Below are 144,179 nucleotides of genomic sequence, written 5' to 3' on the forward strand. Positions count from 1 at the left end.
GAGCGTCAGGAGCCGGAGACCGGAAGGAGCGGACCTGGGGGGAGCACAGCGAGAGCGGAGCAGATAAAAGGAGCAGTCCCGAGCGTCAGGAGCCGGAGACAGGAAGGAGCGGACCTGGAGGGGGCACAGCGAGAGCGGAGCAGATAAAAGGAGCAGTCCCGAGCGTCAGGAGCCGGAGACCGGAAGGAGCGGACCTGGAGGGAGCACAGCGAGAGCGGAGCAGATAAAAGGAGCAGTCCCGAGCGTCAGGAGCCGGAGACTGGAAGGAGCGGACCTGGAGGGGGCACAGCGAGAGCGGAGCAGATAAAAGGAGCAGTCCCGAGCGTCAGGAGCCCGAGACCGGAAGGAGCGGACCTGGGGGGAGCACAGCGAGAGCAGAGCAGATAAAAGGAGCAGTCCCGAGCGTCAGGAGCCCGAGACCGGAAGGAGCGGACCTGGGGGGAGCACAGCGAGAGCAGAGCAGATAAAAGGAGCAGTCCCGAGCGTCAGGAGCCCGAGACCGGAAGGAGCGGACCTGGGGGGAGCACAGCGAGAGCAGAGCAGATAAAAGGAGCAGTCCCGAGCGTCAGGAGCCGGAGACCGGAAGGAGCGGACCTGGAGGGAGCACAGCGCGAGCGGAGCAGATAAAAGGAGCAGTCCCGAGCGTCAGGAGCCGGAGACCGGAAGGAGCGGACCTGGAGGGAGCACAGCGAGAGCGGAGCAGATAAAAGGAGCAGTCCCGAACGTCAGGGGCCTGAGACCGGAAGGAGCGGACCTGGGGGGAGCACAGTGAGAGCGGAGCAAATAAAAGGAGCAGTCACGAGCGTCAGGAGCCGGAGACCGGATGGAGCGGACTTGGAGGGAGCACAGCGAGAGCGGAGCAGATAAATGGAGCGCTCCCGAGCGTCAGGAGCCGGAGACCGGAAGGAGCGGATCTGGAGGGAGCACAGCGCGAGCGGAGCAGATAAAAGGAGCAGTCCCGAGCGTCAGGAGCCGGAGACCGGAAGGAGCGGACCTGGAGGGAGCACAGCGAGTGCGGAGCAGATAAAAGGAGCAGTCCCGAGCGTCAGGAGCCGGAGACCGGAAGGAGCGGACCTGGAGGGAGCACAGCGCGAGCGGAGCAGATAAAAGGAGCAGTCCCGAGCGTCAGGAGCCGGAGACCGGAAGGAGCGGACCTGGGGGGAGCACAGCGAGAGCGGAGCAGATAAAAGGAGCAGTCCCGAGTGTCAGGAGCCCGAGACCGGAAGGAGCGGACCTGGGGGGAGCACAGCGAGAGCGGAGCAGATAAAAGGAGCAGTCCCGAGCGTCAGGAGCCCGAGACCGGAAGGAGCGGACCTGGAGGGAGCACAGCGAGAGCGGAGCAGATAAAAGGAGCAGTCCCGAGCGTCAGGAGCCCGAGACCGGAAGGAGCGGACCTGGGGGGAGCACAGCGAGAGCGGAGCAGATAAAAGGAGCAGTCCCGAGCGTCAGGAGCCTGAGACCGGAAGGAGCGGACCTGGAGGGAGCACAGCGAGAGCGGAGCAGATAAAAGGAGCAGTCCCAAGCGTCAGGAGCCCGAGACCGGAAGGAGCGGACCTGGGGAGAGCACAGCGAGAGCGGAGCAGATAAAAGGAGCAGTCCCGAGCGTCAGGAGCCGGAGACCGGAAGGAGCGGACCTGGAGGGAGCACAGCGAGAGCGGAGCAGATAAAAGGAGCAGTCCCGAGCGTCAGGAGCCCGAGACCGGAAGGAGCAGACCTGGAGGGAGCACAGCGAGAGCGGAGCAGATAAAAGGAGCAGTCCCGAGCGTCAGGAGCCCGAGACCGGAAGGAGCGGACCTGGGGGGAGCACAGCGAGAGCGGAGCAGATAAAAGGAGCAGTCCCGAGCGTCAGGAGCCCGAGACCGGAAGGAACGGACCTGGGGGGAGCACAGCGAGAGCGGAGCAGATAAAAGGAGCAGTCCCGAGCGTCAGGAGCCGGAGACCGGAAGGAGCGGACCTGGGGGGAGCAAAGCGAGAGCGGAGCCGATAAAAGGAGCAGTCCCGAGCGTCAGGGGCCTGAGACCGGAAGGAGCGGACCTGGAGGGCGCACAGCGAGAGCGGAGCAGATAAAAGGAGCAGTCCCGAGCGTCAGGAGCCCGAGACCGGAAGGAGCGGACCTGGAGGGAGCACAGCGAGAGCGGAGCAGATAAAAGGAGCAGTCCCGAGCGTCAGGAGCCCGAGACCGGAAGGAGCGGACCTGGGGGGAGCACAGCGAGAGCGGAGCAGATAAAAGGAGCAGTCCCGAGCGTCAGGAGCCCGAGACCGGAAGGAGCGGACCTGGGGGGAGCACAGCGAGAGCGGAGCAGATAAAAGGAGCAGTCCCGCGCGTCAGGAGCCGGAGACCGGAAGGAGCGGACCTGGAGGGAGCACAGCGAGAGCGGAGCAGATAAAAGGAGCAGTCCCGAGCGTCAGGAGCCGGAGACCGGAAGGAGCGGACCTGGGGGGAGCACAGCGAGAGCGGAGCAGATAAAAGGAGCAGTCCCGAGCGTCAGGAGCCGGAGACCGGAAGGAGCGGATCTGGAGGGAGCACAGCGAGAGCGGAGCAGATAAAAGGAGCAGTCCCGAGCGTCAGGAGCCGGAGACCGGAAGGAGCGGACCTGGGGGGAGCACAGCGAGAGCGAGCCGATAAAAGAAGCGGCAGCAACTCAACAGAGGCAGTTTTTGAAAAAGTGACGTCAGTGTAAGAAAAAGTGATGTCGGCACAAGGGAAGGAGCTGATTGGTGAGTAGCTGGTGAGTGTATTTTTTTTAAGTTCATGGAGGAAAAATTCGGTTGATTAACACCTCCCATTAGCGCCCTAAGAGGGTGCTAATGGGGCGCAACGCAACCAGCGCCCGGGCGCAGCGATGTTTGCGCCGCTCGCAAAATTGACCAGACATTTTGCAGCGGCGCTAAACACTACCGCCACGATCTCCTGCGCCGGCAGATCGTGACGTCAGTCGAGCGTGCAATGCCCCGGTAGCGCCCCGGACCGGATATTGAGTGGCGTCCCCTGCCTCTCCGCCTGCCGCTAGCAACGACAGGTAGAGGGGAACGTTTTGCAGTCGGGAAGGGACTGGGGGGGAGCGCTATTTAAAGGCGGCCGCTTCCTGCCTTTTTTTGTCGGTGACATTTTTGCACCGCGCATTCTGAGAGAGAGAGAGAGAGAGACTTCTGGAGAGATTCAACGCTGTGCGAAGGAGTTTCGGGTACTGAGCAGCACTTTGCAGGTTCATTTTGATTTGCCCTTCCTTGTATCGATTTAGAAGAGACTGTGGGGGATGCACTCTGAGCTCTTTCCCTGGGCCTCTCCATTGTTCTTTCCAGCAGATTTGATGTACGGGTCTCTCCAGGCCGAGATTCAAGGCTGCAATGAGCAGGGTGTGGATGGAGAGCAAGATCGACCCTCCCCTTTAAGAACTGTCCGGCGCCAGTGTGTCTGTGTTCCATTGCTGACTGACATCACATGAGCTTCGCCAGCGCTCTGAGGTAGCGCCTCGCTCCTCGGTGTTAGCGTCTTAAGACAGGTGTGTAGCGCCTGATTTAGCGCTCCAATCACCTCCAGGGGCGATAAAAACCAAGTTTGCGATAATTAGCGGCAGGCGCTAAACTTTGCGCCAGGCTGATAATTGCGCCCCAAATGGGGCGATACCGAATTTCTCCCTCTGTAAGTTTATTTCTGCTAAGTTAGTTAATAGCCTATTACATAGTGAAAGAGCTGATTGGTGAGTAGCTGGGGAGTGTTCTTTGTTAAGTTTTAAGTTTATTTCTGCTGGGTTAGTTCTTAGTCTATTAAATAGAGGCATGGCAGGGCAGCTCAGTCCCGTGGAGTGCACATCCTGTGCCTTGTGGGAAGTCTTGGACACCTCCCGTGTTCTGGACGACCAGATGTGCGGGAAGTGTCGCCAGCTACAGCAACTCGAGCTCCGGGTTTCGGAGCTTGAGCGGCGGCTGGAGTCACTGCGGTGCATCCGCGAGGCTGAGAGTTACGTGGATAGCACGTTTCTGGAGGTGGCCACCCCGCAGCTTAAGAGTATGCAGGCAGAGAGGGAATGGGTGACCACCAGACAGAAGAGGAGGACCAGGCAGGTAGTGCAGGAGTCCCCGGAGTGCATCGCGCTCTCCAACCAGTATTCTGTTCTGAGTACTGGTGAGGGCGATGGTTCCTCTGGGGAGTGCAGCCAGAGTCAAGTCCACGGCACCACGGGTAGCTCAGCTGCACGGGGCGGGGTGGGGAGGAAAAAGAGTGGAAGAGCAATACAGGTAGACAACCCTTTATCCGGACTTCCGAAAACCGAAACCCTCTAAAAACCGAAGGTTTTTTCGTTCAGCGTAAGTCGACCCCGCCAGCCCCGACAACCGCCGACCCCGCCAGCCCCGACAACCGCCGACCCCGCCAGCCCCGACAACCGCCGACCCCGCCAGCCCCGACAACCGCCGACCCCCCCGCGGACCCCACCAGCCCCGACAACCGCCGACCCCGCCAGCCCCGACAACCGCCGACCCCCCCGCGGACCCCGCCAGCCCCGACAACCGCCGACCCCCCCCCCCGCGTACCCCGCCGGCCCCGACCCCCGCCGACCCCGACTGACTTACGCTGAGCATCAGCGTAAGTCGTGCGCACGACCCCCCGCCGACCCCCCCGCGGACCCCCGCCGACCCACCTTCCGAAATCCAAAATTCTCCTTTATCCGAAACTCGGCTGGTCCCGAGGTTTTCGGATAAAGGATAGTCTACCTGTAGTGGTAGGAGATTCAATAGTTAGGGGAGCAGACAGGCGTTTCTGCGGCCGTATACGTGACTCCAGGATGGTATGTTGCCTCCCTGGTGCCAGGGTCAAGGATGTCACTGAGCGGCTGTAGGACACTCTGAGTGGGGAGGGTGAACAGTCAGAGGTCGTTGTCCATATCGATACCAACGGCATAGGCAGAAAGAGGGATGAGGTCCTGCAGGCAGAGTTTAGGGAGCTAGGAGAGAGATTAAAAAGCAGGACCTCAAAGGTAGTCATCTCCGGATTACTCCCGGTGCCACGTGCTAGTGAGTACAGGAATAGGAGGACAGAACAGATGAATGCGTGGCTGGAGAGATGGTGCAGGAGGGAGGGCTTTAGCTTCCTGAAGCATTGGGACCGTTTCTGGGGAAGGTGGGACCTGTACAAGCCGGACGGGTTACACCTCAACAGAGCCGGGACCAATATTCTCGCGGGGAGGTTTGCTGGTGCTGTTGGGGAGGGTTTAAACTAGCTCGGCAGGGGGATGGGCCCCAGCATATAGGAGTAGAAAAGAGGAGTAAGAGAAGATAGCACTAGAGGTGGTAGCAGTACCATATTAGATAGGAGCAGACTAAGAAAGACGATGAAAAATTCAAAAATGGGTTTAGAATGCATGTCCGTAAAGGCACAAAGTGCGGCGAATAAGGTTGGTGAGCTACAAGCACAATTAGCCGTGTGGCAATATGATATTGTGGCAATAACGGATACGAGACTTAAAAAAAGATAGGGAAGGAAAACAGGGAGGTGGGGCGGCAGTGCTGATTAAGGAAGAGTTGGAAAGGGAGGATGTTCCTGAGGGAACAAGGACAGAATCCATTTGGTTAGAGTTGAGGAGCAAAAAAGGGTCTGATCACGCTATTGGGGGTGTTCTAGATTTTGGTCCTCTGCCTGATATCTTCTTATGTGGCTCAGTGTCAAATGCGTGTTTGATCGTTGTTCCTGTGACGCCTTGGGATGTTTTACGACGCTAAAGGCGCTATACAAATGTAAGTTGTGTTTGTTGTTACATTGATGGGGTGTTGGGATCATCGAATCATAGAATGATGCAGCACAGAAGGTCATTCGGCCGATCATGCCTGTAGCAGCTCTAGTTACCCAACCCAAGACCTCCGTCCCCGACCCCTTGGTCATCCCCCTTGCCTGCTTTAAGCCGTGCCTGTAAAGAAAAAGACTTGTATTTATACAATGCCTTTCACGACCTCAGGATGTCCCAAAGCACTTCGCAGCCAATGAAGGAAGTTACGATGAACCTTTTATAAAACACTGGTCCGAACTCAGCTGGAGTATTGTGTCCAATTCTGGGCGCCGCACTTTAGGAAGGATGTGAAGGCCTTAGAGAGGGTGCAGAAAAGATTTACGAGAATGGTTCCAGGGATGAGGGACTTCAGTTACGTGGATAGACTGGCGAAACTGGGGTTGTTCTCCTTGGAGCAGAGAAGGTTGAGAGGAGATTTGATAGAGGTGTTCAAAATCAGGAGGGGACTGGGCAGAGTAGAGAGAGAGAAACTGTTCCCGTTGGCGGAAGGGTCGAGAACCAGAGGACACAGATTTAAGGTGACTGGCAGAAGAACCAAAGGCGACATGAAGAAACACTTTCTTTACGCAGCGAGTGGTTAGGATCTGGAATTCACGGCCTGAAAGGGTGGTGGAGGCAGATTCAATCGTGGCTTTCAAAAGGGAATTGGATAAGTACCTGAAGGAAAACAATTTCCAGGGCTACGGGGAAAGGGCGGGGGAGTGGGACTAGCTGAAGTGCTCTTGCAGCGAGCCGGCACGGGCTCGACAGGCCGAATGGCCACCTTCTGTGCTGTAACCATTCTATGATTCTAAGTACTTTTGAAGTGCACACACTGTTGTAATGTAGGCAACGTGGCAGCCAATTTGCGCACAACAAGATCCCACAAACAGCAATGTGATAATGACCAGATAATCTGTTTTAGTGATGTTGGTTGAGGGATAAATATTGGTTCTAGGACACAAGGGAGAACTCCCTGCTCTTTTTGAAATAGTGCCGTGGGATCTTCTACACCGACCCGAGAGGGCTGACAGAGCCTCAGTTTAACGCCTCATCCAAGATCCCACAGTACTGCCACTCCGACAGTGCGGCGCTCCCTCAGTACTGCTCCTCCGACAGTGCAGCGCTCCCTCAGTACTGCCCCTCCGACATTGCAGCGCTCCCTCAGTACTACCCCTCCGACAGTGCAGCGCTCCCTCAGTACTGCTCCTCTGACAGTGCAGCGCTCCCTCAGTACTGCCCCTCCGACATTGCAGCGCTCCCTCAGTACTACCCCTCCGACAGTGCAGCGCTCCCTCAGTACTGCCCCTCCGACAGTGCAGCGCTCCCTCAGTACTGCCCCTCCGACAGTGCAGTACTCCCTCAGTACTGCCCCTCCGACAGTGCAGCGCTCCCTCAGTACTGCCCCTCCGACAGTGCAGTACTCCCTCAGTACTGCCCCTCTGACATTGCAGCGCTCCCTCAGTACTGCCCCTCTGACATTGCAGCGCTCCCTCAGTACTGCCCCTCTGACAGTGCAGTGCTCCCTCAGTACTGCACTGGGAGTGTCAGCTTAGAATTTTGTGCTCAAGTCTCTGGCGTGAGGCATGAACCCAAAAACGCTGGGCATGAAGCGGTTGTTAAAAGGGAAGAGTTAGATTTTGTTTGGTGTAGCGAGGATGGTGTTGGACGTGAGTAATGAGTGAGGAGAGAATGCGCTCTTTCTGCAGGAGTATGATGGTTTGTCATGAATCTCTGTCAGGTGTCAGATCCCTGAGGGGCTGTTAGCAGCATGCTTAGAATGTAGAATCAGTCGGGAGTATGAGCTCAGTTGCCTGCTGGGCCGGACTGCTAGTGGCTAGGGGAAGATTTAACAGGCAATTCGCATCAACACTTGTCTGGTACAACAAACAATCTGCGAGCTGTTCTGGAGTATTATTAACAGCAGGATGGAGGGGAGAGAGAGAGAGAGACAGAGAGAGGGAGACAGATAGACAGAAAGAGACAGAGAGAGACAGAGAGAAGGAGACAGAGAGAGACATAGAGACAGAGACAGAGAGCGAAAGACAGAGAGAGAGAGACAGACAGACAGACAGAGAGAGACAGAAAGAAAGACACAGAAGGACAGAGACAGACAGAGAGAGGGAGAGAGAGTGACAGAGGGAGATAGAGAGAATGACAGGAAGAGAGGGAGATAGAAAGAGGGAGACAGAGACAGAGAGAGAGAGAGAGAGAGAGAGACAGAGAGAGAGAGGGAGAGACAGAGAGAGGGACAGAGGGCGACAGAGAGAGCGACAGAGAGAGCGACAGAGAGCAACAGAGAGAGGGACAGAGAGAGCGACAGAGGGACAGAGAGAGCGACAGAGAGCAACAGAGAGAGGGACAGAGAGAGGGACAGAGAGAGCGACAGAGAGAGCGACAGGAAGCAACAGAGAGAGGGACAGAGAGAGGGACAGAGAGAGGGACAGAGAGAGACAGACAGAGATAGACAGACAGACAGAGAGAAAGAGAGCCAGATGGAGACAGAGAGAGAGACAGAGAGAGAGACAGACAGAGATAGACAGAGAAGGAGAGAGAGAGAGACAGAGATGGGAGACAGAGACAGAGAGAGAGAGACAAAGAGAGAGACGGAGAGGGAGAGAGAGGGACAGAGAGATAGACAGAGAGAGGGACAGAGAGAGAGAGGGAGAGTGAGAAAGAGTGAGAGAGAAACAGAGAGGGCTAGTGAGAGAGAGAGCGAGAGAGAGAGACAGAGAGAGACAGACAGAGAGAGACAGAGCGAGAGGGTCAGAGAGAGAGACAGACAGCGAGAGAGACAGACAGAAGGAGAGACAGAGATGGGAGACAGATAGACAGAGAGAGGGCGACAGGGAGAGGGAGATAGAGAGGGAGACAGAGAGAGAGAGAGTGACAGAGAGAGACAGAGAGGGACAGAGACAGAGAGAGAGACAGAAAGAGAGGGAGAGAGAGACAGAGAGAGAGAGACAGACAGAGAGAGGGAGACAGATAGACAGAAAGAGTCAGAGAGAGAGATTAAGACAGAGATTCAGAGAGAGAGAGAGAATGAGAGAGGGAAACAGAAACGGAGACACAGAGAGAGGGAGAGAGAGGCAGAGAGCGAGAGAGAAACAGAGAGAGGGAGAGAGAGGGAAAGGCAGAGGGAGAGGGAGACAGAGAGAATGAGAGAGAGAGAGAGAGACAGCCAGAGAGAGAGAGACAGGGAGAAAGATAGAGAGAGAGACAGACAGACAGAGAGAGACAGTGAGAAAGACAGAGAGAGGGAGAGAGAGAGACAGAGTGTGATAGAGACAAAGAGAGGAAGTGAGAGAAAGAGAGGGAGGCAGAGACAGAGAGGCAAAGAGAGACAGAGAGGGAGATAGAAAGGAGACAGAGAGAGAGAGAGAGACAGAGTGAGACCCCAGAGTTCCTAGATGAGATTAAAGATCTGGATATTATCTTTTTACAGGAAACCTGGTGTAGAGGAGAAGGACACACTGGCTGTCCCATTGGGTACACAGAGCTGGTGGTCCCCTCCAATAAATTGCCAGGAGTAACCCAGGGCAGAGAATCTGGAGGCATACTGATTTGGATTAAAGCAGAGCTTAGGAATTACATTAAATTTATAAAAAAGGGCGAAAACCACTTATGGCTCAAAATTAAGAGGGGCATCATCTCTAGCATGAAAGATGTTTTCATTTGCACACTCTATATCCCCCTGACAGAATCCCCGTACTTCAAAGAGGACACCTTCTCCAACATAGAGAGGGAGCTTATCCAATTCCAGGCCCAGGGAAATGTGTTGATCTGTGGTGACCTCAACTCAAGAACTGGCAAAGAACCAGACTTCACCAGTAATCAGGGGAATAACTACATATTTGGGAATAACCACTTTGATCTCCCTTCCCATCCACACAGGCATAACTGCGACAAACAGACAAATGCTAACAGAAAACAGCTCCTGCAGCTCTGTCGAAGCCTGGGTCTGGACATTGTCAATGGTAGGTTATTGGGAGACTTCCTAGGAAGATCCACCTATTGCTCACCTCTTGACTTCAGCACCATAGACTATATGATTACAGATCTGGACCCATCCTCTTTCAGAACATTCACAGTCAAACCACAAACAACACTGTCAGATCACAGTCAAATTACTGCATATCTTAAAAGGACAGAAACAACCAACACAGAAACACAACTCAGTAAACTGTACAACATTAAAAAATCTTACAGATGGGCCAAAAAACTCAAGCTCTCTTGGACACCTTTCTGGAAAATACATACACACACAATAAAGAAGGCGTAAACCGGGCAGTGAATAACCTAAATAATATTTTTGATAATTTGGCATCAATGTCAAACTTGAAAGTTCGCAAGAACAAACCCAAAACAAAAAACTACGAAAAATGGTTTGACCCAGATTGCCAGAACATGAGGAAAAAACTCAGAAAAATATCAAACCAAAAACACAGACAACCAGAAAACGAGGAATTACGCCTTACTTATTGTCAGGCACTAACACAATACAAAAACACACTCAGAACCAAGAAAGAGCAGTATATTAAGAATACACTCATCTCCATTGAGGAATCCATTGATTCCAATTGTTTCTGGGACAAATGGAATACATTACACAAAAAACAACACGACGAATTGGCCATTCAAAACGGAGACACATGGGAAAACCATTTTGAAAAATTATACCAGAAAAACACACTAAGCCCAGAGCAATACCAAATATGCGAAAAACTGGAAAATCTCGAATTTGCCATAAAAGATAACCAAAACCCGATAGACCCCATACTATCTGAAAAAGAGCTAATTGAAAAACTCAAGGACCTGCGACCAGGAAAAGCTTGCGGGGCAGACGGCATCCTAAGCGAGATGATTAAACACACGGACGATAAAATGAAATTGGCTATACTGAAACTCTTCAACTTGGTTCTGAGTGTCGGTTACTTCCCTGATATCTGGAACAAAGGACTCATAACGCCCATATACAAAAGTGGGGACAAAATTGACCCAAATAACTATCGAGGCATCTGTGTAAACAGTAACCTGGGGAAGGTTTTCTGTAGTATCATAAACAAAAGACTTATAAACTTCCTTGAGGAGCACAATGTCTTGAGTAAAAGCCAAATTGGATTCCTACCAAACTATAGAACATCAGATCATATCTTCACCCTACAGACCCTAATTGACAAACATGTTCATCAAAACAAAAGCAAAATTTTTGCCTGCTTTATAGAGTTCCAGAAGGCCTTCGATTCCATCTGGCACGACGGTCAATTCTTGAAACTTATTGAAAGTGGTGTAGGGGGAAAAACATATGATGTAATTAAATTAATGTATACAAACAATAAATGTGCAGTTAAAATTGGAGACAAACAAACAAAATACTTCCCACAGGGGCGTGGTGTGACGCAGGGCTCGCCCATCTCACCGACACTCTTTAATATTTACATAAATGAATTGGCAAAACTACTTGAACAATCTACAGCACCCGGCCTCACCCTATATGAATCCAAGGTTAAATTCCTCCTCTATGCAGACGACCTGGTTCTGCTGTCACCAACTAAGGAGGGTCTACAGCAGAACCTGGATCTGCTGGAGTCGTACTGCCAGACTTGGGCCCTGACAATAAATCCCCAAAAAACCAAAGTCCTTGTGTTCCAGCAAAGATCCAGACATCAGGGACCCAGAATAAATTTCACACTAGGAACAACTAAAATTGAACAAACCACTAACTACACATACTTGGGCTTAAAAATCAGCTCTACGGGAAACTTCAAACTGGCTGTGAATGAACTGAAAGAGAAAGCTAGAAGGGCTTTCTACGCCATTAAAAAATCAATCCAAATAGAAATCCCAATTAGCATTTGGCTCAAAATTTTTAAATCAGTAATTGAACCAATTGCACTCTATGGCAGTGAGGTGTGGGGACCGCTAACACAACAAGAATTTGCAAAATGGGACAAACACCCAATTGAGATCCTACATGCAGAATTCTGTAAAGGTATCCTCCGGACTCAACGGAAAACAGTAAACAATGCATGCAGGGCAGAACTAGGCCAATATCCATTAATAATTACTATCCAAAAAAGAGCCACCAAATTTTGGAAACACCTAAAAATGAGCAACCCCCACTGCTATCATTACGAAGCCCTGAAATGCCAAGAGAGGACCATAAAGAAGAATACCCTCAGTCAACTAGTCCTGGGACTCAGTGAATTAACTACTAACACTACTAACAATAACCAGCCCCAGGACAGTGACATCGTAGCACAGAGAATTCGACCCAACACAATTGTCACTAAGCAAAAGGAAAAATATCTGTCATATTGGGCAGAAACAACAAAAACCCAAAACAAACTCAACTGCTACTTGGCCCTAAACAGACAGTACAACATGGCTGAATACCTGACCATGGTAAAGGATAGCAAACTGAGAAAAACCTTGACAAGGTACAGGCTTAGTGAACATAGCCTGGCCATCGAAAAATGCAGACACAGGCAGACCCGGCTGCCAAGAGAGGGCAGGATATGCTCTCACTGCAGTCAGGGAGTGGTGGAGACAGAGATGCACTTCCTCACAGCTTGTGGAAAATATCAGGGCATCAGGGAGAATTTCTACCAAAAATTCACACAAATATGCCCTGAATTCAGAAATTTGAATGACAACCAAAAACTCCCATACCTACTAGGGGAACAGAGAAATTGTGTAACCTTAGCGGCACACTATGTTACAGCTTGCCATAAACAGAGGGACAACCAGTAAACCTAAGAAAAGAGTATATACAAATTATACGAATGTATATTTATACACTCAGGGATATATCTGTTTATACACTGTATGAATAGATCTGCGTTTATGTGTTCAACCATAAATGTTTTTCGATGCTTTGGCAACATAAGATGTACCTTATCATGCCAATAAAGCGATTTGAATTGAATTGAATTGAATTGACAGAGAGAGACAGAGAGAGACAGATTCAGAGACAGAGTGAGAGAGACAGAGATGGGAGACAGATAGACAGAGAGAGAAACAGAGAGAGAGAGACAGAGAGTGAGAGACTGAGACAGAGACAGGGAGAGAAAGAGAAAGAGACAGAGAGAGAGAGACAGAGAGACATAGAGAGAGACAGAGAGAGACAGACAGAGTGACAGAAAGCGACAGAGAGACAGACAGACAGAGAGGGAGAGAGAGAGACAGAGAGAGAGAGACAGAGATGGGAGACAGATAGACAGAGCGAGAGAGAGAGACAGAGACAGACAGATAAGAGGAAGAATGAGAGAGAGAGGGAGAGACAGAGAGAGACATAGAGAGAGACAGAGAGCGAAAGACAGAGGGAGAGAGACAGAGTGAGAGAGAGACAGACAGAGAGGAGAGGGAGACAAAGAGAGACACACACAGAGAGGGAGAGGGAGACAGAGAGAGGGAAAGGGAAAGGGAGAGAGAGAGACAGAGAGAGAGACAGCCAGAGAGAGAGAGAGACAGAGGGAAAGACAGAGAGAGACAGACAGACAGAGACAGAAAAAAAGACACAGAGAGACAGAGACAGACAGAGAGGGAGAGAGAGAGAGAGAGACAGAGAGCGACAGAGACAGAGACAGACAGCGAGAGAGACAGAGACAGACAGCGAAAGAGACAGAGAGAATGACAGAGACAGAGACAGAGAAAGGGACAGAGAGAAACAGAGAGAGCGACAGAGAGAGGGACAGAAAGAGACAGACAGAGAGAGACAGAAAGACAGAGAGAAAGAGAGCCAGATGGAGACAGAGAGAGAGAGACAGAGAGAGACAGACAGAGAGAAATAGACAGATAGACAGAGCGAGAGACAGAGAGAGAGACAAAGAGAGAGACAGAGAGGGAGAGATAGAGACAGAGAGATAGAGAGAGAGAGAGAGAGAAACAGAGACAGACAGAGAAGTAGAGAGGGAGACAGAGAAGGGAGACAGATAGGCAGAGAGAGTGACTGAGAGAGAGGGAGATAGAGAGGGAGACAGACAGACAGACAGACAGAGAGACAGAGCGCGATAGAGGGAGACAGAGAGAGACAAAGAGGAAGACAGAGAGAGCGACAGAGAGAGAGACAGAGAGAGAGGGAGAGAGACAAAGAGAGAGACAGAGATAGAGGGACAGCGAGAGACAGACAGAACAAGAGAGAGACAGAGAGAGACAGACAGAGAGAGACAGAGAGGGAGAGGGAGACCGATAGACAGAAAGAGACAGAGACAGAGAGAGACACTGAGAATGAAAGACAGAGAGAAATAGAACCAAACACAGAGGGAGGGAGAGACAGACAGACAGACAGAGAGGGAGAGACAGAGAGGCAGAGAGAGAGAGACAGAGACAGAGAGTGACAGAGACAGACAGCGAGAGAGACAGAGAGAAAGACAGAGACAGAGACAGAGAGAGGGACAGAGAGAAACAGAGAGAGCGACAGAGGGACAGAAAGAGACAGACAGAGAGAGACAGACAGACAGAGGGAAAGAGAGCCAGATGGAGAGAGAGAGAGAGAGACAGAGAGACACAGACAGAGAGAGATAGACAGAGAAGGAGAGAGAGAGACAGAGATGGGAGACAGATAGACAGAGTGAGAGACAGAGAGAGAGACAAAGAGAGAGACAGAGAGGGAGAGGGAGAGACAGAGAGATAGACAGAGAGGGACTGAGAGACAGACAGAGAAGGAGAGAGGGAGACAGAGATGGGAGACAGATAGACAGAGCGAGAGACAGAGAGAGAGACAAAGAGAGACAGAGAGGGAGAGAGAGAGACAGAGAAACACCTAAAAATGAGCAACCCCCACTGCTATCATTACGAAGCCTTGAAATGCCAAGAGAGGACCATAAAGAAGAATACCCTCAATCAACTAGTCCTGGGACTCAGTGAAGCAACCACTAACACTACTAACAATAACCAGCCCCAGGACAGTGACATCGTAGCACAGAGAATTCGACCCAACACAATTGTCACTAAGCAAAAGGAAAAATACCTGTCATATTGGGCAGGAACAACAAAAACCCAAAGCAAACTCAATTGCTACTTGGCCCTAAACAGACAATACAACATGGCTGATTACCTGACCATGGTAAAGGATAGCAAACTGAGAAAAACCTTGACAAGGTACAGACTTAGTGAACATAGCCTGGCCATCGAAAAAGGCAGACCAGGCTGCCAAGAGAGGACAGGATATGCTCTCACTGCAGTCAGGGAGTGGTGGAGACAGAGATGCACTTCCTCACAGCTTGTGGAAAAAATCAGGGCATCAGGGAGAATTTCTACCAAAAATTCTCACAAATATGCCCTGAATTCAGAAATTTGAATGATGACCAAAAACACCATACCTACTAGGGGAACAGAGAAACTGTGTAACACTAGCGGCACACTATGTTACAGCTTGCCATAAACAGAGGGACAACCAGTAAACCTAAGAAAAGAGTATATACAAATTATATGAATGTATATTTATACACTCAGGGATATATCTGTTTATACACTGTACGAATAGATCTGTGTTTATGTGTTCAACCATAAATGTATTTCGATGCTTTGGCAACATAAGATGTACCTTATCATGCCAATAAAGCGATTTGAATTGAATTGAATTGAATTGACAGACAGAGAAGGAGAGAGGGAGACAGAGATGGGAGACAGATAGGCAGAGAGACAGAGCGCGATAGAGGGAGACAGAGAGAGACAAAGAGGAAGACAGAGAGAGAGCGACAGAGAGAGAGAGAGAGAGGGAGAGAGACAAAGAGAGAGACAGATAGAGGGACAGCGAGAGACAGACAGAGAGAGACAGACAGAACAAGAGAGAGACAGAGAGAGACAGACGGAGAGGGAGACAGATAGACAGAAAGAGACAGAGAATGTTACCGGGCCCTAAAAAGAGAATATAAACTGGCAGACTACCTCACGACCATCAGAGACACAAAACAGAGACAGACCCTCACCAGGTACAGACTAAGCGACCACCAACTGGAAATTGAAAAAGGCAGATACAAGAAATCCTGGCAGCCTAGAGAGAATAGAATATGCGATCAATGTCTGGCTGGCGAGGTTGAAACAGAAATGCATTTCCTCCTAAAATGCGAAAAATTCAACACATCAAGAAACATATTATTCAACAAGCTAAGCCAAACAACCCCAGATTTCAAGGAATTGGATGATCTGTCAAAATTGAGATTAGTCCTAGGAGAAGGAGACAGACCATACCTTGGGGCCAAATATGTAACAACATGTCACAACCTGAGGACTGTTTAAAATTAAGACTGTTTAAAATTAATATTGAACGTACCAAATGAAGTACAAAGACTGTTTAAAATTAATATTGTTTAAAAGTAATATTGTATGTACCCAACAAATGTCAAATCGATTGACACCTACAGAATGTTGGAAAACTGTACCTTTTTGCTATGTAAGCTTTGGCAATATGGTTCTCTGTAAACTTTCATGCCAATAAAGCATTTTAATTGGAATTGGAATTGGAATTGGACAGAGGGAGATACTGAGAATGAAAGCCAGAGAGAGAGACACACACACACAGAGGGAGAGAGAGACAGAGAGAGAGCAACAGAGAGAGAGACACAGAGAGAGGGAAACAGAAATAGAGACACAGAGAGAGGGAAAAGAGGCAGAGAGCGAGAAAGAGACAGAGAGAGAGGGAAAGGGAGAGGGAGACAGAGAGAGTGAGAGAGAGAGAGAGACAGACAGAGAGACAGTCAGAGAGAAAGACAGAGAGAGAGACAGACAAACAGAGACAGGGAGAAAGACAGAGAGAGAGAGAGAGAGAGACAGACAGACAGAGAGAGGGAGGGAGAGAAAGGGACGGAGGGAGATAGAGTGAACGACAGGAAGAGACAAAGAGAGGAAGCGAGTGAAAGAGAGGGAGACAGAGACAGAGAGGAAAAGAGAGACAGAGAGAGAGGGAGATAGAAAGGGGAGACAGAGAGAGAGAGACAGACAGACAGGGAGAGAGGGACAGAAATAAAGTCAGGCAGAGAGAGGGACAGAGAGAGAGACAGAGACACAGAGAGACAGAGACTGAGTGAGAGAGACAGAGATGGGAGGCAGAGAGAGAGAGAAACAGCGAGAAATAAATAAAAGCGGTAGGGAGGTAGTGCAACTCTGCCGAGCCCTAGGCCTGTACATAGTTAACGGTAGGTTCAGAGGGGACTCCCTAGGGAGACTCACATACTCCTCAACTCTTGGGTCTAGTGTGGTGGACTATACAATCACTGACCCGGACCCCTGCGATATCAACGCATTCACTGTCAGGCAGCAATCCCCCCTCTCAGACCATAACCAAATAAATGTGTACCTTAAACTTTCTGCCCAAACTACAGACACAAAAAAGGAACCCAGTAAGCTACATAAAATAAACCAGACATACAGATGGGCCCCAGACAGTGGAGATAAATTCATCACAGCACTAAAGTCACCTGATCGCACAAGTAAAATATCAAAATTTAAAGAAAACCCATACGAGATCACCAGAGATGGTGTAAACATGGCCATAGAGGATATAAATATGATCTTCCATGAGGCAGCTGTAAAAGCCGACCTTGTGAAACAGAAGAGGAAGCGTCACAAAAGACAAAATAAAAATAAGAAATGGTTTGACCACGAATGCAAAAATGCCAGAAAAGACCTGAGAAAAATATCAAACCAAAAGCATCGCCAACCAAACAATCCGGACCTACGTACTAGATACAATGAAACCCTCAAAAGATATAAACACACCATTAGGAACAAAACACAAAACTATACCCACAAAATACTCGAAGAAATTGAAAACTCCACCAATCCAAAACAATTCTGGGAAATGTGGAATAACCTGAGTACAACACAATTGCAAGCATTACCAATCCAAGATGGCGACATCTGGAGAACACATTTTGAAAACCTCTACAAAGACATCCCAATAAACGAAACAAACCCAAGTCAACATCAGGTCACAGAAAAACTCCACACATTAGAAGCAACAATTAAAGACAACCAAAACCCTCTAGACTCCCCAATCACATGGAAAGAACTGGCCACAAAAACAAAATCTCTCCACCTAAAGAAAGCCTGTGGCCCAGACAACATCAAAAATGAAATGCTCAAGTTCAGCAATATGGAGATGCAGGGTGCGGTACTCAAATTATTCAACATCATATTACGTTCAGGCTGTTTTCCCGATATCTGGTGCCAAGGACTAATCTCCCCCATATATAAAAGTGGAAACAAATCAGACCCAAATAACTACCGCGGCATCTGTGTCAACAGTTGTCTAGGGAAGTTATTCTGCAGTATTCTAAATAGTAGATTACTTGATTTTCTTAACAAACATAATATCCTCAGAAAAAACCAAATAGGCTTTCTTCCAAAACACCGCACCGCCGACCATATCTATACCCTTCACACCCTCATTGAAAAACATATACACCAAACAAAAAATGGGAAAATATTCGCCTGTTTCATCGACTTCAAGAAAGCCTTTGACTCTATATGGCACGAAGGGCTCTATTATAAACTTCTTCAGTGTGGAATAGGGGGCAAAGTCTATGACCTTATTAAATCAATGTATCTGAAAAACAAATGCGGGGTCAAAATTGGAGACAAACGCACCGATTTCTTCACCCAGAGAAGAGGCGTCCGGCAGGGCTGCAATTTGAGCCCGACCCTGTTCAACATATACATAAATGAATTAGCAGACATGCTGGAGCAAAGCGAGTCACCAGGTCTCCGTCTCCTGGATGGAGAAGTGAAATCCCTGTTCTATGCGGACGACCTGGTTCTGCTGTCTCCCACAGAACAGGGATTACAGCAACAACTAGACCTACTCGACAAATACTGCCAAAATTGGGCTCTAACAGTAAATCTAAAGAAAACCAACATCATGATTTTTCAAAAAAGGCCCAGATGTCAGGAAAACAAATACCAGTTTACCCTCAGTGATACCACTATAGGACACACTATGAGCTACACCTACCTTGGTCTAACTATTACAGCATCAGGGAGCTTCAGCATAGCAGTGAATGCACTAAAAGAAAAAGCCCGAAGAGCCCTATATGCAATAAAAAGAAAATTCTACAACATCCAAATCCCAATCAAAATCTGGCTCAAAATATTTGACAGCATAATCCTGCCCATTGCACTGTACGGTAGTGAAGTATGGGGCCCGCTAAATCACCAAAGCTACACTAAATGGGAAAAACACACAATAGAAGCCCTACATGCAGAATTCTGCCGAAGCATCCTTCGCACCCAAAGAAAAACGCCAACAAATGCATGCAGAGCCGAACTAGGCAGATACCCACTGATAATAAACATCCAAAAACGAGCACTAAACTTCCTAAATCACCTCAAATCTAACTCCCCAGACACCCTTCATTTCAAAGCCTTTCAGACCCAAGAGCTAAACCCAGAAAAGAGTCCCCTGAGTCAGCTGCTACTGAAACTAAGTACTCAGCCGGACCCTGACCAGCCCCAGACCAACACAGCCGTCCAAACACCAATCCGAGTGAACCAAATCATTAAAAAATGCAAAGAAACCTACCTGGAACATTGGAACAAAATAACCGAAAGCCAAAGCAGATTAGAATGTTACCGGGCCCTAAAAAGAGAATATAAACTGGCAGACTACCTCACGACCATCAGAGACACAAAACAGAGACAGACCCTCACCAGGTACAGACTAAGCGACCACCAACTGGAAATTGAAAAAGGCAGATACAAGAAATCCTGGCAGCCTAGAGAGAATAGAATATGCGATCAATGTCTGGCCGGCGAGGTTGAAACAGAGATGCATTTCCTCCTAAAATGCGAAAAATTCAACACATCAAGAAACATATTATTCAACAAGCTTAGCCAAACAACCCCAGATTTCAAGGAATTGGATGACCTGTCAAAATTGAGATTAGTCCTAGGAGAAGGAGACAGACCATACCTTGGGGCCAAATATGTAACAACATGTCACAACCTGAGGACTGTTTAAAATTAAGACTGTTTAAAATTAATATTGAACGTACCAAATGAAGTACAAAGACTGTTTAAAATTAATATTGTTTAAAAGTAATATTGTATGTAACCAACAAATGTCAAATCGATTGACACCTACAGAATGTTGGAAAACTGTACCTTTTTGCTATGTAAGCTTTGGCAATATGGTTCTCTGTAAACTTTCATGCCAATAAAGCATTTGAATTGGAATTGGAATTGGAATTGGAGTGAGAGACAGAGAGTGAGAGACAGAGAGAGAGAGAGAGAGAGGGAGACAGAGAGAGAGAGAGAGAGTGAGAGACAGAGAGAGAGGGAGACAGAGAGAGACAGAGATGGGAGACAGATAGACAGAGAAAGATCAGAGACAGAGGGACAGACAGATAGAGAGGGAGAATAAGACGGAGAGAGACAGAGATGGGAGACAGAGAGAGAGAGAGACACACACACAGATAGAGAGAGACAGGGAGAGAGAGAGACAGACAGACAGAGAGAGGGAGACAGAGAGAGACATAGAGAGAGAGACAGAGATGGGAGACAGAGATGGGAGACAGAGAGAGTTAGTGATACGCAGAAAGAGAGAGAGCGTAACAGAGAGACACAGAGAGAGTTAAAGAGAGCCAGAGAGAGCCAGAGAGAGAGACAGAGAGAGAGACAGAGAGAGAGACAGAGAGAGCGACAGAGAGACAGAGAGAGAGGGAGAGTGAGAAAGCGAGAAACAGAGAGATTAAGAGAAGAAAACAGCAGTTTGAGACAGAGACACAGCCTGAGATATTAATTCAGGGAACAAAAATTCCATTTCTGATTCATTCAAGCATGGAGCCTGCTGAAAGAGCCGGGAGAGAATTATTACTGTAATCAGTGATTTGATGGGTATACAGGGACTGTCAGTGGGAGAGAGAGAGAGGGAGAGAGACAGGGAGAGAGAGAGAGACAGAGAGAGAGAGGGACAGAGAAAGAGAGAGACAGACAGAGAGAGACAGAGAGAGAGAGAAGGAGAGGCATAGAGACAGAAAGAGAGAGGGACAGAGAGAGAGAGAGAGGCAGAGACAGAGAGTTTGACAGAGAGGCAGAGAGAGAGAGAGAGAGAGGCAGAGACAGACAGCGAGAGAAAGACAGACGCAGACAGAGAGAGACAAAGAGAGAGAAACAGAGAGAGAGAAGACAGACACAGACAGAGCGAGAGAGAAACAGAGAGAGAGAGAGACGGAGAGAGACAGAGAGGGACATAGAGACAGGGAGAGTGACCGGGGAGAGAGATAGAGACAGAGAGGGAGTGAGACAGAGAGAGAGAGATAGGCAGAGAGAGAGAGGGACAGAGAGAGAGACAGAGAGAGAGAGAGATGCAGAAGGAGAGAGAGAGACAAAAGACATTGATATAATTGTGTTAACAGAAACATGGTGCCAAAAGGATGTGCCGACCCACTGTCCTCCAATGTACCATGAAATCATTGTGCCCTCAGTAAAGAACACTAAAACACGCAAGGGCAGAACCTCCGGGGGAATATTGGTGTGGTATAAGGGAGAACTGGACAAACACATCTCACCGGTAAAACAGGGGAAATCACACGTATGGCTAAAACTAGATAAAAATATAGGAATAGCAAAAAAAGATGTTTACTTATGTGCGATCTACATACCTCCAATAGAATCGCCATATTTCGAAGAGGAGTTATTTGATACTCTCCACATGGAAATCAGCCATTTCCAGGCCCAAGGAAAGGTGATAATATGTGGGGACCTAAATGCAAGGACCGGTTGTGAACCTGACTTCATAGACCCACAGGGAAACAACCATGTGTTTGGCCAGACCCCTTTAGATGTCACACCAGCCATCGCAAATCGGAACAACCTTGATCGTGAAATAAATAAAAGCGGTAGGGAGGTAGTGCAACTCTGCCGAGCCTTAGGCCTGTACATAGTTAACGGTAGGTTCAGAGGGGACTCCCTAGGGAGACTCACATACTCCTCAACTCTTGGGTCTAGTGTGGTGGACTATACAATCACTGACCTGGACCCCTGCGATATCAACTCATTCACTGTCAGGCAGCAATCCCCCCTCTCAGACCATAACCAAATAAATATGTACCTTAAACTTTCTGCCCAAACTACAGACACAAAAAAGGAACCCAGTAAGCTCCATAAAATAAACCAGACATACAGATGGGCCCCAGACAGTGGAGAAAAATTCATCACAGCACTAAAGTCACCTGATCTCACAAGTAAAATATCAAAATTTAAAGAAAACCCATACGAGATCACCAGAGATGGTGTAAACATGGCCATAGAGGATATAAATATGATCTTCCATGAGGCAGCTGTAAAAGCCGACCTTGTGAAACAGAAGAGGAAGCGTCACAAAAGACAAAATAAAAATAAGAAATGGTTTGACCACGAATGCAAAAATGCCAGAAAAGACCTGAGAAAAATATCAAACCAAAAGCATCGCCAACCAAACAATCCGGACCTACGTACTAGATACAATGAAACCCTCAAAAGATATAAACACACCATTAGGAACAAAACACAAAACTATACCCACAAAATACTCGAAGAAATTGAAAACTCCACCAATCCAAAACAATGTTGGAAAACTGTACCTTTTTGCAATGTAAGCTTTGGCAATATGGTTCTCTGTAAACTTTCATGCCAATAAAGCATTTGAATTGAATTGAATTGAATTGACAGAGAGAGCGAGAGAGAGGCAGAGACAGAGAGAGAGTGAGTGACAGAGAGGCAGAGACAGAGAGAGAGAGAGACAGAGAGGGAGTGAGACAGAGAGAGAGAGATAGGCAGACAGAGAGAGAGAGGGACAGAGAGAGAGACAGAGAGAGAGAGAGAGAGAGACGCAGAAGGAGAGAGAGAGACAGAGAGAGAGAGAGGCAGAGGCAGAGAGAGAGAGAGACAGAGGGAGATAGAGAGAACAGCAGGAAGAGACAGAGGGAGAGAGAACGAGAGGGAGACAGGGAGAGGGAGAGGGAGACAGACAACGAGAGTCAGACAGAGGCTGAGAGAGCGAGGCAGAGAGAGAGAGAGAGAGAGACAGAAGGAGAGAGAGACCGGGGGAGAGAAAGAGAGACAGAGAGGGAGAGAGAGAGAGAGACAGACAGACAGACAGACAGACAGAAAGAGAGACAGACAGAGACAGACAGGCAGAAAGTGACAGCGAGATAGTGACTAAGGTCAGTGCTATGAGACGGGGAGAAACACAGACACACAGTCCTATCAATACCAAGTATCCATTTACATACAGCCCCTAACCTATCAACTCCAACTATCCATTTACTCACAGCCCCTAACTTGTCAACATTAACTATCCATTTACACACAGTCCTTACCCTATCGACACCAACTGTTCATTTACACACAGTCCCTAACCTATCAACACCAACCATCCATTTACACACAGTCCCTAACTTGTCAACATCAACTATCCATTTACACACAGTCCCTAACCTACTGACACCAAACATCCATTTACACACAGTCCCTAACCTGTCAACACAACCTATCAATTTACACACAGCCCCTAAGATATTGCCACCAACCATCTATTTACACACAGTCCCTAACCTACCAACAACAACCATCTATTTACACACAGCCCCTAACCTACCAATACCAACCATCCATTTACACACAGTCCCTAACCTACCAATACAACCATCTGTTTACACACAGTCCCTACCCTATCGACATCAACCATCCATTTACACACAGTCCCTAACCTACCAATACCACCATCCATTTACACACAGTCCCTAACCTACCAATACCAACCATCTATTTACACACAGTCCCTAACCTACCAATACCAACCATCTATTTACACACAGTCCCTAACCTACCAATACCAACCATCTATTTACACACAGTCCCTAACCTACCAACACCAAACATCCATTTATACACAGTCCCTAACCTGTCAACACCACCTATCAATTTACACATAGCCCCTAAGATATTGCCACCAACCATCCATTTACACACAGTCCCTAACCTATCGACACCAACCATCCATTTACACACAGTCCCTAACCTAGCAATACCAACCATTCATTTACACACGGTCCCTAACCTAGCAATACCAACTATCCATTTACACAGTCACTAACCTATTGACACCAACTATCCATTTACACACAGTCCCTAAGATATTGACACCATCTATCCATTTACACACAGTGCCTAACCTATTGACACCAATCATCTATTTACACACAGTCCCTAACCTACCAATACAACCATCTGTTTACACACAGTCCCTAACCTATCGACCCCAACCATTCATTTCCACACAGTCTCTAACCTATCGACACCAACCATCCATTTACACACAGTCCCTAACCTACCAATACCACCATCTATTTACACACAGTCCCTAACCTATCAACACCAACCATCCATTTACACACAGTGCCTAACCTATCGACACCAACCATCCATTTACACACAGTCCCTAACCTACCAATACCACCATCCATTTACACACAGTGCCTAACCTATCGACACCAACCATCCATTTACACACAGTCCCTAACCTACCAATACCAACCATCCATTTACACACAGTCCCTAACCTATCAACACCAACTATCCATTTACACACAGTCCCTAACCTACCAATACCACCATCTATTTACACACTGTCCCTAACCTATCAACACCAACCATCCATTTACACAGAGTTCCTAACCTACCAATACAACCATCCATTTACACACAGCCCCTAAGATATTGCCACCAACTATCCATTTACAATTTACACACAGTCCCTAACCTATCGACACCAACTATCCATTTACACACAGTCCCTAACCTATCGACACCAACCATCTATTTACACACAGTCCCTAACCTACCAATACAACTATCTATTTACACACAGTCCCTAACCTATCGACACCAAGCATCCATTTATACACAGTGCCTAACCTATCAACACCAACCATCCATTTACACACAGTCCCTAACCTACCAATACAAACATCTATTTACACACAGTCCCTAACCTATCGACACCAACCATCCATTTACACACAGCTCCTAAGATATTGCCACCAACTATCTATTTACACACAGTCCCTAACCTACCAATACCAACCATCTATTTACACACAGTCCCTAACCTACCAATACCAACCATCTATTTACACACAGTCCCTAACCTAGCAATACCAACCATCCATTTACACACAGTCCCTAACCTAGCAATACCAACCATCCATTTACACACAGTGCCTAATCTACTAATACTACCTATTAATTTACACACAGCCCCTAAGATATTGCCACCAACTATCCATTTACACACAGTCCCTAACCCAGCAATACCAATCATCTATTTACACACAGTCCCTAACCTAGCAATACCAACCATCCATTTACACACAGTCCCTAACCTACCAATACCAACCATCCATTTACACACAGTCCCTAACCTACCAATACAACCATCCATTTACACACTGTCCCTAACCTACCAATACAACCATCCATTTACACACAGTCCCTAACCTACCAATACAACCATCCATTTACACACAGTACCTAATCTACCAATACCAACTATTAATTTACACACAGCCCCTAAGATATTGCCACCAACTATCCATTTACACACAGTCCCTAACCTACCAATACCAACCATTCATTTACATACAGTCCCTAACCTATCAATACTAGCCATCTATTTATACACAGTCTCTAACCTATGGACAGCAAATATACATTTACACATAATTACTAAACAATTACAAAAACAAGTCTTGTCCTATGCCACACAATCCCAGAGAGAGAGAGACAGAGACAGAGAGAGAGAGACAGGGAGAGAGAGAGAGACAGAGAGAGAGACAGGGAGAGAGAGAGAAAGAGAGATGGGACAGAGAGAGCGATAGAGACAGAGATAGAGCATGAGACAGTGTGAGAGGCAGAGAGAGAAACACAGAGAGAGAGAGCGAGGGTTGTGAGAGGGAAAGAGTTAACATGCCCATGTGTTCCAAAGGGGTGTTGAGATCTTTTCAGCATTAAACACCATCAGATGGAAAGAGAAGAAAGGGATGCAATGGAGACAGAGAGATAGACAGAAAGAAAGAAATAGACGGCGAAAGAGAGACAGACAGAGAGTGAGAGACGGAGAGAGGCAGCGAGCGTAAGAGAGACAGAGAGAGAGAGACAGAGAGAGACAGAGAGACAGAGAGACACAGAGAGAGACAGACAGAGAGAGAGAGACAGAGATAGTGAATCAGTGATATAGTGAGAGGAAGAGAGACAGAGATAGTCACAGAGAGAGACAGAGAGAGAGACACACAGAGAGAGACAGAGAGAGAGAGACAGAGAGAGAGACAGAGAGAGAGAGACAGAGAGAGTGAATCAGTGATATAGTGAGAGGGAGAGAGACAGAAATAGTCAGAGAGAGAGACAGAGAGAGAGACAGAGAGAAACAGAGAGAGACAGAGAGAGAGAGACAGAGAGAGAGGCAGAGAGAGTGAATCAGTGATATAGTGAGAGGGAGAGAGACAGAGATAGTCAGAGAGAGAGACAGAGAGAGAGACAGAGAGAAACAGAGACAGAGAGAGAGAGACAGAGAGAGTGAATCAGTGATATAGTGAGAGGGAGAGAGACAGAGATAGTCAGAGAGAGAGACAGAGAGAGAGACAGAGAGAAACAGAGTGAGGTGTACAGAGAGGGAGAGAGAGAGACATACACACACATACAGACACACAAACAGAACGACAGACAGACAGACAGAGACCGGGAGTGAGCAGGTGCTGGGGAGCTGCGGTATCTGCCTCCCTCCGCACCACCCCAGTATACTGCTTGAATGGAGATTGAAGGTCCTTGATGTGTTCGGAAGCCGGGAGTCACTGAGCGGCAGCAGGTGGGGTGAGGTGGGGTGGGGTGGTGGGGTGTGTGTGTGGTGAGGGAGGGCTTTGCTTTGCCCTCCCGCCCCCCACCCCCCCCCACCCCACTCCCCTCCCAGAGGTGAGGTGAGTCTGCGACTCACAGCATCTGTTCCAGCAGACTCCTCGCACAGCCCCCCTCATCGAACCGCCCCGCCAGAGTCAGCAATCAAACAGGAGCGACAGCGAGCCGGCCGTCCCCCTGTCTAGTTCCTCTGAGCCAGACAGGATCTCTTGGGTCTGTTCTCCGTAGACAACGGTGCGAGCGGGTGACGGAAAGAGGTGGCAGGGGAGGGGAGGGGGGAAAGAGAGAAAGATTTATTTCGATCCGGGCTCCGTTGAAAGGGGAGCTCGAGGGGAAACGGAAGGGCCAGAGCTGATTTTATTTTACAGGACCGCGTTTAGTTTCTCCGAAGCGATGTAAATATTTAAAGGTGCCTCGGGACTGCGCGAAGACTTTGATTCTCACTCTCTCTCTATCTCGTCTCTTTTCCCAAACGGTAAAACCTATTGTGCGCCCTCCCCTGCTCGATCTCCCCACTGCCCCCAACCCCCCCCTCCGAAGCCTGCTAGCCCTCTCGCCGGAGACGTGTGGGAGGGGGGGAGGGGGTTTGCGAATCGCGCGTCCGTCTCACCTCAGATCCTTCCTCCCCGTCCCACCTCTGGTTTTATTTTATCACCTGTTAAGAAGATCGTAGGCAAGGGGAGAGGAGGGGGGAAGTGGTGGGGCGGGGGGGGGGGGTGGGGGAAATGGGTGCTGCGGTTCGATGACGCCAACAGTCAACAGTCCGGGAGCCCTGGGGGCTTGACTGCGGACCCCATTCGCCCACCCACTCCACCCCCCGCCGACCCACTTCTCCGTACCTCCCTCAGCTGCTCTCCGGTCCTTGTCCACCGCACCCCCACACCCCTTCATCTCTACAAGCCTTGCAACAGACAGAAAACAAACTATGCGCACGAGGACACGGCAAGACAGCCGGTAAGGATTGCGCGTGCGTGTGTATGTGTGTAGGGGAGGGGGTTTATATTTAGACTGATCACCAATGGATTAGGGAGAGGTGGGGGGGTGAATCAGCCCGGGTTCCTGCTCCTGATCCCTGTCCAGTGACCCCTGGGTTAGGGAGGGGGTGAATCAGCCCGGGTTCCTGCTCCTGATCCCTCTCCAGTGACCCCCTGGGTTAGGGAGGGGGTGAATCAGCCCAGGTTCCTGCTCCTGATCCCTGTCCAGTGACCCCTGGGTTAGGGAGGGGGTGAATCAGCCCGGGTTCCTGCTCCTGATCCCTGTCCAGTGACCCCTGGGTTAGGGAGGGGGTGAATCAGCCCGGGTTCCTGCTCCTGATCCCTGTCCAGTGACCCCTGGGTCAGGGAGGGGGTGAATCAGTCCGGGTTTCTGCTCCTGATCCCAGTCCAGTGACCCCTGGGTTAGGGAGGGGGTGAATCAGCCCGGGTTCCTGCTCCTGATCCCTGTCCAGTGACCCCTGGGTCAGGGAGGGGGTGAATCAGTCCGGGTTTCTGCTCCTGATCCCAGTCCAGTGACCCCTGGGTTAGGGAGGGGGTGAATCAGCCCGGGTTCCTGCTCCTGATCCCTGTCCAGTGACCCCTGGGTTAGGGAGGGGGTGAATCAGCCCGGGTTTCTGCTCCTGATCCCTGTCCAGTGACCCCTGGGTTAGGGAGTGGGGTGAATCAGCCCGGGTTCCTGCTCCTGATCCCTGTCCAGTGACCCCTGGGTTAGGGAGGGGGTGAATCAGCCCGGGTTCCTGCTCCTGATCCCTGTCCAGTGACCCCTGGGTTAGGGAGGGGGTGAATCAGCCTGGGTTCCTGCTCCTGATCCCTGCCCAGTGATCCCTGGGTTAGGGAGGGGGTGAATCAGCCCGGGTTCCTGCTCCTGATCCCTGTCCAGTGACCCCTGGGTTAGGGAGGGGGGTGAATCAGCCCGGGTTCCTGCTCCTGATCCCTGTCCAGTGACCCCTGGGTTAGGGAGGGGGTGAATCAGCCCGGGTTCCTGCTCCTGATCCCTGTCCAGTGACCCCTGGGTTAGGGAGGGGGTGAATCAGCCTGGGTTCCTGCTCCTGATCTGCGGAAGGATGTTCTTGCCATGGAAAGAGTGCAGCGGCGATTCACCAGGCTGATACCTGGAATGGCGGGAATGACCTACGAGGAGAGATTGAATAGTTTGGGCTTGTACTCACTGGAGTTTAGAAGATTGAGAGGGGATCTCATCGAAACATATAAAATTATGGCAGGCCTGGACAGGCTGAATTCAGAGAGAATGTTTCCAATGGCAGGGGAGCACAGAACCAGGGGCCACAGTCTAAAAATAGCGGGCAAATCATTTAAAACAGAGATGAGGAAGAATTTCTTCACTCAAAGAGTGGTGAGCCTGTGGAATTCCCTGCCACAGAGGGCTGTGAAGGCTAATTCAATAAATATTTTCAAGAGAGAATTGGATATATTTCTGAAGGCTAAGGGGATTAAGGGTTACGGAGAAAAGGCGGGGACGGGGTACTGAACTGGTAAGATCAGCTATGATCTCAGACGAAGATCAGCCATGATCTCATTGAATGGCGGAGCAGGCTCGAAGGGCCGAATGGCCTACTCCTGTTCCTATCTCTATGTTTCTATGTTTCTATGATCCCTGTCCAGTGACCCCTGGGTTAGGGAGGGGGTGAATCAGCCCGGGTTCCTGCTCCTGATCCCTGCCCAGTGATCCCTGGGTTAGGGAGGGGGTGAATCAGCCCGGGTTCCTGCTCCTGATCCCTGTCCAGTGACCCCTGGGTTAGGGAGGAGGTGAATCAGCCCGGGTTCCTGCTCCTGATCTCTGCCCAGTGACCAATGCTGGAAAATGATGCCTCCTGTCACAGTTGAATAGCCTGCTCTGCCCGAGGGAGGATTGCGAGCAGCTAATCTCCTGTTACGCATCAATAACTGGCCTGACACGGCTCCCAGTGACGGGTGACAGAGCAGACAGCTGTTTGACTGTGGAGGCCGTCACGTTCCCAGCCTAATTAACCGTGGGGAAAAGCGGATCTACATCAATCCCCTCTCCCGAATCACAGCACTGAACCTCTCAGTGTCTTGCTCACACCTATCACTTGGGTTGGGCTGTGGTCAGTGTTTTGCTACCCCACCTCCTATTCTCCCTCCATCTTTGGACGTTGACTCTCCGCACAGGCCGGGGATGGAGCCTGGGCCTTTCTTATTCAGTCTCTAAGATGTTCTTCCTTCTCTTTCAGCAGCGCTGGCCCGAGCCCCGGTCCCCCTCTGCTCCTTTGGCTCCTCCTGGCAATCTGCACGGTCAAGACCGCAGGGGTTGGAGGTCATGAGCGGCGACCGAGAGACCTCCCGAGCAACAGCGGCCGAGCCAGCTTTGGCCTTCGGATGCCAATCGGGGAGGCACCACGACGAATGGGTGACAGGCCGCGGAGAGAGACGGACGGTGAGGCCCCCCGCGGTGGGTTGATGTCGGGGCCTAGCAGGACCAGGCTGTTTGGCAGGGGAAGGCGGCAGGCGGTCAGGGCCTACGTGGGCATGGAATCGTCGACCTCCGCCAACCTGGAGAGGGCCCCGGGCTCTTCTCAGTACCCGTGGGCCATTGTGTGGGGTCCCACGGCCGTGGAAGAAGGCAGCACAGACCCGACCGCCATCGACCCTGGCGCTCCCCATCCCGGGGGCGGCCGCTCCCGTCATGGGCTCGGGACGGCGCAGGCCGAGGATCGCGCCACTCCGGATCAGGAATGGGTCATCCTGGGAGAGACTCCGGCCACTCTCGGACCATTCCTATTCGGGAGGGCAACACAAGGTGAGTTTCCTCTACATTACAATACAGAGCTCCCTCTAGATTACCCCAACAGTGTACCCCCACTTTATACCCAGTGTCAGCATCGAGCACTCCCGGGGCAGTTACAATACAGAGCTCCCTCTACATTACCCTGACAGTGTACCCCCACTTTATACCCAGTGTCAGCATCGAGTGCTCCCGGGGCAGGTGCAATACAGAGCTCCCTCTACATTACCCCAACAGTGTACCCCCACTTTAAAACCAGTGTCAGCATCGAGCGCTCCCGGGGCAGGTACAATACAGAGCACCCTCTACATTACCCTGACAGTGCACCCCCACTTTATACCCAGTGTCAGCATCGAGCACTCCCGGGGCAGGTACAATACAGAGCTCCCTCTACATTACCCTGACAGTGTACCCCCACTTTATACCCAGTGTCAGCATCGAGTGCTCCCGGGGCAGGTACAATACAGAGCTCCCTCTACGTTACCCCAACAGTGTACCCCCACTTTAAAACCAGTGTCAGCATCGAGCGCTCCCGGGGCAGGTACAATACAGAGCTCCCTCTACATTAACCTGACAGTGTACCCCCACTTTATACCCAGTGTCAGCATCGAGCACTCCCGGGGCAGGTACAATACAGAGCTCCCTCTACATTACCCTGACAGTGTACCCCAACTTTATACCCAGTGTCAGCATCGGGCACTCCCAGGGCAGGTACAATACAGAGCTCCCTCTACATTACCCTGACAGTGTACCCCCACTTTATACCCAGTGCCAGCATCGAGCACTCCCGGGGCAGGTACAATACAGAGCTCCCTCTACATTACCCTGACAGTGTACTCCCACTTTATACCCAGTGTCAGCATCGAGCACTCCCGGGGCAGGTACAATACAGAGCTCCCTCTACATGACCCCAACAGTGTACCCCCAATTAATACCCAGTGCCAGCATCGAGCACTCCCGGGGCAGGTACAATACAGAGCTCCCTCTACATTACCCTGACAGTGTACCCCCACTTTATACCCAGTGACAGCATCGAGCACTCCCAGGGCAGGTACAATACAGAGCACTCTCTACATTACCCTGACAGTGTACCCCCACTTTATAACCAGTGTCAGCATTGAGCGCTCCCGGGGCAGGTACTATACAGAGCTCCCCCTACATTACCCTAACAGTGTACCCCCACTTTATACCCAGTGTCAGCATCGAGCGCTCCCGGGGCAGGTACAATACAGAGCTCCCTCTACATTACCCTGACAGTGTACCCCCAATTTATACCCAGTGTCTGCATCGAGCACTCCCAGGGCAGGTATAAAACAGAGCTCCCTCTACATTACCTCAACAGTGTACCCCCACTTTATACCCAGTGTCAGCATTGAGCACTCCCGGGGCAGGTACAATACAGAGCTCCCTCTACATTACCCTGACAGTGTACCCCCACTTTATACCCAGTGTCAGCATCGAGCACTCCCGGGGCAGGTACAATACAGAGCTCCCTCTACATGACCCTGACAGTGTACCCCCACTTTATGCCCAGTGTCAGCATCGAGCACTCCCAGGGCAGGTACAATACAGAGCTCCCTCTACATTACCCTGACAGTGTACCCACACTTTATGCCCAGTGTCAGCATCGAGCACTCCCAGGGCAGGTACAATACAGAGCTCCCTCTACATTACCCTGACAGTGTACCCCCACTTTATACCCAGTGTCAGCATCGAGCGCTCCCAGGGCAGGTACAATACAGAGCTCCCTCTACATTACCCTGACAGTGTACCCCCACTTTATACCCAGTGTCAGCATCAAGCGCTCCCGGGGCAGGTACAATACAGAGCCTCCTCTACATTACTCTGACAGTGTACCCCAACATTATACCCAGTGTCAGCATCGAGTGCTCCCAGGACAGGTGCAAGACAGAGCTCCCTCTACATTACCCTGACAGTGTACCCCCACTTTATACCCAGTGTCAGCATCAAGCACTCCCGGGGCAGGTACAATACAGAGCTCCCTCTACATTACCCTGACAGTGTACCCCCAATTTTTACCCAGTGTCAGCATCGAGCACTCCCAGGGCAGGTAGAATACAGAGCTCCCTCTACATTACCCTGACAGCGTTCCCCCACTTTATAACCAGTGTCAGCATCGAGCGCTCCCAGGGCAGGTACAATACAGAGCTCCCTCTACATTACCCTGACAGTTTACCCCCACTTTATACCCAGTGTCAGCATCGAGCGCTCCTAGGGAAGGTACAATACAGAGCTCCCTCTACATTACCCTGACAGTGTACCCCCACTTTATACCCAGTGTCAGCATCGAGCACTCCCGGGGCAGGTACAATACAGAGCTCCCTCTACATTACCCTGACAGTGTACCCCCACATTTTACCCAGTGTCAGCATCGAGCGCTCCCAGGGCAGGTACAATACAGAGCTCCCTCTACATTACCCCGACAGTGTACCCCCACTTTATACCCAGTGTCAGCATCAAGCACTCCCGGGGCAGGTACAATGCAGAGCTCCCTCTACATTACCCTGATATTGTACCCCCACTTTATACCCAGTGTCAGCATCAAGCACTCCTGGGGCAGGTACAATACAGAGCTCCCTCTACATTACCCTGACAGTGTACCCCCACTTTATACCCAGTGTCAGCATCGAGTGCTCCCAGGACAGGTACAATACAGAGCTCCCTCTACATTACCCTGACAGTGTACCCACACTTTATGCCCAGTGTCAGCATCGAGCACTCCCAGGGCAGGTACAATACAGAGCTCCCTCTACATTACCCTGACAGTGTACCCCCACTTTATACCCAGTGTCAGCATCGAGCGCTCCCAGGGCAGGTACAATACAGAGCTCCCTCTACATTACCCTGACAGTGTACCCCACTTTATACCCAGTGTCAGCATCGAGCACTGCCAGGGCAGGTACAATACAGAGCTCCCTCTACATTACCCTGACAGTGTACGCCCACTTTATACCCAGTGTCAGCATCAAGCGCTCCCGGGGCAGGTACAATACAGAGCCTCCTCTACATTACTCTGACAGTGTACCGCAACTTTATACCCAGTATCAGCATCGAGCGCTCCCAGGACAGGTACAAGACAGAGCTCCCTTTACATTACCCTGACAGTGCACCCCTACTTTATACCCACTGTCAGCATCGAGCACTCCCGGGGCAGGTACAATACAGAGCTCCCTCTACATTACCCTGACAGTGTACCCCCACTTTATACCCAGTGTCAGCATCAAGCACTCCCGGGGCAGGTACAATACAGAGCTCCCTCTACATTACCCTGACAGTGTACCCCCAATTTTTACCCAGTGTCAGCATCGAGCACTCCCAGGGCAGGTAGAATACAGAGCTTCCTCTACATTACCCTGACAGCGTTCCCCCATTTTATACCCAGTGTCAGCATCGAGCGCTCCCAGGGCAGGTACAATAACAGAGCTCCCTCTACATTACCCTGACAGTTTACCCCCACATTATAACCAGTGTCAGCATCGAGCGCTCCCAGGGCAGGTCCAATACAGAGCTCCCTCGACATTACCCTGACAGTTTACCCCCACTTTACACCCAGTGTCAGCATCGAGCGCTCCCAGGGCAGGTACAATACAGAGCTGCCTCTACATTACCCTGACAGTGTACCTCCACTTTATAAGAAGTGTCAGCATCGAGCGCTCCCGGGGCAGGTACAATACAGAGCTCCCTCTACATTACCCTGACAGTGCACCCCCACTTTATACTCAGTGTCAGCATCGAGCACTCCCGGGGCAGGTACAATACAGAGCTCCCTCGACATTACCCTGACAGTTTACCCCCACTTTATACCCAGTGTCAGCATCGAGCGCTCCCGGGGCTGGTACAATACAGAGCTCCCTCTACATTACCCCAACAGTGGACCCCCAATTTATACCCAGTGTCAGCATCGAGCACTCCAGGGGCAGGTACAGTACAGAGCTCCCTCTACTTTACCCCAGCAGTGTACCCCCACTTTATACCCAGTGTCAGCATCGAGCGCTCCCAGGGCAGGTACAATACAGAGCTCTCTCTACATTACCCCAACAGTGTACCCGCAATTTATACCCAGTGTCAGCATCGAGCACTCACGGGGCAGGTACAATACAGATCTCCCTCTACATTACCCTGACAGTGTACCCCCACTTTATACCCAGTGTCAGCATCAAGCACTCCCGGGCAGGTACAATACAGAGCTCCCTCGACATTACCCTGACAGTGCACCCCCACTTTATACCCAGTGTCAGCATCGAGCACTCACGGGGCAGGTACAATACAGATCTCCCTCTACATTACCCTGACAGTGTACACCCACTTTATACCCAGTGTCAGCATCGAGCGCTCCTGGGGCAGGTACAATACAGAGCTCCCTCTACATTACCCTGACAGTGTACCCCCACTTTATACCCAGTGTCAGCATCGAGCGCTCCCGGGGCAGGTACAATACAGAGCTCCCTCTACATTACCCTGACAGTGTACCCTCACTTTATACCCAGTGTCAGCATCGAGCACTCCCGGGGCAGGTACAATACAGAGCTCCCTCTAAATTACCCCAACAGTGTAGCCCCAATTTATACCCAGTGTCAGCATCGAGCACTCCAGGGGCAGGTACAGTACAGAGCTCCCTCTACATTACCCCAACAGTGTATCCCCACTTTATACCCAGTGTCAGAGCCGAGCACTCCCGGGGCAGGTACAATACAGAGCTCCCTCTACATTACCCTAACAGTATACCTCCACTTTATACCCAGTGTCAGCATCGAGCACTCCCGGGGCAGGTACAATACAGAGCTCCCTCTACATTACCCCAACAGCGTACCCCCACTTTATACCCAGTGTCAGCATCGAGCACTCCCAGGGCAGGTACAATACAGAGCTCCCTCTACATTACCCTGACAGTGTACCCCCACTTTATACCCAGTGTCAGCATCGAGCACTCCCAGGGCAGGTACAATACAGAGCTCTCTCTACATTGCCCCAACAGTGTACCCCCAATTTATACCCAGTGTCAGCATCAAGCACTCCAGGGGCAGGTACAGTACAGAGCTCCCTCTACTTTACCCAGCAGTGTACCCCCACTTTATACCCAGTGTCAGCATCGAGCGCTCCCAGGGCAGGAACAATACAGAGCTCTCTCTACATTACCCCAACAGTGTACCCCCAATTTATACCCAGTGTCAGCATCGAGCACTCACGGGGCAGGTACAATACAGAGCTCCCTCTACATTACCCTGACAGTGTACACCCACTTTATACCCAGTGTCAGCATCGAGCGCTCCCGGGGCAGGTACAATACAGAGCTCCCTCTACATTACCCTGACAGTGCACCCCCACTTTATACCCAGTGTCAGCATCGAGCGCTCCCGGGGCAGGTACAATACAGAGCTCCCTCTACATTACCCTGACAGTGTCCCCTCACTTTATACCCAGTGTCAGCATCGAGCACTCCCGGGGCAGGTACAATACAGAGCTCCCTCTACATTACCCCAACAGTGTAGCCCCAATTTATACCCAGTGTCAGCATCGAGCACTCCAGGGGCAGGTACAGTACAGAGCTCCCTCTACATTACCCCAACAGTGTATCCCCACTTTATACCCAGTGTCAGAGCCGAGCACTCCCGGGGCAGGTACATTACAGAGCTCCCTCTACATTACCCTAACAGTATACCTCCACTTTATACCCAGTGTCAGCATCGAGCACTCCCGGGGCAGGTACAATACAGAGCTCCCTCTACATTACCCCAACAGCGTACCCCCACTTTACACCCAGTGTCAGCATCGAGCACTCCCGGGGCAGGTACAACACAGAGCTCCCTCTACATTACCCTGACAGTGTACCCCCACTTTATACCCAGTGTCAGCATCAATCACTCCCGGGGCAGGTACAATACAGAGCTCCCTCTACATTACCCTGACAGTGTACCCCTACTTTTTACCCAGTTTCAGCATCGAGCACTCCCAGGGCAGGTACAATACAGAGCTCCCTCTACATTACCCCGACAGTGTACCCCCACTTTATACCCAGTGTCAGCATCGAGCGCTCCCGGGGCAGGCACAATACAGAGCTCCCTCTACATTACTCTGACAGTGTACCCCCACTTTATACCCAGTGTCAGCATCGAGCGCTCCCGGGGCAGGTACAATACAGAGCTCCCTCTACATTACCCTGACAGTGTACCTCCACTTTATACCCAGTGTCAGGATCGAACACTCCCGGGGCAGGTAAAATACAGAGCTCCCTCTACATTACATTGACAGTGTACCCCCACTTTATGCCCAGTGTCAGGATCGAGCACTCCCGGGGCAGGTACAATACAGAGCTCCCTCTACATTACCCTGACAGTGTACCCCCACTTTATACCCAGTGTCAGCTTCGAGTGCTCTCGGGGCAGGTACAATACAGAGCTCCCTCTACCTTACCCTGACAGTGTACCCCTACTTTATACCCAGTGTCAGCATCGAGCGCTCCCGGGGCAGGTACAATACAGAGCTCCCTCTACATTACCCTGACAGTGTACCCCCACTTTATACCCAGTGTCAGCATCGAGTGCTCCCGGGGCTGGCACAATACAGAGCTCCCTCTACATTACCCTGACAGTGCACCCCCACTTTATACCCAGTGTCAGCATCGAGCGCTCCCGGGGCAGGTACAATACAGAGCTCCCTCTACATTACCCTGACAGTGTACCCCCACTTTATACCCAGTGTCAGCATCGAGCACTCCCGGGGCAGGTACAAGACAGAGCTCCCTCTACATTACCCTGACAGTGTACCCCCACTTTATACCCAGTGTCAGCATTGAGCACTCCCGGGGCAGGTACAATACAGAGCTCCCTCGACATTAACCTGACAGTGTACCCCCACTTTATACCCAGTGTCAGCATCGAGTGCTCCCGGGGCAGGTAGAATACAGAGCTCGCTCTACATTACCCTGAAAGTGTACCCCCACTTTATACCCAGTGTCAGCATCGAGTGCTCCCGGGGCAGGTACAATACAGAGCTCCCTCTACATTACCCTGACAGTGTACCCCCACTTTATACCCAGTGTCAGCATCGACTGCTCCCAGGGCAGGTACAATACAGAGCTCCCTCTACATTACCCTGACAGTGTACCCCCACTTTATACCCAGTGTCAGCATCGAGCGCTCCCGGGGCAGGTACAATACAGAGCTCTCTCTACATGACCCTGACAGTGTACCCCCACTTTATACCCAGTGTCAGCATCGAGCGCTCCCGGGGCAGGTACAATACAGAGCTCTCTCTACATTACCCTGACAGTGTACCCCCACTTTATACCCAGTGTCAGCATCGAGCACTCCCGGGGCAGGTACAATACAGAGCTCCCTCTACATTACCCTGACAGTGTACCCCCACTTTATACCCAGTGTCAGCATTGAGCACTCCCGGGGCAGGTACAATACAGAGCTCCCTCTACATTACCCTGACAGTGTACCCCCATTTTATACCCAGTGTCAGCATCGAGCGCTCCCGGGGCAGGTACAATACAGAGCTCCCTCTACCTTACCCTGACTGTGTACCCCCACTTTATACCCAGTGTCAGCATCGAGCGCTCCCAGGGCAGGTACAATGCAGAGCTCCCTCTACATTACCCCAACAGTGTACCCTCAACTTATACCCAGTGTCTGCATCGAGCACTCCAGGGGCAGGTACAGTACAGAGCTCCCTCTACTTTACCCCAGCAGTGTACCCCAACTTTATACCCAGTGTCAGCATCGAGCGGTCCCAGGGCAGGTACAATACAGAGCTCCCTCTTCATTACCCTGACAGTGTACCCCCACTTTATACCCAGTGTCAGCAGCGAGCACTCCCAGGGCAGGTACAATACAGACCTCCCTCTACATTACCCTGACAGTGCACCCCCACTTTATACCCAGTGTCAGCATCGAGCACTCCCGGGGCAGGTACAATACAGAGCTCCCTCAACATTACAGTGACAGTGTATCGCCACTTTATTCCCAGTGTCAGCATCGAGTGCTCCCGGGACAGGTACAATACAGAGCTCCCTCTACATTACCCTGAGAGTGTACCGCAACTTTATACCCAGTGTCAGCATCGAGCGCTCCCAGGGCAGGTACAATACAGAGTTCTCTCTACATTACCCCAAAAGTGTACCCCCAATTTATACCCAGTGTCAGCATCGAGCACTCCAGGGGCAGGTGCAGTACAGAGCTCCCTCTACTTTACCCCAGCAGTGTACCCCCACTTTATACCCAGTGTCAGCATCGAGTGCTCCCAGGGCAGGTACAATACAGAGCTCTCTCTACATTACCCCAACAGTGTACCCCCAATTTATACCCAGTGTCAGCATCGAGCACTCACGGGGCAGGTACAATACAGAGCTCCCTCGACATTACCCTGACAGTGTACCCCCACTTTATACCCAGTGTCAGCATCAAGCACTCCCGGGCAGGTACAATACAGAGCTCCCTCTACATTACCCTGACAGTGTACACCCACTTTATACCCCGTGTCAGCATCGAGCGCTCCCGGGGCAGGTACAATACAGAGCTCCCTCTACATTACCCTGACAGTGTACCCCCACTTTATACCCAGTGTCAGCATCGAGCGCTCCCGGGGCAGGTACAATACAGAGCTCCCTCTACATTACCCTGACAGTGTACCCTCACTTTATACCCAGTGTCAGCATCGAGCACTCCCGGGGCAGGTACAATACAGAGCTCCCTCTACATTACCCTGAAAGTGTACCCCCACTTTATACCCAGTGTCAGCATCGAGCACTCCAGGGGCAGGTACAGTACAGAGCTCCCTCTACATTACCCCAACAGTGTATCCCCACTTTATACCCAGTGTCAGAGCCGAGCACTCCCGGGGCAGGTACAATACAGAGCTCCCTCTACATTACCCTAACAGTATACCTCCACTTTATGCCCAGTGTCAGCATCGAGCACTCCCGGGGCAGGTACAATACAGAGCTCCCTCTACATTACCCCAACAGCGTACCCCCACTTTATACCCAGTGTCAGCATCGAGCACTCCCAGGGCAGGTACAATACAGGGCTCCCTCTACATTACCCTGATAGTGTACCTCCACTTTATACCCAGTGTGAGCATCAATCACTCCCGGGGCAGGTACAATACAGAGCTCCCTCTACATGACCCTGACAGTGTACCCCTACTTTTTTCCCAGTGTCAGCATCGAGCACTCCCAGGGCAGGTACAATACAGAGCTCCTTGTACATTACCCCGACAGTGTACCCCCACTTTATACCCAGTGTCAGCATCGAGCGCTCCCGGGGCAGGTACAATACAGAGCTCCCTCTACATTACTCTGACAGTGTACCCCCACTTTATACCCAGTGTCAGCATCGAGCGCTCCCGGGGCAGTTACAATACAGAGCTCCCTCTACATCACACTGACAGTGTACCTCCACTTTATACCCAGTGTCAGGATCGAACACTCCCGGGGCAGGTAAAATACAGAGCTCCCTCTACATTACATTGACAGTGTACCCCCACTTTATACCCAGTGTCAGCATCGAGCACTCCCGGGGCAGGTACAATACAGAGCTCCCTGTACATTACCCTGACAGTGTACCCCCACTTTATACCCAGTGTCAGCATCGAGTGCTCCCGGGGCAGGTACAATACAGGGCTCCCTCTACATTACACTGACAGTGTACCCCCACTTTATACCCAGTGTCAGGATCGAGCACTCACGGGGCAGGTAAAATACAGAGCTCCCTCTGCATTACCCTGACTGTGTACCCCACTTTATACCCAGTGTCAGCATCGAGTGCTCCCGGGGCTGGTACAATACAGAGCTCCCTCTACATTACCCTGACAGTGTACCCCCACTTTATACCCAGTGTCAGCATCGAGTGCTCCCGGGGCAGGTACAATACAGAGCTCCCTCTACATTACCCTGACAGTGTAGCCCCACTTTATTCCCAGTGTCAGCATCGAGTACTCCCAGGGCAGGTACAATACAGAGCTCCCTCTACATTACCCCGACAGTGTACCCCCACTTTATACCCAGTGTCAGCATCGAGCGCTCCCGGGACAGGTGCAATACAGAGCTCCCTCTACATTATCCTGACAGTGTACCCCCACTTTATACCCAGTGTCAGCATTGAGCACTCCCGGGGCAGGTACAATACAGAGCTCCCTCTACATTACCCTGACAGTGTACACCCACTTTATACCCAGTGTCAGGATCGAGCACTCCCAGGGCAGGTACATTACAGAGCTCCCTCTACATTACCCTGACAGTGTACCCCCACTTTATACCCAGTGGCAGCCTCGAGCACTCCCGGGGCTGGTACAATACAGAGCTCCCTCGACATTACCCTGACACTGTACCCCCACTTTATACCCAGTGTCAGCATCGAGCACTCCCGGGGCAGGTTCAATACAGAGCTCCCTCTACATTACACTGACAGTGTAGCGCCACTTTATTCCCAGTGTCAGCATCGAGTGCTCCCGGGACAGGTACAATACAGAGCTCCCTCTACATTACCCTGACAGTGTACCGCAACTTTATACCCAGTGTCAGCATCGAGCGCTCCCAGGGCAGGTTCAATACAGAGCTCCCTCTACATAACCCTGACAGTGTGCCCCCACTTTATACCCAGTGTCAGCAGCGAGTGCTCCCGGAGTAGGTACACTACAGAGCTCCCTCTACATTACCCTGATAGTGTACCCCGACTTTATACCCAGTGTCAGCATCGAGCACTCCCGGTCAGGTACAATACAGAGCTCCCTCTACATTACCCCGACAGTGTACCCCCACTTTATACCCAGTGTCAGCATCGAGCACTCCCGGGGCAGGTACAATACAGAGCTCCCTCTACATTACCCTGACAGTGTACCCCCACTTTATACCGATTGTCAGCATCGAGCACTCCCGGGGCAGGTTCAATACAGAGCTCCCTTTACTTTACCCCGACAGTGTACCCCCACTTTATACCCAGTGTCAGCATCGAGCACTCCTGGGGCAGGTACAATACAGAGCTCCCTCGACATTACCCTGACAGTGTACCCCGACTTTATACCCAGTGTCAGCATCGAGCACTCCCGGGCAGGTACAATACAGAGCTCCCTCTGCATTACCCTGAGAGTGTACCCCCACTTTATACCCAGTGTCAGCAGCGAGTGCTCCCGGAGTAGGTACACTACAGAGCTCCCTCTACATTACCCTGATAGTGTACCCCCACTTTATACCCAGTGTCAGCATCGAGCGCTCCCAGGGCAAGTACAATACAGAGCTCCCTCTACATTACCCTGACAGTGTACCCCCACTTTATACCCAGTGTCAGCATCGAGCACTCCCGGGGCAGGTACAATACAGAGCTCCCTCTACCTTACCCTGAGAGTGTACCCCCACTTTAAACCCAGTGTCAGCATCGAGCACTCCCGGGGCAGGTACAATACAGAGCTCCCTCTACATTACCCCGACAGTGTACCCCCACTTTATACCCAGTGTCAGCATCGAGCAATCCCGGGGCAGGTACAATACAGAGCTCCCTCTACATTGCCCTGACAGTGCACCCCCACTTTATACCCAGTGTAAGCATCGAGTGCTCCCGGGGCAGGTACAATACAGAGCTCCCTCTACATTACCCTGACAGTGTACTCCCACTTTATACCCAGTGTCAGCATCGAGCACTCCCGGGGCAGGTACAATACAGAGCTCCCTCTACATTACCCTGACAGTGTACCCCCATTTTATACCCAGTGTCAGCATCGAGCACTCCCGGTGCAGGTACAATACAGAGCTCCCTTTACATTACCCTGACAGTGTACCCCCACTTTATACCCAGTGTCAGCATCGAGCACTCCCGGGGCAGGTACAATACAGAGCTCCCTCTACATTTCCCCGACAGTGTACCCCGACCTTATACCCAGCGCCAGCATCGAGCAATCCCGGGGCAGGTACAATACAGAGCTCCCTCTACCTTACCCCGACAGTGTACCCCCACTTTATACCCAGTGTCAGCATCGAGCAATCCCGGGGCAGGTACAATACAGGTCTCCCTCTACATTAACCTAACAGTATACCCCCACTTTATACCCAGTGTCAGCATCGAGCACTCCCGGGGCAGGTACAATCCAGAGCTCCGTCTACATTAGCCCAACAGTGTACCCCCACTTTATACCCAGTGTCAGCATCGAGCACTCCCAGGGCAGGTACAATACAGAGCTCCCTCTACATTACCCTGATAGTGTACCCCACTTTATACCCAGTGTCAGCATCGAGCACTTCCGGATTAGGTACAACACAGAGCTCCCTCCACATTGCCCTGACAGTGTACCCCCACTTTATGCCCAGTGTCAGCATCGAGCGCTCCCACGGCAGGTACAACACAGAGCTACCTCTACATTACCCTGACAGTGTACCCCCACTTTATACCCAGTGTCAGCATCGAGCACTCCCGGGGCAGGTACAATACAGAGCTCCCTCTACATTACCCTGACAGTGTACCCCCACTTTATACCCAGTGCCAGTATCGAGCGCTCCCAGGGCAGGTACAATACAGAGCTCCCTCTACATTACCCTGGCAGTGTACCCCCACTTTATACCCATTGTCAGCATCGAGTGCTCCCGGGGCAGGTACAATACAGAGCTCCCTCTACATTACCCTGACAGTGTACCCCCACTTTATACCCAGTGTCAGCATCGAGCACTCCCGGGGCAGGTACAATACAGAGCTCCCTCTACATTACCCTGAAAGTGTCCCCCCACTTTATACCCAGTGTCAGCATCGAGCACTCCCGGGGCAGGTACAATACAGAGCTCCCTCTACATTACCCTGAAAGTGTCCCCCCACTTTATACCCAGTGTCAGCATCGAGCACTCCCGGGGCAGGTACAATACAGAGCTCCCTCTACATTACCCTGACAGTGTACCCCGACTTAATACCCAGTGTCAACATCGAGCGCTCCCGGGGCAGGTACAATACAGAGCTCCCTCTACATTACCCCAACAGTGTACACCCAATTTATACCAGTGTCAGCATCGACTGCTCCCGGGGCAGGTACCATACAGAGCTCCCTCTACATTACCCTGAAAGTGTACCCCCACTTTATACCCAGTGTCAGCATCGAGCACTCTCGGGGCAGGTACAATACAGAGCTCCCTCTACATTACCCTGACAGTGTACCCCCACTTTATACCCAGTGTCAGCATCGAGCACTCCCAGGGGCAGGTACAGTACAGAGCTCCTTCTACATTACCCTGACAGCGTTCCCCCACTTTATACCCAGTGTCAGCATCGAACGCTCCCGGGGCAGGTACAATACAGACCTCCCTCTACATTACCCCGACAGTGTACCCCCACTTTATACCCAGTGTCAGCATCGAGTGCTCCCGGGGCAGGTACAATACAGAGCTCCCTCTACATTTGCCTGACAGTGTACCCCCACTTTATTCCCAGTGTCAGCATCGAGTGCTCCCGGGACAGGTAAAATACAGAGCTCCCTCTACATTACCCTGACAGTGTACCCCAACTTTATACCCAGTGTCAGCATCGAGCGCTCCCAGGGCAGGTACAATACAGAGCTCCTTCAACATTACCCTGACAGTGTACCCCCACTTTATACCCAGTGTCAGCATCGAGCACTCCCGGGGCAGGTACAATACAGAGCTCCCTCTACATTACCCTGACAGTGTACCCCAACTTTATACCCAGTGTCAGCATCGAGCGCTCCCGGGGCAGGTACAATACAGAGCTCCCTCTACATTACCCTGACAGTGTGCCCCCACTTTATACCCAGTGTCAGCATCGAGTGGTCCCGGGGCAGGTACAATACAGAGCTCCCTCTACATTACCCTGACAGTGTACCCCCACTTTATACCCAGTGTCAGCATCGAGCGCTCCCGGGGAAGGTACAATACAGAGCTCCCTCTACATTACCCTGACAGTGTACCCCCACTTTATACCCAGTGTCAGCATTGAGGACTCCCGGGACATGTACAATACAGAGCTCCCTCTACATTACCCTGACAGTGTACCCCCACTTTATACCCAGTGTCAGCATCGAGTGCTCCCGGGGCAGGTACAATACAGAGCTCGCTCTACATTACCCTGAAAGTGTACGTCCACTTTATACCCAGTGTCAGCATCGAGTGCTCCCGGGGCAGGTACAATACAGAGCTCCCTCTACATTACCCTGACAGTGTACCCCCACTTTATACCCAGTGTCAGCATCGAGCGCTCCCAGGGCAGGTACAATACAGAGCTCCCACTATATTACCCTGACAGTGTACCCCCACTTTATACCCAGTGACAGCATCGAGCAGTCCCGGGGCAGGTGCAATATAGAGCTCCCTCGACATTGCCTTGACAGTGTACCCCCACTTTATACGCAGTGTCAGCATCGAGCACTCCCGGGCAGGTACAATACAGACCTCCCTCTTCATTACCCTGACAGTGTACCCCCACTTTATACCCAGTGTCAGCATCGAGTGCTCCCGGAGTAGGTACAATACAGAGCTCCCTCTACATTACCCTGACAGTGTACCCCCACTTTATACCCAGTGTCAGCATCGAGCACTCCTGGGGCAGGTAGAATACAGAGCTCCCTTTACATTACACTGACAGTGTCCCCCCACTTTATACCCAGTGTCAGCATCGAGCACTCCCGGGGCAGGTACAATACAGAGCTCCCTCTGCATTACCCTAACAGTGTACCCCCACTTTATACCCAGTGTCAGCATCGAGCATGCCAGGGCAGGTACAATACAGAGCTCCCTCTACATTACCCCGACAGTGTACCCCCACTTTATACCCAGTGTCAGCACCGAGCACTCCCGGGGCAGGTACAATACAGAGATCCCTCTACATTACCCTAACAGTACACCCCCACTTTATACCCAGTGTCAGCATCGAGCACTCCCGGGGCAGGTACAATACAGAGCTCCCTCTACATTACCCCAACAGTGTACCCCCACTTTATACCCAGTGTCAGCATCGAGCGCTCCCGGGGCAGGTACAATACAGAGCTCCCTCTACATTACCCTGACAGTGTACCCCGTCTTTATACCCAGTGTCAGCATCGAGCACTCCCGGTCAGGCACAATACAGAGCTCCCTCTACATTACCCCGACAGTGTACCCCCACTTTATACCCAGTGTCAGCATTGAGCACTCCCGGGGCAGGTACAATACAGAGCTCCCTTTACTTTACCCCGACAGTGTACCCCCACTTTATACCCAGTGTCAGCATCGAGCACTCCTGGGGCAGGTACAATACAGAGCTCCCTCTACATTACACTGACAGTGTACCCCGACTTTATACCCAGTGTCAGCATCGAGCACTCCCGGGCAGGTACAATACAGAGCTCCCTCTGCATTACCCTGAGAGTGTGCCCCCACTTTATACCCAGTGTCAGCAGCGAGTGCTCCCGGAGTAGGTACACTACAGAGCTCCCTCTACATTACCCTGATAGTGTACCCCCACTTTATACCCAGTGTCAGCATCGAGCGCTCCCAGGGCAGGTACAATACAGAGCTCCCTCTACATTACCCTGACAGTGTACCCGCACTTTATACCCAGTGTCAGCATCGAGCACTCCCGGGGCAGGTACAATACAGAGCTCCCTCTACCTTACCCTGAGAGTGTACCCCCACTTTAAACCCAGTGTCAGCATTGAGCACTCCCGGGGCAGGTACAATACAGAGCTCCCTTTACATTACCCTGACAGTGTACCCCCACTTTATACCCAGTGTCAGCATCGAGCACTCCCGGGGCAGGTACAATACAGAGCTCCATCTTCCTTACCCTGACAGTGTACCCCCACTTTATACCCAGTGTCAGCATCGAGCGCTCCCGGGGCAGGTACAATACAGAGCTCCCTCTACATTACCCTGACAGTGTACCCCCACTTTATACCCAGTGTCAGCATCGAGCAATTCCGGGGCACGTACAATACAGAGCTCCCTCTACATTGCCCTGACAGTGCATCCCCACTTCATAACCAGTGTCAGCATCGAGTGCTCCCGGGGCAGGTACAATACAGAGCTCCCTCTACATTACCCTGACAGTGTACCCCCACTTTATACCCAGTGTCAGCATCGAGCACTCCCGGGGCAGGTACAATACAGAGCTCCCTCTACATTACCCTGACAGTGTACTCCCACTTTATACCCAGTGTCAACATCGAGCACTCCCGGGGCAGGTACAATACAGAGCTCCCTCTACATTACCCTGACAGTGTACCCCCATTTTATACCCAGTGTCAGCATCGAGCACTCCCGGTGCAGGTACAATACAGAGCTCCCTTTACATTACCCTGACAGTGTACCCCCACTTTATACCCAGTGTCAGCATCGAGCACGCCGGGGCAGGTACAATACAGAGCTCCCTCTACATTACCCCGACAGTGTACCCCCACTTTATACCCAGTGTCAGCATCGAGCACGCCGGGGCAGATACAATGCAGAGCTCCCTCTACATTACCCCGACAGTGTACCCCCACTTTATACCCAGTGTCAGCATCGAGCACTCCCAGGGCAGGTACAATACAGAGCTCCCTCTACATTACCCTGACAGTGTACCCCGACCTTATACCCAGCGTCAGCATCGAGCACTCCCGGGGCAGGTACAATACAGAGCTCCCTCTACCTTACCCTGATAGTGTACCCCCACTTTATACCCAGTGTCAGCATCGAGCACTCCCGGGGCAGGTACAATACAGAGCTCTCTCTACATTATCCTGACAGTGTACCCCCACTTTATACCCAGTGTCAGCATCGAGCACTCCCGGGGCAGGTACAATACAGAACTCCCTCTACATTACCCTGACAGTGTACCCCAACTTTATACCCAGTGTCAGCATCGAGCACTCCCGGGTCAGGTACAATACAGAGCTCCCTCTACATTACCCTGACAGTGTACCCCCACTTTATACCCAGTGTCAGCATCGAGCACTCCCGGATTAGGTACAATACAGAGCTCCCTCCACATTACCCTGACAGTGCACCCCAACTTTATACCCAGTGTCAGCATCGAGCACTCCCGGGTCAGGTACAATACAGAGCTCCCTCTACATTACCCTGACAGTGTACCCCAACTTTATACCCAGTGTCAGCATCGAGCACTCCCGGGTCAGGTACAATACAGAGCTCCCTCTACATTACCCTGACAGTGTACCCCCACTTTATACCCAGTGTCAGCATCGAGCACTCCCGGATTAGGTACAATACAGAGCTCCCTCCACATTACCCTGACAGTGTACCCCCACTTTATGCCCAGTGTCAGCATCGAGCGCTCCCAGGGCAGGTACAATACAGAGCTACCTCTACATTACCCTGACAATGTACCCCCACTTTATACCCAGTGTCAGCATCGAGTGCTCCCGGATTACGTACAATACAGAGCTCCCTCTACATTACCCTGACAGTGTACCCCCACTTTATACCCAGTGTCAGCATCGAGCACTCCCGGGGCAGGTACAATACAGAGCTCCCTCTACATTACCCTGAACGTGTACCCCCACTTTATACCCAGTGTCAGCATCGAGCACTCCAGGGGCAGGTACAGTACAGAGCTCCCTCTACATTACGCTGACAGTGTACCCCCACTTAATACCCAGTGTCAACATCGAGCGCTCCTGGGGCAGGTACAATACAGAGCTCCCTCTACATTACCCCAACAGTGTACCCCCAATTTATACCAGTGTCAGCATCGAGTGCTCCCGGGGCAGGTACAATACAGAGCTCCCTCTACATTACCCTGAAAGTGTACCCCCACTTTATACCCTGTGTCAGCATCGAGCACTCCCGGGGCAGGTACAATACAGAGCTCTCTCTACATCACCCTGACAGTGTACCCCCACTTTATACCCAGTGTCAGCATCGAGCACTCCAGGGGCAGATACAGTACAGAGCTCCCTCTACATTACCCTGACAGCGTTCCCCCACTTTATACCCAGTGTCAGCATCGAGCATTCCCAGGGCAGGTACAATACAGAGCTCCCTCTACATTACCCTGACAGTGTACCCCCACTTTATACCCAGTGTCAGCATCGAGCGCTCCCGGGGCAGGTACAATACAGAGCTCCCTCTACATTACCCTGACAGTGTACCCCCACTTTATACCCAGTGTCAGCATTGAGCACTCCCGGGACATGTACAATACAGAGCTCCCTCTACATTACCCTGACAGTGTACCCCCACTTTATACCCAGTGTCAGCATCGAGCACTCCCGGGGCAGGTACAATACAGAGCTCGCTCTACATTACCCTGAAAGTGTACGTCCACTTTATACCCAGTGTCAGCATCGAGTGCTCCCGGGGCAGGTACAATACAGAGCTCCCTCTACATTACCCTGACAGTGTACCCCCACTTTATACCCAGTGTCAGCATCGAGCGCTCCCGGGGCAGGTACAATACAGAGCTCCCTCTACCTTACCCTGACTGTGTACCCCCACTTTATACCCAGTGTCAGCATCGAGCGCTCCCAGGGCAGGTACAATACAGAGCTCCCTCTACATTACCCCAACAGTGTACCCCCAACTTATGCCCAGTGTCTGCATCGAGCACTCCAGGGGCAGGTACAGTACAGAGCTCCCTCTACTTTACCCCAGCAGTGTACCCCAACTTTATACCCAGTGTAAGCATCGAGCGCTCCCAGGGCAGGTACAATACAGAGCTCCCTCTTCATTACCCTGACAGTGTACCCCCACTTTATACCCAGTGTCAGCAGCGAGCACGCCGGGGCAGGTGCAATACAGAGCTCCCTCTACATTACCCCGACAGTGCACCCCCACTTTATACCCAGTGTCAGCACCAAGCACTCCCAGGGCAGTTACAATACAGAGCTCCCTCTACATTACCCTGACAGTGCACCCCCACTTTATACCCAGTGTCAGCATCGAGCACTCCCGGGGCAGGTACAATACAGAGCTCCCTCTGCATTACACTGACAGTGTATCGCCACTTTATTCCCAGTGTCAGCATCGAGTGCTCCCGGGACAGGTACAATACAGAGCTCCCTCTACATTACCCTGACAGTGTACCGCAACTTTATACCCAGTGTCAGCATCGAGCGCTCCCAGGGCAGGTACAATACAGAGCTCCCTCTACATTACCCTAACAGTGTACCCCCACTTTATACCCAGTGTCAGCATCGAGCATGCCAGGGCAGGTACAATACAGAGCTCCCTCTACATTACCCCGACAGTGTACCCCCACTTTATACCCAGTGTCAGCACCGAGCACTCCCGGGGCAGGTACAATACAGAGATCCCTCTACATTACCCTAACAGTACACCCCCACTTTATACCCAGTGTCAGCATCGAGCACTCCCGGGGCAGGTAAAATACAGAGCTCCCTCTACATTACCCTGATAGTGTACCCCCACTTTATAACCAGTGTCAGCATCAATCACTCCCGGGGCAGGTACAATACAGAACTCCCTCTACATTACCCTGACAGTGCACCCCCACTTTTTACCCAGTGCCAGCATCGAGCACTCCCAGGGCAGGTACAAGACAGAGCTCCCTGTACATTACCCCGAGAGTGTACCCCCAATTTATACCCAGTGTCAGCATTGAGCGCTCCCGGGGCAGGTACAATACTGAGCTCTCTCTTCATTACTCTGACAGTGTACCCCCACTTTATACCCAGTGTCAGCATCGAGCTCTCCCAGGGCAGGTACAATACAGAGCTCCCTCTACATTACCCTGACAGTGTACCCCCACATTTTACCCAGTGTCAGCATCGAGCACTCCCAGGGCAGGTACAATACAGAGCTCCCTCTACATTACCCTGACAGTGTACCCCCACATTTTACCCAGTGTCAGCATCGAGCACTCCCAGGGCAGGTACAATACAGAGCTCCCTCTACATTACCCTGACAGTGTACCCCCACATTTTACCCAGTGTCAGCATCGAGCACTCCCGGGGCAGGTACAATACAGAGCTCCCTCTACATTACCCTGACAGTGTACCCCCACTTTATACCCAGTGTCAGCATTGAGCGCTCCCGGGGCAGGTACAATACAGAGCTCCCTATACATTACCCTGACAGTGTACCCCCACTTTATACCCAGTGTCAGCATCGAGCGCTCCCGGGGCAGGTACAATACAGAGCTCTCTCTTCATTACCCTGACAGTGTACCCCCACTTTATACCCAGTGTCAGCATCGAGCGCTCCCAGGGCAGGTACAATACAGAGCTCCCTCTACATTACCCCAACAGTGCACCCCCAACTTATTCCCAGTGTCTGCATCGAGCACTCCAGGGGCAGGTACAATACAGAGCTCCCTCTACATTACCCTGACAGCGTACCCCCACTTTATACCCAGTGTCAGCATCGAGCACTCCCGGGGCAGGTACAATACAGAGCTCCCTCTACATTACCCTGACAGTGTACCCCCACTTTATACCCAGTGTCAGCATCGAGTGCTCCTGGGGCAGGTACAATACAGAGCTCCCTCTACATTACCCTGACAGTGTACCCCCACTTTATACCCAGTGTCAGCATCGAGCACTCCCAGGGCAGGTACAATACAGAGCTCCCTCTACATTACCCTGACAGTGTACCCCCACTTTATACCCAGTGTCAGCATCGAGCACTCCCGGGGCAGGTACAATACAGAGCTCCCTCTACATTACCCTGACAGTGTACCCCCACTTTATACCCAGTGTCAGCATCGAGCACTCCCGGGGCAGGTACAATACAGAGCTCCCTCTACATTACCCTGACAGTGTACCCCCACTTTATACCCAGTGTCAGCATCGAGTGCTCCCGGGGCGTGTACAATACAGACCTCCCTCTACATTACCTTGACAGCGTACCCCCACTTTATACCCAGTGTCAGCATCGAGCGCTCCCAGGGCAGGTACAATACAGAGCTCCCTCTACATTACCCCGACAGTGTACCCCCACTTTATACCCAGTGTCAGCATCGAGCACTCCAGGGGCAGGTACAATACAGAGCTCCCTCTACATTACCCTGACAGCGTACCCCCACTTTATACCCAGTGTCAGCATCGAGCACTCCCGGGGCAGGTACAATACAGAGCTCCCTCTACATTACCCTGACAGTGTACCCCCACTTTATACCCAGTGTCAGCATCGAGTGCTCCTGGGGCAGGTACAATACAGAGCTCCCTCTACATTACCCTGACAGTGTACCCCCACTTTATACCCAGTGTCAGCATCGAGCACTCCCAGGGCAGGTACAATACAGAGCTCCCTCTACATTACCCTGACAGTGTACCCCCACTTTATACCCAGTGTCAGCATCGAGCACTCCCGGGGCAGGTACAATACAGAGCTCCCTCTACATTACCCTGACAGTGTACCCCCACTTTATACCCAGTGTCAGCATCGAGCACTCCCGGGGCAGGTACAATACAGAGCTCCCTCTACATTACCCTGACAGTGTACCCCCACTTTATACCCAGTGTCAGCATCGAGTGCTCCCGGGGCGTGTACAATACAGACCTCCCTCTACATTACCTTGACAGCGTACCCCCACTTTATACCCAGTGTCAGCATCGAGCGCTCCCAGGGCAGGTACAATACAGAGCTCCCTCTACATTACCCCAACAGTGCACCCCCAACTTATTCCCAGTGTCTGCATCGAGCACTCCAGGGGCAGGTACAGTACAGAGCTCCCTCTACTTTACCCCAGCAGTGTACCCCAACTTTATACCCAGTGTAAGCATCGAGCGCTCCCAGGGCAGGTACAATACAGATCTCCATCTTCATTACCCTGACAGTGTACCCCCACTTTATACCCAGTGTCAGCAGCGAGCACGCCGGGGCAGGTACAATACAGGGCTCCCTCTACATTACCCCGACAGTGTACCCCCACTTTATACCCAGTGTCAGCACCAAGCACTCCCAGTGCAGGTACAATACAGAGCTCCCTCTACATTACCCTGACAGCGCACCCCCACTTTATACCCAGTGTCAGCACCGAGCACTCCCGGGGCAGGTACAATACAGAGCTCCCTCTACATTACACTGACAGTGTATCGCCACTTTATTCCCAGTGTCAGCATCGAGTGCTCCCGGGACAGGTACAATACAGAGCTCCCTCTACATTTCCCTGACAGTGTGCCCCCACTTTATACCCAGTGTCAGCATTGAGCACTCCCGGGACATGTACAATTAAGAGCTCCCTCTACATTACCCCAACAGTGTACCCCCAATTTATACCCAGTGTCAGCATCGAGCTCTCCAGGGGCAGGTACAGTACAGAGCTCCCTCTACTTTACCCCAGCAGTGTACCCCCACTTTATTCCCAGTGTCAACATCGAGCGCTCCCAGGGCAGGTACAATACAGAGCTCCCTCTACATTACCCTGACAGTGTACCCCCACTTTATACCCAGTGTCAGCATCGAGCATGCCGGGGCAGATACAATACAGAGCTCCCTCTACATTACCCCAATAGTGTACCCCCACTTTATACCCAGTGTCAGCATCGAGCACTCCCAGGGCAGGTACAATACAGAGCTCCCTCTACATTACCCTGATAGTGTACCCCCACTTTATAACCAGTGTCAGCATCAATCACTCCCGGGGCAGGTACAATACAGAACTCCCTCTACATTACCCTGACAGTGTACCCCCACTTTTTACCCAGTGCCAGCATCGAGCACTCCCAGGGCAGGTACAATACAGAGCTCCCTGTACATTACCCCGAGAGTGTACCCCCAATTTATACCCAGTGTCAGCATTGAGCGATCCCGGGGCAGGTACAATACTGAGCTCTCTCTTCATTACTCTGACAGTGTACCCCCACTTTATACCCAGTGTCAGCATCGAGCACTCCCAGGGCAGGTACAATACAGAGCTCCCTCTACATTACCCCGACAGTGTACCCCCACTTTATACCCAGTGTCAGCATCGAGCACTCCCAGGGCAGGTACAATACAGAGCTCCCTCTACATTACCCTGACAGTGTACCCCCACATTTTACCCAGTGTCAGCATTGAGCGCTCCCGGGGCAGGTACAATACAGAGCTCCCTCTACATTACCCTGACAGTGTACCCCCACTTTATACCCAGTGTCAGCATCGAGTGCTCCCGGGGCGTATACAATACAGACCTCCCTCTACATTACCCTGACAGTGTACCCCCACTTTATACCCAGTGTCAGCATCGAGCTCTCCCGGGGCAGGTACAATACAGAGCTCGCTCTACATTACCCTGACAGTGTACACCCACTTTATACCCCGTGTCAGCATCGAGCACTCCCAGGGCAGGTACAATACAGAGCTCCCTCTACATTACCCTGACAGTGTACCCCCACTTTATACCCAGTGTCAGCATCGAGCGCTCCCGGGGCAGGTACAATACAGAGCTCCCTCTACATTACCCTGACAGTGTACCCCCACTTTATACCCAGTTTCAGCATCGAGTGCTCCCGGGGCGTATACAATACAGACCTCCCTCTACATTACCCTGACAGTGTACCCCCACTTTATACCCAGTGTCAGCATCGAGCTCTCCCGGGGCAGGTACAATACAGAGCTCCCTCTACATTACCCTGACAGTGTACCCCCACTTTATACCCAGTGTCATCATCGAGCACTCCCGGGGCAGGTACAATACAGAGCTCCCTCTACCTTACCCCGACAGTGTACCCCCACTTTATACCCAGTGTCAGCATCGAGCTCTCCCGGGGCTGGTACAATACAGAGCTCCCTCTACATTACCCTGACAGTGTACCCCCACTTTATACCCAGTGTCATCATCGAGCTCTCCCAAGGCAGGTACAATACAGAGCTCCCTCTGCATTACCCTGACAGTGTACCCCCACTTTATACCCAGTGTCAGCATCGAGCGCTCCCGGGGCAGGTACAATACAGACCTCCCTCTAATTTACCCCGACAGTTTACCCCCACTTTATACCCAGTGTCAGCATCGAGTGCTCCCGGAGTAGGTACAATACAGAGCTCCCTCTACATTACCTTGACAGTGTACCCCCACTTTATACCCAGTGTCAGCATCGAGCACTCCCGGGCAGGTACAATACAGAGCTCCCTCCGCATTACCCTGACAGTGTACCTCCACTTTAAACCCAGTGTCGGCATCGAGTGCTCCCGGAGTAGGTACAATACAGAGCTCCCTTTACATTACCCTGACATTGTACCCCGACTTTATACCCAGTGTCAGCATCGAGCACTCCCGGGGCAGGTCGAATACAGAGCTCCCTTTACATTACCCTGACTGTGTACCCCCACTTTATAACCAGTGTCAGCTTCGAGCACTCCCGGGGCAGGTCGAATACAGAGCTCCCTCTACATTACCCTGACAGTGTACCCCCACTTTATAACCAGTGTCAGCTTCGAGCACTCCCAGGGCAGCTACAATACAGAGCTCCCTCTACCTTACCCCGACAGTGTACCCCCACTTTATACCCAGTGTCAGCATCGAGCTCTCCCGGGGCTGGTACAATACAGAGCTCCCTCTACATTACCCTGACAGTATACCCCCACTTTATACCCAGTGTCATCATCGAGCACTCCCGGGGCAGGTACAATACAGAGCTCCCTCTACCTTACCCCGACAGTGTACCCCCACTTTATACCCAGTGTCAGCATCGAGCTCTCCCGGGGCTGGTACAATACAGAGCTCCCTCTACATTACCCTGACAGTGTACCCCCACTTTATACCCAGTGTCAGCATCGAGCACTCCCAGGGCAGCTACAATACAGAGCTCCCTCTACATTACCCTGACAGTGTACCCCCACTTTATACCCAGTGTCATCATCGAGCTCTCCCAAGGCAGGTACAATACAGAGCTCCCTCTGCATTACCCTGACAGTGTACCCCCACTTTATACCCAGTGTCAGCATCGAGCGCTCCCGGGGCAGGTACAATACAGACCTCCCTCTAATTTACCCCGACAGTTTACCCCCACTTTATACCCAGTGTCAGCATCGAGTGCTCCCGGAGTAGGTACAATACAGAGCTCCCTCTACATTACCTTGACAGTGTACCCCCACTTTATACCCAGTGTCAGCATCGAGCACTCCCGGGCAGGTACAATACAGAGCTCCCTCCGCATTACCCTGACAGTGTACCTCCACTTTAAACCCAGTGTCGGCATCGAGTGCTCCCGGAGTAGGTACAATACAGAGCTCCCTTTACATTACCCTGACATTGTACCCCGACTTTATACCCAGTGTCAGCATCGAGCACTCCCGGGGCAGGTACAATACAGAGCTCGCTCTACATTACCCTGACAGTGTACCCCCACTTTATACCCGGTGTCAGCATCGAGCGCTCCCGGGGCAGGTACAATACAGAGCTCCCTCTACATTACCCTGACAGTGTACCCCCACTTTATACCCAGTGTCAGCATCGAGCGCTCCCGGGGCAGTTACAATACAGAGCTCCCTCTACATTACCCTGACAGTATACCCTGACTTTATACCCAGTGTCAGCATCGAGCACTCCCGGGGCAGGTACAATACAGAGCTCCCTCTACATTACCCTGACAGTGTACCCCCACTTTATACCCAGTGTCAGCATTGAGCGCTCCCGGGGCAGGTACAATACTGAGCTCTCTCTTCATTACTCTGACAGTGTACCCCCACTTTATACCCAGTGTCAGCATCGAGCACTCCCAGGGCAGGTACAATACAGAGCTCCCTCTACATTACCCTGACAGTGTACCCCGACATTTTACCCAGTGTCAGCATCGAGCACTCCCAGGGCAGGTACAATACAGAGCTCCCTGTACATTACCCCGAGAGTGTACCCCCACTTTATACCCAGTGTCAGCATCGAGCACTCCCGGGGCAGGTACAATACAGAGCTCCCTCTACATTACCCCGACAGTGTACCCCCACTTTATACCCAGTGTCAGCAATGAGCAATCCCGGGGCAGTTACAATACAGAGCTCCCTCTACATTGCCCTGACAGTGCACCCCCACTTTATACCCAGTGTCAGCATCGAGTGCTCCCGGGGCAGGTACAATACAGAGCTCCGTCTACATTCGCCCAACAGTGTACCCCCACTTTATACCCAGTGCCAGCATCGAGCGCTCCCGGGGCAGGTACAATACAGAGCTCCCTCCACATTACCCTGACAGTGTACCCCCACTTTATACCCAGTGTCAGCATCGAGTGCTCCCGGATTACGTACAATACAGAGCTCCCTCTACATTACCCTGACAATGTACCCCCACTTTATACCCAGTGCCAGCATCGAGCGCTCCCAGGGCAGGTACAATACAGAGCTCCCTCTACATTACCCTGACAATGTACCCCCACTTTATACCCAGTGCCAGCATCGAGCGCTCCCAGGGCAGGTACAATACAGAGCTCCCTCTACATTACCCTGACAATGTACCCCCACTTTATACCCAGTGTCAGCATCGAGCACTCCCGGGGCAGGTGCAATACAGAGCTCCCTCTACATTACCCTGAAAGTGTCCCCCCACTTTATACCCAGTGTCAGCATCGAGCACTCCAGGGGCAGGTACAGTACAGAGCTCCCTCTACATTACCCTGACAGTGTACCCCCACTTAATACCCAGTGTCAACATCGAGCGCTCCCGGGGCAGGTACAATACAGAGCTCCCTCTACATTACCCCAACAGTGTACCCCCAATTTATACCAGTGTCAGCATCGAGTGCTCCCGGGGCAGGTACAATACAGAGCTCCCTCTACATTACCCTGAAAGTGTACCCCCACTTTATACCCAGTGTCAGCATCGAGCACTCCAGGGGCAGGTACAGTACAGAGCTCCCTCTACATTACCCTGACAGCGTTCCCCCACTTTATACCCAGTGTTAGCATCGAGCGCTCCTGGGGCAGGTACAATACAGACTTCCCTCTACATTACCCCGACAGTGTACCCCCACTTTATACCCAGTGTCAGCATCGAGTGCTTCCGGGGCAGGTACAATACAGAGCTCCCTCTACATTACCCTGACAGTGTACCCCCACTTTATTTCCAGTGTCAGCATCGAGTGCTCCCGGGACAGGTACAATACAGAGCTCCCTCTACATTACCCTCACAGTGTACCCCAACTTTATACCCAGTGTCAGCATCGAGCGCTCCCAGGGCAGGTACAATACAGAGCTCCCTCAACATTACCCTGACAGTGTACCCCCACTTTATACCCAGTGTCAGCATCGAGCACTCCCGGGGCAGGTACAATACAGAGCTCCCTCTACATTACCCTGACAGTGTACCCCAACTTTATACCCAGTGTCAGCATCGAGCGCTCCCGGGGCAGGTACAATACAGAGCTCCCTCTACATTACCCTGACAGTGTGCCCCCACTTTATACCCAGTGTCAGCATCGAGTGGTCCCGGGGCAGGTACAATACAGAGCTCCCTCTACATTACCCTGACAGTGTACCCCCACTTTATACCCAGTGTCAGCATCGAGCGCTCCCGGGGCAGGTACAATACAGAGCTCCCTCTACATTACCCTGACAGTGTACCCCCACTTTATACCCAGTTTCAGCATTGAGCACTCCCGGGACATGTACAACACAGAGCTCCCTCTACATTACCCTGACAGTGTACCCCCACTTTATACCCAGTGTCAGCATCGAGTGCTCCCGGGGCAGGTACAATACAGAGCTCGCTCTACATTACCCTGAAAGTGTACGTCCACTTTATACCCAGTGTCAGCATCGAGTGCTCCCGGGGCAGGTACAATACAGAGCTCCCTCAACATTACCCTGACAGTGTACCCCCACTTTATACCCAGTGTCAGCATCGAGCGCTCCCGGGGCAGGTACAATACAGAGCTCCCTCTACCTTACCCTGACTGTGTACCCCCACTTTATACGCAGTGTCAGCATCGAGCGCTCCCAGGGCAGGTACAATACAGAGCTCCCTCTACATTACACTGACAGTGTATCCCCACTTAATACCCAGTGTCAGCATCGAGCGCTCCCGGGGCAGGTACAATACAGAGCTCCCTCTACATTGCCCTGACAGTGCACCCTCACTTTATACGCAGTGTCAGCATCGAGTGCTCCCGGAGTAGGTACAATACAGAGCTCCCTCTACATTACCCCGACAGTGTATCCCCACATTATACCCAGTGTCAGCATCGAGCACTCCCGGGGCAGGTACAATACAGAGCTCCCTCTACATTACCTTGACAGTGTACCCCGACTTTATACGCAGTGTCAGCATCGAGCAGTCCCGGGGCAGGTACAATACAGAGCTCCCTCTACATTACCCTGACAGTGTACCCCGACTTTATACGCAGTGTCAGCATCGAGCACTCCCGGGCAGGTACAATACAGAGCTCCCTCTTCATTACCCTGACAGTGTACCCCCACTTTATACCCAGTGTCAGCATCGAGTGCTCCCGGGGCAGGTACAATACAGAGCTCGCTCTACATTACCCTGAAAGTGTACGTCCACTTTATACCCAGTGTCAGCATCGAGTGCTCCCGGGGCAGGTACAATACAGAGCTCCCTCTACATTACCCTGACAGTGTACTCCCACTTTATACCCAGTGTCAGCATCGAGCGCTCACGGGGCAGGTACAATACAGAGCTCCCTCTACCTTACCCTGACTGTGTACCCCCACTTTATACCCAGTGTCAGCATCGAGCGCTCCCAGGGCAGGTACAATACAGAGCTCCCTCTACATTACACTGACAGTGTATCCCCACTTAATACCCAGTGTCAGCATCGAGCGCTCCCAGGGCAGGTACAATACAGAGCTCCCTCTACATTGCCCTGACAGTGCACCCTCACTTTATACGCAGTGTCAGCATCGAGTGCTCCCGGAGTCGGTACAATACAGAGCTCCCTCTACATTACCCCGACAGTGTATCCCCACATTATACCCAGTGTCAGCATCGAGCACTCCCGGGGCAGGTACAATGCAGAGCTCCCACTATATTACCCTGACAGTGTACCCCCACTTTATACCCAGTGTCAGCATCGAGCACTCCCGGGGCAGGTACAATATAGAGCTCCCTCTACATTACCTTGACAGTGTACCCCGACTTTATACGCAGTGTCAGCATCGAGCACTCCCAGGGCAGGTACAATACAGAGCTCCCTCTTCATTACCCTGACAGTGTACCCCCACTTTATACCCAGTGTCAGCATCGAGTGCTCCCGGAGTAGGTACAATACAGAGCTCCCTCTACATTACCCTGACAGTGTACCCCGACTTTATACCCAGTGTCAGCATCGAGCACTCCCGGTCAGGCACAATACAGAGCTCCCTCTACATTACCCCGACAGTGTACCCCCACTTTATACCCAGTGTCAGCATCGAGCTCTCCTGGGGCAGGTACAATACAGAGCTCCCTCTACCTTACCCTGAGAGTGTACCCCCACTTTAAACCCAGTGTCAGCATCGAGCACTCCCGGGGCAGGTACAATACAGAGCTCCCTTTACATTACCCTGACAGTGTACCCCCACTTTATACACAGTGTCAGCATCGAGCACTCCCGGGGCAGGTGCAATACAGAGCTCCCTCTTCCTTACCCTGACAGTGTACCCCCACTTTATTCCCAGTGTCAGCATCGAGCGCTCCCAGGGCAGGTACAATACAGAGCTCCCTCTACATTACCCTGACAGTGAACCCCCACTTTATACCCAGTGTCAGCATCGAGCACGCCGGGGCAGGTACAATACAGAGCTCCCTCTACATTACCCCGACAGTGTACCCCCACTTTATACCCAGTGTCAGCATCGAGCACGCCGGGGCAGGTACAATGCAGAGCTCCCTCTACATTACCCCGACAGTGTACCCCCACTTTATACCCAGTGTCAGCATCGAGCAATCCCGGGGCAGGTACAATACAGGTCTCCCTCTACATTAACCTAACAGTATACCCCCACTTTATACCCAGTGTCAGCATCGAGCACTCCCAGGGCAGGTACAATACAGAGCTCCCTCTACATTACCCTGATAGTGTACCCCCACTTTATACCCAGTGTCAGCATCGAGCACTCCCGGATTAGGCACAATACAGAGCTCCCTCCACATTACCCTGACAGTGTACCCCCACTTTATGCCCAGTGTCAGCATCGAGCGCTCCCAGGGCAGGTACAATACAGAGCTCCCTCTACATTACCCTGACAGTGTACCCCTACTTTATACCCAGTGTCAGCATCGAGCGCTCCCAGGGCAGGTACAATACAGGCTCCCTCTACATTACCCACACAGTGTAGCCCCACTTAATAGCCAGTGTCAGCATCGAGCGCTCCCAGGGCAGGTACAATACAGAGCTCCCCCTACATTACCCCAACAGTGTACCCCCCATTAATACCCAGTGTCAGCATCGAGCACTCCCGGGGCAGGTACAGTACAGAGCTCCCTCTACATTACCCTGACAGTGTAGCCCCACTTTATACCCAGTGTCAGCATCGAGCACTCCAGGGGCAGGTACAGTACAGAGCTCCCTCTACATTACCCTGACAGTGTACCCCCACTTTATACCCAGTGTCAGCATCGAGCACTCCAGGGGCAGGTACAATACAGAGCTCCCTCTACATTACCCTGACAGTGTACCCCCACTTTATACCCAGTGTCAGCATCGAGCACTCCCGGGGCAGGTACAATACAGAGCTCCCTCTACATTACCCTGACAGTGTACCCCCACTTTATACCGAGTGTCAGCATCGAGCACACCCAGGGCTGGTACAATACAGAGCTCCCTCTACATTACCCTGACAGTGCACCCCAACTTTATACCCAGTGTCAGCATCGAGCGCTCCCGGGGCAGGTACAATACAGAGCTCCCCCTACATTACCCCAACAGTGTACCCCCACTTTCTACCCAGTGTCAGCATCGAGCACTCCAGGGGCAGGTACAGTACAGCGCTCCCTCTACATTACCCGAACAGTGTACCCCCACTTTATACCCAGTGCCAGCATCGAGCGCTCCCAGGGCAGGTACAATACAGAGCTCCCCCTACATTATCCCAACAGTGTACCCCCAATTAATACCCAGTGTCAGCATCGAGCACTCCAGGGGCAGGTACAGTACAGCGCTCCCTCTACATTACCCGAACAGTGTACCCCCACTTTATACCCAGTGTCAGCATCGAGCACGCCGGGGCAGATACAATACCGAGCTCCCTCTACATTACCCCGACAGTGTACCCCCACTTTATACCCAGTGTCAGCATCGAGTGCTCCCAGGGCAGGTACAATACAGAGCTCCCTCTACATTACCCCGACAGTGTACCCCGACCTTATACCCAGTGTCAGCATCGAGCGCTCCCGTGGCAGGTACAATACAGAGCTCCCTCTGCATTACCCTGACATTGTACTCCCACTTTATACCCATTGTCAGCATCGAGCACTCCCGGGGCAGGTACAATACAGAGCTCCGTCTACATTACCCCAACAGTGTACACCCACTTTATACCCAGTGTCAGCATCGAGCACTCCCAGGGCAGGTACAATACAGAGCTCCCTCTACATTACCCTGAAAGTATACCCCCACTTTATACCCAGTGTCAGCATCGAGCACTCCCGGATCAGGTACAATACAGAGCTCCGTCTACATTACCCCAACAGTGTTTCCCCACTTTATACCCAGTGTCAGCATCGAGCACTCCCAGGGCAGGTACAATACAGAGCTCCCTCTACATTACCCTGACAGTGTACCCCCACTTTATACCCAGTGTCAGCATCGAGCGCTCCCAGGGCAGGTACAATACAGAGCTCCCTCTACATTACCCTGACAGTGTACCCCCACTTTATACCCAGTGTCAGCATCGAGCACTCCTAGGGCAGGTACAATACAGAGCTCCCTCTACATTACCCTGAAAGTATACCCCCACTTTATACCCAGTGTCAGCATCGAGCACTCCCAGGGCAGGTACAATACAGAGCTCCCTCTACATTACCCTGACAGTGTACCCCCACTTATAACCAGTGTCAGCATCGATCGCTCCCGGGGCAGGTACAATACAGAGCTCCCTCTGCATTACCCTGACAGTGTACCCCCACTTTATAACCAGTGTCAGCATCGAGCGCTCCCGGGTCAGGTACAATACAGAGCTCGCTCTACATTACCCTGACAGTGTACCCCCACTTTATACCCAATGTCAGCATCGAGCGCTCCCGGGGCAGGTACAATTCAGAGCTCCCTCTGCATTACCCTGACAGTGTACCCCCACTTTATACCCAGTGTCAGCATCGAGCGCTCCCGGGGCAGGTACAATACAGAGCTCCCTCTCCATTACTCTGACAGTGTAACTCCACTTTATACCCAGTGTCAGCATCGTGCAATCCCGGGGCAGGTACAATACAGAGCTCCCTCTACATTACCCTGACAGTGTACCCCGACTTTATCCCCAGTGTCAGCATCGAGCACTCCCGGTCAGGTACAATACACAGCTCCCTCTACATTACCCTGACAGTGTACCCCCACTTTATACCCAGTGTCAGCATCGAGCACTCCCGGGGCAGGTACAATACAGAGCTCCCTCTACATTTCGCTGATAGTGTACCCCCACTTTATACCCAGTGTCAGCATCGAGCGCTCCCAGGGCAGGTACAATTCAGAGCTCCCTCTACCTTACCCTGACAGTGTACCCCCACTTTATACCCAGTGTCAGCATCGAGCACTCCCGGGGCAGGTACAATACAGAGCTCCCTCTGCATTACCCTGACAGTGTACCCCAACTTTATACCCAGTGTCAGCATTGAGCGCTCCCGGGGCAGGTACAATACAGAGCTCCTTCTACATTACCCCGACAGTGTACCCCCACTTTATACCCAGTGTCAGCATCGAGCACTCCCAGGGCAGGTACAATACAGAGCTCCCTCTACATTACCCTGACAGTGTACCCCCCTTTAAACCCAGTGTCAGCATCGAGCGCTCCCGGGGCAGGTACAATACAGAGCTCCCTCTACATTACCCTGACAGTGTACCCCCACTTTATACCCAGTGTCAGCATTGAGCACACCCAGGGCAGGTACAATACAGAGCTCCATCTACATTACCCTGACAGTGTACCCCCACTTTATACCCAGTGTCAGCATTGAGCACACCCAGGGCAGGTACAATACAGAGCTACCTCTACATTACCCTGACAGTGTACCCCCATTTTATACCCAGTGTCAGCATCGAGCGCTCCCGGGGCAGGTACAATACAGAGCTCCCTCTACATTACCCCGACAGTGTATCCCCACATTATACCCAGTGACAGCATCGAGCACTCCCGGGGCAGGTACAATACAGAGCTCCCTCTACATTCCCCTGACAGTGTACCCCCACTTTATACCCAGTGTCAGCATCGAGCGCTCCCGGGGCAGGTACAATACAGAGCTCCCTCTACATTAACCTGACAGTGTACCCCCACTTTATACCCAGTGTCAGCATCGAGCGCTCCCGGGGCAGGTACAATACAGAGCTCCCTCTACATTACCCCGACAGTGTATCCCCACTTTATACCCAGTGTCAGCATCGAGCACTCCCGGGGCACGTACAATACAGAGCTCCCTCTACATTACCCTGACAGTGTACCCCCACTTTATACCCAGTGTCAGCATCGAGCACTCCCGGGGCAGGTACAATATAGAGCTGCCTCTACATTACCTTGACAGTGTACCCCGACTTTATACCCAGTGTCAGCATCGAGCACTCCCGGGCAGGTACAATACAGAGCTCCCTCTGCATTACCCTGACAGTGTACCCCCACTTTATACCCAGTGTCAGCATCGAGTGCTCCCGGAGTAGGTACAATACAGAGCTCCCTCTACATTACCCTGACAGTGTGTCCCCACTTTATACCCAGTGTCAGCATCGAGCACTCCCGGGGCAGGTACAATACAGAGCTCCCTCTACATTATCCTGACAGTTTACCCCCACTTTATACCCAGTGTCAGCATCGACCACTCCCGGGGCAGGTACAATACAGAGCTCCCTCTGCATTACCCTGACAGTGTACCCCCACTTTATACCCAGTGTCAGCATCGAGCACTCCCGGGGCAGGTACAGTACAGAGCTCCCTCTACATTACCCTGACAGTGTACCCCGACTTTATACCCAGTGTCAGCATCGAGCACTCCCGGTCAGGTGCAATACAGAGCTCCCTCTGCATTACCCTGACAGTGTACCCCCACTTTATACCCAGTGTCAGCATCGAGCACTCCCGGGGCAGGCACAATACAGAGCTCCCTTTACTTTACCCCGACAGTGTACCCCCACTTTATACCCAGTGTCAGCATCGAGCACTCCCGGGGCAGGTACAATACAGAGCTCCCTCGACATTACCCTGACAGTGTACCCCGACTTTATACCCAGTGTCAGCATCGAGCACTCCCGGGCAGGTACAATACAGAGCTCCCTCTGCATTACCCTGACAATGTGCCCCCACTTTATACCCAGTGTCAGCATCGAGTGCTCCCGGAGTAGGTACAATACAGAGCTCCCTCTACATTTCCCTGACAGTGTACCCCCACTTTATACCCAGTGTCAGCATCGAGCGCTCCCAGGGCAGGTACAATACAGAGCTCCCTCTACATTACCCTGACAGTGTACCCCCACTTTATACCCAGTGTCAGCATCGAGCACTCCCGGGGCAGGTACAATACAGAGCTCCCTCTACATTACCCTGACAGTGTACTCCCACTTTGTACCCAGTGTCAGCATCGAGCACTCCCGGGGCAGGTACAATACAGAGCTCCCTTTACATTACCCTGACAGTGTACCCCCACTTTATACCCAGTGTCAGCATCGAGCACTCCCGGGGCAGCTACAATACAGAGCTCCCTCTTCATTACTCTGACAGGGCACCCCCACTTTATACCCAGTGTCAGCATCGAGCTCTCCCGGGCAGGTACAATTCAGAGCTCCCTCTGCATTACCCTGACAGTGTACCCTCACTTTATACCCAGTGTCAGCATCGAGCGCTCCCGGGGCAGGTACAATACAGAGCTCCCTCTACATTATCCCGACAGTGTACCCCCACTTTATACCCAGTGTCAGCATCGAGCAATCCCAGGGCAGGTACAATACAGAGCTGCCTCTACATTACCCTGACAGTGTACCCCCACTTGATACACAGTGTCAGCATCGAGCGCTCCCAGGGCAGGTAAAATACAGAGCTCCCTCTGCATTACCCTGACAGTGTACCCCGACTTTATACGCAGGGTCAGCATCGAGTGCTCCCGGATTAGGTACAATACAGAGCTCCCTCTACATTTCCCTGAGAGTGTACCCCCACTTTATACCCAGTGTCAGCATCGAGCGCTCCCAGGGCAGGTACAATACAGAGCTCCCTCTACATTACCCTGACAGTGTACCCCAACTTTATACCATGTGTCAGCATCGAGCGCTCCCAGGGCAGGTACAATACAGAGCTCCCTCTACATTACCCCGACAGTGTACGCCCACTTTATACCCTGTGTCAGCACCGAGCTCTCCCGGGGCAGGTACAATACAGAGCTCCCTCTACATTACCCTAACAGTATACCCCGACTTTATACCCAGTGTCAGCATCGAGCGCTCCTGGGGCAGGTCCAATACAGAGCTCCCTCTACATTACCCTGACAGTTTACACACACTTTATACCCAGTGTCAGCATCGAGCACTCCCGGGGCAGGTACAATACAGAGCTCCCTCTACATTACCCTGACAGTGTACCCCGACTTTTAACCCAGTGTCAGCATCGAGCACTCCCGGGGCAGGTACAATACAGAGCTCCCTCTACATTACCCTGACAGTGTACCCCCACTTTATACCCAGTGTCAGCATCGAGCACTCCCGGGCAGGTACAATACAGAGCTCCCTCTGCATTACCCTGACAGTGTACCCCCACTTTATACCCAGTGTCAGCATCGAGTGCTCCCGGAGTAGGTACAATACAGAGCTCCCTCTACATTTCGCTGACATTGTACCCCCACTTTATACCCAGTGTCAGCATCGAGCACTCCCGGGGCAGGTACAATTCAGAGCTCCCTCTACATTACCCTGACCGTGTACCCCCACTTTATATCCAGTGTCAGCATCGAGCACTCCCGGGGCAGGTACAATACAGAGCTCCCTTTAAATTACCCTGACAGTGTACCCCCACTTTATACCCAGTATCAGCATCGAGCACTCCCGGGGCAGGTACAATACAGAGCTCCCTCTTCATTACCCTGACAGTGCACCCCCACTTTATACCCAGTGTCAGCATCGAGCACTCCCGGGCAGGTACAATTTAGAGCTCCCTCTGCATTACCCTGACAGTGTACCCCCACTTTATGCCCAGTGTCAGCTTCGAGCGCTCCCGGCGCAGGTACAATACAGAGCTCCCTCTACATTACCCCGACAGTGTACCCCCACTTTATACCCAGTGTCAGCATCGAGCACTCCCAGGGCAGGTACAATACAGAGCTCCCTCTACATTACCCTGACAGTGTACCCCCACTTTATACCCAGTGTCAGCATCGAGCGCTCCCGGGGCAGGTACAATACAGCGCTCCCTCTACATTACCCTGACAGTGTACCCCCACTTTATACCCAGTGTCAGCATCGAGCACTCCCGGGGCAGGTACAATACAGAGCTCCCTCTACATTACCCCGACAGTGTATCCCCACGTTATACCCAGTGTCAGCATCGAGCACTCCCGGGGCACGTACAATACAGAGCTCCCTCTACATTACCCTGACAGTGTACCCCCACTTTATACCCAGTGTCAGCATCGAGCACTCCCGGGGCAGGTACAATATAGACCTGCCTCTACATTACCTTGACAGTGTACCCCGACTTTATACCCAGTGTCAGCATCGAGCACTCCCGGGGCAGGTACAATACAGAGCTCCCTCTGCATTACCCCGAGAGTGTACCCCCACTTTATACCCAGTGTCAGCACCGAGTGCTCCCGGAGTAGGTACAATACAGAGCTCCCTATACATTACCCTGTAAGTGTACCTCCACTTTATACCCAGTGTCAGAATCGAGCACTCCCGGGGCAGGTACAATACAGAGCTCCCTTTACATTATCCTGACAGTTTACCCCCACTTTATACCCAGTGTCAGCATCGACCACTCCCGGGGCAGGTACAATACAGAGCTCCCTCTACATTACCCTGACAGTGTACCCCGACTTTATACCCAGTGTCAGCATCGAGCGCTCCCGGGGCAGGTACAATACAGAGCTCCCTTTACATTAACCTGACAGTGTACCCCCACTTTATACCCAGTGTCAGCATCGAGCGCTCCCGGGGCAGGTACAATACAGAGCTCCCTCTACATTACCCTGACAGTGTACCCCCACTTTATACCCAGTGTCAGCATCGAGCACTCCCGGGGCAGGTACAGTACAGAGCTCCCTCTACATTACCCTGACAGTGTACCCCGACTTTATACCCAGTGTCAGCATCGAGCACTCCCTGTCAGGTACAATACAGAGCTCCCTCTACATTACCCTGACAGTGTACCCCCACTTTATACCCAGTGTCAGCATCGAGCACTCCCGGGGCAGGTACAATACAGAGCTCCCTTTACTTTACCCCGACAGTGTACCCCCACTTTATACCCAGTGTCAGCATCGAGCACTCCCGGGGCAGGTACAATACAGAGCTCCCTCTACATTACCCTGACAGTGTACCCCGACTTTATACCCAGTGTCAGCATCGAGCATTCCCGGGCAGGTACAATACAGAGCTCCCTCTGCATTACCCTGAAAATGTACCCCCACTTTATACCCAGTGTCAGCATCGAGTGCTCCCGGAATAGGTACAATACAGAGCTCCCTCTACATTTCCCTGACAGTGTACCCCCACTTTATACCCAGTGTCAGCATCGAGCACTCCCGGGGCAGGTACAATACAGAGCTCCCTCTACATTACCCTGACAGTGTACCCCCACTTTATACCCAGTGTCAGCATCGAGCACTCCCGGGGCAGGTACAATACAGAGCTCCCTCTACATTACCCTGACAGTGTACCCCCACTTTATACCCAGTGTCAGCATCGAGCACTCCCGGGGCAGGTACAATACAGAGCTCCCTCTTCATTACCCTGACAGTGCACCCCCACTTTATACCCAGTGTCAGCATCGAGCACTCCCGGGCAGGTACAATTCAGAGCTCCCTCTGCATTACCCTGACAGTGTACCCTCACTTTATACCCAGTGTCAGCATCGAGCGCTCCCGGGGCAGGTACAATACAGATCTCCCTCTACATTACCCCGACAGTGTACCCCCACTTTATACCCAGTGTCAGCATCGAGCAATCCCAGGGCAGGTACAATACAGAGCTGCCTCTACATTACCCTGACAGTGTACCCCCACTTGATACACAGTGTCAGCATCGAGCGCTCCCAGGGCAGGTACAATACAGAGCTCCCTCTACATTACCCTGACAGTGTACCCCAACTTTATACCCAGTGTCAGCATCGAGCGCTCCCAGGGCAGGTACAATACAGAGCTCCCTCTGCATTACCCTGACAGTGTACCCCGACTTTATACCCAGTGTCAGCATCGAGTGCTCCCGGGGCAGGTACAATACAGAGCTCCCTCTACATTACCCTGACAGTGTACCCCCACTTTATACCCAGTGTCAGCATCGAGCACTCCCGGGGCAGGTACAATACAGAGCTCCCTCTACATTACCCTGACAGTGTACCCCCACTTTATACCCAGTGTCAGCATCGAGCACTCCCGGGGCAGGTACAATACAGAGCTCCCTCTTCATTACCCTGACAGTGCACCCCCACTTTATACCCAGTGTCAGCATCGAGCACTCCCGGGCAGGTACAATTCAGAGCTCCCTCTGCATTACCCTGACAGTGTACCCTCACTTTATACCCAGTGTCAGCATCGAGCGCTCCCGGGGCAGGTACAATACAGATCTCCCTCTACATTACCCCGACAGTGTACCCCCACTTTATACCCAGTGTCAGCATCGAGCAATCCCAGGGCAGGTACAATACAGAGCTGCCTCTACATTACCCTGACAGTGTACCCCCACTTGATACACAGTGTCAGCATCGAGCGCTCCCAGGGCAGGTACAATACAGAGCTCCCTCTACATTACCCTGACAGTGTACCCCAACTTTATACCCAGTGTCAGCATCGAGCGCTCCCAGGGCAGGTACAATACAGAGCTCCCTCTGCATTACCCTGACAGTGTACCCCGACTTTATACCCAGTGTCAGCATCGAGTGCTCCCGGATTAGGTACAATACAGAGCTCCCTCTACATTACCCTGAGAGTGTACCCCCACTTTATACCCAGTGTCAGCATCGAGCGCGCCCAGGGCAGGTACAATACAGAGCTCCCTCTACATTACCCTGACAGTGTACCCCAACTTTATACCAAGTGTCAGCATCGATCGCTCCCAGGGCAGGTACAATACAGAGCTCCCTCTACATTACCCCGACAGTGTACGCCCACTTTATACCCTGTGTCAGCACCGAGCTCTCCCGGGGCAGGTACAATACAGAGCTCCCTGTACATTACCCTAACAGTATACCCCGACTTTATACCCAGTGTCAGCATCGAGCGCTCCTGGGGCAGGTACAATACAGAGCTCCCTCTACATTACCCTGACAGTGTACCCCCACTTTATACCCAGTGTCAGCATCAATCATTCCCGGGCAGGTACAACACAGGGCTCCCTCTACATTACCCTGACAGTGTACCCCAAGTTTATACCCAGTGTCAGCATTGAGCAATCCCGGGGCAGGTACAGTAAAGAGCTCCCTCTACATTACCCTGACAGTGTACCCCCACTTTATACCCAGTGTCAGCATCGAGCACTCCCGGTCAGGTACAATACAGAGCTCCCTCTACATTACCCTGACAGTGTACCCCCACTTTATACACAGTGTCAGCATCGAGCACTCCCAGGGCAGGTACAATACAGAGCTCCCTGTACTTTACCCCGACAGTGTACCCCCACTTTATACCCAGTGTCAGCATCGAGCACTCCCGGGGCAGGTACAATACAGAGCTCCCTCTACATTACCCTGACAGTGTACCCCGACTTTTAACCCAGTGTCAGCATCGAGCACTCCCGGGCAGGTACAATACAGAGCTCCCTCTGCATTACCCTGACAGTGTACCCCCACTTTATACCCAGTGTCAGCATCGAGTGCTCCCGGAGTAGGTACAATACAGAGCTCCCTCTACATTTCGCTGACAGTGTACCCCCACTTTATACCCAGTGTCAGCATCGAGCGCTCCCAGGGCAGGTACAATTCAGAGCTCCCTCTACCTTACCCTGACAGTGTACCCCCACTTTATACCCAGTGTCAGCATCGAGCACTCCCGGGGCAGGTACAATACAGAGCTCCCTTTAAATTACCCTGACAGTGTACCCCCACTTTATACCCAGTGTCAGCATCGAGCACTCCCGGGGCAGGTACAATACAGAGCTCCCTCTTCATTACCCTGACAGTGCACCCCCACTTTATACCCAGTGTCAGCATCGAGCACTCCCGGGGCAGGTACAATACAGAGCTCCCTTTAAATTACCCTGACAGTGTACCCCCACTTTATACCCAGTGTCAGCATCGAGCACTCCCGGGGCAGGTACAATACAGAGCTCCCTCTACATTGCCCTGACAGTGTACCCCCACTTTATACCCAGTGTCAGGATCGAGCACTCCCGGGGCAGGTACAATACAGAGCTCCCTCTACATTACCCTGACAGTGTACCCCCACTTTATACCCAGTGTCAGCATCGAGTGCTCCCGGGGCAGGTACAATACAGAGCTCCCTCTACATTATCCTGACAGTGTACCCCCACTTTATACCCAGTGTCAGCATTGAGCGCTCCCAGGGCAGGTACAATACAGAGCTCCCTCTACCTTACCCTGACAGTGTACCCCCACTTTATACCCAGTGTGAGCATCGAGCGCTCCCAGGGCAGGTAAAATACAGAGCTCCCTCTACATTACCGCAACAGTGTACCCCCAATTGATACCCAGTGTCAGCATCGAGCACTCCCGGGGCAGGTACAATACAGAGCACCCTTTACATTACCCTAACAGTGTACCCGCACTTTATACCCAGTGTCAGCATCGAGCACTCCCGGGGCAGGTACAATACAGAGCTCCCTCTACATTACCCTGACAGTGTCCCCCCACTTTATACCCAGTGTCAGCATCGAGCACTCCCGGGGCAGGTACAATACAGAGCTCCCTTTACATTACCCTAACAGTGTACCCGCACTTTATACCCTGTGTCAGCATCGAGCACTCCCGGGGCAGGTACAATACAGAGCTCCCTCTACATTACCCTGATAGTGTACCCCCACTTTATACCCAGTGTCAGCATCGAGCACTCCAGGGGCAGGTACAGTACAGAGCTCCCTCTACATTACCCTGACAGTGTACCCCCACTTTATACCCAGTGTCAACATCGAGCGCTCCCAAAACAGGTACAATACAGAGCTCCCTCTACATTACCCTTACAGTGTACCCCCAATTTATACCCAGTGTCAGCATCGAGTGCTCCCGGGGCAGGTACAACGCAGAGCTCCCTCTACATTACCCTGACAGTGTACCCCCACTTTATACCCAGTGTCAGCATCGAGCACTCCCATGGCAGGTACAAAAGAAAGCTCCCTCTACATTACCCTGACAGTGTACCCCACTTTATACCCAGTGTCAGCTTCGAGCACGCCGGGGCAGGGACAATACAGAGCTCCCTCTACATTACCCCGACAGGGTACCCCCACTTTATACCCAGTGTCAGCACTGAGCACTCCCGGGGCAGGTACAATACAGAGCTCCCTCTACATTACCCTGACAGTGTACCCCCACTTTATACCCAGTGTCAGCATCGAGCACGCCGGGGCAGGTACAATACAGAGCTCCCTCTACATTACCCCGACAGTGTACCCCCACTTTATACCCAGTGTCAGCATCGAGCACTCCCAGGGCAGGTACAATACAGAGCTCCCTCTACATTACCCTGACAGTGTACCCCAACTTTATACCCAGTGTCAGCATCGAGCGCTCCCGGGGCAGGTACAATACAGAGCTCCCTCTGCATTACCCCGACAGTGTATCCCCACATTATACACAGTGTCAGCATCGAGCACTCCCGGGGCAGGTACAATACAGAGCTCCCTCTACATTACCCTGACAGTGTACCCCCACTTTATACCCAGTGTCAGCATCGAGCACTCCCGGGGCAGGTACAATATAGAGCTGCCTCTACATTACCTTGACAGTGTACCCCCACTTTATACCCAGTGTCAGCATCGAGTGCTCCCGGAGTAGGTACAATACAGAGCTCCCTCTACATTACCCTGACAGTGTACCCCCACTTTATACCCAGTGTCAGCATCGTGCACTCCCGGGGCAGGTACAATACAGGGCTCCCTTTACATTATCCTGACAGTGTACCCCCACTTTATACCCAGTGTCAGCATCGAGCACTCCCGGGGCAGGTACAATACAGAGCTCCCTCTGCATTACCCTGACAGTGTACCCCCACATTATACCCAGTGTCAGCATCGAGCGCTCCCGGGGCAGGTACAATGCAGAGCTCCCTCTACATTACCCTGACAGTGTACTCCCACTTTATACGCAGTGTCAGCATCGAGCACTCCCGGGGCAGGTACAATACAGAGCTCCCTCTACATTACCCAGACAGTGTACCCCCACTTTATACCCAGTGTCAGCATCGAGCGCTCCCGGGGAAGGTACAATGCAGAGCTCCCTCTACATTACCCTGACAGTGTACCCCCACTTTATACCCAGTGTCAGCATCGAGTGCTCCCGGATTAGGTACAATACAGAGCTCCCTCTACATTACCCAGACAGTGTACCCCCACTTAATACCCAGTGTCAGCATCGAGCACTCCAGGGGCAGGTACAGTACAGAGCTCCCTCTACTTTACAATGACAGTGTACCCCCACTTTATACCCAGTGTCAGCATCGAGTGCTCCCGGGGCAGGTACAATACAGAGCTCCCTCGACATTACCGTGACAGTGTACCCCCACTTTATACCCAGTGTCAGCATCGAGCACTCCCAGGGCAGGTACAATACAGAGCTCCCTCTACATTACCCTGGCAGTGTACCCCCACTTTATACCCAGTGTCAGCATCGAGTGCTCCCGGGGCAGGTACAATACAGAGCTCCCTCTACATTACCGTGACAGTGTCCCCCCACTTTATACCCAGTGTCAGCATCGAGCACTCCCGGGACAGGTACAATACAGAGCTCCCTCTACATTACCCTGACAGTGTACCCCCACTTTATACCCAGTGTCAGCATCGAGCACTCCCGGTGCAGGTACAATAAAGAGCTCCCTTTACATTACCCTAACAGCGTACCCGCACTTTATACCCAGTGTCAGCATCGAGCACTCCCGGGGCAGGTACAATACAGAGCCCCCTCTACATTACCCTGACAGTGTACCCCCACTTTATACCCAGTGTCAGCATCGAGCGCTCCCAGGGCAGGTACAATACAGAGCTCCCCCTACATTACCCCAACAGTGTACCCCCAATTAATACCTAGTGTTAGCATCGAGCACGCCGTGGCAGGTACAATACAGAGCTCCCTCTACATTACCCTGACAGTGTACCCCCTCTTTATACCCAGTGTCAGCATCGAGCGCTCCCGGGGCAGGTACAATACAGAGCTCCCTCTACATTACCCTGACAGTGTACCCCCACTTTATACCCAGTGTCAGCATCGAGCACTCCCGGGGCAGGTACAATACAGAGCTCCCTCTTCTTTAACCTGACAGTGTACCCCCACTTTATACCCAGTGTCAGCATCGAGCACCCCCGGGGCAGGTACAATACAGAGCTCCGTCTACATTTCCCCAACAATGTACCCCCACTTTATACCCAGTGTCAGCATCGAGCACCCCCGGGGCAGGTACAATACAGAGCTCCGTCTACATTTCCCCAACAATGTACCCCCACTTTATACCCTGTGTCAGCATCGAGCACTCCCGGGGCAGGTACAATACAGAGCTCCCTCTTCTTTAACCTGACAGTGTACCCCCACTTTATACCCAGTGTCAGCATCGAGCACTCCCAGGGCAGGTACAATACAGAGCTCCCTCTACATTACCCTGAAAGTATACCCCCACTTTATACCCAGTGTCAGCATCGAGCACTCCCAGGGCAGGGACAATACAGAGCTCCCTCAACATTACCCTGACAGTGTACCCCCACTTTATCCCCAGTGTCAGCATCGAGTGCTCCCGGAGTAGGTACAATACAGAGCTCCCTCTACATTACGCTGACAGTGTACCCCCACTTTATACCCAGTGTCGGCATCGAGCACTCCCGGGGCAGGTACAATACAGAGCTCCCTCTTCATTACCCTGACAGTGTACCGTTATTTATGCCCAGTGTCAGCATCGAGCACTCCCGGGCAGGTACAATACAGAGCTCCCTTTACATTACCCTGACAGTGTACCCCGACTTTATACCCAGTGTCAGCATCGAGTGCTCCCGGATTAGGTACAATACAGAGCTCCCTCTACATTACCCTGAGAGTGTACCCCCACTTTATACACAGTGTCAGCATCGAGCGCTCCCAGGGCAGGTACAATACAGAGCTCCCTCTACATTACCCTGACAGTGTACCCCAACTTTATACCAAGTGTCAGCATCGATCGCTCCCAGGGCAGGTACAATACAGAGCTCCCTCTACATTACCCCGACAGTGTACGCCCACTTTATACCCTGTGTCAGCACCGAGCTCTCCCGGGGCAGGTACAATACAGAGCTCCCTGTACATTACCCTAACAGTATACCCCGACTTTATACCCAGTGTCAGCATCGAGCGCTCCTGGGGCAGGTACAATACAGAGCTCCCTCTACATTACCCTGACAGTTTACACACACTTTATACCCAGTCTCAGCATCGAGCACTCCCGGGGCAGGTACAATACAGAGCTCCCTCTACATTACCCTGACAGTGTACCCCCACTTTATACCCAGTGTCAGCATCAATCATTCCCGGGCAGGTACAACACAGGGCTCCCTCTACATTACCCTGACAGTGTACCCCAAGTTTATACCCAGTGTCAGCATTGAGCAATCCCGGGGCAGGTACAATACAGAGCTCCCTGTACTTTACCCCGACAGTGTACCCCCACTTTATACCCAGTGTCAGCATCGAGCACTCCCGGGGCAGGTACAATACAGAGCTCCCTCTACATTACCCTGACAGTGTACCCTGACTTTTAACCCAGTGTCAGCATCGAGCACTCCCGGGCAGGTACAATACAGAGCTCCCTCTGCATTACCCTGACAGTGTACCCCCACTTTATACCCAGTGTCAGCATCGAGTGCTCCCGGAGTAGGTACAATACAGAGCTCCCTCTACATTTCGCTGACAGTGTACCCCCACTTTATACCCAGTGTCAGCATCGAGCGCTCCCAGGGCAGGTACAATTCAGAGCTCCCTCTACCTTACCCTGACAGTGTACCCCCACTTTATACCCAGTGTCAGCATCGAGCACTCCCGGGGCAGGTACAATACAGAGCTCCCTTTAAATTACCCTGACAGTGTACCCCCACTTTATACCCAGTGTCAGCATCGAGCACTCCCGGGGCAGGTACAATACAGAGCTCCCTCTTCATTACCCTGACAGTGCACCCCCACTTTATACCCAGTGTCAGCATCGAGCACTCCCGGGGCAGGTACAATACAGAGCTCCCTTTAAATTACCCTGACAGTGTACCCCCACTTTATACCCAGTGTCAGCATCGAGCACTCCCGGGGCAGGTACAATACAGAGCTCCCTCTACATTGCCCTGACAGTGTACCCCCACTTTATACCCAGTGTCAGGATCGAGCACTCCCGGGGCAGGTACAATACAGAGCTCCCTCTACATTACCCTGACAGTGTACCCCCACTTTATACCCAGTGTCAGCATCGAGTGCTCCCGGGGCAGGTACAATACAGAGCTCCCTCTACATTATCCTGACAGTGTACCCCCACTTTATACCCAGTGTCAGCATTGAGCGCTCCCAGGGCAGGTACAATACAGAGCTCCCTCTACCTTACCCTGACAGTGTACCCCCACTTTATACCCAGTGTGAGCATCGAGCGCTCCCAGGGCAGGTAAAATACAGAGCTCCCTCTACATTACCGCAACAGTGTACCCCCAATTGATACCCAGTGTCAGCATCGAGCACTCCCGGGGCAGGTACAATACAGAGCTCCCTTTACATTAACCTAACAGTGTACCCGCACTTTATACCCAGTGTCAGCATCGAGCACTCCCGGGGCAGGTACAATACAGAGCTCCCTCTACATTACCCTGACAGTGTCCCCCCACTTTATACACAGTGTCAGCATCGAGCACTCCAGGGGCAGGTACAGTACAGAGCTCCCTCTACATTCCCCTGACAGTGTACCCCCACTTTATACCCAGTGTCAACATCGAGCGCTCCCAAAACAGGTACAATACAGAGCTCCCTCTACATTACCCTTACAGTGTACCCCCAATTTATACCCAGTGTCAGCATCGAGCACTCCAGGGGCAGGTACAGTACAGAGCTCCCTCTACATTACCCCAACAGTGCACCCCCACTTTATACCCAGTGTCAGCATCGAGTGCTCCCAGGGCAGGTACAACGCAGAGCTCCCTCTACATTACCCTGACAGTGTACCCCCACTTTATACCCAGTGTCAGCATCGAGCACTCCCATGGCAGGTACAAAAGAAAGCTCCCTCTACATTACCCTGACAGTGTACCCCACTTTATACCCAGTGTCAGCTTCGAGCACGCCGGGGCAGGGACAATGCAGAGCTCCCTCTACATTACCCCGACAGGGTACCCCCACTTTATACCCAGTGTCAGCACCGAGCACTCCCGGGGCAGGTACAATACAGAGCTCCCTCTACATTACCCTGACAGTGTACCCCCACTTTATACCCAGTGTCAGCATCGAGCACGCCGGGGCAGGTACAATACAGAGCTCCCTCTACATTACCCCGACAGTGTACCCCCACTTTATACCCAGTGTCAGCATCGAGCACTCCCAGGGCAGGTACAATACAGAGCTCCCTCTACATTACCCTGACAGTGTACCCCAACTTTATACCCAGTGTCAGCATCGAGCGCTCCCGGGGCAGGTACAATATAGAGCTGCCTCTACATTACCTTGACAGTGTACCCCCACTTTATACCCAGTGTCAGCATCGAGTGCTCCCGGAGTAGGTACAATACAGAGCTCCCTCTACATTACCCTGACAGTGTACCCCCACTTTATACCCAGTGTCAGCGTCGTGCACTCCCGGGGCAGGTACAATACAGAGCTCCCTTTACATTATCCTGACAGTGTACCCCCACTTTATACCCAGTGTCAGCATCGAGCACTCCCGGGGCAGGTACAATACAGAGCTCCCTCTGCATTACCCTGACAGTGTACCCCCACATTATACCCAGTGTCAGCATCGAGCACTCCCGGGGCAGGTACAATACAGAGCTCCCTCTACATTACCCAGACAGTGTACCCCCACTTTATACCCAGTGTCAGCATCGAGCGCTCCCGGGGAAGGTACAATGCAGAGCTCCCTCTACATTACCCTGACAGTGTACCCCCACTTTATACCCAGTGTCAGCATCGAGTGCTCCCGGATTAGGTACAATACAGAGCTCCCTCTACATTACCCAGACAGTGTACCCCCACTTAATACCCAGTGTCAGCATCGAGCACTCCAGGGGCAGGTACAGTACAGAGCTCCCTCTACTTTACAATGACAGTGTACCCCCACTTTATACCCAGTGTCAGCATCGAGTGCTCCCGGGGCAGGTACAATACAGAGCTCCCTCGACATTACCGTGACAGTGTACCCCCACTTTATACCCAGTGTCAGCATCGAGCACTCCCAGGGCAGGTACAATACAGAGCTCCCTCTACATTACCCTGGCAGTGTACCCCCACTTTATACCCAGTGTCAGCATCGAGTGCTCCCGGGGCAGGTACAATACAGAGCTCCCTCTACATTACCGTGACAGTGTCCCCCCACTTTATACCCAGTGTCAGCATCGAGCACTCCCGGGACAGGTACAATACAGAGCTCCCTCTACATTACCGTGACAGTGTCCCCCCACTTTATACCCAGTGTCAGCATCGAGCGCTCCCGGGGCAGGTACAATACAGAGCTCCCTCTACATTACCCTAACAGCGTACCCGCACTTTATACCCAGTGTCAGCATCGAGCACTCCCGGGGCAGGTACAATACAGAGCTCCCTCTACATTACCCTGACAGTGTACCCCCACTTTATACCCAGTGTCAGCATCGAGCGCTCCCAGGGCAGGTACAATACAGAGCTCCCCCTACATTACCCTGACAGTGTACCCCCACTTTATACCCAGTGTCAGCATCGAGCACTCCCAGGGCAGGTACAATACAGAGCTCCCTCTACATTACCCTGACAGTGTACCCCCAATTAATACCCAGTGTTAGCATCGAGCACGCCGTGGCAGGTACAATACAGAGCTCCCTCTACATTACCCTGACAGTGTACCCCCACTTTATACCCAGTGTCAGCATGGAGCACGCCGGAGCAGGTACAATGCAGAGCTCCCTCTACATTACCCTGACAGTGTACCCCCACTTTATACCCAGTGTCAGCATCGAGTGCTCCCGTGGCAGGTACAATACAGAGCTCCCTCTACATTACCCTGACAGTGTACCCCCACTTTATACCCAGTGTCAGCATCGAGCGCTCCTGGGGCAGGTACAATACAGAGCTCCCTCTACATTAACCTGACAGTGTACCCCCACTTTATACCCTGTGTCAGCATCGAGCACTCCCGGGGCAGGTACAATACAGAGCTCCCTCTTCTTTAACCTGACAGTGTACCCCCACTTTATACCCAGTGTCAGCATCGAGCACCCCCGGGGCAGGTACAATACAGAGCTCCGTCTACATTTCCCCAACAATGTACCCCCACTTTATACCCAGTGTCAGCATCGAGCACTCCCAGGGCAGGTACAATACAGAGCTCCCTCTACATTACCCTGAAAGTATACCCCCACTTTATACCCAGTGTCAGCATCGAGCACTCCCAGGGCAGGGACAATACAGAGCTCCCTCAACATAACCCTGACAGTGTACCCCCACTTTATCCCCAGTGTCAGCATCGAGTGCTCCCGGAGTAGGTACAATACAGAGCTCCCTCTACATTACGCTGACAGTGTACCCCCACTTTATACCCAGTGTCGGCATCGAGCACTGCCGGGGCAGGTACAATACAGAGCTCCCTCTTCATTACCCTGACAGTGTACCGTTATTTATGCCCAGTGTCAGCATCGAGCACTCCCGGGCAGGTACAATACAGAGCTCCCTCTGCATTACCCTGACAGTGTACCCCGACTTTATACCCAGTGTCAGCATCGAGCGCTCCCGGGGCAGGTACAATACAGAGCTCCCTTTACATTACCCTGACAGTGTACCCCTATTTTACCCATTGTCAGCATCGAGCACTCCCGGGTCAGGTACAGTGCAGAGCTCCCTCTACATTACCCTGACAGTGGGCCCCCACTTTATACCCAGTGTCAGCATCGAGCGCTCCCAGGGCAGGTACAATACAGAGCTCCCTCTACATTACCCTGACAGTGTACCCCCACTTTATACCCAGTGTCAGCATCGAGCGCTCCCGGGGCAGGTACAATATAGAGCTCCCTCTACATTACCCTGACAGTGTACCCCCACTTTATACCCAGTGTCAGCATCGAGCACTCCCGGGGCAGGTACAGTACAGAGCTCCCTCTACATTACACTGACAGTGTACCCCCACTTTATACCCAGTGTCAGCATCGAGTGCTCCCGGATTAGGTACAATACAGAGCTCCCTCTACATTACCCAGACAGTGTACCCCCACTTAATGCCCAGTGTCAGCATCGAGCACTTCAGGGGCAGGTACAGTACAGAGCTCCCTTTACATTATCCTGACAGTGTACCCCAACTTTATACCCAGTGTTAGCATCGAGCACTCCCGGGGCAGGTACAATACAGAGCTCCCTCTGCATTATGCTGACAGTGTACCCCCACTTTATACCCAGTGTCAGCATCGAGCGCTCCCGGGGCAGGTACAATATAGAGCTCCCTCTACATTACCCTGACAGTGTACCCCCACTTTATACCCAGTGTCAGCATCGAGCACTCCCGGGGCAGGTACAGTACAGAGCTCCCTCTACATTACACTGAAAGTGTACCCCCACTTTATACCCAGTGTCAGCATCGAGTGCTCCCGGATTAGGTACAATACAGAGCTCCCTCTACATGACCCAGACAGTGTACCCCCACTTAATGCCCAGTGTCAGCATCGAGCACTCCAGGGGCAGGTACAGTACAGAGCTCCCTCTACATTACCCTGACAGTGTACCCCCACTTTATACCCAGTGTCAGCATCGAGCACTCCCAGGGCAGGTACAATACAGAGCTCCCTCTACATTACCCTGACAGTGTACCCCCACTTTATACCCAGTGTCAGCATCGAGCACTCCCAGGGCAGGTACAATAAAGAGCTCCCTTTACATTACCCTAACAGTGTACCCCCAATTAATACCCAGTGTTAGCATCGAGCACGCCGTGGCAGGTACAATACAGAGCTCCCTCTACATTACCCTGACAGTGTACCCCCTCTTTATACCCAGTGTCAGCATCGAGCACGCCGGAGCAGGTACAATGCAGAGCTCCCTCTACATTACCCCGCCAGTGTACCCCCACTTTATACCCAGTGTCAGCATCGAGTGCTCCCGGGGCAGGTACAATACAGAGCTCCCTCTACATTACCCCGACAGTGTACCCCCACTTTATACCCTGTGTCAGCATCGAGCACTCCCGGGGCAGGTACAATACAGAGCTCCCTCTTCATTAACCTGACAGTGTACCCCCACTTTATACCCAGTGTCAGCATCGAGCACCCCCGGGGCAGGTACAATACAGAGCTCCGTCTACATTTCCCCAACAATGTACCCCCACTTTATACCCAGTGTCAGCATCGAGCACTCCCAGGGCAGGTACAATACAGAGCTCCCTCTACATTACCCTGACAGTGTACCCCCACTTTATCCCCAGTGTCAGCATCGAGTGCTCCCGGAGTAGGTACAATACAGAGCTCCCTCTACATTACCCTGACAGTGTACCCCCACTTTATACCCAGTGTCGGCATCGAGCACTCCCGGGGCAGGTACAATACAGAGCTCCCTCTTCATTACCCTGACAGTGTACCGTTATTTATACCCAGTGTCAGCATCGAGCACTCCCGGGCAGGTACAATACAGAGCTCCCTCTGCATTACCCTGACAGTGTACCCCCACTTTATACCCAGTGTCAGCATCGAGCGCTCCCGGGGCAGGTACAATACAGAGCTCCCTTTAGATTACCCTGACAGTGTACCCCCACTTTATACCCAGTGTCAGCATCGAGCACTCCCGGGGCAGGTACAATACAGAGCTCCCTCTTCATTACCCTGACAGTGTACCCCTATTTTACCCAGTGTCAGCATCGAGCACTCCCGGGTCAGGTACAGTGCAGAGCTCCCTCTACATTACCCTGACAGTGGACCCCCACTTTATAACCAGTGTCAGCATCGAGCGCTCCCAGGGCAGGTACAATACAGAGCTCCCTCTACATTACCCTGACAGTGTACCCCCACTTTATACCCAGTGTCAGCATCGAGCGCTCCCGGGGCAGGTACAATACAGAGCTCCCTCTACATTACCCTGACAGTGTACCCTCACTTTATACCCAGTGTCAGCATCGAGCACTCCCGGGGCAGGTACAATACAGAGCTCCCTCTACATTACCCTGACAGTGTACCCTCACTTTATACCCAGTGTCAGCATCGAGCACTCCCGGGGCAGGTACAATACAGAGCTCCCTCTACATTACCCTGACAGTGTACCCCCACTTTATACCCAGTGTCAGCATCGAGCGCTCCCAGGGCAGGTACAATACAGAGCTGCCTCTACATTACCCCAACAGTGTACCCCCAATTTATACCCAGTGTCAGCATCGAGCACTCCAGGGGCAGGTACAGTACAGAGCTCCCTCTACATTACCCTAACAGTAACCCCCAATTTATACCCAGTGTCAGCATCGAGCACGCCGGGGCAGGTACAATGCAGTGCTCCCTCTACATTGCCCTGACAGTGGACCCCCACTTTATACCCAGTGTCAGCATTGAGCGCTCCCAGGGCAGGTACAATACAGAGCTCCCTCTACATTACCCTGAAAGTGTACCCCCACTTTATCCCCAGTGTCAGCATCGAGCACTCCAGGGGCAGGTACAGTGCAGAGCTCCCTCTACATTACCCTGACAGTGTACCCCCAATTTATACCCAGTGTCAGCATCGAGCACTCCAGGGGCAGGTACAGTACAGAGCTCCCTCTACATTACCCCAACAGTGTACCCGCACTTTATACCCAGTGTCAGCATCGAGCGCTCCCAGGGCAGGTACAATACAGAGCTCCCTTTACATTACCCTGACAGTGTACCCCCAATTTATACCCAGTGTCAGCATCGAGCACGCCGGGGCAGGTACAATACAGAGCTCCCTCTACATTACCCTGACAGTGTACCCCCACTTTATACCCAGTGTCTGCACCGAGCACTCCCAGGGCAGGTACAATACAGAGCTCCCTCTACATTGCCCTGACAGTGTACCCCCACTTTATACCCAGTGTCAGCATCGAACATGCCGGGGCAGGTACAATACAGAGCTCCCTCTACATTACCCCGACAGTGTACGCCCACTTTATACCCAGTGTCAGCATCGAGCACTACCAGGGCAGGTACAATACATAGCTCCCTCTACATTACCCTGATAGTGTACCCCCAGTTTATACCCAGTGTCAGCATCAATCATTCCCGGGCAGGTACAATACAGAGCTCCCTCTATATTACCCTGACAGTGTACCTCCACTTTGTACCCAGTGTCAGCATCGAGCACTCCCGGGGCAGGTACAATACAGAGCTCGTACATTACCCCGACAGTGTAACCCCACTTTATACCCAGTGTCAGCATCGAGCGCTTCCGGGGCAGGTACAATACAGAGCTCCCTCTACATCACCCTGACAGTGTACCCCCACTTTATACCCAGTGTCAGCATCGAGCGCCCCCGGGGCAGGTACAATACAGAGCTCCCTCTACATTATCCTGACAGTGTACCCCCACTTTATACCCAGTGTCAGCATTGAGCGCTCCCGGGGCAGGCACAATACAGAGCTCCCTCTACCTTACCCTGACAGTGTACCCCCACTTTATACCCAGTGTGAGCATCGAGCGCTCCCAGGGCAGGTAAAATACAGAGCTCCCTCTACATTACCCCAACAGTGTACCCCCAATTGATACCCAGTGTCAGCATCGAGCACTCCAGGGGCAGGTACAGTACAGAGCTCCCTCTACATTACCCCAACAGTTTACCCCCACTTTATACCCAGTGTCAACATCGAGCGCTCCCAGGGCAGGTACAATACAGAGCTCCCTCTACATTACCCTGACAGTGTACCCCCACTTTATACCCAGTGTCAGCATCGAGCACTCCCGGGGCAGGTACAATACAGAGCTCCCTCTCCCTTACCCTGACAGCGTAGTCACACTTTATACCCTGTGTCAGCATCGAGCACTCCGGGGCAGGTACAATACAGAGCTCCCTCTACATTACCCTGACAGTGTACCCCCACTTTATACCCAGTGTCAGCATCGAGCGCTCCCGGGGCAGGTACAATACAGAGCTCTCTCTACCTTACCCTGACAGTGTACCCCCACTTTATACCCAGTGTCAGCATCGAGCGCTCCCGGGGCAAGTACAATACAGAGCTCCCTCTACCTTACCCTGACAGTGTACCCCCACTTTATACCCAGTGTCAGCATCGAGCACTCCCGGGGCAGGTACAATACAGAGCTCCCTCTACATTACCCTGACAGTGTACCCCCACTTTATACCCAGTGTCAGCATCGAGCGCTCCCGGGGCAGGTACAATACAGAGCTCCCTCTACATTACCCCGACAGTGTACCCCCACTTTATACCCAGTGTCAGCATCGAGCACTCCCGGGGCAGGTACAATACAGAGCTCCCTCTACATTACCCTGACAGTGTACCCCCACTTTATACCCAGTGTCAGCATCGAGTGCTCCCGGGGCAGGTACAATACAGAGCTCCCTCTACATTACCCTGACAGTGTACCCCCACTTTATACCCAGTGTCAGCATCGAGTGCTCCCGGGGCAGGTACAATACAGAGCTCCCTCTACATTCCCTCTCCCTAACCTTGCTCTGTCTATCTACAGGGACTGACCCCCAGCTGTATGTTACAGTGACAGTGAGTACCTTGATCGTAGTGGCTGCGATCAGCATCATCCTCAAATTCTGGTAAGTTTGCGCACAGCCTCCGGCCATCAGCTGTTCAGCTGCTTGATGCGGCATCTTAACCGTAATTCCGGTTTCTCTCCCCTCCCCCCCACACCCCCCCCCCACCCCCGCCAGCTGGGATCGGAACTGGCAGCGGAGACGCGAGAGCACAAGGGACCGCGGTGTCCTGACAGAAGAGAGCCGCCAGGCGCTGACCGGCCAGCCAGGCGGGAGGAGGATCACCGGCAGCATCTTCAGCCCTTACCGAGATCCCCGGGCACAGTCGCCCGACTCAGAGCCCACCTCACCCACTGAGCTAGAGGAGAACCTGGAGTTCGAGGGCAAGGGAGTGCGGTTCCACAGAAACCGGTGAGCGGACTCTGTCCCGATACCCACCTCCCCCCCAGCCCCAGCCCCCCACCTCTCTCCCGATACCCACCTCCCCCCGCAGCCCCAGCCCCCCACCTCACTCCCGATACCGATACCCCCATCCCCCCACTCCCTCACTCCCTCACCTCACTCCCGATACCGATCCCCCCTCACTCCCTCACCTCACTCCCGATACCGATCCCCCCTCACTCCTCACCTCACTCCCGATACCGATCCCCCCATCCCCCCCACTCCCTCACTCCCTCACCTCACTCCCGATACCGATCCCCCCATCCCCCCACTCCCTCACTCCCTCACCTCACTCCCGCTACCGATCCCCTCACCCCCCCCACTCCCTCACTCCCTCACCTCACTCCCGCTACCGATCCCCCCATCCCCCCCACTCACTCACTCCCTCACCTCACTCCCGATACCGATCCCCCCATCCCCCCCACTCCCTCACTCCCTCACCTCACTCCCGATACCGATCCCCCCATCCCCCCCACTCCCTCACTCCCTCACCTCACTCCCAATACCGATCCCCCCTCACTCCCTCACCTCACTCCCGATACCGATCCCCTCATCCCCCCCACTCCCTCACTCCCTCACCTCACTCCCGATACCGATCCCCCCATCCCCCCCACTCCCTCACTCCCTCACCTCACTCCCGATACCGATCCCCCCTCACTCCCTCACCTCACTCCCGATACCGATCCCCCCTCACTCCCTCACCTCACTCCCGATACCGATCCCCCCATCCCCCCCACTCCCTCACTCCCTCACCTCACTCCTGATACCGATCCCCCCATCCCCCCCACTCCCTCACTCCCGTTACCGATCCCCTTCACTCCCAATACCGATCCCCCCATCCCCCCACTCCCTCACTCCCCACCTCATTCCCGATACCGATCCCCCTCACTCCCTCACCTCACTCCCGATACCGATCCCCCCATCCCCCCCACTCCCTCACTCCCTCACCTCACTCCCGATACCGATCCCCCCATCCCCCCCACTCCCTCACTCCCTCACCTCACTCCCGATACCGATCCCCCTCACTCCCAATACCGATCCCCCCATCCCCCCACTCCCTCACTCCCTCACCTCACTCCCCACCTCACTCCCGATACCGGTCCCCCCATCCCCCCACTCCCTCACTCCCCACCTCACTCCCGATCCCCCCCACTCCCACACTCCCCATCTCACTCCCGATCCCCCCCACTCCCATCTCACTCCCGATCCCCCCCACTCCCACACTCCCCATCTCACTCCCGATCCCCCCCACTCCCATCTCACTCCCGATCCCCCTCACTCCCACCTCACTCCTGACACCGATCCCCCCACTCCCTCACCCCCATCCCTACCTCACTCCTGATACCGATCCCCTCTCACCCCTACCTCACTCCTGATACCGATCCCCCCACTCCCTCACCCCCATCCCTACCTCACTCCCGATACCGATCCCCTCTCACCCCTACCTCACTCCTGATACCGATCCCCTCTCACCTCTACCTCACTCCTGATACCGATCCCCTCTCACCCCTACCTCACTCCTGATACCGATCCCCTCTCACTCCTACCTCACTCCTGATACCGATCCCCTCTCATCCCTACCTCACTCCCGATACCGATCTCCTCTCATCCCTACCTCACTCCCGATACCGATCCCCTCTCACCCCTACCTCACTCCTGATACCGATCCCCTCTCACCCCTACCTCACTCCTGATACCGATCCCCTCTCAACCCTACCTCACTCCCGATACCGATCCCCTCTCACTCCTACCTCACTCCTGATACCGATCCCCTCTCACTCCTACCTCACTCCTGATACCGATCCCCTCTCACCCCTACCTCACTCCTGATACCGATCTCCCCTCACCCCTACCTCACTCCTGATACCGATCTCCCCTCTCACCCCTACCTCACTCCTGATACCGATCTCCCCCCACTCCCTCACCCCCACCCCTACCTCACTCCTGATACCGATCTCCCCCCACTCCCTCACCCCCACCCCTACCTCACTCCTGATACCGATCCCCTCTCACCCCTAGCTCACTCCTGATACCGATCTCCCCTCACTCCCAACCCCTACCTCACTCCCGATACCAAACACACCCCCAGCTCCCCACCCCCTACCTCACGAGCACTGGGAATGTAAGTTGTGAGGAGGATGTAAGGAGGCTTCATGGGGATATAGACAGGCTAAGTGAGTGGGCAAGAACATGGCAAATGGAATACAAGGTGGAGAAATGTGAAGTTATCCACTTTGGTAGGAAAAATAGAAAAGCAGAGTATTTTTTAAATGGTGAGAGATTGGGAAATGTTGGTGTTCAGAGGGACCTGGGTGTCCTTGTACACGAATCACTGAAAGTTAACTTGCAGATACAGCAAGTTATTAGGAAAGCAAATGGTATCACAGAAATCACAGAAACCCCACAGTGCAGATAGAGGCCATTTCGGCCCATCGAGCCTGCACCGACACATATCCCACCCGATCCCCGTAACCCCACGTATTTAATCCCCCTAACACTAAGGGTCAATTTATCATAGCCAATCAACCTAACCCGCACATCTTTGGACTGTGGGAGGAAACCAGAGCACCCGGAGAAAACCCACGCAAACACGGGGAGAATGTGCAAACTTCACACAGACATGTCACCCGAGGCTGGATTCGAACCCGGGTCCCTGGCGCTGTGAGGCAACAGTGCGAACCACTATGCCACCGTGTTGGCCTTTATTAGAAGAGGATTTGAGTACAAGAGTAAAGACGTCTTACTGCAAATATATAGGGCCCTGGTGAGACCACACCTGGAGTATTGTGTACAGTTTTGGTCTCCTTACCTAAGGAAGGATATACTTGCCATAGAGGGAGAGCAACGAAGGTTCTCCAGACTGATTCCTGGGATGGGGGGATTGTCCTATGAGGATTGATTGAGTTGACTAGGCCTATATTCTCTAGAGTTTAGAAGAATAAGAGGTGATTGTGATGAAATATTCCATTCATCACTGCCTGTGACTGTGGTTGGTTTCAGGTTTCAGTTCCCTTACCTCAGTTCTGTCTCCTCATCATTGTATTGTATATTTTGTATATTGTAATGTATTGTGTGTAGGGCTCCGCCCATACCTGGCCCATATGTAAGCAAGCTCAGTCTGGCCTCATATCCAGTACTGCAGACCTCCAGATGGAAGATACCTCTCTCCACTGCGTGTTACCTTTTAAGTTAATAAAAGCCTTGTTTTGTTTCGTTAACATCAAGTCTCGGAATTATTGAGGCACATCAGTGATCTCATTGAAACAGACAAAATTCTTACAGGGCTTGACAGGGTAGATGAAGTGAGCATGTTTCCCCGGGCTGGGGAGTTTAGAACCAGGGGTCACAGTCTCAGGATTAGGGGTCGGCCATTTTGGACTGAGATGAGGAGAAATTTCTTCACTCAGAGGGTGGGGAATCTTTGGAATTCTCTGCCCCAGAGGGCTGTGGAGGCTCAGGCGTTGAGTATAATCAAGACAGAGATCAGTAGATTTTTGAATATTAAGGGAATCAAAGGATATGGGGATTGGGCTGGGAAGTGGAGATGAGGTCGAAGGTCAGCCATGATCTTATTGAATGGCGGAGCAGGCTCGAGGGGCCGAATGGCCGACTCCTGCTCCTATTTCTTATGAAGCTGATTCCCCCCCACTCCCTCACCCCCACCGCCTACCCCCTACCTCACTCCCGATACCAATAACCGCACCCCCCCCCCCCACCAATGTTCCTGTAAAGTTGTGCGGCCGCACAGCCCTCTGAACCTCCCATGCTGCCGGCTCACCGGCTTTTCAATGGGAAAAACTGCGTATCTCGAACGGGCCGCGCGCCCCAAAATAATGAATGGGAACATTGGCGCCCACACCCACTCTCTGACCCCCACCTACCCCAACCTCACTCCCGAAACTATTGCCACCCCACCCTCTACCGACCGGCACAACCTCATTCGTGAAACCAACCCTCTCCACCCCAGCCCACCTCCCAAACCCCAAAGACCGCAACTCCACTCCCTCACTCTGTCATTTTCTCTCTCTCTGTCACTGTCTGTCTCGCTCTCTCTCTCTCTGTCTCTCTCGCTCTCTCTCTCTCTGTCTCCCTCTCTCTCTCTCTGTCTCTCTCTCTCTCTCTGTCTGTCACTGTCTGTCTCGCTCTCTCTCTCTCTGTCTCTCTCTCTCTCTCTGTCTCTGTCTCTCTCTCTCTCTCACTCTATGTCACTGTCTGTCTCGCTGTCTCTCTGTCTCTCTCTCGCTCTCTGTCACTGTCTGTCTCTCTCTCTCTCTCTCTGTCTCTCTCTGTCACTGTCTGTCTCGCTCTCTCTCTGTCTCTCTCTGTCTCTCTCTCGCTCTCTGTCACTGTCTGTCTTGCTCTCTCCCTGTCTCTCTCTCTGTCTATCTGTGTCTCTCTTTCTCTGTCTATCTCTGTGTGTGTCTTTCTCTCACTCTCTCTCTCTCTGTCTCTCTCTGTCTCTCTCTCGCTCTCTGTCACTGTCTGTCTCACTCTCTCTCTGTCTCTCTCTCTCCCTCTCTCTCTCCCTCTGTCTCTCTCTGTCTCTCTCTACATATCTGTCTCCCTGTCTCTCTCTGTCTATCTGTGTCTCTCTTTCTCTGTCTATCTGTGTGTGTGTCTCCCTCTCACTCTCTCTCTCTCTGTCTCTCTCTACATATCTCAGTCTCTCTGTCTGTCTCTTTCTCTCTGTCTCCCTCTCTCTCTCTCTGTCTCTCTCTCTTCCTCTGTCTCTCTCTGTCTCTCTCTGTTTCTCCCTCTCTCTGTCACTCTCTGTCTCTGTCTCTATCTGTCTAGATATCGTTCTCTATGTCTGTCTGTCACTGTCTCCCTCTGCCTCTCTCTCTCCCTCTGTCTATCTGCGTGTCTCTCTCTCTCTGTCTGTCTGTCTAGACATTGTTCTCTCTCTATGTCTCTGTCTGTCACTGTCTGTTCTGCTAAACTGGACAAATAACAGATCTGTGAAACCTGGAGATGAAATATTGTAACTACGGTTCTCTTTTTTCCAGGATCCCCCTGGTGAATCTTTGATTCCAGGATTTTGGCTTCACGGATTAAACACTGTGGGAGTTTGTGTGTGTGAGTTTGTGGTTGTGTATGTGTTGGGGGGGGTGTGGTGTGTAGGGGAGTGTGCAAGTCTGTAAGGGTTGGTGTGAAGGCTTGATAGGTGAGGGCTGGTACACGAGACCGCGCGGGAGGTCGTGCGTGTGTGTCAGGGGTTATGTGTGGGGGTGTGCGCGAGTATGTGTGTTGGGTTTGTGTTTAAGGGTGTGCATGGGGGGATTGTGTGAGGGCGAGCGTGAGCGTGTTTGTGTCTAAGGGAATGTTTGGGGTATTGTGTGGTTTGGGTGAGGGTGAGGCTGTGCATGAGGATGAGTGTGTGCGGTTTGTGTCTAAGGGAATGCTTGGGGTATTGTGTGGTTTGGGTGAGGGTGAGGCTGTGCATGAGGATGAGTGTGTGCGGTTTGTGTCTAAGGGAATGTTTGGGGTATTGTGTGGCTTGGGTGAGGCTGTGTGTGAGGATGAGTGTGTCAGGGTGCGAGTCTGTGGCAATACGGGAGCTCAGGAATTTCAGGACTCTACTGGGATCTGAAGGAGCCCCTTTATCACGGAGCGGAGTCAGTGTAATGGGATCCCCACGTCTCCTTTACCACAGCCTGGGGTCTGAGGAGTAGGCCGGAGGAGCCATGTGTTCCCGCCTTTATGGACATTTACTTTTAGAGGTCGGTCTCGATCCCCTCCCTGTGATGAATAACCCGCCCAGTGTGGCACTGAGCCCCCCCACACACATTGCAGGAAAGGCCCAGGCTCCATCCCCGGCCTGTGCTGAGTTAACCTCTAAGCTGGGAAGAGGTGGGGGGCGGGGTAGGGGTGACTACAATAGGCCTCAGTGACCCCTGCGTTAGGGAGGGGGGTGAATCAGCCCAGGTTCTTGCTCCTGATTCCTGTCTGGAAGACATATGTGGGAGTGGGGTGCGGGGGAACGAGGAGGTCATGAATGGGGATCGTCTGTGATGCCTCCTGTGGTGGAATATCCCCGACACGCACTGGGCTCACAGGCGGAGAATGGGGGGGCCCCTCGTGGTCAGGTATCGGCGGGTGACCAATGACTGCGGAATACACACCCCCCTCACCCAAGAGACAGAGATAGGAGGGGAGGGTCAAAGATACGTGGAACCTGTTGAAAGAGGGTCGCGAGTCATCCGCCATAATCCATCCGTGGCTCATCCACTCCCCGGAAGTGGGCCTCAACGGGATTTTGGGGGTTACAAATCCCATCGCTGATCCGGTGTCGCGGGGCTGCGGAATATGCGTCTCCACCCCCTTGCTCATCTTGGCCAGGGCTAAACACCCCTTGTGTGCCCGGGCGTCACCAGGCGCCATCGGGAAGGACCCGGGCGGGAGATTCTCCGGCGCCACCGACACAGAGGACAAGGCTCTATTACGTCATGTAACGTTATTCCACTGGAGAACAAGGCCCCATTATGTCACGTAACGTTAGTGCACTGGAGACCAAAGCCCCATTACATCATGTAACGTTAGTCCACTTGACAACAAGGGCTCAGTACGTCACGTAACGTTACTCCCATCAAGAACAAGAACTCCAATCGACAAGGAACCTGCAGGGGAATGGGGGTGTGGGGACGGTTTTGGGGGGGCAAGTGCAAGTCTATGTCCGTCTCGTCTCCTTGTATCAAATAAATTATTTGTCGAACTTCAGATGTCCGATGGGTGGTTCTTCTTGGCAGGAACAATGGGTGAAGGATTGCGCAAGGGATGTTGGACATTCAGGCCGGTCTCGGGACAAAGGCTCTGTCGGAATTCCCGTTGCTCCTCCGTGAGGGAAGTTGTTCGCCCTCTCCCATTAAAGCCCATCCCTCTAGTCCATTAACTCTCCCATTAAAACAGATCCCTCTAGTCCCCCAACTCTCCCATCAAAGTCTGTCCCTCTAGGACCCTAATTCTCCCATTAAAACAGATCCCTCTAGTCCCTTAACTCTCCCATTAAAACAGATCCCTCTAGTCCCCCAACTCTCCCATCGAAGCCCATCCCTCTAGTCCACTAACTCTCCCATCAAAGCCTGTCCCTCTAGGACCCTAACTCTCCCATCGAAGCCCATCCCTCTAGTCCACTAACTCTCCCATCAAAGCCTGTCCCTCTAGGACCCTAACTCTCCCATCGAAGATCATCCCTCTAGTCCCCTAACTCTTCCATTGAAGCCCATCTCTCTAGTCCCTTAACTCTCCCATTGAAGCCCATCCCTCTAGTCCCCTAACTCTCCCATCAAAACCCATTCCTATAATCCCTTAACTCTCCCATTGAAGCCCATCCTTCTAGTCCCCTAACCCTCCCATTGAAGCCCATCCTTCTAGTCCCCGAACTCCCCCATCGAAGCCCATCCCTCTAGTCCCCTAACTCTCCCATCGAAGCCCATCCCTCTAGTCCCCTAACTCTCCCATCGAAGCCCATCCTTCTAGTCCCCTAACTCTCCCATCGAAGCCCATCCCTCTAGTCCCCTAACTCTCCCATCGAGCCCTCCCTCTAGTTCCCTAACTCTCCCATCGAGCCCTCCCTCTAATCCCCTAACTCTCCCATCAAAGCCCATCCCTCTAGTCCCCTAACTCTCCCATCAAAGCCCATCCTTCTAGTCCCCTAAATCTCCCATCGAAGCCCATCCCTCTAGTCCCCTAACTCTCGCATCGAAGCCCATCCCTCTAGTCCCCTAACTCTCCCATCGAGCCCTCCCTCTAGTCCCCTAACTCTCCCATCAAAGCCCATCCCTCTAGCCCCCTAACTCTCCCATCAAAGCCCATCCTTCTAGTCCCCTAACTCTCCCATCGAAGCCCATCCTTCTAGTCCCCTAACCCTCCCATTGAAGTCCATCCCTCTAGTCCCCTAACTCTCCCATCAAAGCACTCCCTCTAGTCCCCTAACTCTCCCATCAAAGCCCATCCTTCTAGTCCCCTAACTCCCCCATCGAAGCCCATCCTTCCAGTCCCCTAACTCCCATCGAAGCCCATCCTTCTAGAAGCATAGAAGATAGGAGCAGGAGTAGGCCATTCGGCCCTTCGAGCCTGCTCCGCCATTCAATGAGATCATGGCTGATCATCCAAATTCAGTACCCTGTCCCTGCCTTCTCCCCATATCCCTTGATCCCTTTAGCCTCAAGAAATATATCCAACTCTTTCTTGAATATATTTAATGAACTGGCCTCCACCGCCCTCTGTGGCAGAGAATTCCACAGGTTCACCACTCTTTGGGTGAAGAAATTCCTCCTCATTTCAGTCCTAAATGGCTTACCCCTTATCCTTAGACTATGACCCCTGGTTCTGGACTCCCCGGCCATCAGAAACATCCTTTCTGCATCTAGTCAGTCCAGACCTGACAGAATTTTATAGGTTTCGATGAGATCCCCTCTCAATCTTCTAAACTCCAGTGAGTATAAGCCCAATTGACACAATCTCTCCTCGTACGTCATTCCTGCCATCCCAGGTATCAGCCTGGTGAATCTTCGCTGCACTCCCTCCATGGCAAGAACGTCCTTCCTCAGGTAAGGTGACCAAAACTGCACACAATACTCAAGGTGCGGTCTCACCAAGGCCCTGTACAACTGCAGCAAGACATCCTTGTTCTTGTACTCGAACCCTCTTGCTACGAAGGCCAACATACCATTTGCCTTCTTAACCGCCTGCTGCACCTGCATGCTTACCTTCAGCGACTGGTGCACAAGAACACCCAGGTCTCTTTGCACTTCCCCTTCTCCCAATCTATTGCCGTTCAGATAATAATCTGCCTTCCTGTTTTTGCCACCAAAGTGGATAACCTCACATTTATCCACATTATAGTGCATTTGCCATGTTTCTGCCCAATCACCCAACCTGTCCAAATCGTACTGGAGTTTCACGACATCCTCCTCACAGCATACCCTCCCACCCAGCTTTGTGTCGTCTGCAAATTTGGAGATATTACATCCAATTCCCTCGTCTAGATCATTAATATATATTGTGAACAGCTGGGGTCCTAGGACCAATCCTTGCGGTACCCCACTAGTCACTGCCTGCCACTCGGAAAACGACCCGTTTATTCCAACTCTTTGCTTTCTGTCCGCCAACCAGTTCTCTATCCAAGTCAAGACCTTGCCCCCAATCCCATGTGCCTTAATTTTGCACGCTAACCTCTTATGCGGGACCTTATCGAAAGCCTTCTGAAAGTCCAAATACACCACATCCACTGGTTCTCCCTTATCTATTTTACCAGTTACATCCTCAAAAAATTCCAGTAGATTCGTCAAGCATGATTTACCTTTTGTAAATCCATGTTGACTTTGTCCGATCCTGTCACTGCTTTCCAAGTGCTCTGCTATTACATCTTTTATAATGGACTCTAGCATTTTCCCCACTACCGGTGTCAGGCTTACCAGTCTATAATTCCCCGCTTTTTCTCTGCCACCTTTTTTGAATAGTGGGGTAACATTAGCTACCCTCCAATACATGGGTACTGTTCCAGATTCCATCGAATGTTGGAAGATGACCAGCAATGCATCTACTATTTCTAGGGCCACTTCCTTAAGTACCCTGGGATGTAGATTATCAGGCCCTGGGGATTTATCGGCCTTCAATCCCATCAATTTTCCTAACACCATTTCCCTACAAATACTGATTTCTTTCAGTTCCACCCTTTCATCAGACCCTATGTTCTGCGGTATTTCTGGGAGGTTATTTGTGTCCTCCTTTGTGAAGACAGAACCAAAATATGTATTTAGTTGGTCTGCCATTTCTTTGCTCCCCATTATAAATTCCCCCGATTCTGACTGCAAGGGACCTACGCTTGTCTTCACCAATCTTTTTCTCTTTACATATCTATAAAAGCTTTTACAGTCAGTTTTTATGTTCCCTGCAAGCTTACCCTCATATTCTATTTTCCCTTTCTTAATTAATCCCTTTGTCCTCCTTTGTTGAATCCTAAACTGCTCCCAATCCTCAGGATTATTGCTTTTTCTGGCCAATTTGTATGTCCTCTCCTTGGATCTTATGCTATCCCTAATTTCCCTTGTTAGCCACGGTTGAGTCACCTTTTTTGTTTTATTTTTATGCCAAACTGGGATGAACAACTTCTGTAGTTCATCCATTCGGTCTTTGAATGTTTGCCATTGCCTATCCACCGTCAACCCTTTGAGTGCCATTCCCCAATCAATCTTACCCAACTCGCTCCTCAGACCATCGTAGTTTCCTTTATTTAAATTGAGGACCCTAGTTTCTGAGTCAACTACTTCATTCTCCATCTTAATGAAGAATTCGATCATATTATGATCGCTCCGACCCAAGGGGCCTCGTACAACAAGATTGCTAATTAATCCTTTCTCATTACATAATACCCAGTCTAAGATGGCCTGATCTCTGGTTGGTTCCTCGACATATTGGTCCAGGAAACCATCCCGTAAACACTCCAGGAATTCCTCCTCCACAGTATTGGTACTAATTTGGTTAGCCCAATCTATATGTAGATTAAAGTCACCCATGATGACTGCTGTGCCCTTATTGCATGCTTCTTTAATTTCCCTTTTAATGCCATCCCCAACCTCCGCCTTACTGTTTGGAGGTCTATATACCACTCCCACTAACGTTTTTTTCCCCTTAGTATTTCTCAATTCTACCCATACAGATTCCACCTCATCAGAGCTAATATCCTTCATTACAATTGTGTTAATCCCTTCTTTAACCAGTAATGCTACCCCTCCTCCCTTTCCTTTTTGCCTATCTTTCCTGAATATCGAATACCCCTGGATGTTGAGTTCCCAGTCTTGGCCATCCTTGAGCCACGTTTCCGTAATCCCAACCAAATCGTATTCGTTTACCTCTATTTGCGCAGCCAATTCATCCACCTTATTACAAATGCTCCTCGCATTAAGACACAAAGCCTTCAGGCTTGTTTTTTTAACGCTCTTAGACCTATTAGAATTATTATTTACTATGGCCACATTTGATTTAAACCGTTGATTTCTCTGACTCTTCTAGTCCCCTAACTCTCCCATCGAAGCCCATCCCTCCAGTGGAGAGTCCATGGGTAGAATTAAGAAATAGCAAATGCAGTGGGCGTTGTGTATAGGCCCGCTGGTAGCAGCTGTGAAGTGGTAGAATTTATAAATGCAGAGAATAGACAAGCATGTAGTAAAGGCAGGGTTGTTTTAATGGGGGATGTTAACTTCCATACAGATTGGGGTAAGCAGACGAGCTCATGTCAGAATGGTAGCAAATTTCTTCAATGTGTTCAGGACAGTTTTCTGAAACAATATGCCCTAGAACCAACAAGGGGGTATTTGATAAAGTCCCTCATAAGAGACTGTTATCTAAGGTGGAAACCCACGGAATTGAGGGCAAATTATTGACCTGGTTAGGAAATTGGCTGAGTGGCAAGAAATAGATAACCACCTCCTGTGGTAAACCACTGTTTGTATTCCACTGTGTACATGCCTGTACATGCCTCGGCTGACTCCTCCCACGAATCCAGGTATAAAGGTGACTGCTCCACAGCCCCTTTGTATTCTGGACCGGTCGACCACTCGAGGCACACCTTCATTCTCTTGTTAATAAAAGCCTGTTAATTACTCGCTTAATCTCAGTCTTTTGAGTTATTGATAGCGCATCACCTCCCATTGACTATCATTGCCAAGTTAGGGGATTAGAGAGATGGGATAATGGGCAGGTACTGTAATTGGCAGGATGTGACGCGTGGTGTCCTGCAGGGATCTGTGTTGGGGGTCTCAACTATTCACAGTATTTATTAACAACTTAGATGATGGGACAGAAAACCACATATCCAAGTTTGCCAATGACACAAAGATAGGCAGCATTGTAAGCTGTGTATGCAGAAGCATAACATTACAAAGAGATATTACTTGATGGGCAAAACTGTGGCAAATGGATTTCAATGTGAGGTCATCCACTTTGGACTTAAAAAGGTTAGATCAATGTACTTTCTAAATGGTGAAAAGTTAGAAACAGTGGTGGTCCAAAGAGACTTGGGGGTCCAGGTACATGGATCATTAAAATGTCATGAACAGGTACAGAAAATAATCAAGAAGGCTAATGGGATTCTGGCCTTTATATCGAGAGGCCTAGAATACAAAGGGGTAGAAGTTATGCTGCAGCGACACAAAGCCCTGGTTAGACCACACCTGGAGCACTGTGAGCAGTTCTGGGCACCACACCTGAGGAAGGATATACTGGCCTTGGAGGGAGTGCAGCGCAGGTTTAACAGAATGACACCCGGACTTCAAGAGCTAAGTTACGAGGAGAGATTACACAAATTAGGGTTGTATTCCCTGGAATTTAAAAGGTTCGGGGTGATTTGATCGAAGTTTTCAAGATATTAAGGGGAACTGATAGGATAGATAGCGAGAGAAACTATTTCCGCTGGTTGGGGAGTCTAGGACTAGGGGACATAGCCTAAAAATTAGAGCCAGACCTTTCAGGAGTGAAGTTAGGAAACACTTCTGTTATGTTCATTAATAAATAGACATTCTTATTATGAACACAGCTAGCTTCTAGCTAGTCAATTATTCAGTACACGTTCTCTAGGTACAGTATCTGTAGAGGCGCAGCATGTGTGCTCCTGTGTGTAGGCTGCCATCTTGACTGTTGCCTTGTGGGTAGCCTAGTGCCTCATGGGTAATGTAGTCTTAATATCATACAGCTGGGTAGTGTAGTCTTATACATACAGCTATATACAGCTCTACACAGCTCCACCTAGTGTCCACTATAGAATGACATGTTATTGATCATTACATCCCCCTTTCTTTGATGTTTAACAAAATCAATATCAATCAACTTTCAAGAAAACAATAAAGATAATATCAGTAACACTTTTGTTAGTGCTCTATAAACATAAACATTTTCAAAACAGTCAACACATTTTCAAAGCTTGACATTGTACTCAAAGATTAAGTCTATCAGGCTCCTTTACTTCACGTGTGGATCTTCTCAACACGGGTAAGTCTGATGTGTCTTCATGAGATTGTTCTGGCGGTGAATGACAAGATGCAGTTGCGGCATTGTCATCAATCTGCTCTTGTATAGATCGAGGTCTCCTTGCGATCCTTGCTTGGAGAGGGTTTCAGTGTTTCCTTCACTCTTCATGCCATAACTCTCAATGTAGTCAATGCACTCTCGAAAAACTGCTGGCAGCTGGATCCCATCATACAGCATAGTCCTCTCAGCAGCCTCGGCTAATGGAACACCAAAGATTGGCCTGAGGGAAGAAGGAGTATCCACCGGAACTGCTTCCTGCTCTGGTGCAGGCTTCTTTTTCTTCTTTTTCTCTTTCTACTGCTTAACAACATCTGCTGCGGTTATATCTTTGGACTTTTTCTCCTTGTGTTTTTCCTCTTTGTGCTTTTCTTCCTTTGGCTTCTCTTTGACCTTAAAGTCTTTTTCTTTCCTCTTGGAGAAACTAGGCTTTTTGAAGACATGGATACCCTTTGGCCTTTTCATCCTTGATGGGCTCTCTGCTTCGTCACCTGAGTCATCTGGTCTGCTTATGGCACAGTTTATACGGTAGACTCTCTTGACCAGTTCTAAGTCTTCACAAGCTTTGTCACCTAGTATCGAATCAAGTCTTTCAGCCACAACAGAAAACATGAGATGATGCACTTTGTCTTTGACTGTCACTTTAAGTCTGCATACACCTAAGCTATCTATTTTCTGTCCATTATAGCCCTTCAGTAGTACTGACTTTTTCTGTATTTTGGGCTTTTCGTTCATATTGTTAATGTCACTCATACTGATTAAGTCTGCTTTTGCCCCAGTGTCCAGTCTCAATGTAACTTATGCTCCATTTATCTGCAGTGGGATCATCCATTTGTCCACTTTTACTGCATTAACTTTATGTTCAGCATTGTCTATTTCTGAGGGCTGCACATTTTCTGTATCCTTTTTGATATCATCACATGACACCATTCCTACAAAAAAGTCTCACTTAAATCAGTGTCCTCAATCACATTAACTTGTTGCCCTTTCGTTGTTTTTACTTTCGAAAAGCATTGTTTGGCAAAGTGATTCTTTCCATTACACTTTGTGCACATTTTTCCAAACGCTGGGCATTGTCTTAACTGGTGTTTGTAACCACAGCGTTTACAATTAAAAATTTCATCCTCCGATTGCTTTTCATTTCTGTTCTGCCCACGTTTCTTCCCCTTGTAGGACACAGCACCGACAGCAGCATTATCACTCATTACAATCGCATCATTATTGATTTCACTGAAAGTCTTCGTGTGCTTTCGAGCTAGCTCGCTGGCTTGGCATATTTTCACCGCATTTTCCAAATTTAGTTCGGTTTCTCTCAACAGACGTTCCCTGACTTTTTATCATGAATACCAAGCACAATCTGGTCACGAATCATGGATGATTTCAGCTCAGAGAAATTACATGTCTGTGCTTTCAGTTTCAGATCAGTTATAAAGCTATCAAAAGTCTCATTTTGTTGCTGTGTCCGAGAACGGAAGATGTATCTTTCATAGGTCTCATTCTTTTTGGGAGAGCAATGTGCATTAAATTCTTTTAGCACATCTTCTAATTTTTCTCTGTTCTCCGCTGGATTAAATACAAATGTATTAAATACCTCTATCGCCTGTGGGCCTGCAACCGTGAGCAGCAACGCTATCTTCCTTGCATCTGGCTTCGTACCGAATCCGATGGCTGCAATGTAGAGTTCGAATTGTTGTTTAAAAGTCTGCCAGTTGTAGTCGATTTTTTCTGTGAGATTCAAACGCTCTGGTGGCTTCAAATTCTCCATGTCGCTTTTCACAATTTTCAGCAGATCTTCACCACCCTGGTACCATGTTATGTTCATTAATAAATAGACATTCTTATTATGAACACAGCTAGCTTCTAGCTAGTCATTTATTCAGTACACGTTCTCTAGGTACAGTATCTGTAGAGGCGCAGCATGTGTGCTCCTGTGTGTAGGCTGCCATCTTGACTGTTGCCTTGTGGGTAGCCTAGTGCCTCATGGGTAATGTAGTCTTAATATCATACAGCTGGGTAGTGTAGTCTTATACATACAGCTATATACAGCTCTACACAGCTCCACCTAGTGTCCACTATAGAATGACATGCTATTGATCACTACAACTTCGACACACAAAGGGTGGTAAATTTTGGAACTCTCTTCCCCAAACGGGTCAATTATTAATTTTAAATCTGAGATTGATAGATTTTTGTTAACCAGAGGTATTAAGAGATAGGGGTCAAAGGCGGGTATATAGAGTTAGGTCACAGATCAGCCATGATCTCATTGAATGACGGAACAGGCTCGAGGGGCTATGTTCCTGGTCCCCTAACTCCTATGTTCCTGGTCCCCTAACTCTCCCATCGAAGCCCATCCCTCTATTCCCATATAATAGCAAAATACTGCAGATGCTGGAAATCTGAAATAACAACAGAAAATGCTGGAAATACACAGCAGGCCAGGCAGCATCCGTGGCGAGGGAAACAGGGTTAACGTTTCAGGTCTGGGACCCTTCATCAAGTTCTGATGAAGGGTCCCAGACCTGAAACATTAATCCTGTTTCTCTCTCCACGGATGCTGCCTGGCCTGCCTCTATTCCCATAACTTGGCAATGATAATGCCATTGAATGACAATGGAGAGGTGGTTAGAATCATTGCCTAACACTTGTGTGGCGCGAATATTATTTGCCACTTATCAGCCCAAGCCGGGATGTTGTCCAGGTCTTGCTGCATGTGGGCAGGGACTGCTTCATTATGTGAGGAATTGCGAATGTAACTGAGCACTGTGCAATCATCAGCGAACATCCCCACTTCCAACCTTATGTTGGAGGGAAGGTCATTGATGTCAAAAACAGGAAGGCAGATTATTATCTGAACGGCAATAGATTGGGAGAAGGGGAAGTGCAACGAGACCTGGGTGTCCTTGTGCACCAGTCGCTGAAGGTAAGCATGCAGGTGCAGCAGGCGGTTAAGAAGGCAAATGGTATGTTGGCCTTCGTAGCGAGAGGGTTCGAGTACAGGAACAAGGATGTCTTGCTGCAGTTGTACAGGGCCTTGGTGAGACCACATCTTGAGTATTGTGTGCAGTTTTGGTTGCCTTATCTGAGGAAGGACGTTCTTGCCATGGAGGCAGTTCAGCGAAGATTCACCAGACTGATACCTGGGATGGCAGGAATGATGTATGAGGAGAGATTGGGTCGATTGGGCTTATACTCGCTGGAGTTTAGAAGAATGAGAGGGGATCTCATTGAAACTTATAAAATTCCAACAGGACTGGACAGACTAGATGCAGGAAGGATGTTCCCGATGGTCGGGGAGTCCAGAAGCAGGGGTCACAGTCTAAGGATAAGGGGTAAGCCATTTAGGACAGAAATGAGGAGAAATTTCTTCACCCAGAGAGTGGTGAACCTGTGGAATTCTCTACCACAGAAGGCAGTAGAGGCCAATTCATTAAATATATTCAAGAAGGAGTTGGATATATTTCTTAAGGCTAAAGGGATCAAGGGATATGGGGAGAAGGCAGGGACAGGGTACTGACTTTGGATGATCAGCCATGATCTCATTGAATGGCGGAGCAGGCTCGAGGGGCCGAATGGCCTACTCCTGCTCCTATCTTCTATGTTTCTATGAAGCAGTTGAAGATGGTTGGGCCTAGGACACTGCCCTGAGGAACTCCTGCAGCGATGTCCTGGGGCTGTGATGATTGGCCTCCAACAACCACAACCATCTTCCTTTGTGCTAGGTGTGACTCCAGCCAGTGGAGAGTTTTCCCCCGATTCCCATTGACTTCAGTTTTAATCTGGATGTAGTCCAGGCCTCTGGATTACGAGTCCAACAACTTAACCACAACATGACTGTACCCAGGGCCTCAATCCAGTGGACGGATTCCCTTCCTCAGTCCCACTTCAAACTATAATCTACAGGTTTTTAAATCCTAATCCTCAGTCACCTCCTGCTGTTTCCAACACTAACCTCGGTCTTGCACCGTGATCCTCGGCCCTTCCCCTGACCCCTGTCCTACACTGTGACCCTCAGCCCTTCCCCTGACCCCTGTCCTGAACTGTGACCCTCAGCTCTTCCCCTGACCCCTGTCCTGCACTGTGACCCTCAGCCCTTCCCCTGACCCCTGTCCTGCACTGTGACCCTCAGCCCTTCCCCTGACCCCTGTCCTGAACTGTGACCCTCAGCTCTTCCCCGACCCCTGTCCTGCACTGTGACCCTCAGCCCTTCCCCTGACCCCTGTCCTGAACTGTGACCCTCAGCTCTTCCCCGACCCCTGTCCTGCACTGTGACCCTCAGCCCTTCCCCTGACCCGCACTGTGACCCTCAGCCCTTCCCCTGACCCCGTCCTGAACTGTGACCCTCAGCTCTTCCCCGACCCCTGTCCTGCACTGTGACCCTCAGCCCTTCCCCTGACCCCTGTCCTGCACTGTGACCCTCAGCTCTTCCCCTGACCCCTGTCCTGCACTGTGACCCTCAGCCCTTCCCCGACCCCTGTCCTGAACTGTGACCCTCAGCTCTTCCCCTGACCCCTTTCCTGCACCGTGACCCTCAGCCCTTCCCCTGCATAGGGATCCTTGCTCCTTTCCCTGTCCTGCATTGTGACTTCTGACCCTTCACCTGACCCCTTTCTTGCACTGTGACCCACGGCCCTTCCCTTGACCCCGTTCTGCAATGTGACCCTAGGCCATTCCCCGACAGATAGACAGAAAGGGCCAGAGAGAGAGGCAGCGTTAGAGAGAGACAGTGAGAAAGAGCCAGAGAGAGAGGGAGCGAGAGGGAGCCAGAGAGAGAGGGAGCCAGAGAGAGAGAGAGGGAGCCAGAGAGAGAGAGAGAGAGAGAGAGGGAGCCAGAGAGCGAGAGGGAGCCAGAAAGAGAGGGAGCGAGAGGGAGCCAGAGAGAGAGAGAGAGTGAGAGGGAGCCAGAAAGAGAGGGAGCGAGAGGGAGCCAGAGAGAGAGAGAGAGTGAGAGGGAGCCAGAGAGAGAGGGAGAGAGAGAGCGAGAGGGAGCCAGAGAGCGTCAGGGAGAGAGAGAGAGAGGGAGAGAGAGAGCGAGAGGGAGCCAGAGAGACAGAGAGCGTCAGGGAGAGAGAGCGAGAGGGAGCCAGAGAGAGAGACAGGGAGAGAGAGACAGAGCGACAGAGAGAGAGAGAGAGAGGGAGCCAGAGAGAGAGACAGGGAGAGAGAGACAGAGCGACAGAGAGAGAGAGAGAGAGGGAGCCAGAGAGAGAGACAGGGAGAGAGAGACAGAGCGACAGAGAGAGAGACTTGTATTTCTACAGCACCTTTAATGACCATTGGACGTCCCAAAGTGCTTTACAGCCAATGAAGTACTTTTTGAAGTGTAGTCACTGGTGTAATGTAGGAAACGCGGCAGCCATTTTGCGCACAGCAAGCTCCCACAAACAATGTGATGATGGGCAGATAATCTGTTTTTGTGATGTTGATTGAGGGATAAATATTGGCCAGGACACCAGGAATAACTCCCCTGCTCTTCTTCAAAACAGTGCCGTGGGATCTTTTACATCCACCCGAGAGTAGACAAGGCCTTGGTTCAACGTCTCATCTGAAAGACGGCACCTCCGACAGTGCAGCACTCGCTCAGTACTGCCCCTCCGACAGTGCAGCACTCGCTCAGTGCTGCCCCTCTGACGGTGCGGCACTCACTCAGTACTGCCCCTCTGACAGTGCGGCACTCCCTCAGTACTGCCCCTCCAACAGTGCGGCACTCCCTCAATACTGCCCCTCTGACAGTGCGGCACTCACTCAGTACTGCCCCTCCGACAGTGCAGCGCTCCCTCAGTACTGCTCCTCTGACAGTGCAGCACTCCCTCAGTACCGCCCCTCTGACAGTGCAGCGCTCCCTCAGTACTGCCCCTCTGACAGTGCAGCACTCCCTCAGTACTGCCCCTCCGACAGTGCAGCGCTCCCTCAGTACTGCCCCTCCAACAGTGCGGCACTCCCTCAATACTGCCCCTCTGACAGTGCGGCACTCACTCAGTACTGCCCCTCCGACAGTGCGGCACTCCCTCAATACTGCCCCTCTGACAGTGCGGCCCTCCCTCAAAACTGCCCCTCTGATACTGAGGGAGGGCCGCACTACTACCCCTCCGACAGTGCGGCGCTCCCTCAGTACGGCCCCTCCGACAGTGCAGCGCTCCCTCAGTACTGCCCCTCCAACAGTGCGGCGCTCCCTCAGTACAGCCCCTCCGACAGTGCAGCATTCCCTCAGTACTGCCCCTCCGACAGTGCAGTGCTCCCTCAGTACTTCCCATCCGACAGTGCAGCGCTCCCTCAGTACTGTCCCTCCATCAGTACTGCCTCTCCGACAGTGCAGAGAGAGAGAGAGCAAGAGGTAGCCAGTGAGAGAGAGAGCGAGAGGGAGCCAGAGAGAGAGAGTGATAGGGAGCTGGTGAGAGAGCGACAGGGAGAGAGAGAGAGAGAGCAGGAGGGAGCCAGAGAGAGAGAGAGGGAGCCAGCGAGAGAGACAGCCAGAGCGAGCCAGAGAGAGAAAGCGAGAGGGAGCCAGAGAGAGAGAGAGGGAGCCAGAGAGAGAGAGCGAGAGGGAGCTGGAGAGAGAGAGAGAGAGAGGGAGCCAGAGAGAGAGAGAGGGAGCCAGAGAGAGAGCAAGATGGAGCCAGAGAGCGAGGAAGCCAGAGACAGAGAGAGAGAGAGCGAGAGGGAGCCAGAGAGAGAGAGAGAGAGGGAGCCAGAGAGAGAGAGAGAGAGAGAGGAAGCCAGAGAGAAAGAGCAGGAGCCAGAGAGAGAGAGAGAGAGCGAGAGAAAGGGAGCCAGAGAGAGAGAGGAAGAGGGAACTGTGGTGTATGTAACCGTTCCACCTTTAAGAGAACTATTTTAAGTGATGCACTACTTTATCTTGGCTGCTGTATACTGTAATACCGGTGGTGACCACACCGGTATATAAGTGCTGTGTAATGATTTATTGGGCAGTTCAGCCTGACCTTCGACTAGTAAAGACCTGTTGAATTTATTCTTGTGGTCTGTGTGCAGTGATTCTTATTAACAATAATTAGAACACACAGACTTAACAGGAACCAGAGAGGGAGCCAAAGAGAGAGAGAGAGCGAGAGGGAACCAGAGAGAGAGAAGGAGCTAGAGAGAGAGAAAGCGAGAGGGAGCGAGAGAGAGGGAGCCAGAGAGAGAGAGGGAGCCAGAGAGAGAGAGAGCGAGAGGGAGCCAGAGAGAGAGAGAGAGAGAGAGAGCGAGAGGGAACCAGAGACAGAGAGAGAGAGGGAGCCAGAGAGAGAGAAAGCGAGAGGGAGCCAGAGAGACAGCGAGAGGGAGCCAGAGAGACAGCGAGAGAGAGCCGGAGAGACAGCGAGAGAGAGCGAGAGGGAGCCAGAGAGAGGGTGAGCCAGAGAGAGAGAGCGAGAGGGAGCCAGAGAGAGAGAGAGAGAGAGAGAGAGGGGGAGAGGGAACCAGAGAGCGAGAGGGAGCCAGAGAGAGAGAGAGACAGCCAGAGAGAGAGAGGGAGAGGGAACCAGAGAGCGAGAGAGAAAGAAGGAGCCAGAGAGAGAGAGAAAGAGGGAGCCAGAGAGAGAGAGTGAGATGGAGCCAAAGAGAGAGAGAGAGAGAGCGCGAGAGGGAGCCAGAGAGAGAGAGAGAGCGAGAGGGAGCCCGTGAGAGAGAGAGGGAGCCAGAGAGAGGGAGCGAGAGGGAGAGAGAGAGCGAGAGGGAGCCAGTGAGAGAGAGAGGGAGCCAGAGAGAGGGAGCGAGAGGGAGAGAGAGAGCGAGAGGGAGCCAGAAAGAGAGAGAGAGCGAGAGGGAGCCAGTGAGAGAGAGAGGGAGCCAGAGAGAGAGAGAGAGAGATGGAGCCACAGAGAGAGAGCGAGAGGGAGCCAGTGAGAGAGAGAGAGGGAGCCAGAGAGAGAGAGATGGAGCCACAGAGAGAGAGCGAGAGGGAGAGAGAGAGCGAGAGAGTGAGAGGGAGCCAGAGAGCGAGAGAGAGAGAGAGAGCACGAGAGGGAGCCAGAGAGAGAGAAAGAGAGAGAGCGAGAGAGTGAGAGGGAGCCAGAGAGAGAGAGAGAGAACGAGAGGGAGCCAGAGAGAGAGAGAGAGCGAGAGGGAGCCAGTGAGAGCGAGAGGGAGCCAGAGAGAGAGAGAGAGAGATGGAGCCAGAGAGAGAGAGAGAGAGAGAGAGAGCGAGAGAGGGAGCCAGTGAGAGAGAGAGGGAGCCAGAGAGAGAGAGAGAGAGAGAGAGAGCACGAGAGGGAGCCAGAGAGAGAGAAAGAGAGAGAGCGAGAGAGTGAGAGGGAGCCAGAGAGAGAGAGAGAGAGAGCACGAGAGGGAGCCAGAGAGAGAGAAAGAGAGAGAGCGAGAGGGAGCCAGTGAGAGAGAGAGCGAGCCAGAGAGAGAGCGAGCGAGAGGGAGAGAGCGAGAGGGAGAGAGAGAGAGTGAGAGAGCGAGAGAGCGAGAGGGAGCCAAAGAGAGAGAGCGAGAGAGTGAGAGGGAGCCAGAGAGAGAGAGAGAGAGAGAGAGCACGAGAGGGAGCCAGAGAGAGAGAAAGAGAGAGAGCGAGAGGGAGCCAGAGAGAGAGCGAGCGAGAGGGAGAGAGCGAGAGGGAGAGAGAGAGTGAGAGAGCGAGAGAGCGAGAGGGAGCCAAAGAGAGAGAGAGAGAGCGAGAGGGAGCCAGAGAGAGAGAGAGTGCGAGAGGGAGCCAGAGAGAGAGAGAGAGCGAGAGGGAGCTGGAGAGAGAGAGAAAGAGGGAGCCAGAGAGAGAGAGAGAGAGAGAGAGGGAGCCAGAGAGAGAGAGAGAGGGAGCCAGAGAGAGAGAGAGGGAGCCAGTGAGAGAGAGAGAGAGAGGAAGCCAGTGAGAGAGAGAGAGGGAGCCAGAGGGAGAGAGGGAGCCAGAGAGCGAGAGAGTGAGAGGGAGCCAGAGAGAGAGAGTGAGTGTTGTGTCTGTCAGTAGTAAGACACAGACTGCAGGAGAACGGTACAACAGGTGTTTACTCAACGTGGCTCACTCTGGATCTGACTGTACAGATTACTACTCAGTGCTATATACAGATGTGGTCACTGCCGGTACTACAGTATACATGAGCTGTAAAAAGTAGTTCCCCCCTTAAAGGTACATACATTACAATTCTTCCCCTTTTAGATTAACAGTACTATAACACTCATTTAACAATTAAATATCAAACTAATTACAATTAACACTTTTAACATACAACGTTAGCTGAAAATAGTCCATTTATATATTCAGTCTTTGGGGAGGCTTCCTGATCCTCTCTGGATAGCACCTTTCCCGAGTGTCTTGCTCTTGGTGCGGAGGCGATTCTGGCATCCTGTCGTCAGTTGGGTCATCAGCTTCCGATGCTACTGTTTCTGGGGTAGATGTGACCTGTACGTCGGGTTCATCACCAGGTGCGTATGGGCGAGGCATGGGGTTGACTTGTTCCTGTGACTCTAGGATCTGGTCAACATGGCGTCTCACGATGCTCTCCCCAACATCCACTGTGTACATTAGTGGGCCCTGCCGTGTGCATATCGTTCCTGGCTGCCATTTTTCTGTTCGGTAGTCGCGGGCCAAGACTGGTTGCCCTACATTGAAGCTTCTTGTTGGCTTCTCATCGATGTGCTGGAATTGCTTACTCTCAAAATCTCTTCGTACGTTTGGTCTGAGCAAATCCAGGCGAGATCTTAACCTTCGGTTAAAGAACATCATGGCCGGGGCCTGGTTGGTGACTGCATGTGTCGCATTCTGGTAGGCGAAAAGGAAATTGTCCACCTTATGCTGCAGCGGAATGTTGTCATTGTACATAGCCTTTATTGCCTTCTTAAAGGTTTGTACGAACCTCTCAGCCAATCCATTTGTGGCTGGATGATACGGGGCGGATGTGTAATGCCTTACCCCATTCTTCTGCATAAACCTCCGGAACTCTTCGGACACAAACTGTGGTCCGTTATCGGAGCAAATCTGTTCTGGCAAGCCGTTCCTGGCAAAAATGGTCCGTAGGACTGCAATAGTTTTCTCCGTGGTGGTGGAGGACATTTTGACGACCTCAGGCCATTTCGAGTGCGCATCCACGGCTATTAAAAACATTGAGTCCATGAATGGACCAGCAAAATCAATATGCACCCGTTGCCATGGAGATGAGGGTCACTCCCATGGGTGTAGAGGGGCCTGTGGTGGTGCATTTTGGACTCTCTGGCATCCTGAGCAGCTCTTGGTCAGGTCCTCGATTTGTTTATCGATTCCCGGCCACCACACATAAGCCCTGGCTAGGCTTTTCATTTTTACCCCTCCCAGATGACCCTCATGGAGCTCATTGAGCACTCCATCCCTTAACTTGGGTGGAATTACCACTCGGGATCCACACATCAAGGTCCCCCGGCACACTGACAGCTGTTCTCTTCTTGTCGAGAATGCTGGCAACAGTGAGTCGCCATGTGCTGGCCATTCCTTCACCGTCAAATCATATACCTGAGACAGTCGGGTCATTTCGGGTCTCCTTTTTTATACGAGCGTTAGTTACCGGTAGGTATTCAACTATAGTCGAATGAAATATTTCGACAGGATCCACTGCTGGTGCTTCCTCCGCAGGTGGCAGTGGCAGGCGTGATAGCCCATCAGTGTTTCCATGCTGTTTCGTGCCCTTATATTCAATCTCATAGTGGTGTGCCCCTAGAAAGAGTGACTGTGGTGTATGTAACCTGTTCCACCTTAAGAGAACTTAAGCCTGTTCCACCTTAAGAGATGTACTACTTTCTCTGGCTGCTGTATACGTAATACCGGTGGTGACCACCAGTATATAAGTACTGTGTAGTGATATTGCTGTTAGTGTTCTGCCCTCGCAACGCGATTCTATGCAGAGCTAGACAGATAGCGAACAACTCGATATCTTCCAATAAAATCACAAGGCTTGACTTTTCTTGTAACGCTTTACTGAACGATTCTAATTGTAAAACTGAAATACAACACAGAAATGGAAGCACACATTAGTATACAGGCGCATAACTGATATGTATACACAGATTTAGGTACGCCTGAGCAACACAGTACATTTAGTAAACTGGGAGGCATTCTCTTTAAATTAGCCCTGTACATAGTGTATGAAAATACAGCTACTAGTTAATCAGCTAGGCAGAGAAAAGTTACAACTAAACATTTTCTACAACATACAGTGCACATTAATCATCTATAGCATTCTAGAATACTCACAGACAAACAATTTCCAAGACTCAAGCATGGGGACAATACAACTGCCCGGAGCCTGTGCTGCTGTAGGAGCACCGTGGTGTAGGTCTGTGTCCCAGCAAGGACTCCACGAGGACTACGTAGCAGTCCTGTGGGGAGCGTGATGACCTCATCACGCTCGGTAGCGTTGTCCGCGCTTGGGGCGTCACGTGATGCGCGTGGTCGCGTTTCTGGCCGCGGAGGCCGAAGTCGGGAGCGGGAGCTGGAGGCCAGGCTGAGCCGATGCTTGCCGCGGGAGCGGAAGATCGCGTCGCTCCCGGCGGCTGGTAGATGCGGCCGAAGACGCTAGGCCGGGCTGTGCCGGCAGCCTTTCTGGAAGGCCGAGTCGGGCCGGCAGCCGCCTCACGCACGTACGTCACGTCGTACGTGACGTGACGTCAGCACGCTAAGGCGCGTCTTAAAGGGGCAATGGCCCTAAACGGTGAGTTAAAGGGGCAACGGCCCTAACAGGTAAGTTATACATATTTAAGTAGGTTATGTACATACAGTAAGGTTAAGTTAGAGGGAGAGACAGCACACTCCCCGCTTGGTACAATTCCATTTGTACCACTACAGATACAAAATAACCTGGAGAAAACGTCCTTTGGCTGCCACACGCTCAGAGTCCGTTCTCTAGATTTCTTCGGAAAGGAGGATCTCTGAGACTGGCCTCAGAAACACTTTGATAGGCCCCTCCTTGACAATCTTCACCTCCACCTTGCGGACCCTCTTGTCCCTGGTCGGCAGAGTTTTGACAACCAGGCCCACTGGCCATTCATTTCTGCGTGCTTGGCTGTCTTTCAGCAAGACAACGTCTCTCACTTTGACGTTTGGCTTGTCTTCTGTCCATTTCCTATGGCTCTGTAGGGTGGACAAATACTCTCCTCTTTGCTTGGGGAATGTCTGTCCCTCTTCAAGACATTTGAATTCCTCCTTGAAGACATCATGCTGGACAGAGCGAATGATCACACCTTTGGCTTGTGATGGCTCACTTGTGCTGGATACTTCTTTAGAACATTTCCATCCTTTGCGTTCTATGTTGTCCGAATTCCCCTTGAAGGATGCTGCTACATGAATGAGTCGGGCTGTGGTTCGGCAGAGTGTTCTCCAGCTTGAGAATCGCTCGAAGCTTTGTGAGCCCAACTGAGATTCTGAGGCTTTGGTGACCAGGGTCGTAACTTCAGGCCGAATCTCAGTATCAGCTTCAGGCTCCACAAGGGTGAAGGGATTGGACTCAGGAGTCTCCTCTGTGTTGACATTAGACAGGAAAGAGGGGCCCGAGAACCAACTGCTTTGCTGTAGGTGTGCTGCTGGTATAGACCTGGTAGCATGGTCTGCAGGGTTCAGGTCTGTGGAGACATAGCACCACTGGTCAGGGTGAGTGGATCGTCTGATACGAGTCACCCGGTTGGAAACATACACGTAAAACCTTCTTGTGGAGTTGTGGATGTAACCAAGTACAATCTTGCTGTCCGTGAAGAACTTGACGGTGCCCACATCGATGTCAATCTTGTCTCTGATCAACTGTAGGTTCCATTTTGCTTCTTTTTCTGGGAGGAGTGGAGCATCCCACTCACTCTGATCCGATGAGAGTTCCCGTACTAATGCTTTTCCTTGCATTGTTATGGGAGCTACGAACCCCAAAGGGTCATACAAACTGTTGACTGTGGACAGGATGTCTCTCCGTGTGAATGGCCTTTCTTCACGGGACACCAGGAATGTGACGCTGTCTGTTTCCAGGTTCCAGGAGAGCCCCAGGCTCCGTTGAAGGGGGGGAGGATCCACTCCAAGGTGCGAATCCTTCAGATCCTTGGCACGGTCCTCTGCAGGGAAGGCTTCCATCACCTGTCCACTGTTCGATGCTACCTTGTGTAGTCTCAGGTTGGGCTCTTTCCATGACCAACAACTTTCAGGACGGCCATCTAACTCCAGAAGGCCCGAACTCAACAACTCTCGGCGGATAAGGCACCCAGCGAGGTCCTGTGTACCCTGTGGCTCGGGTGAGGACTGCTTGGCTGGATTGGCCGAGTGCTGTGGAGGTCTCTGTAGGTAAGTCTTGCTTGTTTCTTCTCCTTTAAGCTCAGTGTCTCCAAAAACAGGCTGTTTGCTACTGTGTTGAGTAGCTGGTTCTGCGTTGAGATAGTTGGATGTTTCCTTGGAGAACAATTTGGAGTGTTGTTGGACACACTCACTTGTACGTTGCACTGGACTGAGGGGCTGTCCCAGAACATATGTTTCCTGGCTGGGCTCCCCGCCTTCGTTCTCCTCACCTTCTTCATAAGCTGCGGCTTTAGCTTTAGCTTTAGCGGCAGCTCTCTGGCTTTGGAGAATGTGGAGACTGGCAGCGAGGTCAGCTCTCTGCTTCATAACCCTAGCTTCTTTTTCAGCAAGGGCCAATTGAGCCTGGGCAGCTTTTGCCTTGGCACGTGCTTTGGCGGCTGCAGAAGCTGTCGATGACGACGGTCTGCTGGACTGCCGAGATGATCTAGTGGATACTTTAGAGGACTGTGCTGTCTGCTTCATCACACTAGCGTCGAGGTCAGCTCTCTGCTTCATCACACTAGCGTCGAGGTCGGCTCTCTGCTTCATAAGGTCAGCTTTCTGCTTCATCATACTAGCTTCGAGGTCGGCTCTCTGCTTCATAAGGTCAGCTTCTTTTTCAGCGAAGGACAATTGAGCCTGGGCAGCTTTTGCCTTGGCACGTGCTTTGGCGGCTGCAGAAGCAGTCGATGACGACGGTCTGCTGGACCGCCGAGATGACCTAGGGGATACTTTAGAGGGCTGTGACTTGGCATCGTTTGCTAGGAGAGGCTCATGCTTCTCGCTTGACTGGTCGACGTCCTCTATGGTATATTGTTTTCCTGAGCGTAGACTCATGGTAGCTGAGTGGTATTTTCCTGTGCTTGAGCCCGCTGTGCTGTTGTCTTTTTACTGTTCTGCCCTCGCAACGCGATTCTATGCAGAGCTAGACAGATAGCGAACAACTTGATATCTTCCAATAAAATCACAAGGCTTGACTTTTCTTGTAACGCTTTACTGAACGATTCTAATTGTAAAACTGAAATACAACACAGAAATGGAAGCACACATTAGTATACAGGCGCATAACTGATATGTATACACAGATTTAGGTACGCCTGAGCAACACAGTACATTTAGTAAACTGGGAGGCATTCTCTTTAAATTAGCCCTGTACATAGTGTATGAAAATACAGCTACTAGTTAATCAGCTAGGCAGAGAAAAGTTACAACTAAACATTTTCTACAACATACAGTGCACATTAATCATCTATAGCATTCTAGAATACTCACAGACAAACAATTTCCAAGACTCAAGCATGGGGACAATACAACTGCCCGGAGCCTGTGCTGCTGTAGGAGCACCGTGGTGTAGGTCTGTGTCCCAGCAAGGACTCCACGAGGACTACGTAGCAGTCCTGTGGGGAGCGTGATGACCTCATCACGCTCGGTAGCGTTGTCCGCGCTTGGGGCGTCACGTGATGCGCGTGGTCGCGTTTCTGGCCGCGGAGGCCGAAGTCGGGAGCGGGAGCTGGAGGCCAGGCTGAGCCGATGCTTGCCGCGGGAGCGGAAGATCGCGTCGCTCCCGGCGGCTGGTAGATGCGGCCGAAGACGCTAGGCCGGGCTGTGCCGGCAGCCTTTCTGGAAGGCCGAGTCGGGCCGGCAGCCGCCTCACGCACGTACGTCACGTCGTACGTGACGTGACGTCAGCACGCTAAGGCGCGTCTTAAAGGGGCAATGGCCCTAAACGGTGAGTTAAAGGGGCAACGGCCCTAACAGGTAAGTTATACATATTTAAGTAGGTTATGTACATACAGTAAGGTTAAGTTAGAGGGAGAGACAGCACAGTTAGTATAGCCCTGACCTCCAACTAGTAAAGACCTGTTGAAACGTTATTCTTGTAGTCTGTGTCAGTAATTAATCTTAAATACAACTAGAACACACAGACTTAACAGTGGCGACGAGTCCGATTCTTACCCTGCGGCAGTTTATATCCACGGCGGCTTCGTCCACAGAACGGGCGTCGAAGAGAGGCATCCACCCTCATCACCCTGCTGGAAGACACGTCGCACGGCAGGCATCGAGAACCCGGAGTGCAGAAGATATCCTGAACTCGAAGCCTCCATCAGCGGCAGTCAGCTATCTTCCTTCTACCTCGGTGGTGGGTAAGCCGGTCAGCGACGCGAGCAGAAAGTCGGCCGCGTTGGCTGTACAGACGGGGAGGGAAGACGGAGGAATAAGGGCGGTGAGATCGATCGCGACCGGAGATAAGGGCCGGGCCGCATTTGGGCCGAATGGCGCAGCGCGGGGACATCGATCGCGGCTGGTGATAAGGGCCGGGCCGCATTCGGGCTAAAAAGGCGCAGCGTCTGGGGCAACTGAAGGCGCGAGAGCCACGGTGAAGGCGAACGCAGCCGGTGCTAATAACCGGGCTGCAAGAAGGGCTGCGAGGCGCGACATCGGGGAAGCGCGAATGCCCGAGGGAGCCGCGGTGAAGCGGAGACAGCGTCGGGGGAGTTACTAACCGCTGGGAAAGGGGAGCAGCAGCGGCACGCCAAACGCCATTGCAGCCAGCGGGTGAAGAAGGCGAGCGCGGGAAAGGCCGCCAAGCGCGGGAAACCGCCATTTTGTAGGCGGAGGACGAAGACAAGAGCGGGAAGCCGCCATCTTGGAAAAAGGGAAATCACTAAAAAAAATTGCAACGATGCCTAAACATGGGAGCATTAATACCTTTGATAGCGACATCGAAGATTGGGCCACGTATGTAGAACGCATACAAAATTATTGTAAAGCAAATAAAATCCCAGATGATGAGAAAGCACTAACTTTATTAAACTTAATGGGTGCGAAGACATACGGGCAATTGAAACACCTTTTATCACCAGATGAACCGGCGGAGAAGACGTTCGAGGAGATTGTTACTGTCCTGAGAAATCATCTAAACCCCACTCCGCTAATGCTAGCGGAACGATTTAAATTTTACAGCAGAAAGCAGCTGAAAGATGAAAGCAATGCTGAATATTTAATGGAATTGCGTAAGCTAGCAAAGTACTGTCAGTTTGGAACGGGACTAACAGATGCGCTAAGAGATAAATTTGTGTGTGGATTATTAAAAGAAGATACACAAAAGCGACTGCTCGAGGAGAATGAGCTGATGCTTGAGAAAGCGGTCACTATGGCAGCATCACACGAAGCCGCAGCGAGAGGCACGGCAGTAATGCAGCTATGGTCACCGGAACTCAGTACAAATCAATTGGTTTTGAGTACTGTAAAATGTTATCGTTGTGGAAAGACAACGCACGATCAGAACCGGTGTTGGTTTAAAAACCAAGGATGCAGAACGTGTGGCAGGCTTGGCCACATAGCTAAAGTATGCCGGTCAGGAAAGAAGACCAGCAACAAAAAGTCACCGCAAGGAAAATACATAAAGGTACACAAGGTGACAAAGAACAGTTCGAACGAACAGAAGTCAGATTCAGACGCCAGCAGTAATGAACTGGGTAGCTTAAGAGTACACAACGTTGGTAAGGATGCAGATCTCCAGACAATTTGGGTCACTCTTCAGATAGCAGGAGTCCAAGTAAAGATGGAATTGGACACTGGATCGGCATTGACGGTCATGAATAAGAAAGATTACAAAAGGTTATTCCAACATATTCCCCTACGGGATACGGAGATTATATTGAAAACATACACGGGGCAAAGAGTGTACCCCATCGGAAAGATAGAGGTAAAAGTGGTCCACAAGGGCAAAGAAAGCCAAGTAATGGACTTATATGTGCTACCTGAAGGAGGTCCACCACTACTGGGACGGGAGTGGATTAGGAAAATGAATATGGACTGGCACTCCTTAAAGGCACTAACGGTAGATTCCGGGGAAACAGATGTCAAACCTAAACGATTGTCCAGAATATTGGATGATGCTAAAGAGGTGTTCCAGCAGGGACTGGGAACACTGAGAGGAATTACGGCAAACATCAAGATTGATGAACATGCACACCCAAAATTTTTCAAAGCCAGACCGGTACCCTATGCAATACGACCTGCTGTAGAAGCGGAACTGGAAGCGCTAGAACGTTCAGGTGTACTGTCTAAGGTAGATTGGAGTGAGTGGGCCACGCCCATTGTTCCCATTATGAAACGTCCTTCGAGCAACAAGCCAGGAGAACCAGGGAAGGTTCGCATCTGTGGAGACTTCAAGATCACCGTTAATCCGGTGCTTCACACGGTGCAGTATCCGCTTCTGCAGATTGAGGATATTTTTGCTTCGTTGTCTGGCGGGAAACACTTCACCAAGATAGACCTGGCGCAGGCGTACTTGCAGATGCAGGTTGAAGAAGAGTCACGTCAGTACCTCACGATCAACACACATAGAGGTTTGTACCGGTATAATAGGCTGGTTTTTGGAGTGGCATCGGCTCCAGCAATTTGGCAGAGGGCCATGGAGCAGGTATTACAGGGAATTCCAGGCACACAATGTTACCTGGACGATATTCTGATTACAGGAGATGGTGATGAAGAACACCTCGCAAACTTGGAACTGGTGCTCAACAGACTGAAAGAGTATGGACTTCGAGTTAATCGGCAGAAATGTGAGTTCTTTCAGAAGCGGATCTCGTACTGTGGTCATGTCATTGACCGGGAGGGGCTTCATAAGTCTCCTGACAAGATAGAGGCAGTTGTAAAGGCTCCCGCTCCGGATAATGTCTCTCAGTTGAGGTCGTTTCTAGGATTGATTAACTATTACCATAAGTTTCTACCGAATCTATCCACGGTACTGCACCCGCTGAACGCTCTTTTACAGAAGGGGGTACCATGGGAATGGAGCGAAAACTGTAAGAAGGCATTTCGCAAAAGCAAAGAATTGATCACCTCAGAGGAAGTGTTGGCTCACTTCAACCCGACACTGCCTATTCGGTTGGCTTGTGATGCTTCTCCATATGGTATTGGGGCAGTACTCTCACACAAGTTGCCAAATGCCACGGAAAGGCCAGTCGCGTTTGCATCCAGATCATTGACCTCCGCTGAGCGCAACTATGCGCAGATCGATAGGGAGGCTCTCAGCCTTGTATGGGGAGTGAAGAAGTTTAATCATTACCTGCAGGGCCAAAAATTCACACTTCTGACAGACCATCAGCCGTTGGTATCCATTTTTAACCCTAAGAAGGGTGTTTCGGTGATGACAGCACAGAGACTCCAGAGATGGTCCCTTTTCCTAGGGGCACATCAATATCAAATAGAATTCAAAGGTACGAAACAGCATGGCAATGCTGATGGGCTGTCGTGCCTGCCACTACCTGAAGAAGAAGAGACGATGAAAGTTGACCCTGTTGAGTTATTTCATTCGACCATCATCGAGTGTTTACCAGTCACCAATGCAAGTATTGAAAGAGAAACCAGGAACGACCCGACACTGTCCAGAGTCTACGAGGTGACAGTGAAAGGATGGCCAACACGTGGTGATCCTCTGTTACCGGCATTCTCGGCAAGGCGAGACCAGCTCTCCATCTGCCATGGTACTTTGATGTACGGGACAAGAGTGATTATTCCTCCCAAGTTAAGGGAAAGAGTTCTAAAGGAACTGCATGAAGGTCATCTGGGGGGAGTTAAGATGAAAAGTCTTGCTAGGGCTTATGTATGGTGGCCGGGCATTGACCAACAGATAGAGGAGTTGACGAAAAGCTGCGCTGGGTGCCAAAAAGTGCAAAATGCACCTCCGATCGCACCACTACACCCATGGGAATGGCCTTCAGCCCCATGGCAACGCGTACATATTGACTTTGCTGGTCCATTCATGGACTCCATGTTCCTAATTGCGGTGGACGCACATTCCAAATGGCCAGAAGTGATCAAGATGAATACCACTACTTCAGGAAAGACAATTGCGGTGTTAAGAACAATATTCGCAAGGAACGGATTGCCAGAACAGATATGTTCGGACAACGGACCACAGTTCGTGTCGGAAGAATTCCAAAAATTCTTAAAGAAGAATGGGGTGAAACATTATACCTCTGCCCCATATCATCCGGCGACAAACGGGTTGGCCGAGAGATTTGTCCAAACATTCAAAAAGGCAATAAAGGCCATGAACGATGATCAGATTCCACTACAGCACAAGGTGGACAATTTCCTAATGGCGTATCGAAACGCCGCTCATGCAGTAACTAACCAAAGTCCTGCCATGATGTTTTATAACAGGAGGTTGCGGTCCAGGTTGGACTTGTTAAAACCAAATGTGCGGAGGGAAGTGGAAAACAAACAGTTCCGGCATATTAATAACAAGACCACTTGAAGTTTTGACGTAGGACAACCAGTGTTGGCAAGGGACTATGGAAACGAAAAATGGCAGTCCGGAACAATTCGGGCCAGACAAGGACCTCTGATGTACACAGTAGATATTGGTAACAATGTGATAAGGCATCATGCGGATCAACTGGTAGAATCGAGAGCAAGGGTCGAACCCATGGTTGCGACAGAGACAACTGTGGAAGACGTTAATGAACCTGAAGCATCTACCTCGGCAGGGAAGGTACCTGATGATGACGTCCAATACATAGGAAACCAACTAGAGGAGTCACCTCAGCAACAAGAATCAGAGACCACTGAAAGGCGTTATCCAAACCGAATCAGAAGGCCTCCTGAGAGACTGAACCTTTGAACTGTTTATACCTGAAGTTATATATGTATATATGTTATTATGTTATGTTAAATGGGGATATGACTGTTAAGCTAAAAAGGGAGGATTGTGGTGTATGTAACCTGTTCCACCTTAAGAGAACTTAAGCCTGTTCCACCTTAAGAGATGTACTACTTTCTCTGGCTGCTGTATACGTAATACCGGTGGTGACCACCGGTATATAAGTACTGTGTAGTGATATTGCTGTTAGTATAGCCCTGACCTCCAACTAGTAAAGACCTGTTGAAACGTTATTCTTGTAGTCTGTGTCAGTAATTAATCTTAAATACAACTAGAACACACAGACTTAACAGTGACCATCTTTGTAGTCGTTGCGCAGTCATCACCGGAACGCCCTTCTTCGGATTAAAAATGGAGACAAGAGGCTGGTGGTCAGTCAGCAAGGTGAATTTCTGCCCGTGCAGATAGTGATTGAACTTTTTCACTCCCCACACTAGGCTGAGGGCCTCCCTCTCAATCTGGGTGTAGTTACGCTCGGCTGAGGTTAGTGATCGTGACGCAATGGCTATTGGCCTCTCTGAGCCGTCCGAGAATTTGTGCGACAGCACCGCTCCAATGCCATAGGGTGACGCATCACACGCCAACCGAATTGGCAGTGCTGGGTTGAAATGGGCCAATACCTCTTTCGATGTGATTAGTATTTTGCTCTTCTGGAAAGCTCGTTTACATTCGTCACTCCACTTCCATGGCACCCCAGTTTGCAGTAGGGTGTTCAGTGGGTGTAGTATTGCAGACAAATTTGGCAAGAACTTATGGTAGTAGTTTACCAGCCCGAGGAACGACCTCAGTTGTGACACGTTTTCCGGTGCTGGAGCCTTGACTACTGCCTCAATCTTTTCTGGGGACTTATGTAACCCCTCTTTATCGATAACGTGGCCACAGTATGAGATCTGTTTTTTAAAAAACTCGCATTTGGGGCGGTTAGCTCGGAGCCCATATTCCTTCAATCTAGTGAGCACCTTCTCCAGGTTGGCAAGGTGATTACTGTCATTTTCGCCCGTGACCAGGATGTCGTCCAAATAACACTGGGTCCCTGGGATCCCTTGCAGGACTTGTTCCATTGCCCTTTGCCAAATAGCCGGAGCTGATGCTACCCCGAATACCAGCTGGTTGTACTGGTAGAGACCTTTATGGGTGTTGATTGTGAGGTATTTTTTTGATGCTTCTTCTACCTCCATTTGCAGATACGCCTGGGCCAGATCAATCTTAGTGAAGCGTTTCCCTCCAGATAGCGAGGTGAAAATATCTTCAATCCGCGGAAGTGGATATTGTACGGTGTGAAGGACCGGGTTCCCTGTTACCTTAAAGTCCCCACAGATGCGAACCTTCCTTGGTTCCCCAGGCGTGCTGCTCAACGACTTTTTCATCACAGGGATGATGGGTGTAGCCCACTCGCTCCAGTCTACCTTGGACAGTACTCCTGAACGTTCCAAACTCTCCAGCGCTGCTTCGACGGCTGGGCGGATCGCATAAGGTACCGGTCTGGCCTTAAAAAATTTTGGGCTTGCGTTTTCTTCGATTTTAATTGTTGCTGTCATGCCTTTTAGTGTTCCGAGTCCTTGCTGGAACACTTCTTTCGCATCAGTTAGGATCTTTGACAGTCGCCCAGGTGTGACGTCGTCATCCTTTTTGTCAGCCACAGTCAGTGCCTGTATGGAATGCCAATCCAGCTGTATTTTCCAGATCCATTCACGTCCCAGTAATGGTGGTCCTCCATCTTGCAATACATACAGGTCTAGTTTTGGTGTTTCCTTACCGTTATATATAACGGTCACCCTTATTTTTCCTTTGGGGTAGACTTTTTGCCCCGTGTACGTCTTCAAAATAATTTTTGTGTCTCTCAAGGGTATGTGTGAGAATAGCCGCTCGTAGTCCCGTCGGTTTATGACTGTTAGAGCTGATCCTGTGTCCAATTCCATCTTTACCTGGACTCCTGCTATCTTGAGAGTGACCCAAATGGTTCGGTGATCCTCCGTTTTGATCACATTATGTAGTTTCAGACAACTCAGCTCCCTGTTTTCAGAGTCGGTATCACTCTTTTGTTCGTCTGAACTATTCTCCGTCACCTTATGTACCTTCTTGTACTTTTCTTTTGGAGATTTCTTATTGCTGGTTTTCTTTCCTGACCTGCAGACTCGTGCTATGTGTCCTACTTTTCCACACTGTCTGCACACTTTGTCTTTGAACCAGCAATCATTGTGGTCATGTGTTGTTCTGTCGCAGCGATAGCACTTCTCTGTTCTGTATGACATTTCGTTTGTGCCATATTCTTGCGGTCTCTGTTGAATCTCTTCAGCGCCCCGTGCTGCTGCTTCATATGATACCGCAATGCTGAAAGCCTTGTCCAGCATAAGGTCCTTTTCAGATAAAAGCCGTTTCTGGGTTCCTTCACTTTGAAGCCCACACACAAACTTGTCCCTTAAGGTATCTGCCAGTCCCGTTCCAAACTGGCAGTGTTTCGATAGTTTGCGCAGTTCTGTTAAATATTCAGCATTGCTTTCATCCTTATGCTGGTTCCGTTTGTGAAACTTGAATCTTTCTGCTATCAGCAGCGGTGTGGGGTTTAAATGTTCCTGTAGTATCGTCACTATGTCTCCAAAACTCTCTTCCACTGGCTTCGCTGGGGTTACTAGATTTCGTAATAAGCCATACGTCTTTGCACCCATTAAATTTAACAATACCGGCGCTTTCTTGTCATCTGACACCTCATTTGCCTTGCAGTATACCTCTATTCGTTCGACATATGTAGTCCAATCTTCGACTTCATTGTCAAATGCGGTGATACTGCCACTCTGCGGCATTTTGGGTGTGGCTTAAAATGGCGTCTCCCGCACTTTCCTTCCTCCCGCTGCTGCCAACGCCGCTCTTGGCGGTCCTCGTGGCAATGGCGGCGCCCTGTAGGTTTCGCGCGCTTCTCCTGCGCTGCTGCCAACGCTGCTCTCGGCGGTCCTCGTGGCAATGGCGGCGCCTCGCGGGTTTCTGCGCGTCTCTCTCCCTCTCCTCGATGCTGCTCGGCCCCTGAACACCGGCTGCGCCCTGTGCGCTCTGCCCTCTCATTCTCTCTCCCGTCGACGCTGCTCAGCCCTTTGCTTTGCCGCTCGGTCGGGCACTACCTGTTGCCAGCCCGTTTCGCTGGACCACCGCGACTGGAAAGCCAAGCCTGGCTCTCAACAGCCTCCCCCGCAATTCTCGAGTCTCTGCTGGATGACTGGGTGGTTGCCCGTGGTCGACGCCCGAGTCTCTGGCCTTGACCTCCAATCTACTGGTCTCCAGGAACGAATCTCTGGGAGGTGATGCAGAGTTGCAGGTAGGATCGAATTTGCCTCGTCGCCAATGTTGTGTCTGTCAGTAGTAAGACACAGACTGCAGGAGAACGGTACAACAGGTGTTTACTCAACGTGGCTCACTCTGGAACTGACTGTACAGATTACTACTCAGTGCTATATACAGGTGTGGTCACTGCCGGTACTACAGTATACATGAGCTGTAAAAAGTAGTTCCCCCCTTAAAGGTATATACATTACAGTGAGAGAGAGGAAGCCAGAGAGGGAGAGGGAACCAGAGAGCGAAAGAGAGCCAGAGAGAGAGAGAGAGAGAGCGAGAGGGAGCCAGAGAGAGAGAGAGAGCGAGAGGGAGCCAGAGAGAGAGAGAGAGAAAGGGAGCCAGAGAGAGAGAGGGAGCCAGAGAGAGAGAGAGAGAGAGAGAGAGAGGGAGCCAGAGAGAGAGAGAGAGAAAGGGAGCCAGAGAGAGAGAGAGAGAGAGCGAGAGAGAGAGAGAGAGAGCGAGAGGGAGCCAGAGAGAGAGAGAGAGAGAGCGAGAGGGAGCCAGAGAGAGAGCGAGATGGAGCCAGAGAGAGAGAGCGAGAGGGAGCCAGTGAGAGAGAGAGAGAGCGAGAGGGAGTCAGTGAGAGAGAGAGAGAGAGAGAGAGAGAGCGAGAGGGAGCCAGTGAGAGAGAGAGAGAGCGAGAGGGAGTCAGTGAGAGAGAGAGAGAGAGAGAGAGCGAGAGGGAGCCAGTGAGAGAGAGAGAGAGCGAGAGGGAGCCAGTGAGAGAGAGAGAGAGCGAGAGGGAGTCAGTGAGAGAGAGAGAGAGAGAGAGAGCGAGCGAGAGGGAGCCAGTGAGAGAGAGAGAGAGCGAGAGGGAGTCAGTGAGAGAGAGAGAGAGAGAGAGAGAGAGAGAGAGAGGGAGCCAGAGAGAGAGGGAGCCAGAGAGAGAGTGAGAGGGAGCCAGAGAGAGAGAGGGAGCGACAGGGAGAGAGAGAGAGCGCGAGAGGGAGCCAGAGAGAGAGCGCGAGAGGGAACCAGAGAGAGAGCGAGAGAGAGCGAGAGAGAGAGAGCGCGAGAGGGAGCCAGAGAGAGAGAGAGAGGGAGCCAGAGAGAGAGAGAGAGGGAGCCAGAGAGAGAGAGAGAGCGCGAGAGGGAGCCAGAGAGAGAGAGAGGGAGCCAGAGAGAGAGAGAGAGCGAGAGGGAGCCAGAGAGAGAGAGAGAGCGCGAGAGGGAGCCAGAGAGAGAGAGGGAGCCAGAGAGAGAGAGAGAGCGAGAGGGAGCCAGAGAGAGAGAGAGAGCGCGAGAGGGAGCCAGAGAGAGAGAGGGAGCCAGAGAGAGAGAGGGAGCCAGAGAGAGAGAGAGAGAGAGGGAGCCCGAGAGAGAGAGGGAGCCAGAGAGAGAGAGGGAGCCAGAGAGAGAGGGAGCCAGAGAGAGAGAGGGAGCCAGAGAGAGAGGGAGCCAGAGAGAGAGAGCGAGAGAGCCAGAGAGAGAGAGAGGGAGCCAGAGAGAGAGAGAGAGCGCGAGAGGGAGCCAGAGAGAGAGAGGGAGCCAGAGAGGAGAGAGAGAGAGAGAGAGGGAGCCAGAGAGAGAGGGAGCCAGAGAGAGAGAGAGGGAGCCAGAGAGAGAGAGAGAGAGAGAGGGAGCCAGAGAGAGAGAGAGAGAGAGAGAGAGAGAGGGAGCCCGAGAGAGAGAGGGAGCCAGGGAGAGAGAGGGAGCCCGAGAGAGAGAGGGAGCCAGAGAGAGAGAGAGAGGGAGCCAGAGAGAGAGAGAGAGGGAGCCAGAGAGAGAGAGGGAGCCAGAGAGAGAGAGGGAGCCAGAGAGGGAGAGGGAGCCAGAGAGAGAGAGAGGGAGCCAGAGAGAGAGAGAGAGGGAGCCAGAGAGAGAGAGAGAGAGAGAGAGAGAGAGAGAGGGAGCCAGAGAGAGAGAGAGAGGGAGCCAGAGAGAGAGAGAGAGGGAGCCAGAGAGAGAGAGGGAGCCAGAGAGAGAGAGAGAGCCCGAGAGAGAGAGGGAGCCAGAGAGAGAGAGAGAGAGAGCCAGAGAGAGAGAGAGGGAGCCAGAGAGAGAGAGAGAGGGAGCCAGAGAGAGAGAGGGAGCCAGAGAGAGAGAGAGAGGGAGCCAGAGAGAGAGAGAGAGGGAGCCAGAGAGAGAGAGAGAGAGAGCCAGAGAGAGAGAGAAGGGAGCCAGAGAGAGAGAGAGAGAGAGCCAGAGAGAGAGAGAGGGAGCCAGAGAGAGAGAGAGAGAGAGGGAGCCAGAGAGAGAGAGAGAGAGAGAGAGCCAGAGAGAGAGAGAGGGAGAGAGAGCCAGAGAGAGAGAGAGGGAGCCAGAGAGCGAGAGAGAGGGAGCCAGAGAGAGAGAGAGAGAGGGAGCCAGAGAGAGAGAGAGAGAGAGAGAGCCAGAGAGAGAGAGAGGGAGCCAGAGAGCGAGAGAGAGGGAGCCCGAGAGAGAGAGAGAGAGGGAGCCAGAGAGCGAGAGAGAGGGAGCCAGAGAGAGAGAGAGGGAGCCAGAGAGAGAGAGAGAGAGAGAGAGAGCTAGAGAGAGAGACAGGGAGAGAAAGACAGAGCGACAGAGAGAGAGAGAGAGACTTGTATTTCTATAGCACCTTTAATGACCATTGGACGTCCCAAAGTGCTTTACAGCCAATGAAGTACTTTTTGAAGTGTAGTCACTGGTGTAATGGGATCTTTTACATCCATCCGAGAGAGTAGACGAGGCCTTGATTCAACGTCTCATCCAAAAGACGGCACCTCCGACATTGCAGCACTCCCTCAGTACTGCCCTCAGACAGTGCGCACTCCCTCAGTACTGCCCTCAGACAGTGCGCACTCCCTCAGTACTGCCCTCAGACAGTGCGCACTCCCTCAGTACTGCCCTCTGACAGTGCAGCGCTCCCTCAGTACTGCCCCTCAGACAGTGCGCACTCCCTCAGTACTGCCCTCAGACAGTGCACACTCCCTCAGTACTGCCCTCAGACAGTGCGCACTCCCTCAGTACTGCCCTCTGACAGTGCGCACTCCCTCAGTACTGCCCTCTGACAGTGCAGCGCTCCCTCAGTACTGCCCCTCCGACAGGGCAGCGCTCCCTTAGTATGGCCCCTCCGACTGTTGTGTATGTACCTTTAAGGGAATAATTGGTCTTAGACTGCAGTACCGGCAGTGACCACCCCTGTATAAAAGGCCCTAGCAGGCTTCTGTAGTTTCAGTTTCAAGCTGCCTCTTGTTCAGTAAAGTACCTGTTAAACTGTTCTCCCGAAGTCCGTGTATTATTGAGGCGCGGACTTTACAGTGGCGACGAGTAAGTTCGAACTCACCTGCAGTGTGGCATCATCTCACGGGGATCTCGCCTGAAAGGAAGGTCCTGGAAGGTCATAGTCTGAGCAACGGGCGTCGACCAAGGGTAACCGCCCAAAGAATCCATCGGTGTTTGGAGAATTGCGGGAGAGACTGTGGTTCCAGCGAATCGTGCTGGTAGCAGGTAGCGCGCTGACCCTTCCGGACTGCGGCGGGCTCAAGCTCGATCGAGCGGCTCTGCAAATCGGGCCGCCCAGCGTCGCCGGGAAACGAAAACAAGAGAGAGAGGGTGGAGCGCACAGGGCGCGGTCGGTGCTCGAGAACAGGACAGCGGAGAGAAACTAAACGGGGGGGAAGGAAAGCGAGACGCGCTGAAGCTGCGGGTCGCCGCCATTACCCCGTAGAACGCTAGGAGCAGCGTGGCAGTAAGGGGAAGAAGCAAAAGCGCGGGAGGCACCATTTTATCCCGTTGGGGAAGAAGCAAAAGCGCGGGAGGCGCCATTTTATTCCATTGGGGCAGAAGCAAAAGCGCAGGAGGCACCATTTTAAATCGCCCAAGATGCTGAAAAGTGGCAGTATCACTGCTTTCGACAATGAGGTAGAAGACTGGACCACGTATGTAGAAAGAATCGAAGTGTACTGCAAGGCAAATGAGGTGGCCGATGGAAAGAGGGCGTCGGTATTATTAAATCTGATGGGTGCGAGTGCGTACGGCCTATTGCGGAATTTAATTACCCCAGCTAAACCAATGGAGAAAAGTTTTGAGGAGATTGTTCATATTTTCAGGAACATCTAAGACCTACACCACTGCTGATAGCAGAAAGATTCAAGTTCCATAAAAGAAATCAGCACAAAGATTAGAGCAATGCTGACTATCTTACGGAACTACGCAAGTTATCAAAGCACTGCCAGTTCGGAGCAGGACTGGCAGACACCTTACGGGATAAGTTTGTCTGCGGGCTCCAGAGTGAAGGAACCCAGAAACGACTACTTTCAAAAAAGGACCTGACGCTAGAACAGGCTTTCAGCGTGGCGGTATCCTACGAAGCAGCAGCACGGGGAGCTGCGGAAATACAACAGAAACCACAATACAGCGCTAACGAAATGGTGTATGGAGCCGAAAAGTGCTATCGCTGCAGCAGAACAACCCATGAGCAGAAGGACTGCTGGTTTAAAGACAAAATATGCAGGCAATGCGGGAAAATGGGACATATAGCAAGAGTCTGCAGGTCGGGAAAGAAGACCAACACGACAAGAACTACTAAGGAACAGTACAGGAAAGTAAAGAAACTGACAGATAGTACTTCAGAAGATCAGGAGAGTGATAAGGACTCCGGGAGCAGGCGACTAAGTTGTTTAAAGTTACACAACGTGCTCGCAAAAGAAGATCACCGAAACATTTGGGTCACCCTCATGATAGCAGGGTCCCCAGTGAAGATGGAATTGGACACAGGATCAGCCCTAACTATCATGAATCGACGAGACTATGAGCGTCTATTTTCACACATACCCTTAAAGGACACGTCCATTGTATTGAAGACATACACGGGGCAAAAGGTCTACCCCAGAGGAAAAATAAGGGTGCCAGTTGAATATAACGGAAAGGAAACACAGAAACTATACATGTATATACTACGTGAGGGAGGAGGTATTGGCGGTTTTAGCAGGCCTAAAATGGATAAATCCCCAGGCCCGGACGAAATGTATCCCAGGCTGCTGTGTGAGGCAAAGGAAGAGATTGCAGGGGCTCTAACACATATATTCAGAACCTCTCTGGCCACAGGGGATGTGCCAGAGGACTGGAGAACCGCTAATGTAGTACCATTATTCAAGAAGGGGAGTGGGGAAAAACCGGGGAACTACAGGCCAGTGAGCCTAACATCAGTGGTAGGAAAATTATTGGAAAAAATTCTGAGGGACAAAATTAGTCTCCACTTGGAGAGGCAAGGATTAATCAGGGATAGTCAACATGGCTTTGTCAAGGGAAGATCATGTCTGACTAATTTGATTGAATTTTTTGAGGGGGTGACTAGGTGTGTGGATGAGGGTAACGCAGTGGATGTGGTATACATGGATTTCAGTAAGGCCTTCGATAAAGTCCCACACAGGAGACTGGTCAAGAAGGTAAGAGCCCATGGAATCCAGGGTGCCTTGGCACATTGGATACAAAACTGGCTTAGTGGCAGAAGGCAGAGGGTGATGGTCGAAGGTTGTTTTTGTGACTGGAAGCCTGTGGCCAGTGGGGTACCACAGGGATCGGTGCTGGGTCCCTTGCTGTTTGTGGTCTACATTAATGACTTGGATATGAATGTAAAAGGTATGATCAGTAAATTCGCGGATGATACAAAAATTGGTAGGGTGGTAAATAGCGAGGAGGGTAGTCTCAGTCTGCAGGACGATATGGATGGGTTGGTCAGATGGGCGGAACAGTGGCAAATGGAATTTAACCCGGAAAAGTGCGAGGTGATGCACTTTGGGGGGACTAACAAGGCAAGGGAATACACAATGAATGGTAAGACCCTAGGCAAGACGGAGGGTCAGAGGGATCTGGGTGTGCAAGTACACAGATCCCTGAAGGCGGCGGAACAGGTGGATAAGGTGGTAAAAAAGGCATATGGGATACTTGCCTTCATTAGCCGAGGCATAGAATATAAGAGCAAGGAGGTTATGATGGAGCTGTATAAAACACTGGTTAGGCCACAGCTGGAATACTGTGTGCAGTTCTGGTCGCCACACTACAGGAAGGATGTGATCGCTTTGGAGAGGGTGCAGAGGAGATTCACCAGGATGTTACCAGGGCTGGAGCGCTTCAGCTATGAAGAGAGACTGGGCAGATTGGGTTTGTTTTCCTTGGAGCAGAGGAGGCTGAGGGGGGACATGATTGAGGTGTACAAAATTATGAGGGGGATGGATACTAAGGAGCTTTTTCCCTTAGTAGAAGGGTCAATAACTAGGGGGCATAGATTCAAGGTAAAGGGCGGGAGGTTTAGAGGGGATTTGAGAAAGAACTTTTTCACCCAGAGGGTGGTTGGAGTCTGGAACTCACTGCCTGAAAAGGTTGTGGAGGCAGGAACCCTCACAACATTTAAGAAGCATTTGGATGAGCACTTGAAATGCCATAACATACAAGGCTACGGACCAAATGCTGGAAAATGGGATTAGATTAGACAGGGATTGATGGCCAGCGCGGACACGATGGGCCGAAGGGCCTCTATCCGTGCTGTATAACTCTATGACTCTATGTGATGGAGGACCACCATTATTGGGACGTGAATGGATCCGAAGACTACAATTGGATTGGCATTCCATTCTGGCACTAACTGTGACTGACAAAAAAGATGATGACGTCGCACCTGGACGTCTGTCACAAATTCTATCTGACGCGGAAGAGGTGTTCCAACAAGGACTTGGGACTCTAAAAGGAGTAAAGGCAACCATCAAGATTGAGGATAACGCAACCCCAAAATTTTTCAAGGCCAGACCGGTGCCATACGCGATACGCCCAGCTGTGGAAGCTGAACTGGAGAGTCTGGAGTGTTCGGGGGTGCTGTCTAAGGTGGACTGGAGCGAGTGGGCCACACCCATCATTCCTGTAATGAAGAAAGCATTGAGCAGCACGCCTGGGGAGCCAAGGAAGGTTCGCATCTGTGGGGACTTCGAGGTGACTGTGAACCCAGTCCTGCACACAGTACAGTATCCGCTTCCGCGGATAGAAGATATTTTCGCCTAGCTATCTGGAGGGAAACGTTTTACAAAAATTGACCTGGCTCAAGCGTATCTACAAATGGAGGTGGAAGAAGCATCTAGGAAATACCTCACAATAAACACTCACTGTAGTGTATGTACCTTTAAGAGGAACTATGTTTTTGAAGCCCCTGTATACTGTAGTACCAGTAGTGACCACTCGGGTATATAAGCCTGTGTAGCGACTTGTGTAGTTAGTTCACCTCCAGACTTTGTTCAGTAAACACTTGTTAAATCAACTCCTGCATTCCGTGTCTCCATTAACACACGGATCTAACAGTGGCGACGAGTTAGAAATGAACTTACCTGCAATTCGGCAGCACCTCAAGGGGATCGATTCCTCAGACGAAGGTCGAAGCCAGAAGCAAGAAAAATAAATAAATAAATAAATAACTCGAAGAAACTCGAAAACGAGTGCCAGGCTTGGTCTCCAGTCTGTGGTTTCCCCAGCTAAATGGGCTGGTGGCAGGTAGTGCACTGATCCTTCCTGGGCTGCGGCGGGCTAGAGCTCGATCGGGTGGCTCTGCAATGGGGCCGGGCAGCGAGTCGGGAAGCAGAAGCAAAGAGAGAGAGAGGGTGGAGCACTCAGGGCGCGGCCGGTGCTGTGAATCAGGTCGGCGTTCGGACCGAGCAGAGGGAGGGGAAAGTCCCAGAGGGTCCGCTCCACGATGGGAACGGTTCTTCAATTACGGAGAGAATATTGCAGCGATATATAAAAAAAATAGAAGTACCGCGAAAAGCTGCAGGTCGCAACGGGAACCGCGGAGAACAGCGTTGGCAGCAGCGGCAGCGGCGGGAAAGCGCGGGAGGCACCTTCTTAACTCGGCGGGGAAGAAAGAAAAGCGCGGGAAGCGCCATTTTAGATTTTCAAGATGCCGAAGACTGGCAATATTATTGCTTTCGATAGTGATATAGAAGATTGGACCACATATGTGGAAAGAGTGGAGGTATATTGCAAGGCGAATGAAGTAGCGGATGATAAAAAGGCATCGGTACTTCTAAATCTGATGGGCGCAAGGGCACACGGGCTGTTACGAAACTTGATCACTCCAGCCAAACCAATGGACAAGAATTTTAATGAGATTGTTGATACCTTACAGGAGCACTTAAACCCAACACCGCTGCTGATAGCGGAACGATTCAAATTCTTCAGGAGGAATCAGCACAGGAATGAAAGTAACGCTGATTACCTCACCGAATTACGAAAGCTGTCAAAGCACTGCCAATTCGGGGCAGGACTGGCAGATTCTCTACGAGACAAATTCGTCTGCGGTCTCCTAAGCGAAGGAACACAGAAAAGACTACTTTCTGAGAAAGATTTGACACTGGACAAGGCTTTCAGTGTGGCTGTATCATACGAAGCAGCAGCAAGAGGAGCTGCAGAGATACAGCAAAAGCCACAGGACTTCGGCACCCATGAAATGACACGGGGTTTCGAGAGATGTTATCGCTGCGGCAGATCCACCCATGACCAGAAGGACTGCTGGTTCAAGGACAAAGCATGCAGGCAATGCGGAAAGATGGGACACATTGCACGTGTATGCAGATCTGGAAAGAAATCCGCTGACAGTAAAAAGGTCAATAAGGAAATGTACAGAAAGGTACAAATGATGACGGACAGTAGCTCCGAAGACCAGAAGAGCGATAGCGACTCCGGAAACAAGAGACTAAGCTGTCTCAAATTACATAATGTAATTGCCAAAGAAGATTACCAGACCATTTGGGTTACCCTCACGATAGCGGGGTCCCCAGTCAAAATGGAGCTAGATACAGGATCAGCTCTGACCGTCATGAGTCGACGGGATTACAAGCGGCTATTTCCGCATATACCTTTGAAAGACACATCCATTGTCTTGAAGACATATACGGGGCAGAAAGTATACCCCAAAGGGAAAATAAGGGTGCCTGTTGTATACAACGGCAAGGAAATACAGAAGTTGTATTTATACGTTCTGCAAGATGGTGGTCCACCACTGTTGGGACGTGAATGGGTCAGGAAGATACGTTTAGACTGGCACTCCATTCAGGCACTGACGGTGACCAGTAAGAAAAAAAATGATGATGACGTCATACCCGAACGATTAAAAGACATCTTGGCCAACGCTAAGGAAGTGTTCCAACAGGAACTAGGAAACCTGAAAGGCGCCACCGCCTCAATAAAAGTGGAAGATGCGGCAATTCCCAAGTTTTTTAAGGCAAGGCCGGTGCCATACGCAATTCGTCCAGCAGTCGAGGCAGAGCTGGAGAATTTGAAAAAGGCAGGCGTGTTATCCAAGATAGATTGGAGCGAGTGGGCAACACCCATCGTCCCGGTCATGAAGAAAACGTTGAATAATGATAAATCTGAAGAACAAAGAAAAATTCGCATCTGTGGAGACTTCAAGGTGACTGTAAACCCGGTCCTTCACACGATACAGTATCCTCTTCCGAGGATAGAAGATATTTTCGCCTCACTATCCGGAGGGAAACGTTTCACCAAAATTGACTTGGCACAGGCATATCTACAGATGGAGGTTGAAGAGGCCTCTAAAAATTATCTCACGATAAATACACACAAAGGCCTGTACCAGTACAATCGACTGGTTTTCGGAGTAGCATCAGCTCCAGCTATCTGGCAAAGAGCTATGGAGCAAGTCCTCCAAGGGATTCCGGGGACTCAATGCTACCTAGACGACATCCTTGTAACAGGAGAAAACGACAATGAGCACCGTGCCAATTTGGAGCAGGTGCTCACTAGGCTGAGAGAACGGGGCCTATGAGCAAATCGCCCCAAGTGCGAAATTTTCCAAAAACAAATATCATATTGTGGCCACATAATTAATAAGGAAGGGTTGCATAAGTCACCTGAAAAAATTGAAGCGGTCATAAAAGCCCCAGCACCTGAAAATGTCTCACAATTAAGGTCGTTCCTGGGATTGATAAATTACTATCATAAATTTTTACCGAACTTGTCAACTGTTCTGCACCCTCTTAACGAACTGCTACAAACGGGAGTAATTTGGAAATGGAGCGAAGACTGTAAACGTGCCTTCCATAAATGCAAAGACTTGATCACGTCCAAGGAAGTTTTGGCTCATTACAACCCATCACTGCCAATCAGACTGCCGTGCGATGCATCCCCTTACGGCGTAGGAGCAGTATTATCGCATAGATTCCCTGATGGCTCGGAGTGGCCGATAGCTTTTGCGTCACGCTCATTGAACTCAGCTGAGCGTAACTATGCCCAGATCGACAGGGAAGCACTCAGCCTGGTATGGGGAGTGAAGAAATTCAACCATTACCTACACGGACAAAAATTTACCTTGTTGACTGACCATCAACCCCTCGTCTCCATATTCAACCCTAAAAAGGGTGTTCCCATTATGACAGCGCAAAGGCTACAGAGGTAGTCCCTTTTCCTAGGGACATACCAATATGACATAGAATACAAAGGATCAAAACAGCATGGGAATGCTGACGGTTTATCGCGCCTACCGTTGCCAACGGTAGAAGAGGCACCTACAGTAGACCCAGTGGAGATGTTCCACTCAACCACAGTGGAATGTCTACCAGTAACAAATTCTGCCATTGAAAAGGAAACGAGAAATGACCCGACTCTCTCACGAGTCTACGATTTAACGGTGAAGGGATGGCCAGCACATGGCGAACCACTGTTGCCAGCATTCTCGCAAAGAAGAGAACAGCTGTCAGTGTGCCGAGGAACCTTGATGTGTGGATCCAGAGTGGTGATTCCACCCAAACTCCAGGATAAAGTGCTAAAGGAGCTTCACGAGGGGCATCTGGGTGGAGTGAAAATGAAGAACCTAGCCAGGGCGTTTGTATGGTGGCCAGGTATCGATGGAGACATCGAAGAAATGACCAAGAGCTGCCTAGGATGCCAGAAGGTCCAAAACGCCGCACCACAAGCCCCTCTACATCCATGGGAGTGGCCCTCATCTCCATGGCAAAGGGTGCACATCGACTTTGCTGGTCCATTTATGGACTCAATGTTCTTAATCGCGGTTGATGCACACTCCAAGTGGCCGGAGGTAATAAAGATGCCCTCCACCACCACGGAAAAAACCATCACAGTATTAAGGACCATATTTGCCAGGAATGGGCTGCCTGAACAGATCTGTTCTGATAATGGACCGCAATTTGTGTCCGAAGAATTCAGGAAGTTCTTAAAAAACAATGGGGTTAAGCACTACATGTCCGCCCCATACCATCCCGCCACCAATGGATTGGCTGAAAGGTTTGTCCAGACCTTCAAGAAGGCCATAAAGGCCATGAGTAATGAAGACATAAAACTTCAGCATAAGGTAGATAACTTCTTGTTTGCATACAGGAATGCAACACATGTGGTTACAAACCAAACTCCCGCCATGATGTTCTTCAATAGAAGCCTAAGATGCCAGCTGGATTTGATCAAGCCAAACATCAGAAGGGACGTGGAGAACCGGCAATTTCAAGGCATGAATGAAAGGCCAACTAGAACCTTCCAGATAGGTCAACAAGTTTTGGCCCGGGACTACCGTACCGAGAAATGGCAGCCTGGAACTATTTGCACACGACTAGGACCGCTGATGTATACCGTGGACATTGGAGAAAGCATAATAAGGCGCCATGCTGACCAGATCATAGAGTCATCCGAAAAGGGACAACCTACACCACAACTCTATACGCCTAATGATGAAGCAGAGATACCCATAGTATCTACCTCCGATCCGGTGATACTGGAACCAGATGAACCCGACACTGGCATTCAAGCCGAATCAGCCTTGCCAAAAGAACCTACTACACCACCAGAAACTACTACACCACCGAGGCGTTATCCGGACCGAGTCAGGAAGCCTCCAGAGAGGCTGACTTATAATTGATTAACTGCAGCAAATGTGCAGATTATTGTTCTTGTAACATGTTAATTAATGATTACTTAAAATATAATGTACTGGTTGTCTAAAAGGGGAGGAATTGTGGTGTATGTGCCTTTAAGAGCCCCTGTGTACTGTAATGCCGGTAATGGCCACTTGGGCTATATAAGCCTGTATATTGTCTTGTATCTGTTAGTTCACCTCCAGACTTTGTTCAGTAAACACCTGTGAAACCAACTCCTGCCTTCCGTGTCTCCATTAACACACGGATACAACACTCTTTGTTTTGGCTGCCTCATGGCAGAAGCTTTTATGTGCAAGTGTTGATTAAACCATGTTAAGGAGTTAACCTGTGTCTGTCTCCATCTATGGCCACTTTAAGATACCACAGAGAGTGACAGAGAGAGAGAGACAGACAGAGCGAGACAGACAGAGCGAGACAGAGAGAGAGAGAGACAGAGAGTGACAGAGAGAGACAGAAAGAGACTAAGGAGGGTCTACAGCAGAACCTGGACCTGCTGGAGTCATTCTGTCAGACCTGGGCCCTGACAATAAACCCCCAAAAAACCAAAGTCCTTGTGTTCCAGCAAAGATCCAGACATCAGGGACCCAGAATAAATTTCACACTAGGAACAACTAAAATCGAACAAACCACTAACTACACATACTTGGGCATAAAAATCAGCTCTACGGGAAATTTTCATCTGGCTGTGAATGAACTGAAAGAGAAAGCTAGAAGGGCTTTCTATGCCATTAAAAGATCAATCCAAATAGAAATCCCAATTAGCATTTGGCTGAAAATTTTTAAATCAGTAATTGAACCAATTGCACTCTATGGCAGTGAGGTGTGGGGACCGCTAACACAACAAGAATTTGCAAAATGGGACAAACACCCAATTGAGATCCTACATGCAGAATTCTGTAAAAGTATTCTCCGGACTCAAAGGAAAACCGTAAACAATGCATGCAGGGCAGAACTAGGCCAATATCCACTAATAATTACTATCCAAAAAAGAGCCACCAAATTTTGGAAACACCTAAAAATGAGCAACCCCCACTGCTATCATTACGAAGCCTTGAAATGCCAAGAGAGGACCATAAAGAAGAATACCCTCAGTCAACTAGTCCTGGGACTCAGTGAAGCAACCACTAACACTACTAACAATAACCAGCCCCAGGACAGTGACATCGTAGCACAGAGAATTCGACCCAACACAATTGTCACTAAGCAAAAGGAAAAATACCTGTCATATTGGGCAGAAACAACAAAAACCCAAAACAAACTCAATTGCTACTTGGCCCTAAACAGACAATACAACATGGCTGAATACCTGACCATGGTAAAGGATAGCAAACTGAGAAAAACCTTGACAAGGTACAGACTTAGTGAACATAGCCTGGCGATCGAAAAAGGCAGACACAGACAGACCCGGCTGCCAAGAGAGGACAGGATATGCTCTCACTGCAGTCAGGGAGCGGTGGAGACAGAGATGCACTTCCTCACAGCTTGTGGAAAATATCAGGGCATCAGGGAGAATTTCTACCAAAAATTCTCACAAATATGCCCTGAATTCAGAAATTTGAATGACGACCAAAAACTCCCATACCTACTAGGGGAACAGAGAAACTGTGTAACCTTAGCGGCACACTATGTTACAGCTTGCCATAAACAGAGGGACAACCAGTAAACCTAAGAAAAGAGTATATACAAATTATACGAATGTATATTTATACACTCAGGGATATATCTGTTTATACACTGTATGAATAGATCTGCGTTTATGTGTTCAACCATAAATGTTTTTCGATGCTTTGACAACATAAGATGTACCTTATCATGCCAATAACGCGATTTGAATTGAATTGAATTGAATTGAGAGACAGACAGAGTGAGACAGAGAGAGAGAGAGACAGAGAGTGACAGAGAGAGACAGAGAGAGTTCCACACCAGGTGAGATCAGCTATCTCAGCACAGGTCAGGGTGCAGCCTGGGCCTTTCCTGCTGTGTGTAGTGTATGTACCTTTATTAAGGGGAGAACTACTTTTTACAGCTCCTGTATACTGTAGTACCGGCAGTGACCACACCTGTATATAAACCTTGAGTAGGGATCTGTACTGTTAGTTTTAGAGTAACCCTCATCCAGTAAACACCGTTGATTGTTCCTCTGCAGTCTCTGTCTATTTATTGAAGGACACCATACATCAAGATTCACGGATTTAACACTGTGTGTGGGGTGCAGTGAGCTGGAGGTGTTACCACTCCCCGTGAGCTGGGCTGTGTTGAGTGACAGTCTGACTCAGGCTGGGCTATAATCAGCTCCGATCAGCAGACACTTTGGCACCGAGCCCAGAGAGGGCAAAATTAGCAATAGCATCCGGTGAAATACCAAAATAAAGAGTGTGACTGAAAGATAAACATTGGCACTGAGTTAAGAGAGAGAGAGAGAGAGACAGAGAGAGAAAGAGAGACAGAGAAAGAGAGACAGAGATGCACTTCCTCACAGCCTGTGGAAAATATCAGGGCATCAGGGAGAATTTCTACCAAAAATTCTCACAAATATGCCCCGAATTCAGAAATTTGAATGACAACCAAAAACTCCCATACCTACTAGGGGAAGAGAGAAACTGTGTAACACTGGCGGCACACTATGTTACAGCTTGCCATAAACAGAGGGACAACCAGTAAACCTAAGAAAAGAGTATATACAAATTATATGAATGTATATTTATACACTCAGGGATATAGCTGTTTATACACTGTACGAATAGATCTGCGTTTATGTGTTCAACCATAAATGTATTTCGATGCTTTGGCAACATAAGATGTACCTTATCATGCCAATAAAGCGATTTGAATTGAAAAAAATTGAAAACAGAGAGAGAGAGAGAGACAGAGAGAGAGAGAGAGACACAGAGAGAGAGACGGAGAGAGGGGGACAGAGAGTGGGGGACAGAGAGAGAGAGGGACAGAGAGAGAGGGGGACAGAGAGTGGGGGACAGAGAGAGAGGGGGACAGAGAGAGAGAGAGGGACAGAGAGAGAGAGGGACAGAGAGAGAGAGGGGGACAGAGAGAGAGAGGGACAGAGAGAGAGGGGGACAGAGAGAGAGAGGGACAGAGAGAGAGAGGGACAGAGAGAGAGAGGGGGACAGAGAGAGAGGGGGACAGAGAGAGAGGGACAGAGAGAGAGAGGTGGACAGAGAGAGAGAGGGGGACAGAGAGAGAGAGGGGGACAGAGAGAGAGAGGGACAGAGAGAGAGAGGGGGACAGAGAGAGAGAGGGACAGAGAGAGAGAGGGGGACAGAGAGAGAGAGGGACAGAGAGAGAGAGGGACAGAGAGAGAGAGGGGGACAGAGAGAGAGAGGGGGACAGAGAGAGAGGGGGGGACAGAGAGAGAGGGGGGGACAGAGAGAGAGAGGGGGACAGAGAGAGAGAGGGGGACAGAGAGAGAGAGGGGACAGAGAGAGAGGGGGACAGAGAGAGAGGGGGACAGAGAGAGAGAGAGGGACAGAGAGAGAGAGAGAGGGACAGAGAGAGAGAGGGGGACAGAGAGAGAGGGGGACAGAGAGAGAGAGGGGGACAGAGAGAGAGAGGGACAGAGAGAGAGAGGGACAGAGAGAGAGGGGGGGACAGAGAGAGAGAGGGACAGAGAGAGAGAGGGGGACAGAGAGAGAGGGGGACAGAGAGAGAGGGGGACAGAGAGAGAGAGAGGGGGACAGAGAGAGAGAGGGACAGAGAGAGAGGGGGACAGAGAGAGAGAGAGACAGAGAGAGAGAGGGGGACAGAGAGAGAGAGGGACAGAGAGAGAGAGTGGGACAGAGAGAGAGAGGGACAGAGAGAGAGGGGGACAGAGAGAGAGAGGGACAGAGAGAGAGAGGGGGACAGAGAGAGAGGGGGACAGAGAGAGAGAAGGGGACAGGAGAGAGAGAGGGACAGAGAGAGAGAGGGACAGATGGAGAGGGACAGAGAGAGAGAGGGACAGAGAGAGAGGGACAGAGAGAGAGAGAGAGAGAGAGGGGGACAGAGAGAGAGAGAGAGAGGGGGACTGAGAGAGAGACGGACAGAGAGAGAGAGGGACAGAGAGAGAGAGAGAGAGAGAGGGGGGACTGAGAGAGAGATTCCCCCAGTTGAAAACTAAGGCAGACACAAAGAGGACCAATGGACAGGAAGCAAAAGAGAGTCGAACAGAGGATGATGAGAACCAAGTGGAGGAAGAAGAAGAGAGACCAGCAGAGGAAAACACCTCCCTGTCCATCTCCACCCCCCCCACACCTCTCAACGAAAACAAAATGATGAAAGAGAATCTGGCCAAACTAGAACTTGATTTCAACGAATACAGAGAAACACTGGCCAAGAATCTGAAGGAGGAATTCAAACAGCTAAAAACGGAACACGAGTCCACCATCCACAAGATGACAAAGACCATAGAGGAGCAAAGAAATGAGATCAAAGAACTCCGTACTCAACTAAACAAAACGAAGGAGACCGTAGAAAGGCTCAGCAGGCAACACAAACCTCTTAAGGTCCAAAAACCTGAGGACACAAAAACAACACACACAAGGACACAGAACCCGCCGGATGCCACCCCACACGACGACACACCGAAAGCCACAAACCCCGCTCCAACCAGCCCTCAGTCGAATCATGCCCAGACTACTGCTACCCAGTCCTCACACACAGGAACACAAAAACCGACAGATACCCCCCCAAACGAGGACACACCGAAAGCCCCAAACCCCGCTCCTGCCACACAACATATCCCAGAAACCCAGCCAACAACCAGCCACCAGGCGAGTCCTACCCAGACTACTGTTACCCAGTCTGAAAAACCAGCCCCTCAGGCGGTCCTGCTGACCGACTCCAACGGAAAGTTTCTGGACCCCCAGAGGCTGTTCCCAGACCATCAAGTCCTGAAAAAATGGTGCAGCAACACAGACCAAGCAATGAAGATCCTGAACAAAGAATCCCTTGGAAGCCCCAAATGGATTGTGATCCACACAGGCACGAACGACCTACGCACCCTACAGGAAGGCACTGCTAGGGCGGTGAGCAGGATGGCGGAAAAGGCCAGCAGGGAATTCCCCGAGGCGCGGATCGTGATCTCCACACTACTGCCCAGAAAGGACACCCCAGCCTATATAATCCACAACACCAACAGGGAGATCGACACGAGATGTTCTGTCCTCCCCAACGTCTCCCTGGCCCATCATCCAAACATCAACACAAGGGACCTCTATGACGAAATACATCTACTCAAACAGCGGATGTGGGTCTTCGCAAGAAACCTCATAAACACTGCCAAAAGACGCAGCCCTCCCACCCCCTCTACCATTGGGAGCCCAAACAGGACCACCAATGTCCCCCACCCCCCATTACAAAACCAACAACAGAACCGTGCTTTTATACCTGACCCAAGACCCCCCTCTACACCACAGACTGTAGACCAAGAACTGAGAAAGATCATGACGATGCTGAACAGCCTGATAGAAAGCCGGAGAAATTATTAATATTGTTATTTATCATTATCATTATTGATCAGTATTATTACTATTATTAGATAGATATATGTGCATGCCTCATGAAATTTATACTAAATCATCATTTAGCATTATAGAAAATAGTGTTTCCACACTCATCCCACAAAATAGGTCCATTTTATTTCGTTTTATTGAACTATATAAATGCGTTCTTTCCACATAAGCTGCTGGAATATCCAGGGCCTCCGCTCCTCAACTTTTGGGATGAAGAGTACAGACCCTGAATTCCTAAAAGCTATAAAAGACATTGATATAATTGTGTTAACAGAAACATGGTGCCAAAAGGACGTGCCGACCCACTGTCCTCCAATGTACCATGAAATCATTGTGCCCTCAGTAAAGAACACTAAAACACGCAAGGGCAGAACCTCCGGGGGAATATTGGTGTGGTATAAGGGAGAACTGGACAAACACATCTCACCGGTAAAACAGGGAAAATCACACGTATGGCTAAAACTAGATAAAAATATAGGAATAGCAAAAAAAGATGTTTACTTATGTGCGATCTACATACCTCCAATAGAATCGCCATATTTCGAAGAGGAGTTATTTGATACTCTCCACATGGAAATCAGCCATTTCCAGGCCCAAGGAAAGGTGATAATATGTGGGGACCTAAATGCAAGGACCGGTTGTGAACCTGACTTCATAGACCCACAGGGAAACAACCATGTGTTTGGCCAGACCCCTTTAGATGTCACACCAGCCATCGCAAACCGGAACAACCTTGATCGTGAAATAAATAAAAGCGGTAGGGAGGTAGTGCAACTCTGCCGAGCCTTAGGCCTGTACATAGTTAACGGTAGGTTCAGAGGGGACTCCCTAGGGAGACTCACATACTCCTCAACTCTTGGGTCTAGTGTGGTGGACTATACAATCACTGACCTGGACCCCTGCGATATCAACTCATTCACTGTCAGGCAGCAATCCCCCCTCTCAGACCATAACCAAATAAATATGTACCTTAAACTTTCTGCCCAAACTACAGACACAAAAAAAGAACCCAGTAAGCTCCATAAAATAAACCAGACATACAGATGGGCCCCAGACAGTGGAGAAAAATTCATCACAGCACTAAAGTCACCTGATCTCACAAGTAAAATATCAAAATTTAAAGAAAACCCATACGAGATCACCAGAGATGGTGTAAACATGGCCATAGAGGATATAAATATGATCTTCCATGAGGCAGCTGTAAAAGCCAACCTTGTGAAACAGAAGAGGAAGCGTCACAAAAGACAAAATAAAAATAAGAAATGGTTTGACCACGAATGCAAAAATGCCAGAAAAGACCTGAGAAAAATATCAAACCAAAAGCATCGCCAACCAAACAATCCGGACCTACGTACTAGATACAATGAAACCCTCAAAAGATATAAACACACCATTAGGAACAAAACACAAAACTATACCCACAAAATACTCGAAGAAATTGAAAACTCCACCAATCCAAAACAATTCTGGGAAATGTGGAATAACCTGAGTACAACACAATTGCAAGCATTACCAATCCAAGATGGCGACATCTGGAGAACACATTTTGAAAACCTCTACAAAGACATCCCAATAAACGAAACAAACCCAAGTCAACATCAGGTCACAGAAAAACTCCACACATTAGAAGCAACAATTAAAGACAACCAAAACCCTCTAGACTCCCCAATCACATGGAAAGAACTGGCCACAAAAACAAAATCTCTCCACCTAAAGAAAGCCTGTGGCCCAGACAACATCAAAAATGAAATGCTCAAGTTCAGCAATATGGAGATGCAGGGTGCGGTACTCAAATTATTCAACATCATATTATGTTCAGGCTGTTTTCCCGATATCTGGTGCCAAGGACTAATCTCCCCCATATATAAAAGTGGAAACAAATCAGACCCAAATAACTACCGCGGCATCTGTGTCAACAGTTGTCTAGGGAAGTTATTCTGCAGTATTCTAAATAGTAGATTACTTGATTTTCTTAACAAACATAATATCCTCAGAAAAAACCAAATAGGCTTTCTTCCAAAACACCGCACCGCCGACCATATCTATACCCTTCACACCCTCATTGAAAAACATATACACCAAACAAAAAATGGGAAAATATTCGCCTGTTTCATCGACTTCAAGAAAGCCTTTGACTCTATATGGCACGAAGGGCTCTATTATAAACTTCTTCAGTGTGGAATAGGGGGCAAAGTCTATGACCTTATTAAATCAATGTATCTGAAAAACAAATGCGGGGTCAAAATTGGAGACAAACGCACCGATTTCTTCACCCAGAGAAGAGGCGTCCGGCAGGGCTGCAATTTGAGCCCGACCCTGTTCAACATATACATAAATGAATTAGCAGACATGCTGGAGCAAAGCGAGTCACCAGGTCTCCGTCTCCTGGATGGAGAAGTGAAATCCCTGTTCTATGCGGACGACCTGGTTCTGCTGTCTCCCACAGAACAGGGATTACAGCAACAACTAGACCTACTCGACAAATACTGCCAAAATTGGGCTCTAACAGTAAATCTAAAGAAAACCAACATCATGATTTTTCAAAAAAGGCCCAGATGTCAGGAAAACAAATACCAGTTTACCCTCAGTGATACCACTATAGGACACACTATGAGCTACACCTACCTTGGTCTAACTATTACAGCATCAGGGAGCTTCAGCATAGCAGTGAATGCACTAAAAGAAAAAGCCCGAAGAGCCCTATATGCAATAAAAAGAAAATTCTACAACATCCAAATCCCAATCAAAATCTGGCTCAAAATATTTGACAGCATAATCCTGCCCATTGCACTGTACGGTAGTGAAGTATGGGGCCCGCTAAATCACCAAAGCTACACTAAATGGGAAAAACACACAATAGAAGCCCTACATGCAGAATTCTGCCGAAGCATCCTTCGCACCCAAAGAAAAACGCCAACAAATGCATGCAGAGCCGAACTAGGCAGATACCCACTGATAATAAACATCCAAAAACGAGCACTAAACTTCCTAAATCACCTCAAATCTAGCTCCCCAGACACCCTTCATTTCAAAGCCTTTCAGACCCAAGAGCTAAACCCAGAAAAGAGTCCCTGAGTCAGATGCTACTGAAACTAAGTACTCAGCCGGACCCTGACCAGCCCCAGACCAACACAGCCGTCCAAACACCAATCCGAGTGAACCAAATCATTAAAAAATGCAAAGAAACCTACCTGGAACATTGGAACAAAATAACCGAAAGCCAAAGCAGATTAGAATGTTACCGGGCCCTAAAAAGAGAATATAAACTGGCAGACTACCTCACGACCATCAGAGACACAAAACAGAGACAGACCCTCACCAGGTACAGACTAAGCGACCACCAACTGGAAATTGAAAAAGGCAGATACAAGAAATCCTGGCAGCCTAGCCTAGAGAGAATAGAATATGCGATCAATGTCTGGCCGGCGAGGTTGAAACAGAGATGCATTTCCTCCTAAAATGCGAAAAATTCAACACATCAAGAAACATATTATTCAACAAGCTAAGCCAAACAACCCCAGATTTCAAGGAATTGGATGACCTGTCAAAATTGAGATTAGTCCTAGGAGAAGGAGACAGACCATACCTTGGGGCCAAATATGTAACAACATGTCACAACCTGAGGACTGTTTAAAATTAAGACTGTTTAAAATTAATATTGAACGTACCAAATGAAGTACAAAGACTGTTTAAAATTAATATTGTTTAAAAGTAATATTGTATGTACCCAACAAATGTCAAATCGATTGACACCTACAGAATGTTGGAAAACTGTACCTTTTTGCTATGTAAGCTTTGGCAATATGGTTCTCTGTAAACTTTCATGCCAATAAAGCATTTGAATTGAATTGAATTGAATTGAATTGAGAGGTGGGACTGAGAGAGAGAGACAGACAGAGGGAGAGAGGGACAGAGAGAGAGAGGGACAGAGAGAGAGAGAGAGAGACAGAGAGAGGGGGGGACAGAGAGAGAGAGGGGGACAGAGAGAGAGAGGGGGACAGAGAGAGAGAGGGACAGAGAGAGAGGACAGAGAGAGAGGGACAAAGAGAGAGAGGGACAGAGAGAGAGAGGGACAGAGAGAGAGGGACAGAGAGAGAGAGGGGGACAGAGAGAGAGAGGGGGACAGAGAGAGAGAGGGACAGAGAGAGAGAGGGGGACAGAGAGAGAGAGGGGGACAGAGAGAGAGAGGAACAGAGAGAGAGGGACAGAGAGAGAGAGGGACAGAGAGAGAGAGGGACAGAGAGAGAGGGGGACAGAGAGAGAGGGGGACAGAGAGAGAGAGGGATAGAGAGAGAGGGGGACAGAGAGAGAGGGACAGAGAGAGAGAGGGGGACAGAGAGAGAGAGGGGGACAGAGAGAGAGAGGGACAGAGAGAGAGAGAGAGAGGGGGGGACTGAGAGAGAGGGGGACAGAGAGAGAGAGGGACAGAGAGAGGGGGGGACAGAGAGAGAGAGACAGAGAGAGAGGGGGACAGAGAGAGAGAGAGACAGAGAGAGAGAGGGACAGAGAGAGAGAGAGACAGAGAGAGGGGGGGACAGAGAGAGAGAGGGGGACAGAGAGAGAGAGGGACAGAGAGAGAGAGAGACAGAGAGAGGGGGGGACAGAGAGAGAGAGGGGGACAGAGAGAGAGAGGGGGACAGAGAGAGAGGGGGACAGAGAGAGAGGGACAGAGAGAGAGAGGGACAGAGAGAGAGGACAGAGAGAGAGGGACAAAGAGAGAGAGGGACAGAGAGAGAGAGGGGGACAGAGAGAGAGAGGGACAGAGAGAGAGAGGGGGACAGAGAGAGAGAGGGGGACAGAGAGAGAGAGGAACAGAGAGAGAGGGACAGAGAGAGAGAGGGACAGAGAGAGAGAGGGACAGAGAGAGAGGGGGACAGAGAGAGAGGGGGACAGAGAGAGAGGGGGACAGAGAGAGAGAGGGATAGAGAGAGAGGGGGACAGAGAGAGAGGGACAGAGAGAGAGAGGGGGACAGAGAGAGAGAGGGGGACAGAGAGAGAGAGGGACAGAGAGAGAGAGAGAGAGGGGGGGACTGAGAGAGAGGGGGACAGAGAGAGAGAGGGACAGAGAGAGGGGGGGACAGAGAGAGAGAGACAGAGAGAGAGGGGGACAGAGAGAGAGAGAGACAGAGAGAGAGGGGGACAGAAAGAGAGAGGGGGACAGAGAGAGAGAGGGACAGAGAGAGAGAGGGACAGAGAGAGAGAGGGGGACAGAGAGAGAGAGGGGGACAGAGAGAGAGAGGGACAGAGAGAGAGAGGGGGACAGAGAGAGAGGGGGACAGAGAGAGAGGGGGACAGAGAGAGAGAGGGACAGAGAGAGAGGGGGACAGAGAGAGAGAGAGACAGAGAGAGAGGGGGACAGAGAGAGAGAGGGGGACAGAGAGAGAGAGGGACAGAGAGAGAGGGGGACAGAGAGAGAGAGAGACAGGGAGAGAGAGGGGGACAGAGAGAGAGAGGGACAGAGAGAGAGAGAGGGACAGAGAGAGAGAGAGAGACAGAGAGAGAGAGAGAGACAGAGAGAGAGGGGGACAGAGAGAGCGAGGGACAGAGAGAGAGAGGG

General features: G+C 51.2%; 1 protein-coding gene across 2 annotated transcripts; it reads left to right on the top strand.

Moving 5' to 3' along the window:
• Window positions 1–27,433: 27,433 nt before the first annotated feature.
• On the top strand, window positions 27,434–91,652 carry pianp (PILR alpha associated neural protein). 2 transcript variants are annotated; one of them, XM_085976529.1, is made up of 5 exons: window positions 27,434–27,605; window positions 29,860–30,425; window positions 84,571–84,652; window positions 84,767–85,000; window positions 90,037–91,652. In XM_085976529.1, the coding sequence occupies exons 1-5, from the start codon at window positions 27,577–27,579 to the stop codon at window positions 90,056–90,058; spliced, it is 933 nt and encodes a 310-aa protein (XP_085832655.1). In that variant the 5' UTR covers window positions 27,434–27,576; the 3' UTR covers window positions 90,059–91,652. The 2 variants fall into 2 exon arrangements, with proteins under 2 accessions (XP_085832655.1, XP_085832656.1); XM_085976530.1 differs by having other exon boundaries at window positions 29,863–30,425.
• The last annotated feature ends 52,527 nt before the right edge of the window (window positions 91,653–144,179 follow it).

Source organism: Somniosus microcephalus, unplaced genomic scaffold (genome assembly GCF_052327205.1).
Source record: "Somniosus microcephalus isolate GS21.2 unplaced genomic scaffold, FLI_Smic_1.0 unresolved_chr3, whole genome shotgun sequence".
Classification (NCBI taxonomy): Eukaryota; Metazoa; Chordata; class Chondrichthyes; order Squaliformes; family Somniosidae; genus Somniosus; species Somniosus microcephalus.

What these genes read in the sequence shown, in the direction of transcription:
- pianp (XM_085976529.1), top strand. Translation starts at nt 27,577, where the DNA reads ATGCGCACGAGGACACGGCAAGACAGCCG. An exon ending in AGGACACGGCAAGACAGCCG is followed by an intron (nt 27,606 to 29,859) that starts GTAAGGATTGCG and finishes CTTCTCTTTCAG; the next exon opens with CAGCGCTGGCCCGAGCCCCG. An exon ending in AGCATCATCCTCAAATTCTG is followed by an intron (nt 84,653 to 84,766) that starts GTAAGTTTGCGC and finishes CACCCCCGCCAG; the next exon opens with CTGGGATCGGAACTGGCAGC.